At 42.0% G+C, this 144,179-nt stretch overlaps 2 protein-coding genes and 1 long non-coding RNA gene across 10 annotated transcripts; 2 read left to right on the forward strand and 1 right to left on the reverse strand.

Moving 5' to 3' along the window:
• Window positions 1–14,901: 14,901 nt before the first annotated feature.
• Window positions 14,902–46,121, forward strand: SERPINB6 (serpin family B member 6). 4 transcript variants are annotated; one of them, XM_043590944.1, is made up of 7 exons: window positions 14,902–15,042; window positions 33,308–33,482; window positions 36,571–36,717; window positions 40,048–40,165; window positions 41,196–41,338; window positions 45,239–45,394; window positions 45,578–46,121. In XM_043590944.1, exons 2-7 carry the CDS (start codon window positions 33,318–33,320, stop codon window positions 45,980–45,982), a joined length of 1,134 nt encoding a protein of 377 aa, XP_043446879.1. In that variant the 5' UTR covers window positions 14,902–15,042; window positions 33,308–33,317; the 3' UTR covers window positions 45,983–46,121. The 4 variants fall into 4 exon arrangements, with proteins under 4 accessions (XP_043446879.1, XP_043446882.1, XP_043446883.1 ...); XM_043590947.1 differs by lacking the exon at window positions 14,902–15,042 and adding an exon at window positions 15,189–15,365; XM_043590948.1 differs by lacking the exon at window positions 14,902–15,042 and adding an exon at window positions 15,204–15,516.
• A 2,374-nt stretch (window positions 46,122–48,495) lies between these two features.
• SERPINB9 (serpin family B member 9) lies at window positions 48,496–108,845 on the forward strand. 5 transcript variants are annotated; one of them, XM_043590949.1, is made up of 8 exons: window positions 96,297–96,521; window positions 96,692–96,693; window positions 99,189–99,366; window positions 101,811–101,948; window positions 102,294–102,411; window positions 103,936–104,078; window positions 106,235–106,390; window positions 107,721–108,845. In XM_043590949.1, the coding sequence occupies exons 3-8, from the start codon at window positions 99,199–99,201 to the stop codon at window positions 108,123–108,125; spliced, it is 1,128 nt and encodes a 375-aa protein (XP_043446884.1). In that variant the 5' UTR covers window positions 96,297–96,521; window positions 96,692–96,693; window positions 99,189–99,198; the 3' UTR covers window positions 108,126–108,845. The 5 variants fall into 5 exon arrangements, with proteins under 5 accessions (XP_043446886.1, XP_043446888.1, XP_043446887.1 ...); XM_043590951.1 differs by lacking the exons at window positions 96,297–96,521; window positions 96,692–96,693 and adding an exon at window positions 48,496–49,094; XM_043590953.1 differs by lacking the exons at window positions 96,297–96,521; window positions 96,692–96,693 and adding an exon at window positions 95,699–95,871.
• Window positions 108,502–111,339, reverse strand: LOC122489298. The gene is made up of 2 exons (XR_006298888.1): window positions 110,394–111,339; window positions 108,502–109,075 (listed from the first exon to the last, which is right to left on the reverse strand). It is a non-coding gene; the product is annotated as an uncharacterized LOC122489298 (long non-coding RNA).
• Between the last annotated feature and the right edge of the window lie 32,840 nt (window positions 111,340–144,179).

Raw genomic sequence — 144,179 nt, forward strand, 5'->3', positions numbered from 1 at the left:
TGGAACAGGAGCTAATACAAAGAATGATTGCAAAAGAAATTAATGTGTGTGTGTATGCATGTGTGTGTACGTGTATTTTTAATTCATGTCAGGATTTTAAAAGAGGTTTTAAGTAAGGAATTATTTGCTGATATTACATGTTTTCCCTAAGTGCAAATATAGCCCTTTTCACAGCCCTTAGGAACAGAAATATTCATGATCTGCTAACCTCATTTGTTCCTAGGGAAAAATAAAACAATTTCATGGTAGTGTCAGAAAGGGTCTCAGTTTCTGTTAGGGTTTTTTGGTTTTCTGGGGGGTTTTTTTGTTTTGTTTTGTTTTGTTTTTTGCATATTACCTTTTACTGATAGTATGGTTCTATTTTTGTAAAAATATTATATAAATGTAGATGTTTCCACGTATACATATTTTAATATACCTAAGGGTGTCTGTGGGAGAAAGGAGAGGAATATTTCATTTTTTACTTTCTATTTACCTGGATTGCTTGATTTTGTTATAGAGACATGTTGCTTTTGCAACTTTACAGAGGTAAAGTGTATGTAGAACAATCTGGGCTGAACTTGGAGTGGAAGGGGAGAGGCTAACATTTGCAGAATTAAAATAGGATGAAAACATTCTGTTGGGGGAGGGCAAACTGAGCTCATGCTGAGGCCTTCACATCCACATCCCTAAAAATAGAAAAAAAAATATTTCAAAAACGAATAAATCCTTAGTCCCACTGGAAAACAAGAGAACCCTTGGTGGATCAGAAAAAGCTCTTAAAAAAAAAAACAAAAGAAATCTGGGATTAGCAAAGGCCACTGATCAAAACATTCACAGGAGCATCTGGTTATAGAAGGTAGGAACAGCTCCAAGAAAGCCCCAGGCCTGCCCTGTACCCTAGGTGGGGACAGGGATACAGGTACAGTACCCTGGATCTCAGGTAACTCACTTCAGGTGACTGATTTAGGGACCCCAGCCAGAGAAATCAGGAAGATCAGCTCTTGAACAACAGTGCTGTTCGCCCACCCATGTGAATAGCAAAACTTTACAATTCTTATTTGGGCTACTTTGAGCATAGTACACTAAGGTAAGTGATCAGCAAGATTCATCTAGTATTTTAAGAATTTGCATAGGATAATGGAAACTCAACTTTTGCGTTGAAGTTAAATTATTTATACCTTGTTTTGTTTTGGAAAGTGCCATAAAAACAGTCTAAGGTATAGTTAAGATCTCAAATATCAGATGAGAAATTAGAGCGACAACATAAAGCTGGGCCTCAGGACTTCCATGAACAGACTGTACACTCAGTCCCAGTCGCCCTGAGACTTGGGAGAGGACCTGATGGTCTATGGGCTGTTAACTTAGAAAAGAAGTCAAACTAAAACAGAACAAGGTCTTTATTTAGGGTCTCAGAATTGCAGTTTGGGGAGAACCGATTCTGGAGTAATCAGAAAAGTGTCCTGCTCCTGTGGGAAAGCAAGGGGTTTTTATGAGAAAGAAAGAAGGGGTCATTTTATGATTTAGAGAAAAAGAAGACAAACCTCCCAATTCGGTGCTAATTTTGATTATTATCTAATCGATTATTTTATTGGTGCTATCAAAAGAACTATACCTGGTATGCGTTAGTTAACTTTTATGTCTTCATAAAGTTCATGTTAACAGTTTTATGGCCCGAATGCCAGTTATTCTGTTGGATTTTATGAGCAACTGCTTGTAAAACAATCACCGCTTCTGGTACAGTTCAAGAATTCATTAGTTAGAAAGGAAATAGAGCTTCAAAACGGAGTCGTTCCTGTCCAGGAACGAAATTTTATGCAATCACACAGGACGTGACCTTGGCAGAGGTCTGAAAGGCATCAAGGTCGACTCGCGAGTCCTCTGGCGTAATGTGTGGAAGTCTTCCCCTTAGGCTGGACGGCGGACACAGTCAATGCCAGCACCCCATGCCGCCCTTGGTCAGGGCAGGTGCCAGCTCAGCTCACTCTGAACGCCAGTCTCCTCCTCTTCTCCGGGTACTCCAGCTTCCCCGGCCTGACCACACTCCCCTCCCCCCTGGCCGAGGCACCTCTGGCGTGGTTGCAGCCGCGGAGAACTCGAGGAGAACTGGCTGCCTCTCCTGGAAATTACCTTCTAATAGAAACCAAGAACGAGCGAATACAACTAATTACAGACGGTGGCTAGTACCGTGTAGGAAATACACAGGGAGCTGTGGTAGAAACTAACAGGCCTCCTCAGGATGTATGACGTGTCACTTGACCCTCCTCTACTTGGCCTGGGCCCCAGGTGAGTCACCCCATGTGATCCTCCTTCCAGGCCCTGCTGCAGCGGCGCCCAAGTGCCTCCCCCTGGTCCCAGGTCCTCCCCTCCAACCCTTGGCCCTAGCCGGGTTCCGCCTGGGATCCCGCGGCCCCTCCAAGGCGCGGTGAGCGGGACCTCTGGGAGCTCGGCTTGCAACTGGGCGCAGGGCGGCGGAGACCCCGGGATGTGCTCTCCCGGGCGCGAACCCGGGAGGGCCGGCCGGAAGGGCTCGGCCGGGGCAGGGGGTGCCAGGGGCGTGGCGAGGAGGAAGGGGCGCGTCGGGAGTGGGGGGCAGGCAAGTGATCCCGGCGTCTCAGCCTCGCAGCCTCGCTCGCTCTGCTCTCGGGCGAGAGAGCCGGGGGGGTAGGAAGCGGGCCGGGGTCGCCAAGGGGGCTGGGCGGTTGCCTGACAGCTTTCGGAACTCCGTGCTCCGTTATCGCCCAGTCAGCTCAGCTCCCAGGCCGACTCGAGCCCTTCCCAGCCTGCCTCTCCTCTTTTTCCGGGAGCATCGTGATCTGCCCTCGATGACTCAACCCCGAGTTCCGCCCGCTAACTCACCCTTGTCGCCTTCTCGTTTACCCATAACCGAGGCGTCCCAACCCCCTCCCGCCTGGCCTTCCCTGCAGCCTTTCCTGCAGACGCTGCAGGTTCTGATCCCTCCAGCCAAGGCTGGGAAAGAACGGATGGGGCCCCTCCCAAGCCACCAAGTGTTACCAACCTACCCCCTCCTTTCAGCCCCCACATCCCCACAGGCTGAGCATTTCAGCATTTGACTCACCTTCTTCACGACCCATCCCTCTGGGATCACAAGTTCACACTTCTGCAGACTTTAGGGTCTGCATCAGACCCTATACTTATTCTGTTCTTTTTTTTTTTTTTTTTTTTTAATTTACATCCAAGTTAGTTAGCATATAGTGCAACAATGATTTCAGGGGTAGATTCCTTAATACCCCTTACCCATTTAGCCCATGCCCCCTCCCACAACCCCTCCAGTAACCGTCTGTTTGTTCTCCATATTTAGGAGTCTCTTATGTTCTGTCCCCCTCCCTGTTTTTATATTATTTTTGCTTCCCTTCCCTTGTGTTCATCTGTACACCTACTCAGTTCTAACGACGACACTGCCACTCAACCACAGACCGCTAGCCTCCTTTAAAACTCTCTCTTTTGTTTGTTGTTAGTAATTCTCTTTCCAGATTCATTTCATGCCTCTGGCTTCTCTTTGTCTTTTTTTGGCTCTTCTTTTCCTCTGTTCATCCTTATGTATTGGTATTCCTGAGGGTTGGATGCTGTCCCCGGCAAATCTCTCCAGCCCGTAACTTCACTGACATCCATTTGCTGATGACCCCTACATTGACCTCTGGCGCCTAGACCTCTCACCTGAGCCTTCCATGGAAACTCAACCTACCCTAACCAAAGCAAAATTCATTCCCTTCTCCAAAGTCATTTGCCTTCCTGTTTCCAAACTTCCAATCTTGTTCACTGATGTTGCCATTCACTAGCTCTTCCTAGTGTAATCTGAAAATTGGCGAAGATTCCTCCTTCATCCACTCATCCAACAATTTCCAGGTCCTGTCCTACCTTCTTCCTGAACAGCTTTTCTTTCTGTTAAAAAGAAAACCATAGGCCCAAAATGGTGTTACTTAGGCCAGGCCAGTTTACTGAAACACAGCTTAATACAGTTGCAGTTTCAAACTCCCCCAGAAATGTTGTCTTAACAGGTCAATCTGGAATTTTCTGATGGGTGTCAGTGAGTCTGTCACATGGCCCTCTCCATGACCCGCCCCTCCACTTCTGGGTAAATCTGATAAAACTCCCTGTGCTTCCCCCTAAGGGAGAGTGGCCTTGTCCAGATTGATCCCTTTCTTTTGCTTGTAATCTTCTGGCCCTACCCTCCTTGCCATAAAAACAACTCCTTTTTGAGAGTTTTCATTTTGTACAATTCCTCAGAGAGCCCCTCTGTTTGCTAGATGGGATGCTGCCTGATTCAGGAATCATTTAACACAGCCAATTAGATCTTCAGGTTTACTCACTTGAATTTTGTTTTTTAATACTTCCATCCCCTCTACCCCTCCTGCCACTGCCCTGATTGGGGTCTTTCATTTCAAGTATTGCAGCTCTGATACTTCTGTTTTTTCCCATCCCACTTGTCTGCATTCCTGCAGAGCAGTCTTCCCAGTACATTAACTGCTTATGTGACCCACAGTCCAGAATTCTTCAGAGAGTCTCTGCAGCCTATAAAATAGAATAAAAATTTACTGGTATGACATATAAAGCCCTTTATAGATGTCTAAACTGCCTCATATTTTATGATATTGCAATATTTGTTGTTTCCTCCAACAGGCATACTTTTGCAAAGTTCTCTGACTCCTGGTTTGGAATACTGTTCCTCTGATTAGCTCAGCATCATTCTTCAGATCTCTGCTCAAGTGTTATGGAGTGTGTGATGCCTTTCTTGATTTCCCCAGCCAGACTCCTTGTTGCTGCTTCTACTTTTTCTTACCCCTTATACTAAGGGCCATTAGAGCACATATCACTATTTCATTTGTTTGCATATCTGTATAAGGAAAAGCCACAGTTCAGTATTTCTCTTGAATAGAGAAAAACTCAGTCCTTTCCTTCTCCTGTGTTTCTCTCCCGCGTGTCTCCTTTACTTCTCATGCAAAACACTTTACTTCTGACCCTTCTTGTCACCAAATGTATGTGGGGGACTTCTCACATCAAGCAGGTCTTCGCAGCACCAGCTAAAGTCCTATAATTCCACTAAATTCTAGCACATTCTACCTACAGATCATGTCAGGTCCCACAGGTTATGGGCTCAGTCCCACAAGGCTGCTCCCCACCCACCTTCAACTTCAGATGCCAGTTGCAAGTAATAGGATTCCCAGGTTACCCACAATTTCTGTCCAATTTGGCTATTAATGGGAGATTCCTATGCCCCCCCACCCCGGTTTGATTAATTTGTTAGAGTGACTCACAGAACTCAAGGAAACACATTTATCAGTTTATTAAAATATAAATAAAGGATGTAGATGAATAGATACATAGGGCGAGGTCTGGGAGGGTCCTGAGTGCAGGAGCTTCTGTCCTTTGGAGTTGGAGGTTCACCACCCTCCCAGGGTGGATGTGTTCGCCAATGGAGTAGCTCCCCGAATCCCATCTTCCTGGGATTTTGTGGAGGCTTCATAATATAGGCATAATCAGTCATTAATTCTACTTTCAGCCTTCTTCCATCTCAAGAGAATGGGGGAGGGGAAGGGCTGAAAATTCCAAGTTTCTAATCACAGCTTGGTCTTTCCAATACCAGCTCTCATCCAGGAGCCATCCAGGACCCCACGGAGAAAAAAAGACACTATTATTAACCGAGGAAATACAAGGGTTTCGGAAGTCCTATGCCAGTAGCTCAAGTCAACGACCAAATATTACAACAAAGGAAGTTCCTAGTGTTCTTATCACTTAGGAAATTACAAAGGTTTCAGGAGCCTTGCGTCAGGAGCCGGGGCAGAGACCAATATATATTTTTTCTATTATCTCTTAATATCTATTTGGTATCTTGAGGTCAGGGACCTGTCTTCTATCATTATATTGCCAGGCCCTAGTGTAGCTCCTGGCCTGTAGTAGGTGCTCAATAAAAGTTCGTGGCGTGAATGAAATAATTGGTCATACCACCAGTTAGGAGGTCACGTACCATTTCATGAATGCCAGGAGTTCATGTAATAAAGTTATTAAGGCTGATGAACAAACATCAAGTTATCCAAGAATAACATTGCAAATGATCTGAAAGACTTTGCTCATCATATTGCTTAAATAACTCACAAGATAAGAACTCCCTGTCTTTGTGAGGATCTTATATTGTCTTTGGAATCCATGATGGCCTGGGGAAAAAGTGTATATGCTGCATAGTAGTGGCCAGGTGATAGAGCCCCGCCCTCAGCCCTTGCTGTTTTCGGGGCTTAATGAATAGTTCCCTCCCTCATGAGGGACTGAGGCTCTCTACCTTGAGGTGGATGGACACCCAGAAAGTAGTTGAACTGCTTGCCTTTGTTTAAAAAGAATGAAAATGTTCTCACCAGCTTTCACTAAGTAGGAGTATTGAAAACGCACGTCGTGTGTCCCTGTTTGCTTTCACTCTACGATACCCAAGCCTGCATTTTGAAATTAAACCTCATGCCCTTTGTGCAAAATCTGGTGCATCATCAAGGGTTTTGCACTCCTTGAGCACTAAGCTTGGCCAAGAAGGCACCCTTCTGGGTTTCCAAGGTCACCACTCAGTGTTGTGAGTCCTAGCTTCAGCCCCTTGCCTCCCTTAGCACCTTCTGAAAGACAGAATGGTAGGGTCTGGAGGGACTTTTTACATTTCAGCACAAGCCATGGACGGACTGAAATTAGCCTCCTGATGGTTGAGCCCTTCTCTCAACAGTGTTTGTTTGTTTGCTTGCTTTTTTAAGTTTTAGGAGTTTCATTACCACAGGGCCCTGGTCAGGACTGATCTGGTCAAGCACACTAAGTCTCTCTAACTTTGCATTTGGGGAAACAGTTTCCTTGGGCTTCTCATGTAAATTCATCCAGCTCGCTTCAGCAGTGCCCTGGACCTCAGGGTGACACGGCCCAGAGTTGGCGGCACCCTATCCCAGGAAGATGGGTTTCCATTCACGTTTCTTTTTATTTGCATTCTGAAATGGACCACCCACGTGATTCCAGATCAAATAAGACAAGCTTCTCTTGATGAGGGAAAAGAAAGAGAAAAAAAGCGAGAGAGGAACCTTTAGTGATTTAGCTATTTCTTAAAATCATATGATCATGAATATGAAAAAAATCTCCAGAGTAATAAGATTCTCTTAATTGAACTCAGATTTTAAATAAGAGAGCATGGTTTCAAAAGAAATAAGTGAATAAAAAAATGCATGAAGTAAAATAACAAACATAGATTCTGGAAAACACCTTCTGTGTTCACACAGAACCAGCTCTAAGCCTCTTCCTATGGACACCTGGCTTTCAGGTACTAGGTTAACCTGCTGGGCCAGAAAGTGCAAATTTCACCTGAGCCCCTGGATTACAGATGGCCTAAAATAACAAAGAATAACCATTAAGATAGACAGAAGCAGCATTGCTTTGCTTCACCATCATATTCTTGACAAAGATTAGATTTTCCTTTAAATCAGACAATTTCCTAGTATTTTCCTGGCTGCTTCTGACTGTGACTATGCAGAAAGCAAATGGCATGCTCAACTCTGTTCAGGCCTTAAAACACAGTCCTTCTAGCTGACCTCCAGTTCTACCTAGCCTTCTTATTCATCACAGTGAAGATTCTTCAAAGAGTTTCTTAGACACCTCCACATGTCTCTTTTCATCCTAAATCCCACTCACTTTGATGGTTGTCTTAACTGTCACCAAGGTAAGTGTTGACGTGGGAATGTCAAATGGACTCTCCCTGCTTTAACTCTCCACTTCCTCTAACTCGAGCTGCTCTCCATTGTCCAGCTTCTGCTCTTCTCCATCTGCTTTTGTGCTTTTTTCCCTAGCAACCTTTTAGAATGTTGGTTGCTATTGCCTGGGCTTCTGTCATCAGACGGATGCCTTCCTGATCAGGAAGCTCCACTGGGCTGAGTGCATCCCTCTTCTGGCTTCTAGCTCCTGTATCCCATAGCTTTGTCTTTTGTTTCTACTTGTGTCCTGGACATCTTCACCTAAATGTGTTACAAGCACTATAAAGTGATTTTGACTCAAACTAATTCTTTATTTGACCCCGAACCTATCCTCTTCTCATATTCTCTGAGTTAATTATATCATCTTGTGTCTAATTATTTGAGTTAGAATACTGAAACATTGCTGGAACTCCATTCTTTTCCTTGTCCCTTCCCCCTAAATCCACTTGCACATTAGATCCTATGGTTTCTGCTTCCTGATTAGCTCCCTGCTTCACTGTTGCCACTACTTAGGCTTAGGCCCAAATGGCCTAAAGCCAACTCCTAACTAACCAACCCCTGGGCACTTTCTTCTGCATCCAAACCATCCTAAAGGCTGATGCTAAAGTCAGAAAAAAAGGGAAGGAGGAAGGGAGGGAGGAAGAGAGAGGAAGGGAAAGTAGGGAAAGGAGCGAATGAATGAATCAGGTTAATCCTCTAGTTAAAATCTTACAATGCTTCCCCATTGCCTGACCAATAAATCCCAAACTCCTTAGATTGGCGTAAGAACTCTTTCCAGGCCAGCCCTAACTTGCCCATTTAACTCTACTTATTCTGTTAGAGAGACATCACATTCACATAACTTTTATTACATATATTACCATAATTGTTCTATTTTATTATTAGTTAATATCTTACTGTGCCTCATTTATAAATTATGCCTTATCATAGGCACGTATGTACAGCAAAAGACATAATATGCATAGGGTTTGGTACTAGACAGATTCAGGCATCCACTGGGGATCTTGGAACAGATCTCCCCACGATTGAATATTGCAAACACAATCTCTCTTTTGCATCCATCTGAACTGCTAAAAAAAAAAAAAAAAAGGGAAGGGCCATGTTTTATTCAGTTTTATTTTTCCATTTCTTTGAGACCTGATCCTGTCCACTGAAAGAAAACCAACCTCAAAGTAGGTTAGTGAATGCTTTATTCATTGTCTTCCTGAGGACTATAGTTTGGGAGGTGGTCTTTCTGATTGCTCTGAAGAGCTGCTCCAAAGCTTGTTACAAGAGGAAAGGGGGACCTGCTTTCAATCAGTACTCCAAATACTTGCACATTAGAAGGTATAATTTGCTATGGTTGTAAAAAGTAAGGTTTACTGATTTACATGTAGACCTGAGAAAGACCCTTAGGTCATCTAAATACATTATATTTCTGTTATATCTGATTTGACAGTGTTGCTTGCCTGCCTCTGCTTGACTGGTTTTCCAGTTCTTTCCAGTTGTGATTTCTCATTGAGGTCAGTTAGTGGAGGCTGTAACCTCCTGTGACCAGTTACCTATTGCAGTTTTAGTGCACAGTCCCACACTCAGTAGAATAAATGTTTAATAAAAGAAGTTTGGGGCTTTCCAGCTCTTCTATCTAGTGTGGCTCTGAGGGTGTGAATTTGCCGGGGAAGATTTACAAAACCCAAGGATCTGAATGTGAAAATGGTTTGTGGTTAAAAAAAAAAAGTCACCTTTCTCATTTTTTTTTTTAATTTTTTTTTCAACGTTTATTTATTTTTGGGACAGAGAGAGACAGAGCATGAATGGGGGAGGGGCAGAGAGAGAGGGAGACACAGAATTGGAAACAGGCTCCAGGCTCTGAGCCATCAGCCCAGAGCCCGACGCGGGGCTCGAACTCCCGGACCGCGAGATCGTGACCTGGCTGAAGTCGGACGCTTAACCGACTGCGCCACCCAGGCGCCCCATCATTTTTAAAAATGGTAAGATAAAAAGTGTAAAGTAGAGTAGGAGAGCCCTGCCAGGTTGCATCTCTCGGTGCCTTACCCTCATAAATGAGTTATTTTAATTGTGAGAGTAAAAGAGGAAAATCCATGCTGGATTTCCCCAAGAATTCCAGTAAGGGCAAAGAAAAGTCAGTGTTAGGTCTATATTGAATGACCATGGATTTACCTCGCATTTTAGGGAAGGAAAGCCAGTGTGATAAGGAATCTTCTCTAGCACGTGGTCCCTATGAGTCTGGAAGGAAATCTGGGGGTGATCACCCAGAAACATGTCCCAGTGTTGGTGCCCAAACCTCCACTAAGGTATTTGAAAAAAGAAGGCAGGTAGGTCCTTCCTTCCTCCCTCCCTCCCTTTCTTCTTCTTTTCTTTTTCTTTCTTTCTTTTTCTTTCTTTCTTTCTTTCTTTCTTTCTTTCTTTCTTTCTTTTTCTTTCTTTCTTTCTTTTTCTTTCTTTCTCTTTTCTTTTTCTTTCCTTCCTTCCTTCCTTTCCTTCCTCTTTCTTTCTTTCTCATTCCCTCCCTTCCTTCCTTCCTTCCTTCCTTCCTTCCTTCCTTCCTTCCTTCCTTCCTTCCTTCCCCTTTCTAAGACAGGTTCTTTGCCCCAGTCCCAGGTACCTGGAAAGCACTGGTAGGAGGCCCAGGTCTTTGCAGTGAGTGCAGGAACAGGGAGAATGGTGGGAGCACTGCTGGCCAGCCCTCACAAGCTGGATTGTGCAAGGTTCAGAGTCTTGGATACTCCCCAAACTTTCCTTAAAGAGAAAACCCAGAAAAGCCTTTCAGCTTTTTAGATATTGTGCCAGATTTTCTGGGGTAGAAAAAATCAAGACCTCAGTTTTCCAAATGGCTTCCTCCTGGGAGTGTCACCACCTCCCAGAGGGAGGGAGTATGCACCCTTTGTCCACCCACTACCTGCAGACTCATTGGATCTCTGCTTCTCACATTTTGCCCACTTTGAGCAGGGTCTTATCTTTTTTAAGTTTTTATTTTGATTCCAGTTAATTAACATACAGTGCTATATTAGTATCAGGTGTACAATATATTCAACAATTGTATACATCATTCAGTGCTCATCACAAGTGCACTCCTTAATTCCTATCACCTATTTCACCCATCCCCCAGCCAACCTCCTCCCCCCCCCCCCCCGTAACCATCAGACTGTTCCCTATAGTTAAGAGTCTGTTTCTTGGTTTGTCTCTTCTTTTTCCTTTGTTTTGTTTCTTAAATTCCACAAATGAGTGAAATCATATGGTATTTGTCTTTCTCTGACTTATTTTGCTTAGTATTATACTGTAGCTTCATCCATGTCATTGCAAATGGCAAGATTTCATTCTTTTTTATGGTCAAATAATATTCCACTGTATATATATACCACATCTTCTTCATCCATTCATCAATCAATGGACACTTGGGCTGCTTCCATGTCTTGGCTATTATAAATAATGCTGCTGTAAACATAGGGGTGCATATATCCCTTTGAATTAGTGTTTTTGTATTCTTTGGAAGAGTACCCAGCAGTGTAATTACCAGATCATAGGGTAGTTCTATTCCTAACTTTTTGAGGAACCTGCTCAAACATACTGTTTTCCAGAGTGGCTGCACCAGTTTTCATACCCACCAACAGTGTACGAGAGTTCCTTTTTCTCCACATCCTCGTCGACACCTGTTGTTTCTTGTGTTGTTGATTTTAGCCATTTTGACAGGTGTGAGGTTGTCTCATTGTAGTTTTGATTTCAGTGTCTTATTTTAAGTCTATTTATTTGGGGGGGGAGGGGCAGAAAGAGAGGGACAGAGAATCCCAAGCAGGCTTGCACTCTCGGGGCTCAATCTCATGTATCGTGAGATCATGACCTGAGCTGAAATCAAGAGTCAGATGTTTAACCGACAGAGCCACCCAGGCACTGGGTGTCTTACCTACCTGGTCTGTCTTTCAGAAGTGACTCACGAACCCAACCTGTTTGTCCAGTGAATCTCTGGGAGAGGTGGCTACAATTTCTTTGAAAGAACATTAGATATGAAGAACCATTAAGTACTGTAATATTGCTAACAGGATTGCCATGTCATTTGAATAACTTTTATGTTGTTCATAGGAAACATTGCAATGCTTACTATCTGTTAACGAAAACCAAATAGATGTTAGATAGTTGCCTGGGAACTTATTTTATGGCCTTTAATGGAAGGGCAGAGGTTCTAGTTCTGGGCTAGTCTCAGAATTTTGCATTGCAGATGTGTGGTAAATATCCCTTTAATTAAATTGAGTTTGCTAAGCAATTGACCTCATCCGGGATAGTTCCATCCATTAGGGTTCTTTTTTTTTTTTTTTTTTTTTTTTAATCACTTAAGTCTTCAGGTGTCTATTTAGACATTTGGCTCATTTAGTTAAATCAATGCGAATCCATCTCTACTGCTTAGATCAAGGTAGAAATGCTCTTCCAGTTTTATGGAAATTAGTTCCAGTTAGCCTACACAACATTGAGAATATACATAAAGAACAATAGAATTACATAACATAAATGTCACGGTGAAATGTTCCCAGTTAAAAGGGGAGCATCCTTTCTTCTCTTTTTGTGTTAGGGTTGAAACGTCAGCAGAATAGAATGAATTTATTCAGGGTGATGTTTTAGTCACTGTTCGGGTCACGGGTGAGTTACTGTGCTGTACGCTAATGTCAAAACCAACTTGTGTTCAATGAGGTGAATACAGGTTGCCGAATGCTTTTTGAATGGGTTTTTGTCAATTTATTATTTCCAACATTTAAAAGGGGAATTATTTTCAAAAAGAAAACACAACCAAACAATATTTACCTGTGACAGTCCCAGATTCCTAAGTAAAATGAGCTGTGTTAGTATCATAATCAAGATTCTTGGTCAATCTTTATTTCCAATTTACTGATTGTAAATTCAGACTGCTTTATAAACACTTAAAAGGTTCTGTTTACTTTTATTTTACCTGGAGTACCAAAGTCCCAGTCCCCATCCAGGGAAGTCCTGGGAGATGAAAGGCCATACTGTTGCTGAGAGTCAGAGCTATATGGTTTCAGGCAGGGTTAACAACAGAGAGCAATTAAACTGGGATTGGAATGAAAAAGACATTCTCTGGAGCCAGATCTATTTGTTGACATCATTGCTGTATCTGAACTGAGTTTTCTAAACATTAGACACCAATGAATCACTGAGTACTACTGAGCAACTAGCCTTTGGCAAATGGTCTGGGATATTCTTGCCTTCCGCTCTACTGCTCTCTCTTCCTCCAGCCATCAGCTGGGACTGAATTGAAACTATACAAATACTGGAAGAAAACATTGGTGAACTGTATAATCTGGAGAACGAGTTTCTAACTATGAGTCAAAAATCTAGATGCAATAAAGGAAAAATCATTAAATTTGACTACATTAAAAACAAAAAATATGCCAAAATCACCAAAGCAATGTCAGAAAACAGATGAGAAGCTGGGAGAAAATATTTGCAACTTATACTACAAAGGACTAATGCTACTATATAAAGAGCATGTAAGAACTAAGAAGAAAAAGACCAAACAATTTTAAAAAATGAACAAAAGTCATGAACGGTTCATGGCGGGGTGGGAGGGGGGGACAAAACAACAAAGAGGCAATGCTTTTAAACATATGAAAAGATGTTCAACCTCACTCATAATACAGGATATGGTAATTAAAACTATAGGAGATAAAACATCTCTCCCCTATCAGATTGGTAAAAATCCAAAGCTGTCCATGTATTACTGTTAGTAAGGCTGTGAAGAAGCACTCAGATATAGCTGGGGAGAGGACAAAATGATACAAGCCCTATAGAGAGAAATTTGACAATAGCTAACAAAAATATATGTGTATTTGTCCTTTGACCTAACAATCCCATTTCTAGGAATCTAGGAATCTGGATTGGTGGATATTTCTCCATCAATACAAAAGAGTATTTACACTAATATCTTGCTACTGAAAGCATGGTCTACGGAACAGCAGCCTCAGCTACCTGGGTGCTTGTTAGAAATGCTGAGTCTCAGGACCTACTGAATCAGAATCTGCATTTTAACAATACCCCAGATCATTTACATGTGCATTCAAGCTTGAGAAGCACTGCACTAGGTTATTCGTGGCATTATTTGTAATGACCCAAATGGAAACAACCCAAATGGCCACCAGTGACACACGAAATACGATCAGCCATGAAAAGGAATAAGGATGCTGTGTAGCAAATACAGAGATTTCCAAAATTTATTGTCAAGTGAAAAAAGCAAGTTGCAGAACTATCGACAGATAACAAATGGATAGGTAATAGAATGACACTCTTTTGATAAGCGTGCACACGCATACACACATACATGTTGGCAAAAAGGTCAGCTGGAAAGACAAGCCTGAAGCTAAACAAAACTGGGTTGATATCTCTGGGCATTACTTTATGTTTCACTACTCCAAAAATAAAATTTAAACCGTCACAACTGGGAGAGGGATGCTACAGGCATGCAGTGGGTAGAGGGGCCAGGGATGCTGTTAAACATTCTGTAGTGCCACAGCACAACAAAGAATTATCCAGCTCAGGTGTTAACAGTGTCCATGTTGAGAAACCCTGGCCTAGGGTAAGGATGGAGGAAACGCAAAAACAATTTGAGGTTTCCAAAATTAAACTCATTGTTAACACGTGGCTAGCGTTTTCCCCTTCTCCTCTCACCTTTCCGTTCTCCATGACTGCTCCAAGGTGGCAAACATGGACTTTGTACACATTTGTATAATTTGTTAGTACCCTGGAGTTTAATTCACATGGGCCAGAAGACTACTGCATTATGAACACACAAGATGATCGCGTAGGCTTTATTAAAAATTTCTGTCCCGCACTGTGCAACTTATGCCTACGTACCAAGAACTGGCACTTTTCTGGTCACTGACAACATTAATTCACGGTCTCTTTACCAAGTCACAGTAAAGCGCTGGTGTGTCCGCGTACTGTCGCTCTCTGACTGAAAACTCCAGAGGTTTTCGTTTGATTCACCTACCTGGTGGCCCAGTAGGCGAGGTCAACGCAACTAGACTAGAAAAGTACGCGCGGCCCATAGGCCGGCCCCAGGGTGGCGGTCAAAATGCAGTGGAGTACGTGGCGCACACCTGGTCACCTCTCTTCACCGCCCTCCTGCGAGCCCCAGGCTGCTGAAGGACAGCCGCCCCGGGATCTGGGGATGGGCGGTGCGCTGGCTCGCTTCCCCTGACTCCGCCCGCCCTCCGGCCCCGAAGGTATTTGAGGCCCGGAGGTTCTCCCTTCTCTCCAGACCGCCGCGCTAACCCTCCGAGGTACCGTGTGGTGTGGGACCTGCCCCGGCCCGCGGGGACCTGTCCTCCACTCCAAGGCCAGGAAAGCGCCGGAGGCAGGGTGGGGCCGCGAGGGGCGCGTGGAGGGGCTGAGCTTGGTAGCTCAGGGATCAGGGTTTGCGGGGGACGGGGGCGTGGCCATGCGGGGCCCGGGGGCACGTAGGGAGGGCGTGGCCTCGCGGGGGTCGGGGACGCGCGTGGGGAGGGCGTGGCCTCCCGGGGTCGGGGCGCGCGTGGGTAGGGGCGTGGTCACGCGGGGCCGTGACCCTCGAAATCTTGACGGGGAGGGGGTGGGGTATGAGCGTTTGGGCTCGGGTTCCCTTGAGAAGCCCAGTGGTCTGGCGGACAGTGACACCATCTGGTGAGTAGTGTCTGGCCGCCCAGACCCGGACGCGCAGCCCCGCGTCCGCAGTGGAGGCAGCGGGAGCCGGCATGGGGGCTGCGCTGAGCGTCCAGAGCTGCTGCGCGGGGCCCCGCAGCCACAGGTGACCCCGCGAGGCCTCCGGCCACAGGTGACCTCGCCTGTTCTGTCCGCGAGGCGCCGGTCGTTGGGAACCCAGGGTAGGGGGCTTGGAGGCCTGAGAGAAGGCCAGGGGTCGGTGCCAAAGGCGGCCGAATTTGGGCTCCCCAGCGCCTATTCACTGAAACTGCTCCTTGGTGATCTTCCTGCCCACCTGGTGTGGCCTGCTGGCCTGTGTGGTCAGGTGCTTCGCAAATTCCGCAGCACCTTCCAGGTTACTCAGGCCTGCGAAGATAATCGTGAGCATCATTCCAGATATTGTTACCTCTGTTTTTTGGTTTTTTTTATTAAACTTACTGCAGACAAAATATTACAAGATGTGGTGTCTTCAGGGCTAAGAGGACAAAGGGGAAAATTTTAATCATACTTAGGGTTTGTGTGCTAGATGAAATTGGCACATGAATTACTTTCTTCCCCCTCTTCCCCACATAAAGCTCAAGTTTAGAAAAGAGAAGTATGGAAAATTAATGTTCATATGCTGCCAGGAATACCTAGATGCCAGGGTGGAACTGGGTCAGTGTTGGTACTTTTGCTGCCTGGGCCTGTACAACTGTACCTGGGGACAGGAATATGACCCGAGGCTACCTGCTTCCTCCTGGGTGTGGTTTAGGACTGGTGTGGTGAGATAGGATGAAATGAGAAAAATAACCTTGGATTCAACATTGTATTGCTGCATTGTATTTCTGGGGCTAAGAAATGTGCACTCTGACATGAATGAAACTGTTATCAGTATTACAGGGTGTGTTCCAGTATTGCATGATTACTTTTGAGTGATTGTATCCTTCGGTTTATACCATCACAGAGAAAGGGTGCAATTTTAGTCATACTTGGCCACATAAACTAAATATTTAAAATTATACAAGGCCAATTCCAATTCAAGGCATTTTATTACATTTTAGCATCTTATAGTTAGCTCCACCTGTAAGAATAGAGTGAAATTAGAATGAATGGAGTCATCATTATTTTCTGTTCATACTAAGAGCACCCTCTATCACACCAAGTGTGTGTTGTAAGACCTGGGGAGGGGTGGGGGAGGAACCACACACCTTATGTTTCCAAGCTTGCTGACCTGAGATCAGGCCTAGACAGAAGAAAGGAAATAGTGTATAATCCTACCCATTTGTTGAATACCCACTGTGTGCCAGACATTACTTTATTTAATCCTCACAGTAAACCTGCAAATAGAAGGAATCATCCAGGGACACCTGGGTGGCTCAGGTGGTTAAGCTTCTGACTTTGGCTCAGGTCACCATCTCATGGTTGGTGAGTTTGAGCTCTGAATGGGAATCTGTGCTGACAGCTCAGAGCCTGGAGCCTGCTTCAGATTGTGTCTGTCTCTCTCTGCCCCGCCCCCCCCCCCCCCCCCCCGACTTGTGCTCTGTCTCTCTCAAAAATAAATAAACATGAAAAAAACCTAAAAAAATAGAAAGAACCATCCCCTGTTTACATACTAGAGAACTGTTGTTCAGAGAAGTAAATACACATATGCTTACACACAGTATACACACAAGTACACCAGAAAACAAAGGTAGGGATGAAGCGGAAGCCCACGTCTCCATTAAGCCAATCTTTAAATGGTTGGATTTTGTAGGAAATTAAGGCATCTTTAATCCAAGAAGCACAAATAGTGACACCTTAAAAAGTTAACAATCAGTTGAATCAAATCAATTGTGAACAATAATTGCTCAAAGATACTGATAGTGCTATGGGGAAAATAATAGTGCTAGGATAGATTTGATTTGTTAGTCTTGTTTTATACACACACTCATATGTGAAATAGAAAACCTTACTACCCAATTTTTATGTTTGTGATTAAGTATTGTTTTTATTTTTAAAAGGTACACTGTTATTAAAACCATAAATAACTTTGGAATATATAATGCATTTTGCACGTGTATGTGTGCATCTGTGTGTTGTGTATGAAGGACACTTTTGGCTGTCTTACTGAAACCAAAATAGTAGGGACTTGGAAAGCCAGTGATAGGTGTTGAGTTTCCAATGTGATCTGTGAGATATGCATCCTTATTACTGGCGTGTTCATTGAATGGATAAGAGAAATCTTGCACTTCCTTAAAAAAAAAAAAAAAGAAATCCCACACTATAAAAATCTCACTAGATTGTTTATAATTTTCTTTGATATTTGAAATATTGTAGTGAGTGGTAAACTATTTAAATTTGAGTTTATTTTTGTTTCTCTTCTAGAACTAAGATCACTTTGCTCTTTTATGATTATTAAGAATTTTTATGTTATTACAAAGTGATAATGAAAGTTGTTCTATGATTATGTACTAGTGGCCTATAATTAGTGGGCTATTTTCAAATTCACATTTTATGGGGCGCCTGGGTGGCTCAGTTGGTTAAGCGGCCGACTTCAGCTCAGGTCAGGTCATGATCTCGCGGTCCGTGATTTCGAGCCCCGCGTCGGGCTCTGTGCTGACAGCTCAGAGCCTGGAGCCTGTTTCAGATTCTGTGTCTCCCTCTCTCTGACCCTCCCTTGTTCATGCTCTGTCTCTCTCTGTCTCAAAAATAAATAAAACGTTAAAAAAAATTAAAAAAAAAAACCAAATTCACATTTTAGGACAAGATGGATTTTAATAAATAGCATTCAATGCTTGGGCATTTATTTCACCAGTAAAAGAGGAATTGGGTAATAGCCAAATAAATGGCTTTTAAACATTATTGTTTAACTCTGCTCACAAAAGTAGTTGGTAAATTTGTGATCATATGTGTTCAGTTCCTTTCTCTCATAAAACTCTACTAAAAATGACATCAAGGAGCCCTTGAAAGCATTAAAAACAAATGACAAAGAAAAGGAGAGGGGACAAACAGTGGCCAAGTGATGTCAGAATTTGGGAGGAAAGTGATGGAGGAGGAGTTCCATGACAGTGGTCAAGGTTGGAGGCTCCAGTACCTGCAAAGGCAGGAATGAAGTGCAGGGCTGCAAAATGGGGCCCTGTTAGAAAGCGTGTTGCCAGATCCATTAGACCCCATGGTATCCCTGCACCTGGCAACTAGGTAGCCACCTGCAAGAAGATCGGGTTTCAGCCATATGGGATCTGATGCTCAAACTCAGGGACCCCAAGCACTGGGTTGAATTGAGGAGATTACTGATCTGATAGAAATTCCCCAGCCCTACCCTGCTTGCTTCCAGAACACCACCAGCAGCTAGATCAGAAGGTTCCTCCCATTTGCTGTACAACAACAAAAAAATGCAGGGATCAGGTGATCACACTGCCTGAAAGCCTCCAGCTGACTTCCTCTCCATGTAAACAGAATTTGCAACATTGTTTGTGTTTTCCTCTTAAATGTGACTGCTCCCCAAAGATTGTCCCCCATTTGTGGGAAGCCTGTGTATGAAATAGACTTAGATAAAGCAAACACCAACCACAGTAACAGCAACAACAAAAGCCTCAGAGAGAGACTGTGAGTGTAGGGAGCAGAAGACAGCTCAATAAACTGTAATGTTGTTCTCCAAGGAATTGGAATGGAGGGCTGTAAAGAAGGAACAGCAGACAATAAGGAGAAATCCTTCGAAATCAAAAATATAATGGCTCAAGTTAGAAAAAAATCAGTAGAAAACTTGGAAGATAAAGTCATGGACATCCTTCTGGAAATGGAACAAAAATGGCACTGTGATGGAAAATGCAAGAGAAGAAGAGAAGAAAGAGCAGAGCTTTCCACCTCTGAAGCAAGCAGCCTTGCCCATCTCACAGCACCCTACAAATACTGTTTTCAGTGTGTGCCGTGATGAAGGCGCTTAGTATCTGGTAGATCAGTACACGAGTTCTAGTATCTGACTAATAGAGGATACAGAAAAAGAGAACAGAGTCAGTCTGAGGGAACTAACTCCTGACTTAATTTTTTTCCCAGAGAGGAAGGAAAATTTGAATTGCTAGATTGGAAGGGTCCCCCAAGTGCACAGCAAAATAAGTAAATGGGGCCCCTCTTAAGGACACACTGTGACATCTCAGAACATCAGGGATAAGGATAAGAATTTGTGAGCTTTTTAAGAATGAGGATGTGGGGAAGGGGGAATGGAACTGGGGTCAGAACGTCATCAGACTTCCCAACAGCAGAGCTGAAGGCTGGAAAGCAATAAAGCAATGTGTCAGAAATTTGGATGTAAAATAATGTGTAGTGCATTCCAGACCCTGAGAAACTGTCAGTCATATGGAATGGTAAAGACTTCTGGGCATGCAAGATCCCAAAATGTATGCATTCTGTTTTAGAAAACTATTGGACGATTTCCTTCATCAAAATGAGGTAAACAATGAAGCAGGAAGACATTGGGGTCTGACACAAAGGGTATTTTTAACAAAGAGATACCTCAGAGAAGATAGCAGTGTGGCAGGCTGAAGAGCAGTCCAAAATGTGGCTGATCAACACGTGTTGTTGTATCAACACGTAGGTATAGTGAAAGAGAAAAGTGATGCACTTGCAGCCCAGATGAACACCTCTAAGTGCAATTATGTTTTATTTTATTTTTAATTTTTTGTATTTAAAAAAATTTTTTTAATGTTTATTTATGTTTTGAGAGAGAGAGAGAGAGAGAGACAGAGTGTGAGCGGGGGAGGGGCAGAGAGCCAGAGGGAGACACAGAATCTGAAGCAGGCTCCAGGCTCTGAGCTGTCAGCACAGAACCTGATGCGGGGATCGAACCCACAAGCTGTGAGATCATGACCTGAGCCAAAGTCAGATGCTTAACTGACTGAGCCACCCAGGTGCCCCTAAGTGCAATTATGTTTTAGAAAAATTAGGTGTATAAAAACTTTATGTGGCAGTCTCATTTACAGCATAGCATCTTAAGGACTTGCAAGGAAACCTCTATCCAGCTTTGTCCACGGGTGTGGCCCAAACAATAACACCAAAACTCACACTCCTTGAAGATTCAGATTTCGTATTTACAATTCTCCATTAAAAGAAACCAGGAGAAGGGCTGATACCTCATGTCTTTGGACTGGAAATAAAATAGATAGGTAAGTAGATAGATAGATAGATAGATAGATAGATAGATAGATAAAGAACCAGGGTTGTTGCCCTAGAGCAGGGATGTTTGAGATCAACATGTCAAGATAAAATAATCAATTTCAAGAGACCCCCCCACTAGCACAGTTAATGACAGTTTGAGCACCAACAAGAAAACCAAGATCAGCTAATTTAAATGCATTGTCAAAATACCCGAGTCCATTAATAAGTTCAGATGAGGCAGACAAAATGAGTTTTAAAAAGGCACAGAAGAATTTGAATAATGTTTTTCAGGAAATGCTGTGTGATGATCCATATGTGATTGTTATGTAAAAAGTTCTGTTATTCCAGGTTCCTAGGCTAACAAGCACAGTAGTTCTACAACCATAAAGGCCTAAAAATTCAACTAAAGTACTTATAGACAGAGTCTACAATGCAGGTAGAGAAAAATGCATAGCACTTCATTTTAAAGAAAGACATTGGGTTACCAGGAACTGAAATTTGGTGTTTGGATGAGGCCTTGTAAAATCCCAGCAAAGGGAGAAGTGAAGCTCAAAACTCCCCCACTTACTGGAATGTGCTGGTTACTCACTAGAGTGAGTGCTGGGTTCCAAGGAGCAGCTGGGATGGCATGGTGACCAAGAATCAGGCTCTCTGTGTTTGTGTGTGTGGGGGGGAGATGGTCCCAAAGCATTAATATCACCTTAGGAAATATATAAGAAGATATAACAAAGTTAAAATATGTTAAACCCGTGGTGTTAATACTTGAGCACAGGGGTAGAAAATGAGTTTGTAACTAATGTTTTGTGTCTTAAAAAAATTTTTTTTTTGTTTATTTTTGAGAGAGAGACAGAGCATGAGCTGGGGAGGGGCAGAGAGCAGGGAGGCATAGAATCTGAAGCAGGCTCCAGGCTCTGAGCTGTTAGCACAGAGCCGGATGCCGGGCTCGAGATCACGAGCTGCGAGATCATGACCTGAGCGGAAGTCTGATGCTTAACCAACTGAGCCACCCAGGTGCCCATTTTGTGTATTTTTATTTTTATTTATTTTTTTAATTTTATTTTTTATTTTTTAAAATTTACATCCAAATTAGTTAGCATATGGTGCAATAATGATTTCAGGAGTAGATTCCTTAGTGCCCCTTACCCATTTAGCCCATCCCTCCTCCCACAACCCGTCCAGCAACCCTCAGTTTGTTCTCCATATTTATGAGTCTCTTCTGTTTTGTCCCCCTCCCTGTTTTTGTATTATTTTTGTTTCCCTTCCCTTATGTTCATCTGTTTTGTCTCTTAAAGTCCTCATATGAGTGAAGTAATATGATTTTTGTCTTTTCTCTGACTAATTTCACTTAGCATAATATCCTCCAGTTCCATCCCCGTAGTTGCAAATGGCAAGACTTCATTCTTTTTGATTGCCGAATAATACTCCATTGTATATATATACCACATCTTCTTTATCCATTCATCCATCGAGGGACATTTGGGCTCTTTCCATACTTTGGCTATTGTTTATAGTGCTGCTATAAACATGGGGGTGCACATGTCCCTTCGAAACAGCACACCTATATCCTGTGGATAAATGCCTAGTAGTGCAATTGCTGGGTGGTAGGGTAGTTCTGTTTTTAGTTTTTTGAGGAACCTCCATACTGTTTTCCAGAGTGACTGTACCAGCTTGCATTCCCATGTTTTGTATATTTTTAAACGTGTTTGAAAGTCTTAGGTTATCCTAGCTTATTGGATTTGTAAGTCTTGATTTATAAGGTTTATAGAAGTCTAAATGTTTACTAAGGTTTAAACATTTTTAAGTTTGCTTTAAATATTTATTTTTTTCATTTTTTTAATGTTTATTCCTGGGGCGCCTGGGTGGCGCAGTCGGTTAAGCGTCCCACTTCAGCCAGGTCACGATCTCGCGGTCCGGGAGTTCGAGCCCCGCGTCAGGCTCTGGGCTGATGGCTCAGAGCCTGGAGCCTGTTTCCGATTCTGTGTCTCCCTCTCTCTGCCCCTCCCCCGTTCATGCTCTGTCTCTCTCTGTCCCAAAAATAAATAAATGTTGAAAAAAAATAAAAAAAAAAAGAAGCTTTTAGTTTGATGTATTCTCACTTGTTTATTTTTGATTATGTTGCCTGTGTTTTAGGTGTTATATCCAAAAACTCATTACCAAGACTCATGTCAAGGAGCTTTGTTTCTATGTTTTATTCTATGAGTTTCATGGTTTTTGGTCCTACATTTAAGTTTTTTTATCCATTTTGCATTAATTTTTGTGAGTGGTATAAGATATGAGTCCAATTTCCTTTTTTTTTTTTTAAATATGTGAATATCCAATTATCCCAGCACTATTTATTGAAAAGACTGTCTTTCCTCCACTGAGTATTCTTGGCTCCCTTGTCAACTCTTAGGTGACTGTATATGCTTGGGTTTATTTCTGGGCTCTTGATTCTGTTCCATTGGTCTATTGCCAGTTTTTTTTGCCAGTACCATACTATTTTGCTGACTATAGCTTTATAGTATAGCTTGAAAGCAGGAAGTGTGATACCTCCTGCTTTGTTCTTCCTAAGGATCTCTTTGTCTATTCAGGATCTTCTGTGGTTCCATATAAATTTAGGAGTGTTTTTTATACCTCTATAAAAAATACTCTCAGGATCTTGATAGGGATTGCCTTGAATCTACAGATGGCATTTGGTAGCATTGACATTTTAACAATATTAATTCTTCCAATCCGTGAACATGGGATAGCTTTCCATTAATTTGTGTCTTTGTCAATTTTTTTCATCAACATCTTAATGATTTTCAGCCCAGATATCTTTCATCTCCTTAGTTAAATTTATTCCTAAGTATTTTATTACTTCTAATGCTATTATAAATGATACCTATTTGTTTTTTTCCAACAATTTTGTTGTTAGTGTATAGAAATGCTATTGATTTGTGCATGTTAATTTTGTGTTCTGCAACTTTATAGAATTCATTGATTAGATGTAACAGTTTTTGGTTGAGTCTATAACATTTTCTATATGTAGAATCATGCCTGCAAATAGAGACAGTTTTACTTTTTCCTTTTAAATTCTGATAACCTTTTATTTCTTTTTCTTGCCTGATTGCTCTAGTTAGGACTTCCAGTACTATACTAAATAGGAGTGGTGAGAGTGGGCAGCCTTGTCTTGTTACTGATTTTAGGGAAGAGCTTTCATCCTTCCACTGTTTAGTATGATGTTAGCTGTGGGCTTGTCATACATGACCTTTGTTATGTTGTGATATGTTACTTCTATGCCTAATTTGTTAAGAGCTTTTATCATAAAAGATGATCTTATGGTTCTTTTCTTTCATTCTGTCAATGTGTTGTATCACATTGATTGATTTGTGTATGTTTAACCATCCTTGCATCCCAGGGATAAACCCAAGGGATCATGGTGAATTATCATTTTATTTATTTATTTATTTATTTATTTATTTATTATTTTAAAAAAAATTATTTATTTTTAATTTACATCCAAGTTAGCATATAGTACAACAATGATTTCAGGAGTAGATTCCTTAATGCCCCTTACTCATTTAGCCCATTCCCCCATCACAACTCCTCCAGCAACCTTCTGTTCTCTGTATTTAAGAGTTTCTTGTGTTTTGTCCCCCTCCCTGTTTTTATATTATTTTTGCTTCCCTTTCCTTATGTTTATCTGTTTTGTATCTTAAATTTCTCATATGAGAGAAGTCATATGACATTTGTCTTTCTCTGACTAATTTCACTTAGCATAATACCCTCTATTTCCATTCACATAGTTGCAAATGGCAAGATTTAGTTCTTTTTGATTGCCAAGTAATTCTCCATTGTGTGTGTGTGTGTGTGTGTGTGTGTGTGTGTGTGTGTATTATATACATATATAATATATACACACTGCATCTTCTTTATCCATTCATCTGTCAATAGACATTTGGGCTCTTTCCTTACTTTGGCTATTGTCGATAGCACTGCTGTAAATATTGGAGTGCATGTGCCCCTTTGAAACAGCACACCTGTATCCCTTGGATAAATACCTAGTAATGAAATTTCTGGGTCGTAGGGTAGTTCTATTTTTTAATTTCTTGAGGAACCTCCATACTGTTTTCCAGAGTGGCTGCACCAGTTTGCATTCCCACCATCAATGCAAAAGAGATCCTCTTTCTCCGCATCCTTGCCAACACCTGTTGTTGCCTGAGTTGTTAATTTAGCCACTCTGACAGGTGTGAGGTGGTATGTCATTGTGGTTTTGATTTGTATTTCCCTGATGATGAGTGATGTTGAGCATTTTCTCATGTGTCGGTTGGCCATCTGGATGTCTTCTTTGGAGAAGTGTCTATTCATGTCTTTTGCCCATTTCTTCATTGGATTATTTGTTTTTTGGGTGTTGAGTTTGATAAGTTCTTTATAGATTTTGGATTCTAACCCTTTATCTGATATGTCATTTGCAGATATCTTCTTCCCTTCCATTGGTTGCTGTTTAGTTTTACTGATTGTTTCCTTCGCTGTTCAGAAGCTTTTTATCTTGATGAGGTCCCAATAGTTCATTTTTGTTTTTGTTTCCCTTGCCTCTGGATATGTTTTGAGTAAGAAGTTGCTGCGGCCGAGGTCAAAGAGATTTTTGCCTGCTTTCTCCTCTAGGATTTTGATGGCTTCCTGCCTTATATTTAGGTCTTTTATCCATTTTGAATTTATTTTTGTGTATGGTGTAAGAAAGTGGTCCAGGTTCATTTTTCTGCATGTCGCTGTCCAGTTTTCCCAGCACCATTTGCTGAAGAGACTGTCTTTATTCCATTGGATATTCTTCCCTGCTTTGTCAAAGATTAGTTGGCCATTCATTTGTGGGTCCGTTTCTGGGTTTTCTATTCTGTTTCATTGATCTGAGTGTCAGTTTTTGTGCCAGTGCCATACTGACTTGATGACTACAGTTTTGTAATATAGCTTGAAGTCTGGGATTTTGATGCGTTCAGGTTTGGTTTTCTTTTTCAAGATTGCTTTGGCTATTCTGGGTCCTTTCTGGTTCCATAAAAATTGTAGGATTGTTTGTTCTAGCTCTGTGAAGAATGCTGGTGTTATTTTGATAGGGATTGCTGAATGATCATTTTAATATGCTGCTGAAATCAGTTTGCTAGTATTTTATTAATTTTTGCCTCTACATTTGTCAAAGATGTTGGCCTATAGTTGTCTTCCCTAATAGTAGGGAAAGCCTTTTCTGGTTTTGGTATCAGGATAATGCTGGCCTTATTAAATGAATTTAGGAGTGTTCTCTTCTCTTTGAGTTTGAGAAGGATTGGTATTAATTCTTTAAATGTTTGGTAAAATTCACCAGTGAAGCCTTATGGTTCTGGCCTTTTCTTTGTTGAGAGATTTTTGATTACTAATTCAATCTCCTTTCTAGTAATTGGTCTATTCAGGTTTTTCTATTTCTTCCTGATTCAGGTTTTGTAAGTTTTATGTTTCTAAGAATTTTTCCATTTCTGCTAGGTTGTCCAGTTTATTGGTATATAGTTATTCCTAGTAACCTCTTATGATCCTTTGAATTTCCTTTTTAAATTAAAAAAAATTTTTTTTAAATTTATTTTTGAGAGAGAGAGAGATAGCATGAGCAGGGGAGGGACACAGAGAGAGGGAGGCACAGAATCCAAAGACAGGCTCTGAGCTTAGCTCAGAGCCTGACGCATTTAGCGTTTAGCCCTTTAGCATTTCTTGTAAGTCAGATCTGGTGGTAATGAAATGTCTCAGCTTTTATTTGTGTGAGAAAGTCTTTATAACTTCTTTGTTTCTGAAGGAGAGCTTCATTGGCCATAGAATTGTTGACAGGTTTTGTTTCTTTGTTTTTCAATACTTTAAATGTCATCCCATTTTCTCCTGGCCTGAAAAGTTTCTGTTGAGAAATCTGTTCATAGTCTTACAAGGGTTCCCTTAAGGATGTAACTTCTCTATTTTCTCTTGCTGCTCTTAAAAATTCTTTCTTTGTTGACTATTCAATTATGGTTGTTGGTGTAGCCCTTATTCAGGTTCAAGCTATTTGGGGTTCTTTGGGTCTCATGGATGTAGACATCCATTTCTCTCCCCAAGTTTGGGAAGTTTTCAGCCATTATTGCTTTAAATAAACTCCCTGTCGCTTTATTTCTCTTCTCCCTCTGGAATTCTCATAATGCAAATATTGTTTCTTTTTGTTGTGTCCTATAGTTCCTATGGACTTGCTTCACAGAAAATTTTTGTTTCTCCTAACTTTCAATGTCTAGTCCTCCAGATCACTGATTGTTTTGTCTGCATGAACAAGTCTACCCACTTACTTACTTACTTACTTATTTATTATTCGAGAGAGAGTGCACAAGTTTTGGGAGAGGGGCTGAGGGGGAGAGAGAGAGAATCTCAAGCAGGCTCCACACTCAGCATGGAGCCCAATGCAGGGCTCAGTCCCATGACCCCAGGATTGTGATCTGAGCTGAAATCCAAGAGTCAGACACTGACTGAGCCACCCAGGTGCCCCAGGTCAAGTCTACCTTTGAAACTCCTGAATTCTTCAGTTCAGTTGTTGTACTTTCAACTCTAGGATTTCAGTTTTCTGGGGTTTTATGGTGGTTGTTATTTCCTTTCAGACTTCTCATTTTGTTCATGCATTGTTTCCCTAATTTTGTTTAGTTGTGTGTCACCATTTTCTTTTTGTTCACTAAGCTTCCTTAAGAGGATTATTCTGATTTCTTTTTATGACAGTTTATAGATCTCCATTTATTTTAGGTCAGTTACTGGAGCTTTATTAGTTTCCTTTCATGGTCTCATATTTACCTGATTAATCATGATCTTGATTCCTTATGTTGGTATTTGTGCACTTGATGAATGGGGTTCCTCATCTAGACTTTATAGATTTGTTTTGGGAGAGACAGCTCTCCATCAGTAAGCCCAGCTGAGTTTCTGGCTACATCTGCTGCTAATGTTTTGGGGCATGTAGGGCTTATTATTATGGTCTCTTTTGGGGTGAGGCAACTGTTTGAGCTCTGAAGATGGAAATGGTGGGGTACCACTGGCTAAGAACAGTTGGATAGGACTACTGGCTTGGTTCCCTACCTAAGTGAGGCTATAGGATAGGCTCAGCAGTTGCTTGCATTTTCTGGTCTGGCTTTGTAGATGGTCAGGACTGGGTACTACATTCAGTAGTAGTTGGGGCTGTGAATTAATAACTTCCTGCCTTGGCAGGACAGCCAGCCAGAACCCAGGGACTATACAACTCATTGTTTGGGGGCTGAATCAGGCCAGAGCATGCACTGAGTTCCCTGCTCAGGGGAGGCCACTGGTTTCACTCTGCAGATGGTAGAAGGCACAGGCAGTGCTCTCTGTTCAAGTGCCTCTGTGTGTAGGGATGTTTTTCATGTGCTCTGGTTAGGTTCCCTGGTTGGACAGGCTGAAGGCTATATTCAACAAGTGGGGCTATGAATAAAAATCCCTGTTCCAAGGCAGTGGGAGAAGCAGGTCTAGAGTTAGTAAAACTCTTTGTTGTCTTTTTTTTTTTTTTTAAGAGATAGAAAAGGAACAAAGGAGAGAGGGAGAAGGAGGGAGAGAGGGAGAAGGAGAGAGAGAGAATCTTAAGCAGGCTCCACACCCAGTGTGGAGCCTGACACAAGGCAGGGCAGGATCTCATGACTCTGAGATCATGACCCGAGATGAAATCAGGAGTCAGACACTTAATCAGCTGAGCCACCCAGGGGCCCAAAACTCTTTGTTGTCTTAACTCAAGCTGATCCACACCCTAATTTCCCTGCTAAACAGGGCCACTGGCTTTACTCTGTAGATTCTCAGCTCTATCTGCCCTTCTCTTGGCTCAGCACCCCTGGGCTACACAGCTCCCAGGAGTTGTCTCCAGCCCTTTTATTCAGGTGGGGCCAGAAGATACTCTCCACAGGCAGGTGGGGCTGTGATTCAGCTACCTTGCCTGGGTGGGAGAGGGAAGGCTGCTCCAAGTTACCTTCAGTTTCCCAAACAGGCTGTCTGGTTGGGAGAGTCCTGGAGTTACCCTCAATCCTCTGTGAATTAATCCTACTGCCTCCGTACCTGGTACTGGCTTTGCTCTGGGGGCAGTCAGCTCTGCCTGCCCACTTCTCAGCTTGAGCACCACTGGGCAGCACAGCTTCCAGGAGTTGTCACCAGGCCTTCTGGTCAGATGGGGCTGGAACGCACTCTCAGCAGCTGCGAGTGGGGCTATGACTCAGCATCTTGCCCAGGCATGGGCAGACTGGGCTCTAGGGCTGGCAGAACTCCTCATTTGATGATCTGAATCAGGCAGATCTCCACTCTGGTGTGTTCCCTGGTCAGAGTGCATCCCTGACTTAGTTCTACAGATGAGCAAAGCCTCCGGGTGGGATTACTATGTGGACACTGCAGGCATGAACTTGGTCTGCCAAGATCCATGTGCTGATTGTCGCAAGCCCCTCCCCTCTTCTCCATCATGGATTCCCAGTGGTTGAGCCATGCAGATTCCATTGCAGTCTCTGTAGAGTGAGAGACGCTGAGGCGACCTCTCCATGTGCTGCCGCCCTGTCCTTTATTTTTATTTTTTTAATTGCAAATTATGCTCTGGAAATATTGGCATAGCAATTTATAGGATCATTTACACAGTATAGGAAGGAATACCTATCTTAGTCATTGTTGGAAATTAATGGTTTTTTAACTTTCAAAAATTGTGTTTTAAAAAGGTATCTTGAATTTGCTCTCCACCTCTCCTTTTTTTTTTTTTTTTTGGAAGTGTATATGCCTTAGTGATTGAACTCCAGTGCCATGCAGACCTGGTTTCTAGCCTTCACTCTACCATTTGTATAGCCTTGTGATAAAAGAGCAATGGCTCCATTTCTTTGCTTATCAAATGCTGATATTCTCAACCAGCTTTACAAGGTTATAAGAGTCATTTAGGAAAAGTACTAATATAGGTCCCAGTGTGTAGTATATAGTCAAAAATGGGTATTTATTTTTTCTGAAGTTAAAACTTTTTAATGTAATCACTAGTTATTGTTCCTGTTTGAGGCACAAGGGAACTGTTTCTAACATTTTATCATCGATGATGGCTGATACTCCTTGTCACATTAAGGAAGTATAGGAAGTACCATTTTCTTTTTGTTTTAAGGACATTTATTATGAGTGGGCAATTCAGTTATTTCATGATTAACTTATTTTCTGCTATAAGATTATCCTGCATATCTGGAATAAGCCTATAACCATCATTGATTTCATGTTTCTTTCTTATTTAACAGTTTTCATAGGACGTGGATATAACTTTTTAAAATGTTTTATTTATTTTTGAGAGAGAGAGAGCACAAGCGAGCATGAGCAGGGGAAGGGCAGAGAGAGAGGGAGACACAGAATCTGAAGCAGGCTCCAGGCTCCGAGCTGTCAGCACAGAGCCCGATGTGGGGCTTGAACCCACGAATGGTGAGATCATGACCTGAGCTGAAGTCTGCCGCAACCAACTGAGCCACCCAGGCACCCTGAGTGTGAACATAATTTCACTTTTAACAGCTATCCGTCGTTGTCAGCTGAGAAATGGAATGCTGTTAGGCTTCACCTTGGGCTTTGAAGAGTAAACTCCTCTCTGGTTCTTCTTTCTGCATTCATGTTAACAATAGACATCGAAGACGGCAGGGTACACAGATTACCTGGCCTCCTCTTCCTCATGCAGGGAGCAGGAACCGAGTAACACATTCAGAGTCCCAGAGCCGGAACTGAAAAAAAAACCTCATCTCCCTCCTGACTTGTGCCTTTTCCTCTGAATGTCCTGGCTTGGTTTTTCCAGGGTCAGTGTTTAAAGCCAGAAGACTGAAGCTGCTTTATGTTGAGGAACTACTGCTCTTTGAGCTTTCTCAATTCGCTGAGGGGCTGGGTAGCCAGCATCAGTGGGGGCTGAGCCATCTTGGGGGCCAAGCCAGAGGTGTCCCTGTCCCCAGCTAAGAGGAAGATTTGTGTGGTGGGGGACCCACAGACACCTGCCTGAGTCTTGACATTGGATTGTGTCAGGAATGCTTGGGACTGTGCCTCTTGCCCTGTGGTACGTCCTCGTACCTAATTCTTCATTCTTAAACCTGTTTTCACAGTTGTTTCTCTTAAAATTGAGAAGCAGGCAGCACTTGCTGATGTAAAATCCAAGTAAACAATATAATTTTTGCATCAGTTCCATCGAATAGCTACTTTTGTTTCTATTGATGTTCCCAAGGGTCTGCAAAATCTTGAAGTTATTTCTGTATCAACAAAGAATCCATTATTTCAGAAGAATTTTAATAAGGTGTATGTTCTATGTACTTCTCTTAGAAATTAGTAATTTCAGGGGCGCCTGGGTGGCGCAGTCGGTTAAGCCTCCGACTTCAGCCAGGTCACGATCTCGCGGTCCGGGAGTTCGAGCCCCGCGTCAGGCTCTGGGCTGATGGCTCAGAGCCTGGAGCCTGTTTCCGATTCTGTGTCTCCCTCTCTCTCTGCCCTTCCCCCATTCATGCTCTGTCTCTCTCTGTTCCAAAAATAAATAAACGTTGAAAAAAAAAAAGAAATTAGTAATTTCAGATATGTATGGAAAGTCTGAGCAAACCAGGAGTGCTCAGCACCCCAGCTATTCTCTATAGTGAATAAATAGAGTTTGCAAACAAAATGTTTAAAACAAGGATAGTAAATAAAATTTATCAGGTATGTAAGTTGCAATATTAGTTTCCTGTGGCTCTTGTAGCAGATTCCCTCAAGCTCAGCGCATTTGTTCTCTCATGCTTCCGGAGGCCTCAAGGCTGACAGGCTTCACTGAACAACACCGGGGTTTTGACAGGGTTGTGTTCTCCCCAGAGGCTGTAGCGGGGAGTCTGTCACCACCCCTTTTCCAGCTTCTAGAGATGCAGTTTTTGCATTCCTTGTTTGTCCCCACTTCCTCCAGTTTTCAAGCCAGCATGGTAGCATTTTGCTTCAGTCCCCACATTGCTTTCTTCATTGCTCAAATTCCTCTCTGCCTGCCTCTCATAAGGATACGTGTGATTACATTTAGGGACCAGTTGAATAATTCACGATGATCTCCCCACGTCAAGATCTTTCATTTAGGGGTGCCTGGGTGGCTCAGTCAGTTAAGTGTCAGGCTCTTGATTTTGGCTCAGGTCATGTTCTCATGGTTCCTGAGACTGAGCCCTGCATCAGGCTCTGTGCTGACAATGAGGAGCCTGCTTGGGATTCTCTCTCTCCCTCTCTCTCTCTGTCTGCCCCTCCTGTCTGCTGCTTGTTCTTTGTCTCTCTCTCTCTCTCTCAAAATAAACATGAAAAAAAAAAATCCTTTCTATAATCACATCTACAGAGTCTCTTTTGCTGTGTAAGGGAACCTTCTCATGTTCCAAGGGTTAGTATGGGCATATCTTTGCTGCTCATATGCAGCCAACCACTGTAGTCATAATCATAAAGCCATCCTCGGGGAAGAATGGTTAACTCCTCATTCTCTTCACGGGGTCTTTCTGTTAGATACCTCTTTCCCTTTCCCTTCTACACCATGAAGATGTCCCCTCTTGCCTCTCCCTTTCCTTGTTCTGTAGATTCCCCCCCATAGCTCAAATGAGTCATTTCCTCAATCTGGGGAAACGTAGTTTGTAAACTTCTGTAAGTGATATCAGAGCAGGCAGGTGCTGCTTTCCCTAGAATCTGCTCCCCACCAGCCTGTTCTGCTGCGTCTACAGCTAACTGACTGCTCGGACCCCTTGCTGCCTCTTGCCTTCTCTCCTGACCCCTCTGTGCTGTACTTCAGGCTCTTCCTGAAGTGGGGATATCTAGAGGAGCAGTGGAAAGACAGTTTGCTGGCCCTGAGTTCAGCCTTAGCTATTCAGTTCCTTAGCCTGGAAACATCACTTCACTTCTGTGAACTTCAGATCCCCCATGGCAAAGGGGGAGTCAATAATAGGTCTTTCTAAAGACCTACTGTGCTTTAACCTGCTTGAAGACTCTCACATCCACCCTATCCCTGACTGCCCAGAACCATTCCTCCTCTGGACCCTGCCTAGGCCACCAGGGATGTGGCCACATGCCCTACATGCCCAATATGTGCTGTCTGACCCCTGACCTCTGAAGCCTGTAACCAGAGGCGGCCATGGGCAGGCACCTGCTATCCAGTGCCCTTGTCCAGAACAAAGGGCAAGAAGGCCTGGGCCTGTGGCAGTAACAGATCTGGGGAACGTGGCCCTGGGTTTGGGCTTTGACACAAGCACAGGTTTCATAGAAGGAGAATTGAAGGTCAAAAGTCCTTGTTTTTAAGGCATTTGTATGACTTCGTATGTGGTTTGATTTATCTCTTATCTTCAGGCCACAGGCTACCCTAAAATTGGGTTCCTCTTTCCCACATGATAAAAGCATTCAACCATATTTTTTTGTGTGTGTAACCTTGTGGTTGGATTTATCATTTGAATGGTTTTTAAATTATAAAACAACATATATAAGCCCCACATCATGCCAAACAATACAGAAATAGAAGCAAAAGCCAATTAAGTCCTTTCTTGGTCCCACCCCCAGGAAGTAACTCAGATAAGCTGTCAAGTGTGCAACCTTCCACGCTTTCTCTGTGCTCACAGATAAGTGCACATAGCAGTCCCCTGCTCCCCCCCCCCCCAAAAAAACAGGATTGTATTATTAATATCATTGTTTGTTTGGTTTTTTTTTTCATGTAATATTAGAAACATGCAAAATAATTTTGAGGGCCCCCAAAAGAAATAGAGTTTTGTGTAGGTACCCATTTGCCCACTGAACCAAAACGGTAACTATTAATAACAGAGTGAAATACAGTCAGCATGTAAGCCTGTACTTATGTGATACTGATTTTAAATCTGTTGTTTCAGGCTCACCATCATGGATACTCTTTCAGAAGCAAACGGCACCTTTGCCTTAAGTCTGCTGAAAAAGCTGGGTGAAGACAACTCGAAAAATGTGTTTTTCTCACCCATGAGCATCTCTTCTGCCCTGTCCATGGTCTTCATGGGCGCCAAGGGAAACACTGCAGCCCAGATGGCCCAGGTATGTACCTGAAGCTACTTCTGGGCAACTGTAAATGCCATTAATTTGTCAGTTGGGCTGGTCCTCCACTTTCACATCCAGGATTTGCTCTTGACAGATCCCTCTGCTGGTGTTGCAGGATGGGGACAGAGAGTTAGCCCTGCGCAAGTGGGCACCCCGGAATGGGCGTCTCAGATCTGTTGGGGAGGAAGTGGTGTGCTCCATTTAGAAGAATGAGTGATCTCACTACCCCTGATGATAGTTTATACATGAGTTTGAGTTTTTGAGTAGGGGTAAAGTCACAAGGTTCAAGTTGAGTTCTGTGATATATTTTGGATATTGTCACTTGCTTTTCAATTATGAGAAATTAAAAAAAAAATTTTTAATGTTTATTTATTTTTGAGAGAGAGAGAGAGAGAGAGAGAGAGAGACAAAGTGTGAGTGGGGGAGGGGCAGAGAGAGAGGGAGACACAGAATCCAAAGCAGGCTCCAGGCTCTGAGCTTCCAGCACAGAGCCTGATGCAGGACTAGAACCTACAAACTGTGAGATCATGACCTGAGCTGAAGTCAGACACTTAACCAACTAAGCCACCCAGGCACCCCAATTATTAGAAATTTTTGTTTTAATTTTCTCATTTAAGTGTAAAACCTTCTTAGAGTGGCACTTGTCAGCCAAAAATGTTTTCAGTAGTATTTCAGTTGTTTCTTATTGAGTAACAGCACCGTAAAACTTAGTGGCTTAAGATGATAATTACTGTTATAGGATTCTGAATGTGTTGGGTGATGCCTCCGCTCCACTCGGTCCCAGCTGGGTCACTGGTGTGGGGTCTTGGGCCTCTTCCATGTGGCTTCCTCCATGTGCTGTCTCCTCCCTTCGGCTTCTACGTGGTGTCTCCTTGACAGGGTAGCCTGGGCATCCTTACAGGACAGTACCCAGCTTCCAAGAGGAACAGCTTAAATGTACAAATGCTTATCAAGCCTCTGGTACGTCATGTTTGCTAACATGCTGTTGGCTGACACCAGTCAGGTGGCCAAGTCCAAAGTCAGCCAAAGAGGGGCTGTATAACGATGTGAATACTGAAGGCATTAACTCATTGGGTTACTGATGACTGCCGTGGTCTGCCCTTTGGCCCCTAGTGATTCCCAGTCCTCCACAGGTAAGGTACACTTACCCCCTTCCCAAGACCCCAGAGGGTCCAGTCTTGGGCTTGAAGTCCAGGAGGAGCAGGGCTATGAGGTTGTTTAGTATGGTTCCTGGGTGCAGAGTTTTGTGACATTCTCTTCAAAAATGGCGGGGGGATGTCTGAGTCTGCTAGTGGTGCTATAACAAGGTACCACAGATCGAGGGGCCTAAAGAACAGAAGTGTATTTCCTCGCCGTTTGGAGCCTGGAAGTGTGAGATCGAGATGTCGGCAGAGTTTTTCATCTAAACAGTTGTGGGGTTTCCATGTGTCAATTTATAATTGACATAGTGATATAAATGATAATATGCACAAACCTGTTTGAGGCAGGACTCTGTGTTGGCCTGGGATGAGAGTACTGGCTGAAATGTCCTTAAGATGCTCAGAAGCCCCTTTGTCTAGCTGAGTGGGTCTGTGAGGCACTTAGTCTGCCTTCATCTTTCTCAGGTTTTAATAAAGTAGAACTTGATCCTGCCTTGAAGCCCATACCTTGGACTTGATCTTTGTTCTGAGGCCATTTCTCACATTTAGAATCATTTGCCAGCTGGAGAGGCTGGGAATAAGAAACCTTTTAATTTTCTACCCACCAAGTCTTAGGTTGGAAAAATTTCCTTTAAATTCTGCTTGAAAATGAAATAATTCCTAGGGGAGCCTAGGTGGCTCAGTTGGTTAAGCCTCTGACTTCAGCTCAGGTCATGATCTTGCATTTTGGGAGTTTGAGCCCCGTGTCGGGCTCTGTGCTAACAGGTCAGAGCCTGGAGTCTGCTTCGGATTCTGTGTCTCCTTTTCTCTCTGCCCCTCCCCTGCACACTCTCTGTCTCTCTCTCCCTCTCAAAAATAAAATAAACATTAAAAAAATAAAAAAAAAAAGAAAATGAAACAATTCCTTCTTTACCTCTTCTTTCCCTTCCTGTACTCTATCCTAGGCAGCTACAAGCCCCCTTCCTTCTGGACATCTACTTAGCCAGATACCTGGTTTGTTGGGGAAATGCCCAACCTTCCTTGCCACTGCAGGTTACAGTCTCTTCTGCTGGGACATGCCAGGAGCCCCTTTTCTCCAGCCACTGCTAGTGATTTCTTCAGTGGCTTTCTAGCCTCTGCTTACCATCTCCTCACTCTCCTTCCTCCTGGCCTTTGCCAGCTGCCTGGGCCCAAAGCTGCTGCCATGTTTTGGATGTTGTCAGGGCAGAAGTCCATGTCTGGATTGCTGCATGAACTTCTATGGCTACAAAACAAATTGTCCCAGACTTAGTGGTTGGAAATAGCAAAGGCTGATTATTTCTCAGATTCTGTGGTCTGACCCACATGGTGTCAGCTGGGATCACGCATGATCTAGGAAGGCCTCTATCATGTGTCTGGGGCCTCCATTCTCCTATAGGTAGTTCCCCCATGTGGTGTCAGCTCTCCAGGACTTTCCATGTGGCCTCTAGCGGGATACCCCGGGCTTCCTCACATCATGGTGGCTGGGGTATGAGAGATTAAATATGGAGCTGCCAGACCTTGTAAGGCCCCGGCCTGGAATAGTGTCCCTTCTGCATTCTGGTGGCCAGACCCCATCACAGCACCAGCCAGACCCAAGGATGGATGGGAGAGGCCAGACCTTTCAGTATGAGGAGTGGCCTGTGTTTGCAGAGATGGGAGGCCTGTTGGCAGCCTTATTTGCAGCCCTATAGAGCACATAGAACACGGTGTGTGAAGGGGCACTGCCACTCATGCCAGTGCGGCCAGTGCCCTGACTCCTTGCAGAAAGTTCTGGAGGATGGCAAACTGGGTGGCTTTCGGGCTGCTTTTTGTCTTCAACTGGATGCATCTTCTTTTAAGCTCTAGTTAGGATCTGTACAGTTCTTAGGCAGAGTTTGGTGTTGTATCCATTTCCTGCAGTCAAGGCACACTTAAGTTAGGTATTTGTATTCTGTTTTTCATTTCAGACACTTTCTTTAAGTAAGAGCAGCGGAGGAGGTGATGTCCACCAGGGGTTCCAGTCGCTTCTTACTGAAATCAACAGGACTGATGCACGGTACTTGCTTAGAACTGCCAACAGGCTCTTTGGAGAGAAGTCTTATGATTTCCTCTCAGTAAGTCATACTTGCTGTTTTTGACTAAGAAAGTAAAGATACCGGGGTAGTGGGGAGGAGGGGTCACGCAGTATAGCAGAAAGCCTGTGGGTTATGAATTCATACAGGTGCACATGAACTCAGGTCTCCACTTACTAACTTCATGCATTCCCTTGAACCCTGTTCAGTTTTAATCTTCTGTAAAATGAGCCTTATAACAAATAATGTCCAGATTTTTGTGAGGCTTCGATGAGACAATTACAAAAGAACTAACATGGAACAAACACAATTCAAAGTGAATTGGCTGAAACAAAGAAGTGATCAAAATGAGTATTTCTAATCATTGTTTTCTACATATCAATAATTTTTTATGCATTATGATACTTGTTCAACTTTTTACACATGTAAATATTTCTATTGTTTTTTCCAGTGCAGAATTTTTGTAAAGTTACTTGTCTAATTATACTGGTTCTGTTTATTTATAGTGTTTTAATGCTTTTTATCATTTTTCAAAAACTACTCAAGTAATATGTGAGTATGTGAGTATATGTTTGTGCATGATGACTATATTCTTGTTACATAAAAATGCAAATAAAGCACTCAAAGCAAGAGTCCTCACACCCACTTCCACACCTCATCATTCCCCTCCCCGGTGTAAGCTTTCATAGATCTGATGTGTATCCCCCGTACATATACAAATCTGTTGTGTGGGTTTTTTCTCTACGTCATGTCATTATACCAAAGTATTATTTTGTACTTGTTTCTTTTCACCCAACACTGTGTCTTAAATTCTTTGCATATATGAGGATCTACCTCACTCTGTTTAACTGTTATCTGCTATTCTTAAGTATGGATGTACTGAAACATACTTAATACGCCATTCCCCCACTGATGGGCATTCAGACAGTGAATGTTAGTGTACGTGACTCCTGTGCCCTATGTACGTGTGTTACTCTAAGATGGATTTGTAGCAGGGAGGAAGGGAGTGAAGCTTTGAAGCCATAGCAAATATGAAATTGTCCAGAGTACTGTAGCCATTTACATTCTCTCTAGGGGTACCAGCGGAGTGCTCATTTCAACTCTTCATCATCAACACTGCATGTTGTTAACCTCTTAAATTTTTATTATTAAGAGATTGATCATCTTTCCTTATGTTTATTGGAAATTTGTATCTTTTCTGAGAATTTTCTTTACATACTTTTTATTGGGCTGTCTTTTTCTTACTGATTTATTCTTTTTCTGTGTTTGGGATATCAATCTTATTCTATTACATGATTTTTTTTCAGTTTTTAAACTTGCTTCAGACTCACTGTTTTAAAATATTTGGAGTAAAGTAAATGTAGTCAAGCACGAGGTCAAATAATGCTAAGATTTGTTCACTATGGTGTGAATTTTTTTACAGCCTGATTTACTTATTTTTATCAGTGTTAGCTACTTCCTAGGCTGTTGCCTCATCTTTTTATAAGCCTTTGGTATAAAGAAGAAACAAAACTTCCAATAAACACAAAGAATTGGCTGATTTTCTTTAATTTACTTTCTTTTCTGATGGATATTTTTAAGAAATCATTGATGTTTCAAATCTTATTTTGATATTGAAATATAAGATAGAGGGTTTAGGAGTGTTCCTCAATAATTTCTTATCAACTTAGTGTTCCAAGAATCCAATACCAATCACAACTAATAATTAGATATTCCCTCAGTTTGACTAGTCATTGCTTATAAAATAGTAATTTAAATAGCAAACAATTATTTTCAAGTGTGTTTAAAAGTTATAGAAATTGAAACAAACATATGAACACAGGGGAAAGGAAGGAAAAATAAGATACAAACATAGAGGGAGACAAACCATAACAGACTCTTAAATACAGAGAACAAACTGAGGGTTGCTGGAGGGGTGTGGGAGGGCGATGGGCTAAATGGGTGATGGGCATTAAGGAGAGCACTTGTTGGGAGGGACACTGGATGTTATATATAAGTGATGAATCTCTCAATTCTATTCCTGAAATCATGATTACGCCATATGTTAACTAACTTGGATTTAAATAAATAAAAAGTTGTAGAAATCACCCAAGGATCAATACACGAGTGCCCAGTTTGCCTCCAGACTATTTTCTTAGATTGAGAGACTGAAAACATTTTCAAAGGCATTGAGCAACAGCAGAGCAGCAAAGTGAGGGGAGAACAAAGTATCTGAGGACTAAGTAAAACGATATACCTAGATCACCTAGTGCAGTGTCTGCGACATGCTGAGATTTCGTAAAACAGCATTGATGATAAGATTTCATCTGGTCCTCGGATGGATGCCGAATCCTCATTTACAGGGAAAGGCAAGGAAGCTTAGAGAAACAAAGTGACTTTTTAAAGGCCACGCAGCTAATAAGTTGCAGGACTTGTGTTTGTAGCTACATTACTGTGCCACGTGACCTCTCTGACACTATATCAAAGGAGCAATGTGAAATCCTGTAATAGAAAAACAGTCCTGAAAAGGGAAAGTAAATATTTAGCTGTAAACTGGTCAAAAGAAGGATTGGGAAACCATTCCATAGCATGCTTTCCACACATTAGTTACTTCACTCCATTTACTCTCTATCAGATTTTCTGCTTTTATATGGCATAAAGTATGTGTTCACTAATGTCATCATCATTTAATAGACTTTGTTAACATGATACAGTTTATACTTTTTTTTGAGAGCTGCTCATTCTCTAAAACTGAGCCATACAAAATGGTAGCCACTAGACACATGTAGCTATTTAAATTTCAGTGTAAATAATTAAAATTACAGTTCAGTATTCAGTTCCTCAGTGGCACTGCCAATATTCCAAGCATTCAGTAGCAGCACGTGGCACTGTTTTGGGCAGTGCAGATTTGGAACATTGCCATCATCACAGAACGTTGTAGTGGGAGGGGTGGTGTAGAATCATACACTTTCCACCATTGTATGGAACAGCAGGCCCTTGTTTCCAGTCCATCGTTCTGAAATGCACAGGCAGCTGTGGCTCTTGCTGTGGGCAGGACTCACAGAGCAAACGCAGTGGCTTGTCAGGAACGACACTCTGTAGTAGCTGCGTCTCCGTGTCTTTGTACTTACCTCACTGATGTGCAGTTAATCCCTCAAAGAATCTGGTAGTTATTGATATTTGATGTTCAGACAACTGTTTTACTTGGTTTAGAAGCTAAGTTTAAACATAGCTGAAAAACGAGAAGGATTTTCAGTTAATTCCTCGTATTTATTTGTACGTTACGTATGTAAATCAAAATTACCTACATTCTGATTTGGTGCAGTGAAGAAGTAAGCTGTAAGTGTTGATTATTTCTGCAGCCATGTGATGATGTTGCTCTGTTTCTCCTAGTCTTTCAAAGACTCCTGCCGTAAATTCTACCAGGCAGAGATGGAAGAGCTCGACTTTATCAACGCTACAGAAGAGTCCAGGGAACACATCAACACCTGGGTAGCCGAAAAGACGGAAGGTGAAAATACACCGTTGCTCTATCTTAATAGTAGCTTAGTTGGTCTCACTGTCCTCTTTCACAAGACCATCAAAATGTAAAGAGGAATGATGCTTTTCTCTAAATAGCTATAAATTTTTAAAATCTGCTTCTGAAATACTGTCAGTGTATGCTTATTTTCTCTAGCTCTTCCCTGTTTTTGTCAATGTGTTTGTGATGTCTCTCAGTACTCGGTACAGCTGTTCCAGAATGATCCACTTTGTTGCCATTGTTGTTGTTAATGTTAATGTACAGTAAAGAAAAAGCCAGATACAGGTCTCATCCTGTATAGTTACCGTGCGTTATTGCAGGATCCTTGGTTAGGCCCTTATTCACCTGCAGCTCTTAAACTCTTCTGTGCACTCCTAGCCTCTCACCTTTCTGACTGTCCATTAAATCTCTTTCTTCAAGGGACCAAGCATTCCCTTCTGTCCAACTTGTGAATTCAGCCTGCACATACTTCTTTGTTCATCTTATGTTTTCTTCAAGGCATGGTATTTTTCTTACCAGGGCTTTTTAACTTTTTGTTGCTACTGTTGTTATAAGGACCAGAATCCCCTTATGTGGTTATATTTGGGGGACTGTGAACTCCTTTATCTGTGTACCTCACAAGGGGATTGCCCAATCTAAATATTATCCCTGATGAATGCATCAGGAAACTCTTTTTTTTTTAAATTTAAATTCGAGTTAGTTAACATACAGCATAATATTAGTTTCAGGTGTACAGTATACTGATTCGACACTTCTGTGCATTCCTCAGTGCTCATCGAGATAAGTGTTCTTTTAATCCCCTTTACCTGTTTTCAACTTGTCCCCTGCCCACATCCCACTGGTAACCATCAGTTTGTTCTCTATAGTTAAGAGTATGTTGTTTTGGTTTGTCTCTCCCTCTCTTTTTTCCCCTTTGTTCCTTTCTTTTGTTTCTTGGATTCCACATATCAGTGAGATCACATGGTATTTGTCTTTCTCTGACCATCGGGAAATTCATTGATTCTTTAATTCTTCTTTTCAGGTAAAATTACACAGTTGTTATCTCCAGGTTCAGTTGACCCAGTGACGAACCTGATTCTCGTGAATGCCATCTATTTCAAAGGAAACTGGGATAGTCAGTTTAACAAAAGCCAGACCACAGAAAGACCGTTTAAAGTCAGCAAGGTAAATATTTCACATTAACAAAGGAGATTCTTGGAAACAGTCCCTGTGTTCACCCTGGTTTTTAAAACATTCAAGAAAGCTCATCTCAAGTAGCTTGTGGCCTGTATGGCCTTCAGCAGTCCAGCATAAGAGCTCCCCATCACGCCTTCCCTTTCTCCTTTGCTGTGTCATCAAAAGTAGCTCTGAACTCAGAGGCTTCCGGTCTGGCTCCCCATGTCACCTGCCATACTGTTGCCAGGTGTTCTGTTTACAGTCACAAATCTGATGTCAGTTGTCAGTCTTAAGGTCTTTTTGGCTTTCTAGAACTTTTGAGATAAAGTTTGGACCAAAATATGGTATATAAGGTTCTTTGCAGACCTGGATCCTACCCATTTATCTCCATTTCTCTGTCTTCATTGCCATGAGTACCTATATATTCCTTCCTTTCCAGGAGCATCTGGAAACCTTCCCTAACAGTCCTCCTTCCCCGTGGGGATTTCTGTCCCACTCCTCTCAGTGGCCACAGTGCCCCCTGTGGGTCCTCAGGGTAGCACTGCAGAGGTTGGATACCCAGCACCACCTGAGGAGGGCAGATAGATGGCTGTCTCACAAGTGCCGGGCATGTGGTTGGTACTCAATAAATACTGAACAGATGTCCCATCTGCAGTCTTGTTTGGATGATAAGGATAACAAACACTAATTTTTGTTTAAAAACAAGCAAACAAAAGGACATGTATATAGGATAGACATCATGTTGAGCTATCCCCACATTTGAAGAGGTTATTTGTGGTGGCCTTATATCTTTTCTGTCACCGAATCTAGTATATTCTTTCTTTTTAAATTATCTTTAACTGTAGAGATTTTTGCACATACACCTTAAGTAGACAGAATAGATCAATTACAGCCTGTTCTGGATCACTGACCATGAGTTAGATCTTCTAAGCAGACATGAGCCTGAACTTTCAGTTTCTCAAGAAATGTATTTTCCTTTGAGCTTTATTCTTTAAAGAAAAAAACTTTTTTTTTACATTTATTTTTGAGAGACAAAGAGCACAATCAGGGGAGGGGCAGAGAGAGAAGGAAACACAGAATCCGAAGCAGGCTCCAAGCTCTGAGCGAGCTCTTAGCACAGAGCCTGATTTGGGGCTTGAACCCATGAACCATGAGATCATGACCTGAGCCAAAGTTGGATGCTCAACCGACTGAGCCATGCAGGTGCTCCTATTCTTTTTTTTTTTTTTTTTAATTTTTTAATGTTTATTTTTGAAGGAGGGAGGCAGAATACGAGTGGGGGAGGGACAGAGAGAGAAGGAGACACAGAATCCCAAGCAGGCTCCAGGTTCCAGGCACCAAGCTGTCAGCACAGAGCCCGACACAGGGCTCGAACCCATGAGCTGTGACATCAGGATCTGAGCTGAAGTCAGATGCTTAACTGACTGAGTCACCCAGCTGCCCCCCTTTGAGCTTTATTCTGAAATGAGTTGCCCTGTTTTCACCTGGGGAAATTATTTCTTTCCTTGAAATTAATCTTTAATAAGATGTATATTAGGACTTGATTCATGGAAAGTTCATGTCCCCTAGCAGAGACCTGCAGGTGGGCAGGGAGTAGGGCTGCCGGGGTACCGGGGTGGCAGGCGCTCCCAGGGAACCAACTGTCTCTCTTCCTGCTCTGCTATGCTTAGCACGTGGCCCTTTTTCAGGGTCACCGTCATGGTATCTGTCATCCAGGCAGGAGGAAGGGAAAGGACAAAAGGCAGAGCAAAGCCTCCTTCAGGGTTCTGACATTCAGAAAGTGAATCCTGTCTTCTGTATCTCATGGGCCAGAGTTAGGTCTTCTGTCAGGTGTGGCTTCTGCCATAGCTGGGGGGAGGTGAAGACTTCTGTCTTGCTTCCTCATCTCCCCAGTGGAGAAAGACAGAAGGAGGGTAGTAGGTGTTGAGTGCACAGGCCTTTGGGGGGTGGAGGTCGTTGTGCCTGAAAGTGAACAGATTTTAGTTCATCTGGATTTTTAAAATGCCTTTATTTCTAAATAAGATTAAATTTATATACACAGTTGTGTATTTAATGAATCATTCCCTTTCTGAGATTGGATCCTTTTATATTCTAAGACTAGGGGCTTTGAGCCCTGGATGGGTAGAAGGAGAAATTGCCTCAGGCAAGGCTTGGCAAACCGCATGCACCCTGAGGTCAAAGCCAGCCCACCACTTTTTTTTTTTTTTAATAAAGTTTTAATGGAACACAGGCACATCTATTTGTTTAGGTATTTCATGCTACAACTGTAGAGTTGAGCAGTTGGGACAGAAACTGTATGGTCCATAAAGCTGAAAATATTTACTACCTGGCCTGTTATAGAACAAGAGTGCTGATAACTGGCCGAGGACTGAATGAGGAACGAGGAACGAGGGGGCAGGTGTGGCTGAGGCCAGTTCAGGCGAGCCTTTGAGAGGCACCAATGGAAGGCGGTAACAGAAGTTTCTTCCATCTAATACAGAATAATGTGCTGCCCCAGAGAACTGGGGACTGCAGCTTGGGGCCAGACAGATTCACAGCAGCTGTAGGTCTTACACTGCACATGAATCAGGAGCGGAGGAGGGCTGTTGGCTGAGATGTGGTTGCTGTCCTTGGGTCTTTCTTACTGCCTGGCTGGGGATGCACTGGTGGCAAATGCATTTTTCTCCTAGTAAGATGTGTTCGTTTTGCCTGGTCCTTTCAGTTTTCCTGTCCTTTAGTTGTTTATCCATTTATTCAGCAGATGTTGGTTTGAGACCAGGCTTTGTGCAAGGTACTATCACAGTGTGTACAAAACCAGCGACTCATCCCTCCCACGAAGATTAGGTCTTTCTGGGGGTGAGACAGCGTAAATAAGAAAAGAAGAGTGTATGAGATAGTGGTAGTGATCCAGAGACAGACACAGAGGAGGGACACAGGTTGTGGATGGGGGTACAGTTTCAGGTGGGCTCTCCAGGTTTTGGGGTCGAACTTGTTGGGATTAACCATGGAACCATCAAGGGGCAAAGGGAGATGGGAGCACAGGGCATGCGGGACAAGCTCTTGTCAGAATTACAGGTCTTTTTAAGGACTTGAGCTTTTTTACTCCCTGGGAGTAGAGGGGGAGCTGCAGAAAGGTGTGATCTCATTTATGTTAATATTTTAAAAGCAGAGCCAATGTGATTTGCTAATGAGTCCATTGTGTGGTGAAAGACAGGAGTCAGGGGTACTCCTTAGTTTTTGACAATGGGATAAGTGGCATTGCCATCACTTGAGATGAAGAAAATTGTAGGTATAGCAGACCTGGAAGGGAATATGAAGAGCCCAGTGTGACATATGACATTGGAGGTTTCTTTAATGTACAAATGCAGGTCCCAAGTAAGCAGTAAGATGTTTGGGAGTGTAATATATGTGGAGTACATGGGAGAAGTCCCAGCTAGAAATCTAAGTTGGGGGATTCTGTTTAAAGTCACAGGATTGGGGCGCCTGGGTGGCTCAGTCGGTTAAGCGGCCGAATTCGGCTCAGGTCACGATCTCACGGTCCGTGAGTTCGAGCCCCGCGTCGGGCTCTGGGCTGATGGCTCAGAGCCTGGAGCCTGCTTCCGATTCTGTGTCTCCCTCTCTCTCTGCCCCTCCCCCATTCATGCTCTGTCTCTCTCTGTCTCAAAAATAAATAAAAAACGTTAAAAAAAATTATAAAGTCACAGGATTGAGGTCACCAGGAGACAAGCAGTGTAAGGACTGAGCCCTGAGTACCCCAGGGTTTGGAGGCTGAGGCAATGAAGATGGGCTGGCAAAAGAGGGGGCTGAGGTGGTATTCTGGAAACCAAGGAAGTAAGTGTTTGTAGAACCCAGGCTGGCCAGTTCTGTCGATTTGTCCAATGTGTCCACTGGGTCTTATTTCAACCTAACATTTATCTGTTTCCATTTTAGAATGAGGAGAAACCTGTGCAAATGATGTTTAAAAAATCCACCTTTAAAATAACCTATATTGGAGAAATATTCACCCAAATTCTGGTGCTTCCCTATGTGGGTAAAGAGCTGAATATGATCATCATGCTTCCAGATGAAAACATCGATTTGAAAACGGTAACAAATGCTGAGCAATAATCACGCTATGATCGCAAGAGGATCGTGTGAACAGTTTCTAAAGCTATTGTCACTTCCTGTTACTGTTGTCTCGCCCCGCAAAGCCCAGAGCATTCACATCCCAGAAGATAGCTCTGTTGGGCAGCACGGGTCTGGATCTAAAAATCTTCTACTCTCTTCTAGGTGGAGAAAGAAATCACTTATGAGAAATTCACAGAATGGACGAGGCCAGACATGCTGGATGAAGAAGAGGTGGAAGTGTTCCTCCCTAGATTCAAACTGGAGGAGAATTACAACATGGAGAACGTCCTTTGCACGCTGGGCATGACCGATGCCTTCGATCAGGCCAAGGCAGACTTTTCTGGAATGTCGTCCAGGAAAGACCTGTATCTGTCCAGGGTGGTGCACAAGTCCTTTGTGGAGGTCAACGAGGAAGGCACGGAGGCCGCGGCCGCCACTGCGGCCATCATGATGTTGCGATGTGCAAGAATCATGCCCAGGTTCTGTGCCGACCACCCCTTCCTTTTCTTCATCCAGCACAGCAAAACCAACAGTATCCTGTTCTGTGGCCGATTCTCCTCCCCATAAGGAGATGGTTGGCACTGTTCGTGGTCCTTCTCCTCTCTCCTGCTGACCCACTTTTCCTCTGACACTTTACAATGTGCCTATAATGCAAAGTGACCTTTGGTGACAATCCAAAAATAAAAGGCCCCGTTTTGAAATCCCATGTTCTGGACTCGTGTATGTTCATGTGTTCACATGTCTGATGTTCTCTAGGATCCAAAACTGCCATTCAGGAAGGTCTGTGCTCATGTCGGCCAGGCCAGCACTAGCTGCTTAGCAAATCCCCCTGCTCTGAGAGGTCCCATCCATGCTCGTAGCCGCGAGGCCCTCAGGTCTTCACTTGGGCAGAGTGTGGCTCTTTTCCAGGCACAAGAGGGTACCTAGTGCCTCTCTCTTCTGTATTCGGTGGCACTGTTAGTGACACACCCTGTGAGGAGCTGCAGGCCTTGGAAACCCCCTGTGGTGAGCTCTATCCCAAAACTTGTTGCAAGCAAGTGTCCCAGAAGTCTGCAGAGAAGCAGGGAGAGCAGTTAACTTAGGAGAGAAAGCAGTCCCATTGGCCACCTGTGTTTCTGCTTTTTTTCTGTGATTGTAGCTTGCAATCCTAGAGATCTGTGGTCACACACCTGTTCAGATGGCCAACAGCCAGTTTCCCTGAACTTTTTTTTTTTAATTTTTAAATTGTTTTTATTATTTATTTTGAGGGAGAGTTACAGAGTGTGAGAGGGGGAGGGGTAGTGAGAGAAGGAGATGCAGAATCCAAAGCAGGCTCCAGGTTCCCAGCCCTCAGCACAGAGCCCAATGCGGGGCTGGAACCCATGAACCATGAGATCATGACCTGAGCCGAAGTCAGACACTCAACCATGTGAGCCACCCAGGCACCTCTCCCTGAACATTTTAAATTGCCACCAGGGGCCGGAGATGATTAGGCAGGTTCTGTTCACAGTGGTGCAGTCTAAGTCCACATCCTGAGTTGTAAATACCAGACAATTTTGTTTTACTGCAAGTATTAGAGACAAGGTGGCTAAGGTTTCTGTGGCCACTTGTGTTCCTTGCTAGAAACATGATCACCGTGCTCAGTGACACTGGAACCTATCGACAGGTGAGGTTCAGGTTCAAGTGGGAGGGCTGTGCTGTGTTTTGGAGACACCCTCCAGGACCTATCCTGATGCAATCAGAACTTCACTGATGCGATTCGTATTTCCCTTCTGTTGCTGGTCCGCTTTCTCCATTGTACCCAAGCCAACAGCTTAGCTGTGGGGAGAGGCTGGTGATAAGGGAAACAAAGGCAAGAGAAATGTAGCTTAAAATTAAATCTCCTTGCAGCTTGCAGCCGGCTGGTAAACACCTGAAACATACAGAGTGTGACCTTCCTAAAGAAATTCATGCTGCCTTAGTGCCTTAATGTTTATGTTTTATTAAAGTGAAAAGCAACCTTATCTTAGCAGCTAGCCCCTCAAGGTCCTAAAAGCCTTGCTTCAAAATTCCTTAAAAACTTATCTCTATCCCCTCCCCCTACAAACTTAGAAGTATATAATCAATCACTCCTCACAATCCCAGGGCAGCTCTTTCTGCCCACTGGTCCTCCCTATATGCTATAATAAAAATCACCTTTTTGCACCAAAAACGTCTCAAGAATTTTTAACCATTTGCTCACAAACCACGCTTCATAATTTCATCAGCTGGGTCTGAACGAAACAATGTTATGAGTGGTTTGAGAAGACAAAAGAGGGGCTATGTGGGGTTGCTGGTTGGGTCACTGTCATACCCCTATCCCCACCCCCCCACCTGCCGTGCCCCAGCACTGTGTGTGTTTGCTGCTCTCTGGAGAACTGTCAGGCTGTGTCAGTAGTAAGTTACAAACGTGAACATTGGCCGTCAGACCACTAGACCTATAGACCTATAATACAGTAAGACCTTAACCATGTGAAAAGTCACAACACACACAGAATAAACAACATGCATGCTGCTCTAAGAGCTCCCACAGAATTGTCTCTAAAACTGTAGCTATCAAATTGCCTTTGAATGGTCACTCAATATCTAATTTTAGTAAGAGGCACAGTCACCTGAATAATGTTTCCACATCTTTTATGAAACTGCACCAGAAGACATTTCCATTATGTTCTGCAGTATCCTGTAAGGATCTACAACATAAAATCCTCCCAGAATTTAATTCTAGGAAGAAGTTGGTCCCACCCATTCACAAAGGTTTACCAAGCACCTGATTTGCATTAGGTGTTTTACATAGATTATTTTATTTGATCCTCAGCAATGAATAAACCCAGGAGGAATCTGAGGCCCAGCAAGTTAAGTAACGTGAACAATTTCTTGCAACCAGCAAAGGGACAGAACTCCAAACTTCTCCTTCTGGTGGGCTGAGTGGAGACCGAAGCTCCCGCCAGGACAATCAGCAAAGCTGCGCCAGAGAGACGGAAATGTTCCAGCCTCCAACGGGAAGTCTCGCCTCTTGGCTTCTGTTTTACCATCTGGAAAAGCGGGGCTGGGACAATTCTAGCCCCGAAAACACATGAAACTGGATCCTGAACAAGGGCCCTGAGTGTGAAACTAGAGCCGGGCTCCAGGCAACCCGCTAGGGCCCACACCCCTCCAGGACGGCTGGAGGGAAGGTGCTGCGAGGCCCCGCCTCCTTCGATTCAGCCTCAGTTCTCAGAGGAGGGGCCTCAGGGCCGTGGCCTCACTGAGCTTGTAAGCGTCGGAAGCTTGGAGGCCCTGCGCACCGGGTAGTGGCGGCCAGCGGCCCCCTCTGCGCGTTGACCGCAGGGAGGCCGCGGCCGGGCCGCACAGCCTGGGTGGAAATGGATGGACTGCGGATCTCGCGCACCAGCTGATCCTGATCGAACATGCCCGCTGGTGGGCAGCACGGAGCCGGGCGTTCCTGGCAGGTGGAGGCAGGGACCAGGGCACGGGGGATGAAGAATCCCAGGAGGGGCGGCCATTGGAGCAGGGATTGGGTGCACCTAGGAATGTCTCCCGAGTCGTGGGGTCGCGCGCTGCTGAGCTCCCTTCCATGCTGGGATTTCACTGCCGTTTCTTAAGATCTGTTCCATAGTGGGCATGACCCAGAATCTGGCTGTTAGGATCATCTTGAGCAGATCCAAAATCCCGTTGGCTTCAGGTGAGTAGAACTGCAAGAAATTTACACGCTAACATGTTTAAAATAGGTTCCAGGATTGTAGATCTATATCTATATCTATATCATCTCTATCTATCTATCATCTATCTATAGATATAGATATACATCCAAAAAATAATAAGCAAAATATGTGTTTATATACATATATATGTATATATATACATATATATTTAAATTTTTTCTACAACGAATGTGTGTTCTTACATAATCAGGAAAAATTATTTAAAAACTGTGTACAGGAAAGAAATGCTTTGTTACATTTAAATATTGTGGAATTGAGTTTGTAGGGTGTGCGGGGTCTGTTCTTTCCTTTTAAAAAGAATATAGTCACCATGCTGTGCATTCTATGCCCAAGATTTATTTCATATACCTGGAAGTTTATGCCTGGAAGTCTGACCATCTTTACCCATTTCACTCACCTTTGCCCCAGCCCTCACCTCTGGCAACCACCAATCTGTTCTCTGTGTCTATGAATTTGGGGGTTTTACCCCTTGTTTTAGATTCTCTATGTAAGTGAGATCATATAGTATTTGTCTTTCTCTTATTTCATTAGCATAATGCCCTAAAGGTCCATCCATGTTGTCACAAATGGCAGGATTTCCTTCTTTTTTTATGGCTGAATAATATTCATGTGTGTGTGTGTGTGTGTGTGTGTGTGTGTGTGTGTGTGTGTGTTTACCACATTTTCTTTATCCATTTATCCATCATTGGGCACTTAGGTTGTTTCCATGTCTTGGCTATTTTATATAATGCCACAGTGGACATGGGGGGTGCAGATATCTCTTTGAGATAGTGATTCATTTCCTTTGGGTATGTATCCAGAAGTGTAATTGCTGAAGCATATGGTTTCACCAATTTACAATTCCACTAACAGTGCAGAGGGGTTCCCTTTTCTGTACATACTTGCCAACACTTGGGATTTCTCATCTTTTTGATATAATCTTTCTAATAGTTATGAGTTGATTATCTCATGTGGTTCTGATTTGCATTTCCCTGATGATGAGTGATGCTGAGCATCTTTTCAGTTGTCTGTTGGCCATCTGGATGTCTTCTTTGGCAAAATGTCTATTCAGTTACTCTCCCCAGTTTTGAATTGGGTTGTTTGTTTTGCTGTTGAGATATATATACCTATATCTATCTACCTATCTACCTATCTATCTATCTATCTATATAAAACATATCTATATGTAGATAGAGGTAGATAGATATATAGATATGAGTTATTCTTAGATGTATGATTTGCAAATATTTTCTCCCATTTTATAGGTTACCTTGTCGTACCTTTTCATACCATTCCATAGGAGACCATTTTTGGTGATGGTTTCCTTTACCATCATGGTATGGAAACTTTTTAGTTTGAAGTAGTACCACTTGTTTCTGCTTTTGTTGTCTTTGCTTTTGATGTCATATACAAAAAAACCATTGCCAAGACCAATGTCAAGGAGCTCACCCCCCCCCCCCCCATGTTTTCGTTTAGGAGTTTTATGGTTTCAGATCTTACGTTTAAATCTTTAACTTATTTTGAGTTAATTTTTGTGTATAGTGTAAGATAGCGGTCCAGAATCATTCATTGCATGTGGCTGTATTTTCCCAACACTATTGAAGAGACTGTTCTTTCCCTGTTGTGTAGTCTGGGATTCTTTGTTGTGAATTAATTGACCATACATATGTGGGTTTGTTTCTGTTAATATCCATGTTAATCTTCTGTTAATCTGTCTTTAATCTGTGTCTGGTTTTGTTTTCAGACCCAATACCATACAGTTTGATTACTATAGCTTTGTAATATAGTTTGAAATTAGGAAGTGTGATGCCTCCAGCTCCGTTCTTTCTCAAAATAGCTTCGACTCTTTGGGGTCTTCTGTGGTTCCACACACATCATAGGATTGTTTGTTCTATTTCTCCAAAACATTTCCCCAGGATTTTGATAGGGGTTACATTGAATCTGTATATTGCTTTGAGTAGCATGGCTATTTTAACAGTATTAATTCTTCCAATCCATGAGCACAGAATGTCATTTTATTTATGTGTCTTCAATTTATTTCATCAATGGCTTATAGATTTAAGTGTACAGGTCTTTCACCTCCTTGGCTAAATTTATACCTAAGTATTTTATTCTTTTTGGTGCAATTGTAATAGGATTGTTTTCTTAATTTCTCTTTCTGATCATTTGTTATTAGTGTATAGAAACAGAACTGATTTTTGTATATTGATTTTACATCCTGCAACTTTGCTGAATCTGTTTGCCATTTGTAACAGTTCTTTTTGTGTGTGTGTGTAGAATCCTCAGGGTTATATATGTATGTGTGTGTGTATGTGTATATATATATATATATGTATATATATATATATATATATATATGATATCATATCATCTGTAAATAGAGACAATTTTACCTGCCTAGTTGCTTTGGCTGGAACTTCCAGTACTATGTTGAATACAAGTGCTGACAGTTGACATCTGATGTTAGAGAAAAATCTTTCCGTTTGTCACCAATGAGTATGATTTTAGCTGTGGGCTTGTCATATATGGCCTTTATTATGTTGAGATGTGTTCCCATCACACCTGCTTTGTTGAGGAACACTTGTCATGAATGGATTTTGAATTTTGTCAAATGCTTTTTCTGCATCTATTGGGTTGAGTATATGATTTTTATCCTTCGTTTTGTTAATGTGATGTATCACATTGATTGATTTCTGGATGTTGCATTCCTGGAATAAACCCCGCATGATTGTGGTGTATGATCCTTTTAATGTACTGTTGAATTCATTCTGCTAATATTTTGTTGGGGATGTTCTTTCCTTTGAAGTCGTCATAAATACCTGCAAGGATGTTCTCTCACATTTCTCCTATCTTATTCTCTTTCCTCCTCAAGTTCTTATATCAGTTCATTCTTTCAAACTACTCAGTGTTAAAGTATCAGTGCAGGCACAGTTGTGGTTGGAATAGTCCTGTCTGAATTTGGCCAGTTGGCCTACAGTGGCCATGCAGATGGGGCCAGAGCCAGGAGAGATGCCTGCCCTTGGATGCATTTCAGTATCTTTATTTCAATAAAATACTTCGACTTCATATTAATCTTTCTGAAGCTTTCATACATGGTCTGAGGAAAGGAGAATGGAATCATCAGTTAAGGCCCAACTATTTTGTGAATGTACTGAGGCCATGTTTTTATTCACTCCCTTGCTGCGACAGTTTGGATCTTGGTAGACAGGGCAAGCCTTGCAGTTAGATGGAACCTGAGAAACTATATGTAGCAATCAAGACACAAATCAGTCTTAGCCAAAATATGCTGAGAATGAAACAAAACAAAATAGAACAAAATGAAAAAATGACTCATTGCACATGGCTAGCACAGCCTTGATAATATAAGGATAGTATGGAAAAGTTGAATTTATCCCAGGAATCCAGTCAATGCAACATGATAAAATTAACATCATCTGTGTCTCATTCTTAGAACAAAGGAGAAAAATTTTAATAGCAGATGCAGAAATAGCTATCTAACCTTACAGGAGAAGACAGTGGAAGACAGTGGCTAATTGATACAATAATAGACCCGTTTATTGATAGTTGTTTTTTGATAAGCTAGAGCAAATGCAGAGCCCTTTACATACACCAACTTAATTTCCATTGCTCTCTTTTGAGATAAATGCCACTTATATATTGCTGTTATTATTTTAATATGTAGATAAAACTTTAGATAAGTTTTCTTCTCAAGGTTAGAAAAGTGTTCCAAATCTCATTAAAAACCCTTTCTTTTTACAGTCATTTAGATACTTTCTTAGAATGCCAAGGGCAATTATATTACAGTTTTCTTGAAATTCACAGGCATACATGTAACTCTCCTAAAAAGTAGTGGGCTGCAAAGGGAAATGAATGCTGAAAGTAGGTGTCAGAACTTCTCTGTGAGCTTGTAGCTAACTTAAAAATATTCTTTTTTAGAAGTAACATTTCCTTTTCCTCCCCTATTCTTTTTTTTTAAATTTTTTTTTCAACATTTTTTATTTATTTTTGGGACAGAGAGAGACAGAGCATGAACGGGGGAGGGGCAGAGAGAGAGGGAGACACAGAATCGGAAACAGGCTCCAGGCTCTGAGCCATCAGCCCAGAGCCTGACGCGGAGCTCGAACTCACGGACAGCGAGATCGTGACCTGGCTGATGTCAGACGCTTAACCGACTGCGCCACCCAGGCGCCCCATCCTCCCCTATTCTTAGAAGAAATAGATCAACACACAGCTGAAATCAAATTAGAGAACCATTCACATATTTTTCTGAAAACCTAGAATTATTCTTTTAGTATCTAAAGCCTATGTAACATATATACACATCTGTATAACGTGAAATATCAAAGTGTGAAATCATGGGCGCCTGGGTGGCTTAGTCAGTTGAGCATGCGACTCTTGGTTTCTGCTCAGGTCATGATCTTAGGGTTCATGAGTTCAAGTCCCACATCGGATGAGCCCCACTTCTCTCTCTCTCTCTCTCTCTCTCTCCCCCTCCACCCCCTCTTGCCTCTTGCTCACTTGTGCATCTCTCCCTCTCTCTAAAAAAAAAAAAAAAAAAGAATGAATGAATGAAAGAAGGAAAGAAAGGAAAGAATCAGGCTCTGTGCTGACAGACAGATTTTGTGTCTCCCTCTCTCTCTGCTTTGGATTCGTGTGCCCCTCTCTCTCTGCCCTCCCCTGGTCATGTTCTGTTTCTCTCTCTCTCTCTGTCAAAAATAAAACAAACATTAAAAAATAGAAATATATTTTTTTCAAAAGATTATAAATTAAGTAGCATAAATTAAAAAACATAAAGCAAAATTTTAAAAATATACTGATTATCTAAATGTTTAAAAAATAGAGTATTCTTGCTACCTATATTTTGCTTCTTAGTCGAATCTGCTGAAATGTCACTGGTATATTTCTCAAACATTTATTTTTCAATATGATCTTATTAGAAATTTTTGACAATTTTTCATCCATTGTATTATTAGCAAATTTGAAATTACTGTCATCGTCAATCGACTCTGGTCTGTTGACGGCCTCTTGGCTTCATAGGCACGTGGCCTTTACAGCCACTCTGAGCCCTTGTCAGAAGGGCCACACTTGGTTTAATGCTTTCTTACTATCATCTTGAATCTCCAAGTTTTGATCAGAGCGTCCTTCATTTTCATTTTGCACTGGATCCTGCAAATTATGTAACCAGAACTGCTGTAGATTACAGCATTTTTTTTTTTAACTGAGAAAACACTCTTTTTTCAGGTGCTGAGGGACCTAGGTAAGTTTAGAGCAAATTGTGAAAAATAAGGATCTTCGCAGTTCTATTTTTTTCATATTAAAATTGATAAAGCAAATTTTAAACCTTTAATAAGTTTGTGGGCCCTGCTCCTGGGCTCCCAGGGAAGCTCTACTTGAACTTTTACCAAGGTCAGAATGACTTCACCAAACCAGAACATGAGCTCTCTTTCTGCCCCAGCACACATTGTACATCTGCTTCCTTAGCAAATAACCTAGAAGAAACATTTCAAACTAAAGGTAAGAGCAAAAGTCTCCCTAAATTCCCATCTATACCTGGAAGCCTGAACCTTGCACATGCTAAAAGCATAAGAGAAAGTTTGTTATTTTCTGTAACGTCTTCTGTTATGATGATTTGTAACTCTTGATCCAACAAAAAACATACATAACTCTGTATTGCACATGGCCTCCCTGCAGCACTCTCTTCGTGAAGATCGAGTATCCCCAATAGTCGTCCTCCCTTGAGCTGAAATAAAGCTCTCATCCTTTTCTTTTTTTAGAAATTCTAAAAGATTTGTTCATTTTGCATTGACAAAATGTGTAAATGTGTAAATATTTCAGTGGGAATATTTCCATATGTATGGTCGTTTTGCCTGCACACAACATGTATTTCTTTTCCGAATATTTTTATAGGACAAAACTTATCAAATGATTTGTCTATATAATTCTTTTCAAGTTTTTAACAAATTTATATGCTACAAACTTTTGGACCCAGTTTCATTGGATTCTTATATAGAGTATACATTTATCCAATTAAAAATAGAAACTCTATCTAAAGATTCTTCCCTCCCCCCCCTGCAGCCAGGATATTCCAAAATTCAGTTATAGACTTTCAGAATTCAGTCCTGTATACAGTTGAGCTCAGGTTATTTTGTCACTTTCTGCATGTTCTTGTAGGTACAACTTTGAATTTTGTGTTTGACGATTTCCAAATCATCAAAATTTTATTTTAAAGACTCCACTCTGAATACTTTGATTAAACATTTCTAATTGATTTTGAACAAAATGCACGTGACCTTTAGGAGACTCACTTCAAAGGTTAATATCATCATGGGACATTTAGGCTAATTTAAGACGATTCTTCCATAAAACACATGTAACTATATTCCATCTGCTGATAGACGCCAAAGAGGAAAAGCATGTACTAGATGCCAAAGAGGAAAAGCATGTACTTCCACGTTGACGTTGACGTGTGTATTGTCTTCATCAGCAGCTTCATCACAAATAGTTTGTGGTTGTGATGATATAAAAAATATTTTTAAGTTTGCACAACTACATACTATGTTTCTTGGAAGAATATTGCAACTTGTTATCGCAGTCTGATCGGTGTGTATATTATAACCAGCTCCAAGTCATTTCTTCTCCACAGGTTTTTAATTTAGTAAGAATATTGTTTTTGCACAGGGTATGTTCCATCAAAATTTGATTCATATTGCCATTACAAAAATCTTCACTGATACACATTTTAACTAAGTTAATAACAGCATTTATTCACAGAGTATTACATATTTCACCTCTGGGAGACACAACTCCCAAAAGCTTAACTTTGATTCTATCGATGAATGAAATGAAAAACTTAAACTGCTTTTTAATTTGAAGCCTTGATGAAACTGGCTTTCAAAATATGTAATTTGTCTTCTGGTACTGGAGCTAACACTTTCACATATTGGTTTACCTTTTGAAAATGGCAGAAACTAATTTAGAATAATAGTCATTTGATCAAATGAAAAGTCTGCTTAACAAAGTCACATGTACAATCACCCCCCCCCCCCAGAGCTCCACTTATTAGATTGTCATCTGTGGGTAGAATTTTCTTAAATTAACTACTGCCTTTTGAAGGAAATGCTGGTATTTTCTTTGAGTGAGAGAGAGAGAGAGTGCACGCGCAAGACAGAACATGCGCACAGGTGGGGGAGGGGGAGAGAGAAAGGAACAGAGAATCCCGAGCAGGCGTGTGGAGCCTGATGTGGGGCTTCAACTTATGAACTGTAAGATGATGACCTGAGCTAAAACCAAGAGTTGGATGCTTAACCAGCTGAGCCACCCAGCGCTGGTATTTTCTTTTGGATAGTATCTTGGTCTTCACATGGTTGGAGATCTCGCTGTGCTGCCCACTATGGTGGGTGGTAAACACCAATCTGTGCACATTACACACTCTGTTTCTTGAGATAAGAAAACACAGTACTTAATTTTTGAGCCCACCACTTGCTGAAATGATTTATTGCAAAATAAAGAAGTATGGGGTGCCTGGGTGGCTCAGTCGGTTAAGTGTCCGACTTCGTTTCAGGTGTGATCTCACCATTTATGGGTTCGAGCCCTGTGTTGGGCTCTGTGCTGACATCTTAGCGCCTGGAGCCGATTTCAGATTCTGTGCCTCCCTCTCTCTCTGCCCCTCCCCCACTTGCACTCTGTGTCACTCTCTCTCAAAAATAAATAAATATTTTAAAAAATTAAAAAAAAAAGAAGTACAACCACACAAAAAATGTCTGTAGGTTTTCACTCAATAATGAATGATAAAGTCACTGTTGCCAGAGAGCTTAGACTTTTTTTTCTATAATCTCTATAACCAGATTTTGTATAATACATCATAACTGGATTGGTCAGCCTCTATTTCCCTGTACATATTTTACATATGTCTACACTATAATTTTCCATGTTTCCAACTGACTTGCCATATGGTGGCCTCTCATATGCCTTGTATGAACCATGGCACAACCAAGTGGCAGATGAGGAAAGAAGTACCAAATACTTCTCCCACCGACGCTGGAGACCAGAAGGACTTACCTGTACCTAGCTGCTATGACCAAGCATACCACCTTGCCAACAGATATGCTGTGGTTTTATCAGTACGGTAGTTCCTTATATAGGCATACCTCGGAGATCTTGAGGTTTGGGTTCCAGACCACCACACTAAAGCAAATATTGCAATAAAGCAAGTCAAATGAATTTTTAATTTCCCAGTGCATATAAAAGATATGTTTATACTATAGTCTATTAAGTGTGTAGTAATAGCATTATATCTAAAAAACGTACATAATTTAAAAATACTTTGTTGCTAAAAATGCTAACCATCATCTGAGCTTTTAGTGAGTAATCTTTTTTTTTAATTTTTTAAGTTTATTTATTTATGAGAGATAGAGACAACATGAGTGGGGGAGGGGCAGAGAGAGAGGGAGACAACCCGAAAGAGGCTCCAGGCTCTGAGCCGTCAACACAGAGCCAGATGCGGGGCTTGAACTCAGAAACCATGAGATCATGACCCGAGCCAAAATCGGATGCTTAACTGACTGAGCCACCGAGGTGCCCCTAGTGAGTAATCTTTTTGCTGATGGAGGGTCTCGCCTCCTTGTTCATGACAGTTGATGGATCAGGGTGGTGGTTGCTGAAGGTTGGGGTGCTGTGGCTATAACTTAACAATGAAGTTTGCTGCATTGATTGACTCTTCTTGTCCTGAGCAATTTCTTTGTAGCATACAATGCTCTTTGATAGCATTTTACTCATAGAAGAACTTTCAGAATTGGAGACCATCTTCTCAAATTCTGCCGCTGCTTTATCACCTAAGTTATGTAATATTCTAAATCTTGTGCTGTCACGTCAACAATCTTCACAGCATCATCACCAGGAGAAGCTTCCATCTCAGGAAACTACTTTCTTTGCTTCTCTGTAAGAAGCAGCTTCTCATCCGTTCAAGTTTGATCATGAGATGGCAGCAGTTCAGTCACATCCTCAGGCTCCACTTCTAGTTCTCTCGCAGTTTCTGCCCCCCTGCAGTTACGTCCTCCACTGAAGTCCTGAACCCCTCAAAGTCATCCATGAGGGTGGGAATCAACTTCTTCCAAACTCCTGCTCATGTTGATATTTTGACCTTTTCCCATAAATCGGGAATGTTTTGAATGCCGTTTGGTGAATCCATTCCAGAAGTTTTTCAGTTGACTTTGCCCAGATCCATCAGAGCAGTCATGCTCTATGGCACCTCTAGCCTTACAAAATGTGTTTCTTAGATAATAAGACTTGAAAGTTGAAATGACACCTTGATCCATAGGCTTCAGAATAGACGTTGTATTAGCCAGTGTGAAAACAATATTCATCTTGTACATTTCTGTTGGAGCTCTTGGTTGACCAGGTGCATTGTCAACGAGCAGGAATATTTTGAATCCTTTCTTTTGAGCAGTGGGTCTCAACAGTGGCCTTTAAATATTCAGTAAACCACATTATCAACAGATATGCTGTCATCCAGGCTTTGTTGTTCTAGAGCACAGGCAGAGTAGACTTAACATAATTTTTAAGGGCCCTAGGATTTCTGGATGGCAAATGAATATTGGCTTCAACTTCAAGTCACAAACTGCAAAGCCCGTAACAAGAATGTTAGCTGACCTTTGAAGCTTTGAGAGCTGGCATTAACTTTTCTTCTCTAGCTATGCAAGTTTTAGATGGCATCTTCTTCCAACAGAAGTCTGTTTTGTTTACATTGAAAATACGTTGTGCAGCTGCCTTCCTTAATGACCTTAGCTAGATCTTCTGGATAGTTTGCAGCACTTGCTGCTTTGCCTTGCACTTTGATGTTATGGAGATGGCTTCTTGCCGAAAACCTCATGAACCAGCCCCTTCTAGCTTCAGACTTTTCTTCTGCAGCTTCCTCACCTCTCTCAACCTTCATAGAACTGAAGAGAGTCAGGGCCTTGCTCTGGATTAGGCTTTGGCTTTAGGGAAGGTTGTGGATGGTTTCATCTTCTATCCAGACCACTGAAACTTTCCCCATATCAGCAGTAGGGGAGTTTCACTTTTTTTATCATTCATGTGCTCCCTGCTTTGGCACTTTTAATTTCCTTCAAGAGTTTTCCCTTTGTGTGTACAGCTTGGCTGTTTGCCACAAGAGGCCTGTCGTGGTTTTTGACATGCTTTGCTCATTCTTGTAATCATTTCTAGATTTGATTTAAAGTCAGACATGTGTAACTCTTCCTTTCCGTTGAACAGTGATTAATTTCAATATTTTCAATATTGTTGTGTCTCAAGGAGTAGGAAGTCCCGAGAAGGGAGAGACATGGAGGAATGGCCAGTCAGTGAAGCAGAGCACAACAATATTTATCAGTTAAGCTCTCCATCTTATATGGGCATGGCTGGTGGCATCCCCAAGAATTACAATATAACATCAAAGATCATTGGTCCTAGGGGCGCCTGTGTGGCTCAGTCGGTTAAGTGTCCAACTTTGGCTCAGGTCATGATCTCACAGTTCAGGAGTTTGAGTCCCATGTCGGGCTCTGTGCTGACAGCTTGGAGCCTGGAGCCTGCTTTGGATTCTGTGTCTCCCTTTCTCTCTGCCCCTCCCCCGCTCACACTCTGTCTCTCTCCCTCTCAAAACTAAATAAACATCAAAAAAAGTTTTAAAAAAAGATCACTGGGCATAGGTCATCATTACCAATGTAATGACAAAGTTTGAAATATTGCAAGGGTTACCAAAATGTGAGACACAGACACGAAGTAAGCAAATTCTGTTGGAAAAATGGTATCAATAGACTTGCTTGATGCAGGGTTGCCACAGGCCTTCAATCTGTTTAAAACAAAAACAGTATCTGCAAAGCTCAATAAAGCACAGTGTGATAAAATGAAGCACAGTAAAATGAGGTCTGCCTGAATGATGTGCTTGAGAAAAGGGAGGGCCTGGAAAGGGTCAAGAAAAAAGAAATTCACTAGTTGCCTTTTAGATTTAACCTCAGGTTGGGGCGCCTGGGTGGCGCAGTCGGTTAAGCATCCGACTTCAGCCAGGTCACGATCTCGCGGTCCGTGGGTTCGAGCCCCGCATCAGGCTCCGGGCTGATGGCTCGGAGCCTGGAGCCTGTTTCCGATTCTGTGTCTCCCTCTCTCTCTGCCCCTCCCCCGTTCATGCTCTGTCTCTCTCTGTCCCAAAAATAAATAAAAACGTTGGAAAAAAAAATTTTAGATTTAACCTCAGGTTATAGTGAGTAGTGCGAACTCTATGAATTGCTGCGTCAGTTACCAATTTACTGTCTCTCTGCTCTATCTCCACTGTTCACTGAATCAGTATTACTTCACCAGCAGGTACAATGTTGGATTCGTCAGTAGGGAGCGCTGGAGAGACAGTTTGAGGAGACAGCAGTGGAAAGGCCCTGATTTCCCTCCCAGATGCTGGTCCTCCTATGGTTATTCAGTGCAGGGGCCAGCAACCCAAAGTGACCGTTTCTACCTGCATTCCCATGCTTTCCCTGTGCAGTGGCCTTTCTGCAGTCACAAAGCCCACAACCCCATTCTGCAGTCACTAAACCTGCAACCCAGGCAACTGTATCCTGTCCTGGCATTTTGCTTCTACAGACCAGCTTCTCCCACCAGCAACAGCCAACAGTGTCTCTGGGCCAGCTCTGACCCATGCCCTCTGGCCGGTGGCTGGCTTTGTGTTCCTGTGGCAGTCACCCCCTCTTCAAAGAGCTCTGGACCTCAGTAGGTTTCTCCCAGGTCGTTGGTCCTTTCGTTGTGTTCCATTGTCCACTCTTCTCAGCCCCGAGGTAGCAGCTGGCCCTTTGCACTGCCTGCTTCTGCTCTCCTGGATCCCATTTCACTCCTTTGCTTAATGAGCAATTCTGTATACTGATTCCCCTGTTCAAATAATGGAGGTAGCTATGTCTCCTAAGTGGGCCTTGACTGATATTGCACATGAGCGTCACACACTGTCAGCCAAGACCATGGCAGAATCTTTACGTACTAAACAAAGGTCTACCAAGCCTCTCCTGGTTTAGTTTAATGTAACTATTAGCAGAAATCCATTAAAAATGAAAAAGCTAGGACAGATGCTGAACAGATGGTCTGAAGTCAGGACAATAGGTATTAATGGGACTGTCCCAGGCAAACCAAGGTGTATGAATTATACTATACCACATTCCTAGAGGATATGAGGGTTATGTTTCTATTTAACTTACTACCTGCAGTGCTAGTCAAAGCCCCCCCAGAAAGGAATGAACATATTTAGGAGACAAACAGACTGCTCTAATTATTTGTCACACAACTCCTTATCATTTAATAAAGTCGACCTTTTTTTTTTTTCCAGACAAAATGAGCTCAGGATCTTTCTAACAATGGTAGTAGTAGGTCTCTTGGTAATGACAGTACTCAAAATTTGGTTTGATTCATCCTTATGCAATCAAGACTAACTGCTTGGTACACAGGAGTCATTCTGAGTCTTTAACTTTGTGTGTGTGTGTGTGCGTGTGTGTGTGTGTGTGTGTGTGCGTGCGTGCACGTGTGTGCATATCATCTCCTGGGCCCTCAATTCCACTTTTACTGTGTGCATCATTGCTGTGCTAGAGCATATCCTGTGGGAGCTTTCTGCAAAATTGTCTCATGGGAGGTATGTTTTTGGAGACCTCTTTGTATAATTGTTTTTTTTTTTTTTTTTTTTTGAAGGAGAGAGAGACAGATCATGAGCGGGGGAGGAGCAGAGAGAGAGGGAGACACAGAATTTGAAGCAGAGACCTCTTTGTATAAAAAGGTCTTGATTTTACCATTATTTTGGCTACTATTTTGAATGGGAATATAATTTTGGTTTGGAAACTTTTTTTCCTCAAATTCTTAAAGATGTTGCGCTCTAGAATTCTCTCTTCTAATGTTGCTGTTAAGAAGTCTAAAGACATTCTGATATTCGGTCCTGTGCACCTGTGTATGGGAGTTTGTTTTCCTCTTGAGATGTACAATCTTTGCTTTATCTGTTGTTCTATATTCTTATGATGATGTGTAGGGATGAATGTGTGCAAGGGGACTTGGTAAACCCTTTAAGTCTAGAAGGCAGGTCCTTAATTTCTGGGAAAACATTTTAAAAAATGTTCTCACATTTTTAACACTTTCTTCTTCTCTGGCTTCACTTTCTGGATAATACAGTCGACCTTTGAACAACATGGGTTTGAACAGCATGGGTCCATTTATATGCAGATCTTTTTCAGTAACTGCTGTACAGAACTATAAATATACTTTCCTTATGATTTTCTTCATACCATTTTCTTTTCTCTAGCTTAGTTTACTGTAAGAATACGGTATATAATACAAAATAACATACACAATTTGTGTTAATTGACTATTTATGTCATCAATAAGTCTTCTAGTCAACGTAGGCTATTAGTAGTTAAGTTTTGGGGGAGTCAAAAGTTATACACAGATTTTTGGCTGTGTGGTTGGGGGGGTGCCCCTAATCCCGTGCTGTTCAGAGCTTGACTGGACTTCCAAATAACACCTTAAAATTAAGGGAGGGAATTACAGTGCCCTAACCAGGCACTACTGGCAGTTAGCAGTTGCTATTATGTCACAAACGCTTGTTTCTTTCACAAGTTGATTGAAATACAAAACCTGGCAAACTAATTAATGTGATGCTTTTGAAATTGAGGTACCGGGTTGTTTCTGCACATTCCTAGGTCCATATGTATCCACAACATTTCTTTCTAATAGCATGCTTTCATTTTGGTAGTCCTCTAAACATTTGAATATGAGCATGCTTTCGATTATCTGCATGATCATTTGAGAGTGGAGTATTCTGGATTTAGGATCATGCTGATACGAAGCAGTACAAGTCGCATTGTGGCAAGGTAGTGAAATAGGACAGAAATAGATCTTACATAGTGATTCATGAACTCTGTGGACTGGCCAAATAGCCAGTTTTAGGTCAGTTTGAATGGAGAGCAGTGGTGGGGACACTGGGGAGAAGAGACTTCGGCAAGTCAAACCCATGCATTGGTGTAGATGGGTACACTGAACTCAACAGAAAGGGCAAAACACAGTATCGTTTTCAAGTTGAAATGGAAGTTTTGTTCCAGCAAAGCAGTGTCACAGGTAATGAGAAGATGACTGCATAGAACCCTTCAGTCTGTTCTCAGGAAGTGAAAACTCCGTGCCCTAAGCGTTCACACAACCACACCCTAATCCTTAGTGACACTCGTTCACCATAATTAAACTCCTCCTCCCTCACTGATGGGTGGGGCACTCTTTTTTGTTATTATTTTAGAGAGAGCCTGAGAGCAAGCTGAGGAGAGGGGCAGTGGAGAGAGAGAGAATCTCAAGCAGGCTCCACACTCAGCATGGAGCATGATCCTGTGATGCTGGGATGGTGACCTGAGCTGAATCAAGAGATGGACACTCAACTGACTGAGCCACCCAGGCACCCCGGCACTCTTTAATATTGTCTTGTGACAATATTGTTACTATAGGGTATGGCAGAAAGAGCTTGCTAAGGAAAAGAGGCCTATGGACCACAGCCTTATTTCTTGCATGAACTGTCTGTGGGACCCACAGTGAGCCACACAAATGACATCTCTTTCCCTCTCCTCCACTGGAAAACATGAGGAGTAGAGTCAGCAGTCTATGTGCTTTCTAGCTCTGACAGTTCATGATGCTATCTCTGTTCTTCTGGGATGAATTAACAGAGGCAAATGCATTGTTTTCACTCCACATCTCGAAACCATGAAAACCTGTTGGGAATGTTGCCGGGAGAGTGGGAGGGGAGTCAGGGGAAGTGCAGGTGGTTGTTGCTGAAGTCTATGGCTGATCACTGAATGTGGACATTCCAACTCCCAGTAAAGGCTAAGAAGGCCTCCTCACAATTAGTTCCCAGCAAACTTTTCAATGTGAAATATTACCACATCTAACGATACGGACTACAGGATCTCAACCTGTAGGAACTCTGGCTGTGCCTGGACTCCCCAGCCCTCCCAGACAAGCAGAAGTCTGAGATGGAGGGCCTAGAGTTCAGCCAGAAAGTGAGCTTGGGATATATCTTTCCTGGGGTCTCCAAAGTTCTGAGCCAAGGCAATCAGAAAAACCACATCAAGGAGTTGGGGCTTGGGAACCACACATAATACAAGTGTTAGTTGAAGAGGTGTGAAAAATGAGGTATGGGTTAAGAAGGGCAGAATGTGAAACTGAGAATAGTGTCTCTGAATCATGACTGGAAACTTCCCATCAGGCACCTTTGGCCACACTGATGGGGAAGGCCTCTGTATCCCCTGCCTCAACCCCGTGACACACTTCCTCATCTCTCACCTTCACTGTGCTTGCCTAACATCATGCCTCACTGCTCGTGGTGGTGGCCTCCCACAATATACTCTTCATAATGCAGCCAGAGGAATTATTCTAAAGTGTAGCCAGAAATGGCTACATGTCTCCCCACTTAAGATCCTTTGGTGATTCCCCATAACCCACAAGACAAAGAGGAAAGTCAGTGTGATGATTAAGTTTATGTGTCACCTATGGGTGTGCCATAGTACCGAAATATTTGGTCAATACCAGTCTGAGTATTGCTGTGAAGGTATTTTTAAATATGAAATTAACATTTAAATCAGCAGACTTTGAGTAAGGTAGATTACTCACAGTAATATGGGTGGGCCTTATCCAGTCAGTTTCCCTTGAGAGAAAATGACTGAGGTTACCTGAGGAAGAGGGAATTCTGCCTTCCAACTTGAGCTGCAGCATCAACTCTTCCCTGCCCTAGAGATTTTGGAACTGCCAGCCTCCATAATTGCATGGGGGAAAGATCGAGAGAACTCTCCCTCAATGGTCCATGGTCCTCAACCTTTGCCCCACTCTAGAATCCATCCCACTGCCTGGATTTCCACTCAAGTGATCCTCCCTTAATTGATTTGGGGTTCAGAATGGCCATAGGAGTTTTTTGAAATAGGAGAGGCAAATGCTACTTGGAGGTATCTGGGAAAGCTTCCTGGAGGAGGCACTGTTTGAACTGAATTGTGACAGAGCAACTAGGGTGCCAGGCACCCTGTGTGTACATGTAGAGGAATATGCATGTAGGATATGGAGGCATGACAAAAAGTTTACCACAGCTGGAAAGGAAAGAAGACAGAGTCAAGATCTTAAGAGACTTATGCTCTTTGATTGACAATTTGGACTTGATCTTTGAGATAAGAGGGTTTTATGAAGGATGATCAGATTTGGAATGATTATTTGGGATCCAGTGTGGAGAGCAGGTTGGCATGGATCAGGTGAAGGAGAGAAAGGAGGAGAGCCTCATCCAAGCAGTGGAGGTGACAAGGAGAGGGTGGATGGGAGGGATGCTAGGATGATAGAAGTGACAGGGCCTTTGATCATTTAGCTGTGGGGTGAGGCAGAGGGCTCCCTCCAGGTTTCTGAGAGATGTCTAGTAGTACAGAGACTGGAAAAGCCTGCATACAGCTCAAGATATAGGCTAGAGATTTGGACATAATCAGTAAGAGTCAAAACTTGAACCTGTACATATAACTGAAGTCATCCAAGAAGAGCATATTACAGAATGAAAGGAAGAGAGCTTAGAATGGAATAATGGAACATTTCAGGTTGAAGTAAAGGAATCTGGAGAGAAAGGAAAGGGACTAGGAGAGTCCTCTGGAGATCCCAGCAAGGCAGCAACAGCAAAAGAGCAGAACATTGCCAACATAAAATGAAATAAGAGCCAGGGTATGGTTTTTTTTTTGTTTTTGTTTTTTTTTTTTTGGTTGTGACAATTAGAAGGTCATTGGTGACCTATGGGGGCAGTTTTGGGGAATTTTGGGGTTAAAGTCAAACTTCAGTGGGTGAGGAATAAATCAGAAGATCAGAAAAAGGCAACAGTTAATGTAAACTTTAAAAAATTTTTATTTATTTATTATTGTTTAAAAACATAATTTATTGTTAGGTTAGCTAACATACGGTGTATACAGTGTGCTCTTGGTTTTGGGGGTAGATTCCCATGATTCATCACTTACATACAACACCCAGTGCTCATGCAACAGGTGCCCATCACCTTTTTTCCCCTCTCCCACCCTCTGCATCAACCCTCAGTTTGTTCTCGTTATTTAAGAGTCGATTACGGTTTACCTCCCTCTCTGTTTGAAACTATTTTTCCCCCTCCCTTTCCCTATGGTCTTCTGTTAAGTTTCTCAAGTTCCACATATGAGTGAAAACATATAATATGTTTTCTTTCTCTGACTGACTTGTTTCACTTAGCATAATACCCTCCAGTTCCATCCACTTGTTGCAAATGGCAGGATTTCATTCTTTCTCATTGACAAATAGTATTGCATTGTATATATTAACCACATCTTCTTTATCCATTTATCAGTTGATGGACATTTGGGCTCTTTATATAATTTGGCTATTGTTGAAAGTGCTGCTGTAAACATTGGGGTACATGTGTCTTTATGAATCAGCACTCCTGTATCCTTTGGGTAAATTTCTAGTAGTGCTATTGCTGGGTCATTTTTTGAGGAACCTCCAGCTAATCTTTGACAAAGCAGGAAAGAGTATTCAATGGAAAAAAGACAATCTCTTTAGCAAATGGTGCTGGGAGAACTGGACAGCAGCATGCAGAAGAATGAAACTGGACCACTTTCTTAAACCATACACAAAAAATAACTCAAAATGGATGAAAGACCTAATGTGAGACAGGAAACCATCAAAACCCTAGAGAAGAAAACAGGCAACAACCTCTTTGACCTCAGCCACAGCAATTTCTTCCTTGACACGCCTCCGAAGGCAAGGGAAATAAAAGCAAAAATGAACTATTGGGACCTCATCAAAATAAAAAGCTTCTGCACTGCAAAGGAAACAATCAACAAAACTAAGAACTTGCGGAATGGGAGAAGCTATTTGCAAATGACATCAGATAAATGTTAGTATCCAAAATCTATAAAGATCTTACCAAACTCTACACCTGAAAAACAAATAATCCAGTGAAGAAATGGGCAGAAGACATGAATAGATACTTTTCCAAAGAAGACATCCAGACGGCCAAAGACACATGAAAAGATGCTCAACATCACTCATCATCAGGGAAATACAAATTAAAACCACATTGAGATACCACCTCACACCGGTCAGAATGGGTAAGATGAACAACTCAGGAAACAACAGATGTTGGTGAGGATGTGGGGAAATGGGGACCTTCTTGCACTGTTGGTGGGAATGCAAACTGGTACAGCTGCAATGTATACTTTTTAAAGAAACTTAACTGTCAGTGGAAGAATGAGAAATAGAATGGTAGCTACAGGCATGAGAAATAAGAGAAGTGTGGTTAATTGGTTTTTAACATAGGAGGGACTGGGCATATTTATGAGATGTGAATAACATGACTCCAAAGGACTACAAGAGATTAAAGATAGAGGAGAGAAGGCAATTAATGGAACCATGACCTGGGGAACGAGGAGGGAGTCTGCTTTCCTTGAAACAGAAGGGGTAGAGACATGGTAGGTCAGATAAGGAGAGTTGGCCACTCCTCCAAGAGCTGGAATAAAGAGGCACCTGTCACCAGGACAGGTGCTGGGACCTCATTCAGTCAGAAGCCCCTGGCTAAAACCCTCCCCCGGAGTGCCAGGTGAGCAGGGGGAGAGGTGGGGGAGGGAGAACCCACACAGGCAACCCGAGGAAGAGATAGGAGGGTGACAACAGGACATAGGGAAAGAGGAGAGTGGGACAGGTACGGAGGCCAGGGCTCCTCATGCATGCCCACTGTGTTGTGGGGTGTGCTGGGGGGTCATCACGCACGCCCTGCTGCCTTGTGGGGATGGGGGCATCACGTGGGGCCCCCAAGGCCAGGCGCTAGAGTTGCAGTTTCTTAGCCTTGGAACAGAAGTCCTGTGGGCCGGTGGTTCAGAAGTGGGAGCAGGGGTGTCTTTGCTCAGACTCGTGGGTGGTGGGGGGCCAGTGGTGACATTGCTTTGGATTTGGTGGCCTGGAGTTGCCATGGCCTCCCTGGGGTCAGTCCCTGCCACCCATCTGCCTGGTCCCTCTGCTAGTGACTTACTGGCAACCTCATGTTCTGCTTTTTCTCTGATTAAACAGAAGTAAACAATTTGAGCTTATCGCCTTCATCCACCACTTCCCCTCAACTTGGAAAAAATGCTTCTTCACTTGGCTGCCCTTTGTGGTGCCTCGCAGGAGCTCCCTTAACCCACTTCCTCACCCCAGATACTCCTCGGCCCCCACCGCTGGTCCCACCCACTCCAGAAACACCTGCCCCCCAGCCACCTCCCCTGCCTCATGCCCTCCCTGCCTCCTCATACAAACCTCCCAGATCAACCATTTCCCACAGAGGCGTCACAGGTACCTCCTCTTCCTTCTTCTTAGTACCTTCAAATATTGGAAAGTACCCAGAACTAGTTGAATTTCTTTCCTTGTGTCTTCACTATACATTCTTAGTAATTTCATCCATTCGCATGGAACTGCCTGGAATAGGGATGCTTATGGCTCCTTATGTCTCACTCTAGAATTAACTGCTAATTCTGAGGCTCCTGCCTGTTTTCACGACATCCTTGGTGTCCTTGGTGACACATTCATTTGGGAGGTCCCACTAACCTCAGAAGGAACATATCGTCTTCCCTGTTCTGAGGCGGCTTCCTTGTGAAACTGGCCCTGTGGCTCTTGGCTGACCCTAAGTATAAATTTAGCTACAAACTAGAATAGTCCTTGACTTCTCCTCCTCCTCCCTAAGCCTATGTGGCCAGTCACCTGGCCTGGCACTTTTCTCTCCTACTTCTCCACCAAAATTCTTTCCTCTGCATTCCAGCCGTTGCTAGTCTGTTGTAGTGGCCTACCCACAGGCTCCCCAGGGGCTTTCACCAGTGGATGATGGGCCACATTATTTTGCTAAAATTCCAAACTACTCCTGTCCAACATTTGTTTAAAACTATGCATGACTTTCTAAACCATAGATCAAGTTTAGACTCCACAACCTGCTACGAGGGGCCTCCCCCTGGGTCTCCAACCACATCTCTGACAGGGCACCCTGCAGACCCACTCACGTAGGCCCTGCGTGGACTTGGTCTTCCCGCTGTTGTTACAGAGCTCATGGCTAACTGGCCAGCAGTGCATTCATGTATCTCCTCTCCCCTGGGGCCCGAAATCCAGGTGAGGACTTCGAGCACCTAGTTTGCATTTTTCATCCCCCAAAACATGTAAGGAAAGGTCTGCATATTTGCACTTTGAATAAACTCACTTACGACAGTTTGTAGAGAAGCGGGGAATTCACAGGCATACAAGGGTCTCAGGAAGCTCCTACATACTGGAGAGAAGAAGCCTTCCTTTTGAGATGTGGCATTCTTTCTGTGAGACCTGAGGACAGTAATTTCATTGTCACAGGTCTTATTTGTTCATCTGTAAAAGGAAAACTAGTTTGATGCTAATTCATTTTAATGGCTGGAAGTCAAACCTTTCCACAGTTCAGTATTTATGACACTGTAGCACTGTGGCCCTGGCATTCATAGGTATTATTTGTGTTAGTCATATTGAAATGAATTCCTATTTAGACTTTTTGGGGGAGGTCCACATTGTTTGAAGTTCCAGCCCTCTCAAAAACTTTACTGTGAGAGTGGACTGGACCACCAAGAAGAAGTGGGAGAAGGAGTTATTCTGTTACCTCCCTCCCACCCTACTGACACTGGTGTGAGCTGAGACACACCCCAGAGGCACACTGTGTGTGAATGTGTGTGCATGCCTGTGTATCATGGCTATGGAATAGATAATGATGGGAGATATCATGCCACTGACCAGCGCCTGGATGCTGAAAAGGATTGGAAATGAGGAATGGAGATGAAAGAAGAGAAAAGACAGGAGAAACTAGAAGTAGGCAAAAACAAGGCATTAAAAGTAGTTAACATCTAAAAGTGAGGTTGATGGGATATTTGAGTTCATTTTCACCAATTCGGACAGGACAGTGAAACACACACACAGACACACGCTCACCAGCCTAGGTTTATGCCTGCCTCATCTAGATAGCAAAACTCTCAAGCTCAAATAAGGTCAAATTCAAATTTTATTTGTGTCTCTGCTCTTTGCTTCACCTAGTTCTCTCCTTCTTTGGTCCTCTCTAGTTGGTGGACCCCAGTGCTTTGAAGTTTGAATAGCTCTTTCTGGCTCTCAGCTCTTTCTTTATTTCCTGAAATGTCTTTAGGTGTGAGGTGAGGTCGTGTGGGCTGGAAGAGGCCTGGAAGAGGCTGGCCTCTGCTCCGCCGAGGGCTTGCCCATGGCCAACACACCAGCCTTCTAGAAACTACAGCCTTCAAGTATAATCAGTGCAGCTGAAGGATCCCGAAGGGCTTTGTGATTTGAGGACAGTTGAGGAACTTTAACATTTAACATGATCTATGTCACTATTATGCTTTCTTGGTTGACATTTTCACACATCCTTTGAGACTTAAAACAACTTATGTTGGTTTTGGCTGTTGTTTATTTAGAGAATGGCCTTTGCACATTTTTTTTTTTAATGTTAGACACTCCCTCTTAAACTATTTTTGGAGGAAGCTTACCACAAAACATCCAACTGTAGAGATGCTCATATTGAAACAGAGTTCCCTTAGTCTCATCCACCCAGCTCTGCTTTCCTCCCACTGTGCCCTAATAAACTCAAAGGACTGTTCTTAAGGCTTAATGGAGCACAGTTTCAAAACTGCATCACTTTGTAGCCCCCCCTGGGAAACAGGAAGATGAAAGATCAGATGATGACCCATCTGTGAAAATGAGTCTGTAACAGTATGGTGGTTCCCCAAAAATTAATCATAGAGGTACCATATGATCCAGCAATTTCACTTCTGGGTATTTACCCAGGAGAATTAATAGCAGGAAGCAGATATTTATATATCATTGTTCATAGCAGCACTATTCATAATAGCCAAAAGGTGGACACAACCCAAGTGTTCATAGATGGTTGAATGGATAAACCAAAGGTGCTGTATACATACAAGGGGATATTATTCAGTCTCTAAAAAAGAAGGAAATTCTGGCACATGCTGAAATATGGATGAACCTTGAGGACATTATGCTCAGTGAAATAAGCCAGTCACAAAAGGACAAATATATGATTCTCCTTTTGTGAGTTATCTAGAATAGTCAAATTCAGAGACAGAAAGTAGAATGGTGGCTGTCAGGGGCAAGGGTGGGAATGGGGAGTTAATGGGTTTTCAGTTTCAGTTTTGCAAAATGAAAAGAGCTCTATGGACGGATGGTAGCACAACAGTGTGAATGTACTTAATGTGACAGTGCCTTAAACTGAGCATTTAAAAATGGTTACGGCAGTAAGTTTTGTTATGTGTATTTTACCATAATTAAAAAAGAATTAAAAACCTCAAATCTGTGCATGATGAACCTTATATCTGGATAGAGTTTTCAGTAACCTTGTTTTGCTTAGTTTTGAATTTCTTAAACTAGGCACTATCTTTCATATATGTATGTTTATTTTTGAGCGACAGAGAGAAAGAGAGAGAGAGGGTGTGCATGAGAAGAGGAGGGACACAGAGAGAGCAAGACACAGAATCTAAAGCAGGCTCCGGGCTCTGAACTGTCAGCACAGAACCTGATGCGGGGCTTGAACCCACGAACAGTGAGATCATGACCTGAGCTGAAGTTGGATGCTTAACCGACGGAGCCACCCAGGCGCCCCTGGACACTATCTTTCTTATGTGGCTTTAAAATTTTTTGAGCTAAGAACCAACAGTCCTAATATTTATATGGAACCAAAAAAGACCCCAAGTAGCCAAAGAAATGTTGAAAAAGAAAACCAAAGCTGGAGGCATCAGAATTCCAGACTTTAAGCTGTATTACAAGGCTGTAATCATCAAGACCATATGGTATTGGCACAAAAACAGACACATAAATCAATGGAATAAAATAGAGAACCCAGAAATGGACCCACAAATATATGGCCAACTAATCTTTGACAAAGCAGGAAAGAGTATTCAGTGGAAAAAAGTCTCTTTGGCAAATGGTGCTGGGAGAACTGGACAGCGACATGCAGAAGAATGAAACTGGGCTATTTTCTTACACCATACACAAAAATAAATTTAAAACATAAAGACCTAAATTTGAGGCAGGAAACCATCAAAATCCTACAGGAGAAAATAGGCAGCAACCTCTTTGACCTCAGCCACAGCAGCTTCTAATTGGCATATCTCCAGAAGCAAGGGAAATAAAAGCAAAAATGAACTATTGGGACCTCATCAAGATAAAAAAGCTTCTGTACAGTAAAGGAAACAATCAACAAAACTAAAAGGCAACCAACAGAATGGGAGAAGGTATTTGCAAATGACATATCAGATAAAGGCTTAAGATCCAAAATCTATAAAGAACTTACCAAACTCATATTCAAAAAACAAATACTCCAGTGAGAAATGGGCAGAAAACCTAAATAGACACTTTTCCAAAGAAGACATCCAGATGGCTAACAGACATGAAAAGATGCTCAACATCACTCATCCCCAGGGAAATACAAATCAAAACCATAATGAGATACCACCTCACACCTGTCAAATGGCTAAAATTAACAACAGATGTTGGTGAGGATGTGGAGAAAGGAGAACCCTCTTGCACTGTTGGTGGGAATTCAAACTGGTACAGCCACTCTGGAAAACAGTGTGGAGGTTTCTCAAAAAATTAAAAATAGAACTACCCTATGACCCAGCAATAGCACTAGTAGGAATTTATCCAAAGGATACAGGAGTTCTGTTTCAAAGGGGGCAGATGCACCCTGTTGTTAACAGCAGTGGTATCAACAATAGCCAAGTATGGGAAGAGCCCAAATTTCCATTGACTGATGAATGGATAAAGAAGTTGTGGTATTTATATACCTTGGCAATGAAAAAGAATGAAATCTTGCCATTTGCAACAATGTGGATGGAAATAGAGGGTATTATGCTAAGCAAAATAAGTCAGAGAAAGACAGATATGATTTCACTCATATGTGGAATTTGAGAAACACAACAGATGAACATAGGGGAAGGGAAGGAAAAATAAGATAAAAACAGAGAAGGAGGCAAACCATAAGAGACTCTTAAATACAGAGAACAAACTGAGGGTTGCTGGAGGGGTGGTGGAGGGGGAAGGGGTAATAAATGGGTGATGGGCATTGAGGAGGGTACTTTTTGGGATGAGCACTGGGTGATATACAGTATGTTAACTAACTTGAATTAAAAAAAAAACATAATAAAATTCCAACTCTGCCTTCAAAATGAAATAAAATGAAATAAAATGAAACAAAGCTTTTCAGGTAAAAATATACATGCCTGTAAAAAACAAATAAAATAATAGAGAAAAGCAGATTGCAGAGCTGTGGTACTGTAGATGATTTGTCCCTTTATTCCCCAAAATGTTTTCAATTATAATGGCAAAGCAACTCAGGGAGGCATGGATGAACTTCAATATTATATTGAATAGTAGTCCAGTCAAAAATCAATACTTCTTGTTAAATAAGGTTTGTTGAGACCTTATAATAATTTGCTAAACTTCTTTTAACGAATAGTAAACTGTAATAACTTTTTTTAAAGTTTATTTATTTTGAAAGGGAGAAAGAGAGAATGGGGGAGGGGCAGAGAGAGAGAGAGAGAGAGAGAGAGAGAGAGAGAAAGAGAGGCAGAGCATCTTAAGTGGGCTCTGTGCTGACAGCAGAGATCCCAGTGGGGGACTCACTCATGAACTGTGAGATCATGACCTGAACTGAAGTTGGACACTTTTAACCGACTGAGCCACCCAGGCCCTTCTCTTGGAGGGCATCTTTTAATACTTTCCATGTGCATGATGGATGAATCCTGCTACTCCTTCTGTGGGAGTGTGTGTCATACAGATGCCATGAGACGTAGCAGCTGGGCCCACATGAACGTCTCAGTAACAAAAGCAGACAAAAGCATCGGTATGTTAGAGCAAAATTGCATCTTTGATAAGTAAAATAAAACTATAATTCTTTCACAAAAAGGCAAAGGATTTCAATTTTATTTTAAACTTTTGTGAAAAACCTATTTAAAATTGGAGAATGCAGTTATCTAAATGAACTCGTAAGTGGGTATTGTTAGTATGTGGTTATGTGTAGTGGAAGAATGCCACACAAAGTTGAACTTCCATCTTCTGGAGTTATTTAGAAGGGATATAGAATCTGCTCCAAAGAGGGTTATGTGTGACCTTCTGTACAAATGAGGTAATGGGTCATGCTTTAGGGGAAAGTTCTTAGCCTCTTTGTGTTTTAGGTTTCTTTGATGATCTCATGAATGTGTCCCAGAGCATTTCCATTTGCATAACCCTTTACACATAATATCAGGAGTATTTGAACACCACCCCTGCAGCGCAACTGTGGAGCCCGGTTGTAGTTTCCCTGAGGTTCTGTTCTCCAGTTTACTGAAGGACGGAGGCTTTAGGTTGGGAGTAGGAGACATGGGAAAAACCTATGTTCTCATTCTGACTTGACATTTAAATTCCAATCTGGTCTGTAAAATTTGTAGTGAAACATTTTCATTTTTATTTCTACTTTTTCTCTTATTCCCTGAGGCCATGTTAGATTCAATCCCAAAAGACTTTTTTTCTTTTTTTTCTGCGTCCTGTTATCATGCCTTTTGGATATGAATAATTCCGCTCCACTGGTTTTCAGTGGGAGGAAACTGTGTCCCCTTGGGAGATATGTGGCAATACCTGGAGACACTTTGGATTGTCATAATTGAGAAAGTGCTACTGGCATCTAGTGGGTAGAGGTCATGGATATTGCTGCACATCCTAAAACACACAGAGAGCCCCCACAATGAAGGACCAATCATATGACCCCAAATGTCAGTAATGCTGTAGTTGAGAAAGCCTGTGCTAGACAATTAAATTCCTTTTCAAAAAGGAACCCACTTGATCTTTGGTACAGAGATTTGTTTGGAGGTCACTCTTTGGGGAATTAGAATGCAGTGTTCAAAGCAGTTGGTGGTGTTTTCTGTTAACAGACACTTTTGTTTAAACAAAGATGGACATATTCACCAAGGTTTCCACTCACTTCTCAATGAAGCTAATGAACATGGCACACAGCGTTTTCTCAGAACTACCGACAGCCTTTGGAGAAAAAGTGTGTAAAGGAAAATAACAGAGAAACTACAGAAGAGCAGAGAATGATGAACAGATATTCCTTGACTTGCAGTGGAGTTATGTCCCAATAAACCCATCATAAAGTGAAAATATCCCAAATTGAAAGTGCATTTAATATACCTAACCTACCAAGTGTTATATCTTAGTCTAGCCTACCTTAAAGGTGCTCCAAATACGCTGTGCTTAGTCCACAATTGTGCAAATCATCTAACACAAAGCCTATTTTAGTGTTAATGATCTCATGAAATTTATTAAATACTGTACTAGAAGTGAAAACCAGAATGGTTGTGTGGGCACAGAGTGGTTGTAAGCATACTGGTTGTTGACCCTGGTGACCGTGTGGCTGCCTGGGAGCTGTGGCTGCTGCCCAGTGTCATGAGAGAGGATAGTCCCGCATATTGCTAGCCTGGAAGGAGTTCAAAATTCCCAATATGGTTTCTACTGAATGCGTGTCACTTCTGCGCCAACGTAAAATAAAATCATAAGCCAACACGTCGTGAGTTGGGGGCTGTCTGTATAACTCCACTGCCTTAAAATTGTGCTTAGAAATACAGTTTTATAATTTTGAATTTTAATACTATTTCTGAATTATGTCTTTCTTTTTTATTGTTTTCTGACACATCTCTCTCTGGTGTCGCTCTCAGTATGTCCATCCTCCTGCACCCATACCTGCTTCTCCCCCTTGCCTCCCGATCCCCCACCCTGCTGTAGAAGTCAGAAGCTCAGCCATCCGGAGTCCTCCCTGGTCTTAACCTCTGGTGGGTGAACTGGTTCCCCTGCAAGATCTCTTTAATTTGCCCCCTCTCCTGAGTCACACTGCTGCTGCCTGAGTTCAGAGTCTCACTGTATCTTCTACACTATTATTTTAATTGCTCCTTGACTGGTCCTCCAAGCACAGCCTGGTCCTTTCCTCTGTCTCACAAATCTGCACTACTGGCAAAAATAGTCTTTCTAAATAAAAATCTTATTGTGAAACTGAGACCTTTGAATCGGGCTGGCTTCTATAAAATTTCTTAGTCCATAAAAACCCTTCTTTAATGCAGTAAGTGAAGCAAAAAAAAAACAAAAATAAAACTACCATATAATATACAGGGTGATGTGATTATGAGATTAATGAATTGATGGAATGATCCTGGCCACCTGACTGGTTGGCAGTACCCAGAGTTGTTCTGTAAGTCACAAATACATCCTTGCCCTGGTGGTGCCATGCCATGGAGGTTGCCTGCTCTGGGCTTAAGTCTCCTTGGCGATAATCCTGTGTCCTTTGGCTGGCTGGGTCTTCCAGGATTAGCTGTGGTGATTCCAGGAAATGTCTGGTTAATGTTCATTTTTGAACATCAGCCTGATCTTTCAATATTGGAGAATATTAGGGGCACAGGGAATTACCTGCCACTTTTCATGGTTGCTTGGCTTCTCTTTCACCGTACTTCCTCTTTCTTCTATAAAAGCTGAAATATTTGAAAACACGTGATGAGCAGGAAGATGGGAGCCAATTGCCAAGCTCTTTATATCTGAAAACAAATAATTATGGGGAGTTCTCTGTAGATTTTATAGGTCTTTCCTCATTTGGCCTCAGAATTAATTTTCAATTATCATTCCCTGTGATTGCATTCTCCCTAACCCCTACCCTGAAAACACACACACACACACACACACACACACACACACACACATCCAGACCTATTCCAGTCCATTCCCAGAAGACCTTTCTTACTCTCTGTTCTCTTAAGTTACCATGACGATCCATATTTAAAATGCTTTTTCCCTTTTTGTCCAGTTGGAGACCTATATTTTTAAATGATCACACCCCACTATGAAGCCTTTGAGTCATTCCACAAATATATTTCAGACACTGTGGTGGTTGATGCTGTTGACAGAAAATGAGTGTAGGAAAGTGAGGCCATCATAAGGCCTACAGTCTGGTGTGGGGGACAGAAGTTAATGGGGTCCGTATGGAGTATAAGTGTGGGACAGGGAAATTCTTGGCATTGGGGGATCATAGCTGCCACCATCCATTTTCTCATAACACCCTGAACGTACCTCTCTGTACTTTCGGCCTCTGTCACCAGGCTCTGAGTCACCTCAAGTCAGATACTGTGTCTTGAACTTGATGCCAAGCACCTAGCACAGTGACAGACAGATAGTAGATGGTTATACTTTTTTGTTAATTGAGTTAATGAATCTTGAAATGCAGCATAACCTATGCAAGTATTTATGGTAGAAACATGGTAAGAGGGGAAAAAAGTGTTTTCAAAGTTGTGGAAACTTTTACAGAATAGAGCCCCACTCAGTATTTGTGCTCTTTGTAAGGAATCCTCTCAGAGCTCCCTGAGGCAGATCTAGAGAGGCTGTCCTGTGCTAAGGATACAGAAGAGTCACAGAAAAGACAAGTAGCTAGGTCACACAGTGATGGTGTGAGATGCTAGCTTGGGGGGTCTCTGAGTCAGGAAGGAAAGAGGGACTATGCCTGGCTGGGGCATAGTATTTTCGGGTTTAGCCCTGTGACTCGGTTATCAGAGGGCTGTTTATGTGTGCTTGCTGGATCCCCAGGCCAGCAACACAATTCTGTTATTTGTCTTGGGTCTGTAAGGTCATGAAATAGTGATTTTCAAAAAATAGTTAAACCTCCTCCCTTCTGGACAGCTCTGGGAAATCCCTGAAAAGTGCTTCCTTTTTGGGACCCTGTTTATCTTTTATCTGGGAGGACTCTTAAAGGTCAACCAGATATGGAAATATTTTTCAGATACTGCAACTTTCTTAAAGTAATAAGATGGGAAAGATTTTGATGGACAAAAATAATTAACTTATTTCAAAACATCTCAATTCTTAATCTTTTGCTGAATGGATTTCATGTCCCCTGTGTATCTTTTACTGGGGGGAAGAGAGAAAAAAACCCTAAAATCATTTTCATATTCAGAGTTCTGTTTTTTCATCCTTAGTCAAATCCATCTTCTGTCCTTGGCAGTGTGGTTTGGATTGGAGGTAAGTTTCCTCTCAGCCCTGGAGCACGGAGACAGACAGCATGTGTGTATCATGCTATCATGCTCTACATTTACTCACTTTCTTGCAATGTAGGTGACAATGATGCCTATTTGCCTTTTTTTCTCCACCTATATATGTACCATCTTTATTTAATTCAGTATGGATAAATGATTGGTACTTTCTAATTTTTATCAGTGTGTGAATCCCTGTGATGGATATCTTTATTTTTATTTTATTTTGTGTATTTATTTATTTATTTATAAATTTACATCCAAGTTGTTAGCATATAGTGCAATAATGATTTCAAGAGTAGATTCCAGTAGTTCATTCCCTATGTATAACACCCAGTGCTCAACCCAACAAGTGGCTTCCTTAATGCCCCTTACCCATTTAGTGCATACCCCACCCACAATTCCTCCAGCATCCCTCAGTTTGTTCTTTGTATTTAAGAATCTCTTATGTTTTGTCCCCCTCCTTGTTTTTATATTACTTTTGCTTCTCTGCCCTTAAGTTCATCTGTTTTGTATCTTAAATATGAGTGAAGTCATATGATATTTGTCTTTCTCTAACTAATTTCGCTTACCATAATACCCTCTAGTTCCATCCACATAGTTGCAAGTGGCAAGATTTCATTCTTTTTGATTGCCGAGTAATACTCCATTGTGTGTGTGTGTGCGTGTGTGTGTGTGTGTGTGTGTATACATACATATCTCATATATATCTCATATATACGTACATACATATCTTATATCTTCTTTATCCATTCATCTGTCAATGGACATTTGGGCTCTTTCCTTACTTTGGCCATTGTCTATAGTAGTGCTATAAACATTGGGGTGCATGTGCCCCTTTGAAACAGCATACCTATATCCCTTGGATAAATACCTAGTAGTGCAATTGCTGGGTCATAGGGTAGTTCTATTTTTAATTTTTTGAGGAACCTTCGCACTGTTTTCCAGAGTGGCTCCACTAGTTTGCATTTCCACCAGCAGTGCAAGAGATCCTCTTTCTCTGCATCCTCATCAACATCTGTTGTTGCTTGAGTTGTTAATTTTAGCCATTCTGATCAGTGTGAAGTGGTATCTCATTGTGGTTTTGATTTGTATTTCCCTTATGATGAGTCATGTTGAGCATTTTTCATGTGTCTGTTAGTCATCTGGATGTCTTTTTTTTTAATGCTTATTTATTTTTGAGAGAGAGAGAGATGGATAGAGCACGAGCAGGGGAGGGGCAGAGAGATAGGGAGACACAGAATCTGAAGCAACCTCCAGGCTCTGAACTGTCAGCACAGAACCTGATGTGGGGCTCGAACCCACAAGCAGTGAGATCATGATCTGAGCCAAAGTCAGACGCTTAACCAACTGAGCCACTCAGGTGTCCCACCTGTATGTCTTCTTTGGAAAAGTGTCTATTCCTGTCTTTTGCCCATTTCTTCACTGCATTATTTGTTTTTTGGGTGTTGAGTTTGATAAGTGCTTTATAGATTTTGGATACTAACCCTTTATCTGATATGTCATTTGCAAATATCTTCTCCCTTTCCATTGGTTGCCTTTTAGTTTTGCTGATTGTTTCCTTTGCTGTGCAGAAGGTTTTTATTTTGATGAGGTCCCAATAGTTAATTTTTGCTTTTGTTTCCCTTGCCTCTAGAGATGTTTTGATTAAGAAGTTGCTGTGGTCCAGGTCAAAGAGGTTTTTGCCTGCTTTCTCCTCAAGGATTTTGATGGCTTCCTGTCTTATGTTTAGGTCTTTCATCCATTTTGCATTTATTTTTGTGTATAGTGTAAGAAGTGGTACAGTTTCATTTTTCTGTATGTTGCTGTCCAGTTTTTTCACCACCATTTGCTGAAGAGACTGTCTTTATTCCATTGGATATTCTTTCCTGCTTTGTCAAACATTAGTTGACCATACATTTGTGGTCCATTTCTGGGTTCTCTATTCTGTTCCATTGATCTGAGGGTCTATTTTTGTGCCAGTACCAGACTGTCTTGATGATTACAGTTTTGTAATACATCTTGAAGTCTGGCATTGTGATGCCTCCAGCTTTGGTTTTCTTTTTCAGGATTGCTTTGGCTATTCGGGGTCTTTTCTGGTTCCATACAAATTTTAGGATTATTTGTTCTAGCTCTGTGAAAAATGCTGGTGTTATTTTGATAGGGATTGCATTGAATATGTAGATTGCTTTGGGTAGTATTGACATTTTAACAATGTTTGTCCTTTCAATCCATGAGCATGGAATATTGTTCAATTTTTTGTGTCTTCTTCAATTTCTTTCATAAGCTTTCTATAGTTTTCAGTGTATAGAGTTTTCACGTCTTTGGTTAGGTTTATTCCTAGATATTTTATGGTTTTTGGTGCAATTGTAAATGGGATCAATTCCTTTATTTCTCTTTCTGTTGCTTTATTATTGGTGTATAGAAATGAAAATGATTTCTGTGGGTTGATTTTATACCCTGTGACTTTGCTGAATTCATTGATCAGTTTTATCAGTTTTTTGGTGGAATCATTTGGGTTTTCTGTAGAGTATCATGTCATCTGTGTAGAGTGAAAGTTTGACTTCCTCCTTGCTAATTTAGATGCCTTTTATTATTTGTGTTGCCTGATTGCTGAGGCTAGGGCTTCCAATACTATGTTGAATAACAGTTGCAAGAGTGGACATCCTTGTTGTGTTCCTGACCATAGGGGGAAAGCTCTGGTTTTCCCCATTGAGGATGATAATAGCAGTGGGTCTTTCATATATGGCTTTTATGATCTTGAGTTATGATCCTTTTATCCCTACTTTTTTGAGGGTTTTTATCAAGAAAGGATGCTATATTTTGTCAAATGCTTTCTCTACATCTGTTGAGAGGATCATGTGGTTGTTGTCCTTTCTTTTATTGGTGTGATTTATACCAATGATTGTGGATATTGAACCAGCTCTGCATCCCAGGTATAAATCCCACTTGGTCATGGTGAATAATTGTTTTAATGTACTGTTGGAACTGGTTGGCTAGTATCTTGTTGAGGATTTTTGCATCCATGTTCATCAGGGAAATTGGTCTGTAGTTATCCTTTTTAGTGGGGTCTTTGGTTTTTGGAATCAAGGCAATGCTGACTTCATAGAATGAGTTTGGAAGTTTTCCTTCCATTTCTGTTTTTTGGAACAGCTTCAAAAGAATAGGTATTAACTCTCCTTTAAATGTTAGGTAGAATTCCCCTGGAAAGCCATCTGGCCCTGGGCTCTTGTTTTATTGGGAGATTTTTGATTACTAATTCTATTTACTTACTGGTTATGAGTCTGTTCAAATTTTCTATTTCTTCTTGTTTTAGTTTTGGTAGTTTATATGTTTCTAGGAATTTGTCCATTTCTTCCAGATTGCCCAATTTATTGGTGTATAATTGCTCATAATATTCTCTTATTGTTGTTTGTATTTCTGCAGTGTTAGTTGTGATCACTTCTATTTCAGTCTTGATTTTATTTATTTGGGTCCTTTCCTTTTTCTTTTTGATCAGACTGGCTAGGAGTTTTTCATTTTTGTTAATTCTTTCCAAGAACCAGCTCCTGGTTTCATTGATCTGTCATACTGTTGTTTGGTTTCTATAGTAATTAATTCTGCTCTAGTCATTATTATTTCCTGTCTTCTGCTGTTTTGGGGTTTTATTTACTGTTCTTTTTCCAGTTCTTTAAGGTGTAAAGTTAGGTTGTGTATCTGAGATCTTTCTTCCTTCTTTAGGAAGGCCTGGATTGCTACAGACTTTCCTCTTATGACCACCTCTGCTGGGTCTCCGAGATTTTGGACTGTGGTATTATCATTTTCATTGGCTTCCATGTACTTTTTAATTTCCTCTCTAACTTTCTGGTTAGCTCATTCATTCTTTAGTAGGATGTTCTTTGGTCTCCAAGTATTTGTTGTCTTTCCAAATTTTTTCTTGTGGTTCATTTTGAGTTTCATAGCGTTGTGATCTGAAAATATGTATGGCATGATCTCCATCTTGTGTACTTGTTGAGGGCTAATTTGTGTCCCATTATGTGATCTCTTCTGGAGAATGTTCCATGTGCAGTGGAGAAGAATGTGTATTCTGCTGCTTTAGGATGAAATGTTCTGAATATATCTGTTAAGTCAATCTGGTCCAGTGTGTCATTCAAAGCCATTGTTTCCTTGCTGATTTTCTTTTTAGATGATCTGTCCATCGTTGTAAGTGGGGTGTTGAAGTCCCCTACTATTATCGTATTGTTATCAATGAGTTTCTGTATGTTTGTGATTGATTTATACATTTGGGTGCCTCCATCTTTGGAGCATAAATGTTTGCAATTGTTATATCTTCTTGGTGGATAGACCCCTTAATTATGATATAATGCCCTTTTCTTCATCTCTTGGTACAGTCTTTATTTTAAAATCTAGATTGTCTGATATAAGTATGGCTACTCAGGCTTTCTTTTGGTGACCATTAGCATGATAGATGGTTCTCCATCCACTTACTTTCAATCTGAAGGTGTCTTTTGGTCTAAAATGTGTCTCTTGTAAACAGCATATAGGTGGATCTTGATTTCTTTTCCATTTTTTGACTGGAACATTGAGTCCATTGACGTTTAGAGTGAATACTGAAAGATATGAATTTATTGCCATTATGTTGCTTGTAGAGTTGGAGCTTCTGGTGGTGTTCTCTGGTCCTTTCTAATCTTTGTTGCTTTTGGTATGTATGTATGTATGTATGTATGTATTTATATTTTCATCTTTTCTCCCCTCAGAGAGTGGCCCTTAAAATTTCTTACAGGGCTGGTTTAGTGGTCACAAACTCCTTTAATTTTTGTTTGTCTGGGAAACTTTTTATCTCTCCTTCTATTTTGAATGACAGTCTTGCTGGATAAAGAATTCTTGGCTGCATGTTTTTCCAATTCAGCACATTAAATATGCCTTGCCACTCCTTTCTGGCCTGCCAAGTTTCTGTGGATAGATCTGCTATGAACCTGATCTGTCTTCTCTTATAGGTTAAGGACTTTTTTTTCCCTTGATGGTTTCATAATTCTTTCCTTGTCTAAGTATTTTGTGAATTTGACTATGATATGCCTTGTTGATAGTCAATTTTTGTTGAATCTAATGGTAGTTCTCTGTGTTTCATGGATTTTGATGTCTGTGTCTTTCCCCAGGCTAGGAAAGTTTTCCATTGTGATTTGCTCACATAAACCTTCTACCCCTTTTCCTCTGTCTTCATCGTCTGGGACTCCTTTGATTTGGATGTTATTCCTTTTTAATGCGTCAGAACTCATTGTAGTTCTCTAATTCTGATATTGTGCTCATTTGCCTTAGTTTCCCTCTTTGTCTCTGCTTCATTATTCTCCATAAGTTTGTCCTCTATATCGCTGATTCGCTGCTCTGCTTCATCCATCCTTGATGCCATGGCATCAATTTGAGATTACATCTCAGTTATAGCATTTTTAATTTTGTCCTCACTAGATTTTACTTTTCTTATCTCTGCAGAGGGGAATTCTATGCTTTTTTCAACCCCAGCTTAGTATTATTATTATTATTGTGATTCTAAATTCTGGTTCAGACATATTGCTTGTATCTGTGTTAAGTCACTGGCTGTCATTTCTTCCTGTTCTTTCTTTTGAGGTGAATTCCTTTGTTTTGTCATTTTCAAGGAAGAAAAAGAATTAATGAAATAAAAAATAAATGAAAATAAATAAATAAAATTTAAAAATTAACAACAACACAAAAAAATCAAATAAAGGATGCTAGATCTTAGGTGTGTTTTGGTCTGGTTGTTGAAAAAAGAAAGCTTGATAGAATAGAGAAAAAAGGGGAAAAAAAGGGAAAAAAAGAAAAGGAAAACGTTTGAAAATTAAAAAAAATGAATACAGTAAAATAGAACAAAATGAAATGAAAGTAAAATAGAATTTTAAAAAAAATTCCAAAAACGTAAAAAAATATATTAGGAAAAAAATTTAAAATCTTTTTTATAAAAACGGAAAATAAAAACATTTTTTTCTCTTTCTGTATTCAAGAATAAGAAAAAAAAAGAAAAAAATTGAATAGATGGACCAGTGAACAGAATGAAATATGATTGAAATTACATCCAGTTTCCCCTAGAAGTCAAACTATGATGCACTTTATAGTCCGTAAACTAGACAGGCGGAGAGACTTGTGGTGTTCCTCTAGAGCATGGTTCGTGCTCCATTCTCCACGAGATGGTGCTGCTTAGTTTACTGGAGTGGAATGTGTGGCGTGTGTAGGCGTGTATGCACATGCGTGGGAGGGGTGAAAATGGCGTTACCCAGCTAGACAGTCTCTAGTATCAGAACTCTGTGCTCCCCCCACAGGTAATCAACCACCCCTTTTTGTTTCTGCTTCTGTCCATTACCAGACCATTAGCCTGTCAGGTGGCACTTCCCTCCTATTATCTCAGATGGAGCTGTGTTTCTAAACCCTTCACTTCTGAGGACCCTGTTGCTTTGACTTGCTCTGATCCTTTGGGGGAGGGTCTTGCTGATCAATGGCTGGGTACCAGCCAGTCCCCAGAAATGTTTGCACAACCGTGCTGCTGCACATGCCCAGAGACTGTGGCCAGGTGCCATCTAGCCCCAGAAAAAGTTCACGGGATCATGTAGGAGCAGCATTGCAAAGATTATGGTAAATCACAACACATATCTGGTGCCCAGCTTCACCCTTAATGGCCTTCTTCCAACACCCGCAAACGTGGCTGTTCTCTGGGGTTTGCTGGGACCTTTTCCTGTGGGGAGGCCGCACAGCCTCTACCAAATGCCCTCTCAGCAGAGGAACCGCCTCTCCCCGTGTGGCCTGAGGCCCCCTTAGACTTGGCTGTCTGCTCCTGGGGATTCACCCTTCCCACCAGAGCCCCTCCAGGTATCTGCAGAGTTTCAGATTCTGCGCTCTGCTGTTTATAGAGACTTAATGGAATTTAAACCCTCTCCTTTCTCCTTTCTCCCTTCTCCCTTTCTTATTAAGTCTCTTATGGCTGTTTCCACTCTTTATCTTTCTCTCCAGCTGCTTTCTGCGGGGGGGGGGGGGGGGGACGGGGAGTGCTTTTTCTGTACTCTCCACCTGTCTTCATCCTCTCACTGCAAGCAACTACCCTCACAGCTTCTCTCTGTCCCAGTTCTCCTCTCTGCACCCTATACCTGCTGAGTTCTGTGGTTCCAGTTGTGCAGATTGTTGTGTTAATCCTCAGATCAGTTTTTTAGGTGTGCAAGATGGTTTGGTGTTGATCTAGCTGCATTTCAAGGATGAGAGAGGCAAAAAAAACTTCCATGCTGCTCCGCCATCTTGGCCCTGAGTCCCAGTGATGCATATTTGTTGTCTTAAGATTGAGGACTCTACAATTCTGAGCTCAGGAAAAAAGTGTTACCGTTTTTAAGACTGTTAAGGATAACATTAAACCCTTTCCTACACTCCCTTTTGAATGTGATGATGGATGGGATCAATAGCTTGGATTTGGCCTCCATCAACTTAATATACATATTACTCAAATATATAAAAGTATAAAATATATTTGAAGACATTTTTAAGCTTTATAGTTATATAGTTATATTTATATGATATAACTTCAGGATGGAAGGATAACTCCCTTTGGCCAACAATACCTTTTCTCACCAGAACCTTTTCCCCAAAGGCTGGAATATTAGTTGATGATCCTCTTAACTTGGAGAAATACTTTTTTTTAAGTTTATTTTATTTGTTTTGAGAGAGAGCAAGTGAGTTCATGAGCAGGAAAGGGACAGAGAGACAGGGAGAGAGAGAATCCCAAGCAAGCTCCATGCACTGTCAGCACGGAACCCCATGGGGGGGCTGGATTTCAAGAGTCATGAGATCATGACCTGAGCTGAAATCAAAGGTCCCATGCTTAACCAACTGAGCCCTTGGAGAAAAAAAATGTTAAGTTTATTTATGCACCTTGACAGAGAGAGAGAGAGAGAGAGAGAGAGAGAGAGAGAGAATCTCAAGCAGATGCATTGTCAGCAAGGAACATGATACAGGCCTCGAACTCACGAGCCATGAGATCATGACCTGAGCTGAAGCTGGACGCTTATACAACTGAGCCAGCCAGGTACCCTGAGAAATACTTTTAAATTGGAAGATCCATGGGGGTATTTCTTTATGCAGGTTCTCAAAAGAGAAAAAAACACAATTCCTTCCAAAACTAATATAGAAAGTTTATGTCTCTCTATATTTGCCACTCTATTCTCTCTATTTGATCTGTGGGAACAATAGCACTTTGTACTCAACACTAAGATGTACTGATGAATATTTTACATTTATCAGCATAAAAACACAGAGGTAAAAACTCTCTTATCTATCCCTGAGGGGTTCTTCCAGTTAGATGTGTTATTTTGGGGGTAAACTATGCTCATTTTTCAGTAATCTAATTTTGATTTCCTGCTTTTGTTAGGAAAAAGAAACAGTATATATGATATTTAAGCCAGATAAATTAAAAACAGGGTATATAGGGGCTTCTGGGTGACTCAGTTGGTTAAGCATCCAACTTTAGCTCAGGTCATGATCTCACAATTTGTGGGTTTGAGCCCTGTGTTGGGCTCTGTTTTGACAGCTCAGAGGCTGGAGTCTGCTTAAGATTCTGTGTCTTCCTGTCTCTCTTCCCCTCCCCTGCTTGCACTTCGTCTCCCTCCCCTGCCTCTCAGAAATCAACATTAAAAAAAAAAACTTTAAAACAGGGTTTATAGACAGATCCAAACACCAGACCTGGGGCTTCCCTATGCATAGGAAGACACAATATCATTCTGCCTCCTGACGGCAATACCCATCTGGCCATGGTAAGCCCTAAGCAGTGAGTCTGAGTGTCTGTGGATTCCAGCCTGAGCTCGTTTCTCTAATTCCATCCACAAGCCAGCATTCGGGGACTTTCCAACTTTGGGTTATTACAAATAGTGCTCGATGAATACCACTGCATGTCTTTTTGTGAACATGTATATGCGTTTCTACTGGGTATTGAATTGCTGGTAAGGACATGTTTTGATGAAGCTAAGAAGAGAGTGTGCCAAAAATATAAGGACATTATTCTTTATTCTGAAGAGAGGGGCTTGTTGAAGACTCAGTAATCATTGAACAAGAGTATTAGAAAAGAGGGTAGGGATTGATCTAGGCAGTGTTTCTCAAATACTAATGTATCTAAAAATTGTTATAGGTTGAGTTGTGTTCTCCGAAGTTCATATGTTGAAGTCCTTACCCTCCTGTACTCAGAATGTGACTGTTATTTGGAGATGGGGTCTTTAAAGAAGTGGTTAAGTGAAAAGGAGGTCTTTAGGGTGGGCCTTAACCCCACACGGTTGATGTCCTTATAAGAAGAGGAGATTTGGACATAACACAGAGGAAGAACCATGTGAAGACCCAGAGAGAAGATGGCCATCTACAGGCCAAGGAGAGAGGCCTCAGAAGAAACCAACTTTGTTGACACCTTGATCTTAGATTTCTAACCTCCAGAATTGCAAGAAAATACAATTTCTGTTGTTCAAGCCACTCAATCTGTGCTACCTTGTTATGGCTATCCTCGCAATCTTGTTTAAATGCAGACTCTGTTCAGTAGGTGTGGGTGTGGACTCAAGGTTTTTATTTCTAACAAGATTGCACATAATACAGATGCTGCTGGCCCATGGACCACACTGTGGTAGCAAGGATCTAAACCACAAGTGAGGAACTTCTCTTAGGAGGAGAGACCTTTCTCTCTAACAGGAAAGGAAGAGAGTTCAGGACGGAAAAATAAACTTGTATGTGGGAGGTAGAGGATCAGTGGCAAACTGGCTCAGCGGATCCAAAAAGGATGTGTATGTGTTGGGGTGGGGGAGGGAGAGGCCCTGAATAATGATGTTTGCTGGTTCCTGTGGTATAAATGCTTTCTCCGTGGCTGACTTTAACTACCAAGATTTTAACAACTGGCTTGCAAAGTTCCTGGAAGTTTGACAATGGCCTCTTGCCACAGGTAGGGCCAGCTCCAGCTCATGGCTGTCCTGGATGCTGCGAGGGGCCTGCCTGATTTCCCTGCCTTCTCTCATGGGACCAGAATGTGCTTCTCTTGTGGGGACACAGGTGAGATCTGTCATGGCTACTTGAAGAAAATTAGAGACTGGAACTAGAGCTGATGTCCCATGAGTTGTCATTGAAGAGGAGCGCTCACTGGAGCTCTGGGTAAGGGGAGGAGCAGATACAAGTCGAAGCCCCTGTATCTCCTTTCCTCCTTCCCTGTGGACACTCAGAATGAGTGACAGCTCCTAGGGGCCAGGCTGACTCCAGGGCAGGCAGCTAGCTTGCAAGTGAGGGCAAATGGGAGAGGCCGGAAGTTATGCTTCTGTAATTCCCATTTCCGCTCTCAGCTCTCAGGAAGAGCCCACCCTTCCTGCACAGATAATCTTTGATTTTCTCCTCTTCCATAGTTAGAGAGAGCTGAGCTACGATCTTTGTCTCTCCTTTGTCAGACTGCCCTCTGATTCACAGTAATGTGAGTAAATGTAACAATTGATTATAAGAATTTTGAAATTAGGTATTTCAGATTAAATATTTTAAATGAGTTTAGGGAAAAACAGTTCTTTTTGAAAAACTCTGCTGGCCTTAGTTGTTTTGTAGCTGTTTTACTCTTGTGTCCCTAGGACAGGGAAAACATGAGAATTTGGGAAGAGTTTTGGTGTGTTTATAAGAAGAAAAAATCTGTGCATTGTCTTGGACCAGAACTTCCCACGTAGTTGCACTGGGGGTGTGGGTGCTGGGAGACAGGTGGGGGATAATACATGTGTGCGTGGGCACATTATGTTGTCTGGATTCTAGGATTTAACTCTGTTTTTCCAGGTGGAAAAAACACTAACATCTGAGAAGTTCAGATACTGGACAAATCCAAAAAAGCTGGCTAAAGAAAGTTCAATTTCTCCTCCACAGATTAAAGCTGGAGGAGACTTACAGCTTGGAGTCTTTTTTTTGAAGTTTAGGACTGGTGTGTTTAAGGAAGCCAAGGCCAACTTTCCTGGAATGCTAATAAGAAGTGTGTGTCCAAGATCATGCACAGAAACCTTGCAAGGGGACTAGTGAAGAAGGCACAGAGGCAGTGTCTGTGCTCAGGACTGCCTGGGCCACAGAACAGAACCCAGACTTCATGGACGGTCCTTTTCTTCTCTTCCTCCGGCACCACAAAACTGGTAGCATTTTGTTCTGTAGTGGGTTCTCTTCTCCATAAAAAGGCACAGTTGCTGGCCATGTCCTCCCTTCCCCTTCTGCCTACCTTGCCTTGATTTAAATCTTGAGTGACCAAATCAGTGTAGCAATTTGCATGGCAAAATAAAATGTGTGCACTTGGGTGGTTTGTGAATGTTTGTTGGGAGCATTCCACAGCTGCTTGAATAACTGAGGCTTTGGATGTGTGATGTTTGGGGCTGATGCTTGTTTTGCAATATTTGAGGTGTCCTTGAGTGGTTCTGCCCTCCCTCTATAATCTGGGATGGCTCCCCTCTCAGACTGTGCTTACTATTTGTGGGTGTTTTTGGAGCATCTCAGGAATCCATGGACCAGTCCTCTGCTCTTCTGTCCTGGGATCACATCAGAGCTCTGCTGCTCACTCCTGCGAACCTCCTCAGGAAATGCCAGTGCCCAGGCCCTGTGGCTCACAAAGCCAGAGATCTTGACATGTTAACCCTGCAGCCACCCAGGGTCTGTCTCTTCAACAATTGAGGCAGTATCCCTCAGTGTCTTCTTCAGTGCCACACACAGCCCTGCATGTTCCATATCTCAGAGAGTCCCTTGTAGAAATAACTCAGGTACACGTCCAGGCCTTAGCAATGAGCTTTGGGACTGGGCTACGAGGTGGTACTCTGAAGCAGAAGGCTGCAGCCCTCTCCATCTCTGTCCCTGGAAGCACACACCAAACTCTGCCTAGTTCTCCTGAAGCCCCCAAGGAAACCCTCACATACTCACCAGCTCCTGGGAACAATGGTCCGTGTTTATCACACATGCTCTGATGTGGCTCAGGCATATCTCTTGCTAAAGAAAAGATCTCCCTGGGGCACCTGGGTGGCGCAGTCGGTTAAACGTCCGACTTCAGCCAGGTCACGATCTCGCGGTCCGGGAGTTCGAGCCCTGCGTCAGGCTCTGGGCTGATGGCTCAGAGCCTGGAGCCTGTTTCCGATTCTGTGTCTCCCTCTCTCTCTGCCCCTCCCCCGTTCATGCTCTGTCTCTCTCTGTCCCAAAAATAAATAAAAACGTTGAAAAAAAAATTTAAAAAAAAAAGAAAAGATCTCCCTACGTTAATGTATATTTTGATTACAAAAGAATATGTGTCGTGGCAGAAATTTGGACTATAGAAAATATGAATAAAATTTAAGTTGTCCACAGATCTGTGGCCAAGCACTGAAGAAGTTCTCAGACAGACGTGAGTGGACATGCAGGGCTGACTCTGGGAGACAGCAGCAGCCACAGCAGCCTGCACACAGCCTTTATTTCCTATCTCATTAGATAGAAGTATCAAAGAAGATCACAGCATGGAAAGAGGGCACAGAGGATCTTTAGACATTAACCAGACATGCACCTGGTGGCTACGTGAAGGCAGGCAGGGAGCACATCTAGTTTCAAGGAGTGTCAGGGAGTTATAGCAGGTTTTGTATCTTAACTGTCCCCTGGGGGATCATGAGGCTCTGTATCTCATAATGCTATTGCCTTCAACAGCCTTTAGACCAGAACCTTGCTGACAGTTCAGCTATCCCCATTCACCCTCCAGGACATATAATACATTCTCTAGAAATAACTCCACACAAATCCACACCCAGCAATAACTACTGTTGATGGTGAGATGTGTATATTTTTATATATCCCCTTCCTTGGGGAAGGTCATTGAAAAGGCATGACTGCCAGTTGACCTGTGAGCTGGACCCAGGCCCTCAGAGGCTCCACACACTCTCTCCCCTGTCCTGGGTATGTGGGTTTCACTTAACCTTTCCCACTTGCAGAGACTGCTCCAAGGACACGGTTTTGAGACTGATGTGGCATGGAAAATACCTGCATGGTGTATGTGACTGAACTCAGTTAAGGTCTCTTTAGAAACTTTTTAAGATTTGGTGGGTGGGTGCTGGGATCCATTCATCTTGCTGCCACCCAATACAAGCCAAGCTTAATAAAACTGCCACCTGTCTACCAACCTGGAGTGGCCTGCCTCTTTCTTCAGTCTCTCCCTGCCCTCCGAGCATGGAGCTGGTTTCATATTCTTCCAAGGAAGTTCCTAGGAGGGTTTCCAACCAACAATATGTATGGAAATAAAAACTTATAAACACAAGTTAAACTTTCACACAAGTTAATCATAGACTTCTATAGCACCTACTTACTATGAACCTTAATTGACTTGTATGATTTTCCATATTTCTTGTGATCTATTTACTTGTAGACAATTTGGGTAATTTAAATTATTTATATTACATGCTGCACTGTTATATTATGTACTGTACTATTGCTCATTCCTTAATGTTTTAAAGGAAGCCTTCCTAAACATAATACTGTTGAGATAAAAGTTGGGCATATTTTAAGGCTTCTTCTAAATTGGTCTCCAAAAAATAACTGATTTACACTCCCACCTACACCATCACTGACTGCTGCCTGGCTTATTTTTTAAGACTTGGATTGAATCATGGTTGCTCCTGCTTCTACTTTGGATTCACGGCTCATTGGTCTGTTACCTGAGCCATTTACATTACAGCTCTTATTAAAATCTACCAAGCTAGACTATGTTCCTGGTTAGACCACATCCATTTCAGGGACCGTGCTTTCTAAACTGGATTTGGGGAAAAAATTAATCCACAGGACTGGAAAACAGGCATCTACAAATTTTAATTTTTTTTGTCCTCTAAAAAATTACTTTAAAATTTTATTAAGGTATAATGAATATAATGGACTTCACATAGTTGACATGTACAATTGGATAAGTTGTGATATTGTAGGCACTGGTCAAACCATCACCATGATCAAGATAATTAGCATATCCATCACACCCTAAAGGCTCTTCTTATACCTTTCAGTCCTTCTCTCCCATCCCTCCTTGCCCCATCTTACCCACATACCCTCAGTCTCAGGCACCCACTACTCTGCTTTCTGCCACTATAGGTTAATTTGCATTTTATAGAGCATTATGTAAATGGAATCATACAGCATGTACTTTCTGGGTATGGCTCCTTTCACTCAGTACAATTATTTTGAGATTCATCCATACAGTGTGCATCAATAGTTCATTTTTTAATTACTAAGTTATATCCCATTGTATGGATACATTACAGTTTGCTTCCATTCATCTGCTGCTGGATATTTGGGTTGTTGCAAAGATTTTAACTATTACAAATAAAATTGCAATGATCGTTCATTTGCAAAGTCTTTGTATGAACGTATGTGTTCATTTCCCTGTGTGAATACATAGTGTGAATAGCTGAGTCATATGGCAGGTTTAAATTTTTAAGAAAATGCAAAATTGTTTTCCAAGATAGTTGTATCCAGTAGATCAAATGAGAGTTCCAGATGCTCTGTATCCTCACCCACACTTGGTATGATCAGTGTTGGTAATTTTAACCATTCTAATTGGTGTATAATGTTATCTCATTGAGGTTTTAGTTTGCATTCTCTAATTCTCTAATGTTCAGAATTTTTTCATGTGTCTATTTGCAATCCATATATGTTCTCTGGTGAGATACCTTTTTAAATCTCTCACCCATATTTTATTATTTTGTTGGGGAGAGGTTTGTTTATTGAATTTTGAGCATTATTACAAATACCAAGTTCTCTATCAGACACACGACTTGCAAATACTTTCACAAATCTTGTGACTTGAGTTTTCATTTTAATAACAGCATCTTTCAAAGAGGAGTTCTTAAGTTTAACGAAGTCCAATTTATTAAACTTTTTTGTTTATGTATTGTGCTTTATCTAAGAACTCTTTGCCTAAGTCAGAGTCAGAGAGAATGTCTCTTAAGTTTATACTATAACATTTTATGTTTTGGCCTATGATCCATTTTGAGCTCATTTTGCATATGTTGAAAAGAGCATTCTTCCTCCACTGAACTGCATTTGCACCTTTTTCAAAAATCAACTGATCATATATACATGGCTCTATTTCTGGACTATATTTGATTTTGTTGATCTAATGTGTATCTTGGTGCCAATACCACAATACTTGATTATTGTAGCTTAATAGTAAGTTTTGAGGTAATGTAAGTCCTCCAATTTTATTCTTTTTAAAACATTTTTTAATGTTTATTTATTTTTGAGAGAGAGAGAGAGAGAGCGCGCGTGTGTGCATGAGCAGGGGAGGGGCAGAGAGAGAGGGAGACAGAGGATCCCAAGTGGGCTCTGTGCTGACACCAGAGAGCCCAATATGGGTCTTGAACTCAGAAACCGTGAGATCATGACCTGACCTGAGCCGAAGTCAGTTGCTTAACAGACTGAGCCACCCAGGCACCCCTCCAATTTTATTCCCATTTTTCAAAATTGTTTTGGCTATGTTGGGTACTTTGCTTTTTCCTATAAATTTGAGAATTAGATTCTGCTGACCTTTGGGCTGTTGTTTTCATATGTGTTATGAACCCCACAATACATTGTTATTATTTTAAAGACACTTAAAATACTATTTAGGGGAGCCTGGGTGGCTCAGTCAGTTAAGTGTCTGACTTCGGCTCATGTCATGATCTCACGGTTCATGGGTTTGAGCCCCACGTCGGGCTGTGTGCTGACAGCTCGGAGCCTGGAGCCTGCTTCTGATTCTGTGTCTCCCTCTCTCTCTGCCCCTCCCCTGCTCATGCTCTGTCTCTCTCTGTCTCTCAAAAAATAAATAAATGTAAAAAAAAATAGTATTTAAAATATTATCTTTTAAAGACATTTAAGAAATAAGAAAGATAGCCTTATGTATTTATCTGATACTTATTAACAGTGCTCTTCTTCCTTTGGGTACATCCTTGTTCCTTTATTATTTTTATTCTGCCTGCCTGAAGGAATTACTTTCACACATCTTGACATGCAAGGTTGGCTGGTGGTGAAAACTTTCAGGTTTCGTATGTGTGAAAAAGTCTTTATGTCACCTTCATTTTCAAAAGGTATTTTTGAAACATACAGAGTTTTAGATTGATGGTTTCTCTTTTTTCTCCCAGTATTTTAAAAATGTTTCTGCACTGTATTCTTGCTTGCATTTTTTCCCCAAGAAAACTCGGATATCATTTTCATCTCTGTTTTTCTGTATCTTTTTTCTTGGATCGCTTTTAAGATTTTCTTTTTGTCTTTTAAGCAGTTTGATCATGCAGTATGATGATGAAGTGAATAAAAACCTACAGTGTTAAAACTCAACAATAAAAAGACAAATAATCTAATTTGAAAATGAGCAAAGATTTGAATGGATTTTTCCCTGAAGGAGATTTACAAAGAGCCAGTAACCACATGGGGAGGTAAAAGATGCTCAACATCATTAGTCATCAAGGAAATACAACTCTAAAACATCATGCAATGCCATTTTCACACCCTCTAAAGTTTAAAAAAAAAAAAAGAGACCATAGATTTCGAGAAACTGAAACCCATGTACACAGATGGTAATAAAATTTTGTAGCTGCTTTGAAAAATAGTTTGGCAGTTTTTCATAAAGTTAAATACAGAGTTACTATATGACCTAACAATTCCACTCCAGGTATAGACCCAACAGAAATGAAAACATACATCTAAACAAAATATTATATGTGAGTGTTCATAGTAGCATTATTCATAACAAACAAAAGAGAGAAAAAACCCAAATGTCTACCAATTGATGAATGAATAAATAAAATGGACACACAAACACACACACACACAATATTATGTCATCAGTCATTAAAAGAAATGAAATATAGATCACTGTTACCTTGAACCAGCAAAGATCAACCTGAGAACACTGTGCTAAGTGAAAGAAGGCAGTCACAAAAGACTATATTATATATGATTCTATCTATAATATCCCACAATAGACAAATCTAGGCAAAATGGATTAGTGGTTGCCAGGGGCTGTGGGAAGAGGGAATGGAGAAAATCATGAATGGGCATGGTGTTTCTTTTTGAGGTGATACAATGTTCTGGAGTTAGATAGTGGTTATAGTTGTACAACTTTGTGAACAGACTAAGAACCACTGAATTGTATGCTTTTAAAGAGTGAATATTATGGTCTGTTAACAGGTCTCAATAATGCTGTTAGTTTTTGAAAAGGGAGGCACCCAGGGTGTGAAATTTAAGGAGGCACTCACTGTCAGGGTCACATTAAGCACAGGGGTTAACCCCTAAGAGTGTGTGCCTCTTTACATTTAGTTACCTGGCTTGCCTCTCTCCCTAATTCAGACCCTCAGGAGAATGCACTAATTCAGGTTTGAATTTGAAATAGGAAGAGAAATCTGCTTCAGAAAGTCATTTAATCTGTTCTCTTCCGCTGGACATCATCACATCGACAAGAAAGGCTTCTAGTTGCTGGGGTCCCTGGTCACTGGCCACGAGGGACGGGAAGAGTGTGGGTATCTGATGACCTTTCGAACAACCGAATCAACCATCTGCAAGCTCGCCCTGCGTCAGCACCCCCATGTGCTGAGGCAGTCCGGCTCAGTCTGTCTGTTCCCATCACTTTGGAGATAAATGGTAGCGATTGCATACACAGCAGCACCAGAGCCCAAACACCAGCAGGGGAAAAGGGCTCAGGTCCTAGAAGGTAGGCCGCCTGGCTTCTGTGTCTGGGTTCAGAACAGCTAATTAGTGTGGGATCTTGAGCAGATACTTTATTCTAGCTGACTCTTTCATCTGTGTAGGATGAGCGGTGTGGAATAAGACCCACAGGCCTGTCCCTCCACCTTTGCTTCTGGAAGTAGACAAGCCCAGGCTAAGTTCTGTCGCCTCTCGCTCGCGTCCCCGGCGTGTTCTCCACTTGTGAGCCAGCGCGGCGGTACCAGCCTGACTCACCAATCCGTTTGAAAGTGCTTTTCCTTTCACAATCGGTTTGGGAGGCAGTCAGCCCTTCCAGTGACCCCCGCAGGGCCTCACACGCGAGACCGGGCCGCGGAGGGTGGGGGTGGGGGTGGGGGTGGGGGTGGGGGTGGGGGCGGGGGCGGGGGCGGGGGGCGGCCGCAAAGCCGGCCTGGGACCAGACCCTGGCCGCGCCCAGCCGGCGGTTACAAGGGGGCGCAGCTCACGCACCGCCCCCAGTGGAGGGCAGGAAGCGTGAAGCGTGGAGGTCGCCGGGGCGAGCATAAAATTTTGCGGCCGCTCCCTCCCGACGCGAGCTGGACCCGGGGAGCGGCTCTTCCCGGAGAGGTCGGCATAGGCCCGGACGACAGCCACGGGAGGAGCGCCGCGGTGCCGAAGGTGGCAAGTGGGGGCGCCCCGGGGCAGGGCGGGGACGGCGGAGGACGTGAGCCCCCAGCGCTAGCGCTCAGACACTGGACGCGAGGGCCATCTCTGTAGAAGCGAACCGGATCAGGTGGTGCCTCGCCCTGTTCACAGAAACAGAGCCTCTTTGGATCGCAGCCGCACAGTGGTGCAGCTGCGGCCGGTCCCAGAGCCCAGGCCACCTGATTCCCTCCTCCACTGTCTCGTCTCTGCGCTTCCCAGGTCTCTTCCTCTCCAGCCGCCTCCCTCCACCCCCCCACCCCGCCGCCCTACTTCTTCACCCCATCTCTCTCCTAGGGATCCGCGTACTGACCTCTCCCTACCTCTCCTCTTTCCTGCTGAAATCACCATTCTGCAGCTGTAAATCCGAGCACTACTTACCCATCCTAATTCTTCCAGTCATTCCACACAAACTTCTGGAGCCCTTCCTTTTCCCTGAGCGCTCTTCCAGGCCCGCAGGACCCGCGGTGCCTGCCACACCGCCCCTGCCGCGGGAGCTTGCAGCCTAGTGGGACCACAAGCAATGAGAGACGGAATTGCAGAGAAGAGTGAGCCAGCCGCCAGGGTGGGTGGAGCTCGTGAAGGGAAACCTTCTGAGACCGGGGTGTTTGGGTGGAGAGGGAAGCTGAGTGCCATTAGCCAGTGCAGGGGTCGGGGTGGTGGATAAACGGTGTTTTCCTTGGCCCAGGGGTGCCTTGGAGGGAGTGAAAGGCGGTCAGGATGGCTAGAGGCTGATGCTGGAGCAAGGCGAGGGGGTCAGGTGGAGGATAAGCCCTTTAAATGAAGTGAGCTTTGAGCTTATCCTAAGGGCCAGGGGAATTTTTTTTTTAAGTTTATTTCTTTATTTTGAGAGAGAGAAAGAGCGAGCAGGGGAGGAAGGCATATAGAGAGACAGAGAATCCCAAGCAGGCTCCTGCTGTCAGCGCAGAGCTGGAGTGGGGCTGGATCTCACCGTGAGATCATGACCTGAGCTGAAGCCAATCCACTGAGCCACCCAGGCACCCTGAGCCATGGGAAATTTAAGAGGAGGGCTGTCCAAATGGAGTGAACTGGGTGAGGGGGGGGGGTGTCGTTCTGTTCCGAGGAGGCAGCAGGGAGAGGGAGCAGGTGGTCTAGACTAGGTGCAGGCTCACAAGTATACGGGTTCCAGAGCCATTTGGGCAGCAGAAGGCAGGACTTGGTGATGGGTGTGAGGGGATGAGGAGCCGCAGGAAGGAGTCAGGGGGATGGCAGTTGGGTGAGTGAGGGTCTTATTTCCACCCTTACCTAATTGCCTGGTGGGCTGGGGGATGGTGGTGGCCATGTGTTCAGGTTCAGCTGTGTGGTCAGCAAACCTGCCCACTAACATTTACACTTCTGACCTCCGTGGCTTCATAGATCCTGGCCTCCCTGTTCTTGGTAGTTTTGCTCTTTCTTGTACCCTTCTCCGTTCCTCCTCGCCTCTCTATTCTGGTGTTCCGCAGGAGCTGGTCTTCGTCCTCTGGTGCACAGTCTCCATTAGTGGCTTTTGCTCTATCGAGTAAAACTCCCAAATCTTGGGAGTAAAACTCTCAAATCTTGCTAAGTTAGCAAACTATTATAAAACAAAACAAAAGCAAAGTTTTCTCAGCCTCTTTTCCAGTGTTTGAAGGTCACGTGATGTCTAGAGGCTAGGGATCATTGGGCACTCTGAGTTGGGTTATGGGCTATCGGGAGTTAATTGGCCATCTAGGGGGTAGGGCTGCTCAGCTGGAGAGCACACTGGCTCTCCCTAGCTGGTTGATGACCAGTCACTGTAGATGAAAGGTCCTTGCCTCACAGTCAATTTAAACCCACCTGCAGCCTGTCTGTCATCTCTTACCAGAATCTCAAACATTTCTCAAGTATCAGCTGACAGATAGGGAGACTGTGACCTTTTGCATAGCTGAAACTCTCAAAAGTGCTTTTCATAAATGTATGAAAGAAGAAACAGTATTGGGGCACCTGGGTGACTCAGTCATGTGAGCCTCCAGCTTTGGCTCAGGTCATGATCTCAGGGTTTTTAAGTTCAAGCCCCTGCATCCAGCTGGTTGCTGACAGCACACGGAGCCTGCTTCAGATCCTCTGTCTTTGTCTCTCTCTGCCCCTCCCCTGCTCATGCACTCTCTCTCTCTCAAAAATGAATAAACATTAAAAAAAAAAAAACAAGCAGAAGAAGGAGAAACAGTATTATGGAGACCAGGCTAGAGAACAGGCTAGAGAAACTAGAATTTTTTTCAGTGGGAGTTTCCCCCTCCTCCCCCTCCCCTGCTTCCCTGACACCATCCTCCTTCTCCCTGATGTCCTTCTCGTCAGGTGGGAAGAGCTGGTCCTTATGGGAAAGGATTGGACTTCACTGCTCCTGGGAGACTGAGTGCTGTGTGTTTGTGCCAGTGAATTAGTGCTGTTAATTCCTGAGGCTCTCAAGCTGGTTTGATCTCTACCAGTACCATACTTCTCTATTTACCTTAAAATGGGGACTCGCTTTTCAGATGGGGAGCAACAAGAAATCGGTTTTCCTCTAACTTAAAATGTTTATGAGCTTTATTATTTTAAAACAAGTACAATTCCAAGATTGCCAGATATTTGATCAATAGCCTTCAGAGGTGTATTAAGGCAGCCTTTCTCTTTATTCTCTGGTTCCAGAACCTGTATCATGGATGCCCTTTCTGAAGCAAATGGCACCTTTGCCTTTCACCTTTTAAAGATGCTGTGTCAGGACAGCCCTTCACGCAACGTGTTTTATTCTCCTGTGAGCATCTCTTCTGCCCTGGCCATGGTCTTCCTGGGGGCAAAAGGAAACACTGCTGCCCAGATGGCCCAGGTAAACCTACCTGTCACTCAGGAGAAGGGACTGCCCTTTCAGTTGTTATGTTCCATCACCCAGCTTCATACCTCATACTCCAGAATTGCCACGAAGCAGGATGGGGAGGGGTCCTCGTGCATACACACGTACATGCTTATATCAGGCAGGTGGGGCTGCCTGGGGAACAAGACGCAAAGGGCAGGGCTGGGAGTCTCTTTTGCTGAGACTTTTTTTGGGAAAAGTCCTCTAATAATTTGGTTAAGACTATCAAAATCTTGTCCTAGCATCTTATCTTTGTTTAGAAAATGATACTGAAATTATTTGAAATCTAAGCAGTTAAGATCTCTCATTTTTTTTTCAACGTTTTTTTTATTTATTTTTGGGGCAGAGAGAGACAGAGCATGAACGGGGGAGGGGCAGAGAGAGAGGGAGACACAGAATCAGAAACAGGCTCCAGGCTCCGAGCCATCAGCCCAGAGCCTGACGCGGGGCTCGAACTCACGGACCACGAGATCGTGACCTGGCTGAAGTCGGACGCTTAACCGACTGCGCCACCCAGGCGCCCCAAAGATCTCTCATTTTTGAAGTAAAGACTTCATAACTGTAATTATTCTTTGGTAACAAAGGGTAGGTTAATATCTCTTTCAAGTCATTAATACACCAACATGCCTTCCTGGTAAGGGGATGGACAAAAATAGGCAAATGTGGATGAAAAGGCATGTCTTTATTACATATACAGACTGTGTGTGGACTAGTTTAACAAACATTCAGCAAACATCTGAAAATGATTAAGAATCAATCCCTGTCCTGAAGGGGTTTTATAGAGCAGGCAGAGGACATGTGCCTAAGATAAAACCTACAAGCTTATCTCATGCTCCCTGCGCACACCTTCACTACAGGAGGGTTGGTGTGGCTCTTTGTTTCAATACCACTTTCTTTTCTCTTGACAACCCTTTCTGGGGTAATTGCTTATCTGAATCATTTTTCAGCTTGTGACCTGAGAAGTGAAGGTTAATGTGTAGAGAGGGGCTTCTTTGGGCTTACCGAACTTTTCTGTGTTTTAAGCTAGCTGATGAATCCTTCTGGGAGGTTTTTTTTGTTTTTTTTTTTTTTTGTTCTTTTGGTTTTTTTTTGAGAGCCTCAAGATTGTTCAGTTACATTGTATTCAGAGACATCAAAAGTTCCTTATCCTTCTGTGCTCAACTAGACAGTAATGGCACTCAATATGCTGAATATGCATTGCTACTTATAGCATTAAGGGAAGTTCTTTTAAAGAACTAGTGTTTGGATTCTGTATAAACTGACAAAGATTGCCTTGCCCACTGATTGTATTTATGCCCATTTCTTCTTGAACTTCTCATGCTTTTAACTGTGTTGTTGTTTTTTTTTAATCTTAGAAGCAAATTTTCCTCTATTGGGCATATTTCATACTTATGTTTTTCTTGGGATGCAAGATTTTATAATAGCCCCTTTTCTGAATCCTTCTTCTCCTTGTCATTCTTCCTATTACTTATTTTTTTAATGTTTTTATTTATTTTTGAGACAGAGAGAGAGCATGAGCAGGGGAAGGGCAGAGAGAGAGAGAGAGAGGGAGGCACAGAATCCAAAGCAGGCTCCAGGCTCTGAGCTGTCAGCACAGAGCCCGACGCAGGGCTTGAACTCACGGACTGTGAGATCATGACCTGAGCTGAAGTTGGATGCTTAACTGGCTGAGCCATCCAGGTGCCCCCCTATTACTTATTTTTAAACAAGACAGATCTATTTAGGCAGAAAAGCCAACTCTTACTCCTCTGTTTTCTGTCCTCTCTCTCTCTCTCTCTCTTTTTCTCTCTGTATCTTCTCCCCACCTCCACATAGTATTGCTCTAGTATGTATTAAATCTGCAATTTAATTTTTTTTTTAACGTTTATTTATTTTTGGGACAGAGAGAGACAGAGCATGAACGGGGGAGGGGCAGAGAGAGAGGGAGGCAGAATTGGAAACAGGCTCCAGGCTCTGAGCCATCAGCCCAGAGCCTGACGCGGGGCTCGAACTCACGGACCGCGAGATCGTGACCTGGCTGAAGTCGGACGCCTAACCGCCTGCGCCACCCAGGCGCCCCTAAATCTGCAATTTAAATGAAAACAGTGTTCTTTTAAAGGAAAATTTTGTAGAGTATTTGAGAAAGAATTTTCTCTATAAAACTCTATAAAGAGTTTTTGAGATCAAAGAACAATCTTGATTTTTGTTTTAAAGTTTATTTATTTTGAGAGAGAGAGAAAGTGTGAGTTGGGGAGAGCAGAGGGAGAGGAGAAAAGAGAGAGAGAATCCCAAGAAAGCTCCATGCTGTGAGTGTAGCACCCAATGTGGGGCTTGAACTCATGAACCGTGGGGTCATGACCTGAACCGAAGTCAGACATTTAACCGACTGAGCCACCCAGGCACCCCATTTTGATAATTTTTTAAATTATTTTTCTCAACAGGTGCTTTCTTTAAACACAGAGAAAGATATTCATCAGAGTTTCCAGTTACTTCTTACTGAAGTGAACAAACCTGGCACCCAGTACTTGCTCAGAACAGCCAACAGGCTCTTTGGAGAAAAGACGTGTGAATTCCTCTCAGTGAGTTGAGTCAGCAGAACAATAAAAGTTGTATTTAAAATATAGAGTCTGAAAGAAAGATCCTGGAGAACCAAAATTAATGGTGGACACTTTTAAAACTCATAATTCTACGACTGTGCCTTGAATTATTTAAAATTTGACTACTTGTAAAATTCATTTTTCCATTTCTGGTTGGTTATGGCTTAGGACTTATTTATAAACTCTGATAGTTTAGTACCTATTAGGCTAAGATATCACTTTTAAGAGATGTATACTTATTTTAATAAAAAGTATATAATATTCAAATTTTTGGAAACTAAACTTTATTTAGGAATATAGCCACATTGAACACTTTTCTCTCCAAAGACCTTTAAGGAATCCTGTCTTCAGTTCTACCATGCTGAACTCGAGCAGCTTTCCTTTGCCAAAGCTGCAGAGCAGTCCAGGAAACACATCAACACTTGGGTCTCAAAAAAGACTGAAGGTCAGAATTACATGTTACTGTTTTGGTTTTTTTTTGCCTTCTCCCCCTTCTCCGTTTCCTGCTCCCTCCACCTTCCCCTACTTCCCCTCCTTTTCCTCCCTTTCCTCTTCCTCCCCTTGCTTTTCCTGCTGTTCTGATTTTACTAGTGTTTCGGATGGTCAGAGTCATGCTGACAGGCTGGGCCTCATGGCATATTTGGACCTTAATGGACTCACAGTGGTTCTGACCAGAAGCTCAGGTTTTCAACAACGGAGACTTAATTTTTTCTATTCTCCGGGAACCAGAATGACTGATACAAATGTCAAAAGAAATTCATAGACCATATTTCCAGTTTAGTAACTTACACTGAAGTGTACTTTCATGTGGCCTGTGATGTTCACATGTTGGGTGGGTTCATCACCTTCATAGGAAGGAGACTACTGGTCAGATCTCCCCTGAGTCATACACTTGGGCTTCCTCTTTCTAAATTCTATGTGGACCTACCACCAGCTTTATCCTACACATTAAGCTTACTTATTCTGCTTCTTTCATGTTTTCCACTTCCACTCCCTTAATTAGATTTGGTAAGCTTAGATTTGATAGGTCAACTGCAGACTGTCTCTCATGGCTGATCAATCCTGCAGACCGAAATCATCCTTTGTTTGGCATTGAGCCTTATTCTTTTGTTTTATGGAGTGCCACGTTCTGATCTTGGCCGCCATGATCAATGATGTATGATGTTTGAACCATTCAGGACCCTCTGTACCATTTCTACTTAGTACCACTAGGAGCAGTCCTATTTCTGTCAATAAATCAGACAATCGAGAACAGACATTGTCTTTCTTTAAAGAGTTAGCAGTTATTGCCACCATTTCTTGGAATATTTGCCACTTATGCTATCTGGAGGCAGCAAATTAACAGGGATGCTCTTAGTTCATCAGAAAGGCAGTTTGATATCCAGGGGAAGAAGGGAGTATCTTTCACTTGCCCACCTTACCTTTTCCAGGAATGTCTGCTGTTTTGTTTAGAGGATCAAAATAGTAAAATCTCTTCTAGTTGCTTCCAGGAGCTCCTCAGTGCACCCAGACTGCCCATTATCAGCTCTTTTCCCATTGAGCCGTTCATTCTGGCTGCCTCTGACATGTGGATGTAGTTGTGGAATGTTAGCACTGGTTACAACTTTGCTGCACTAAACCAAACAATCCCATTTCACCTCTTGAGATAACCCAGGTCCCTCCAGACCAGCCCTCCAGACCTGCTTGCCTCGTTGTCTGACCGCGTGTAGTGTTTTTCTTTGAGTGATTTAGAAATCATTTGCCGTCTTCAACTTTCTGGAAAGGCCTTAGTGACCTGACCATGAACACCACTTGTATGTATTGTGTTTGATTTCTGTACATAACAATCCAAACTGAGCAAATTTGAAAAATGAAAAGAATGTTTGGTTCTTGACTAGTAACCAAGGATCTGCCAATAAACCTTATCATGATTTATTCATCCCATGTTCTATAAAAATCACCTGAATGTGTTCTCTACCTTTCCTGGAAGGTAAAATTCAAGACCTGTTGCCAGATAGCTCGATTGATGCACAGACCAGGCTGGTTCTTGTCAATGCCATCTACTTCAAAGGAAGGTGGAATGAACAGTTCAACAAAATGTACACAAGTGAAATGCCTTTTAAAATAAACCAGGTGAGAGAAGCTTTCAGAAATCCTGCTAGTGTTTCAAGAAGAAATTGAATGGAAAAAACTAAGTTTGTAAAAGCATAAATGATTGGTTAAAAATAATTTTGAAGGGCACCTAGGTGGCTAAGTCGGTTAAGCATCTGACTCCAGCTCAGGTCATGATCTCACGATTCATGGTTTCAAGCCTTGCGATAGGCTCTGGGCTGATAGTTCAGCGCCTGGAGCCTGCTTCAGATTCTGTGCCTCCCTCTCTCTCTTCCCCTCCTCCACTCTGCTCTGTTTCTCTTTCTCTCAAAAAAAGAACAAACATAAATTAAAAAAATTTGAAACAACATATTTATAAATGGAATTTTAAACTCAGTAGAAAAGAACAGAGGAATAAAAATTATTTGCTGTCTATAATTTTTTTGCATTTTATTACTGCTCCTTCTGCCTCTGATAATCTCTCCTATCTTCATTGCTGCCACCTAGTTCTGGAAACTCTCATAGAAGACTTTCTTCTATTCCCAAGTTGCTAAACAGAAAGCAAAAAACAAGTGTTAAGGAAAGAAAGTGTGATATGTGTGTGTGTTGGGGGAGTGGGTAGAGGGAGTGAATATATATATATATTTTTTTTTTTTAAAGAGAGAAAGTGCTTAATGATTTATTTATTTATTTTTTCAATATATGAAATTTATTGTCAAATTGGTTTCCATACAACACCCAGTGCTCATCCCAAAAGGTGCCCTCCTCAATACCCATCACCCACCCTCCCCTCCCTCCCACCCCCCATCAACCCTGGGAGTGAATATTTCTTTAATCAGATATTTAAAAATTAAAATGAGTATTGACTTGAATTAATATTAATCATTATTAATTTAGTATTTATAAGTTTCTAATATTAAAACTGACAAAAATCTTAGTCTTGATATTGAGGTGTAACTTCAGCCAGGTATTAAAATAGCTTGCCAAATCCCCAGCAAACCACCCACCCCCCCGCAAAAATACCATTTTAATGTAATCTGGAAACACACTGTATAGGTGTTTTGGGGGGCTTAAGGTGTACTTTACATAATCAGCCCTTGAGGTACAAAGGTGGGAGGGGCAGAACTTTTCTAGCATTGATTTTAGAAACTTTTCTAATTTGTATAATAGCTGATCTGTATCAATTTGAAAAATAAGTATAAAAAAAAGAAAAATAAGTATAATACTCTAACTTCTGCATGCATATACCTCTTCTGTATTTTATTTGAGAGAGAGAGTGGGGGAGGGGCAGAGGGCGAGAGAAAACCTTAAGCAGTTCCATCCACGCTCAGTGCCAAGCCTGACGTGGGGCTCGATCCTGTGACCATGAGATCCTGACCTGAGCCAAAATCAAGAACCCGACACTTAACTGACTGAGCCACCTAGGTGCCCCACCGCTTCTACATTTTTAAAAAGTTATTTCCTTGGATTAGAGTATCAGAATCAGAACAACTGGATTTAAATACATGAAGAGATATTAGTTCTTTCTACTTGCGGGCAAGATTGCTTTCTGAGAGGGTGTGTCCATACACTACCTGTCACATTCCTGTGAAACTCTTAAATTTCTTCCCACCTTATCACAAAACCTTTCTCTAGTTAAAATGAAATAATTTTCTATTTAATTTTATGTATCATTTCCTTAGATATATTTTATTTTTGTATACATATATTTTTAAAGTTTATTTATTTTGAGAGAGAGAGAGTGCACACAGTGCGAGCAGGGTTGGGGCAGAAAAAGAGGGAGAGAGAGAATCCCAAGTAGGCTCCATACTGTCAGTGCAGAGCCAGGCACAGGTCTTGAATTCACAAACCGTGAGATCATGACCTGAGCTGAAATCAAGAGTCGGACGCTTAACTGACTGAGCCACCCAGACACCCCTCCTTAGATATAGTTTAAATGAGGACAATCTGATTTCCTGCTCCGGAAAATGCAGAATATCACATTTATTTTGCTGAGTAGAACATCTTTCTTAGGATACCTGTTTACAAGAGATGCCTTGTAATGGTGACAGGAAAGAGTCAGAATTAGCATATGAATATTGTTCCCATCACGGGTGCTGAAAACACTCCTGGAGTCAACTCTACCTCTTTTGGAAACTTTTATCACCTCTTTCAATAATCTGTTTTTAATTCCATGCTCCTCTGTTTATTCCCATCAGAAGGAGCAGAGGCCAGTGCAGATGATGTTTCAGGAAGCTACATTTAAGCTTGCCTATATTGAAGAGGTGCAGGCCCAGGTCCTGGAAGTGCCCTATGTGGGTGAGGAGCTGAGCATGCTCATTCTGCTCCCGGATGACAACGTGGATCTAAGTTCGGTGAGATGAATCCAGTGACAACCTTCACATCCTTCCTGATAGGATAGAACTCAAGCACCATTTCCAACATTTGTGTTACCTTTTAAGTTGATGATATGGGCAACCAGGCAGCAGAGCACAGTATTCAGGTACTCGGGCTTTGGAACCAAACTGTTATTCAGGACCTACTTCTCCCGTTATTACCTATGTGACCTTGCCAAATTACTCTGTTTTCTAAGATGGGGATGGTGATAATATCTCCTGATAGAGTTAGTATTAGGATAAAATGGGCATAGTTCAGGGAACAAGCTTAGCACATTGTCTGGTGCATCATCAGCCCTGAATAAATGTGATTCATTATTATTATCATAGTCATTGTTGTTAGCATTATATTTTAAATACTAAGAACCTGAAACTCAGGAGGGCAGAGCCAGAAACAGCTGGAAATGCCACTCCCCACTCACTCTGCTTCCTTTCAGCATGGATCCCTACCTACTATGAGAGTCAGTCACAGCCCAGGAGCTCCTAGGGACAGGCACTAAGTGGCACATGGTGCTCCCATGACCTAAGGGGCCTGTGTGAGCAGAGCTGCAGCCATTGGCTGTGTCTCTGTCCATCCCCGCCCCCCCGCCACCGTGTCTCTTCTTCAGAATGTGTGCAGGATTGCAGGATTGCGCCTCCGGCAAATTGTTCTTCTGGGTGGACTCCACCAGGAGCTTTTTCCCATTTTTCTTTTTTTTTTAAGGTGTTTTTTTTTTTAATTTTGTTTATTTTGAGAAAGAGTGAGTGTGTGCATGTGCACACGAGCTGGGAAGGGGCAGACAGAGGGAGAGAGAGAGAATCCCAAGCAGGCTCCATTCTGTCAGCACATGGAGCCCAAGGCAGGGCTCAATCTCACAAACCATGAGATCTTGACCTGAGCTGAAACCAAGAGTTGGATGCTTAACCGACTGAGCCATCCAGGGGCCCCTCCCAATCATTTTTCTTACCAGCAATGCCTCATCTTCAAAAATAAGCACAGTTTATAAAAAAATAAAAAAGAAAATCACAGTCAGCTGGGCATTGATGATTGTCAGGATAAAAGATGTCTCCTAGACGTTGTTGGGCAACAAGAGGAACAGCCACTGTCTTTGTGCCTCTGGGCTGTTTGAAGTCTTCCCTGCTTGGCAAGGAAGCCACCCATGTATTTAATAGCACAAGTATGAGATCTCACAGATTTCCTGGCAGATAACGGTGCCTGCTGGTCTTGCGTGACAATCAATACCCATCTATGCGAGGAGGAAGAGTATGTGGGTGTGTATGTAAATATGTACTAAAGTATGAATTTCAAAATCGAATTCTGGTCTTTCAGGTGGAAAAACATCTCACTTATGAGAAATTTAGAGCCTGGACCAAGCCAGACTGTATGAAGAGTACCGAAGTGGAAGTTTTCCTTCCGAGATTTAAACTGGAAGAGGATTATGACATGGAATCTGTGCTTCAGCGTTTGGGAATGGTTGATGCCTTCCAGGGGGACAAGGCTGACTTTTCAGCAATGTCAGCTGAGAGAGATCTGTGTCTGTCCAAGTTTGTGCACAAGAGTGTCGTGGAGGTGAATGAGGAAGGCACAGAGGCCGCGGCTGCCTCAGCCGTAGTGGTCGTGGAGTGTTGCATGGTATCTGGACCAAGGTTCTGTGCTGACCATCCCTTCCTTTTCTTCATTAGGCACAATGCAGCCAACAGCATTCTGTTCTGCGGCAGGTTTTCTGCTCCCTAAGGGTGAGCGTTTCCTGTGTCCTCCTGTCTTACACCACAGCCCTGTGAACATGGGTCTTTAAAGCCAAGTGCCTAGGTGATGAGGGCAGATTCCTCATCCATCTGAATCTCATGCTTGTCCACACTCAGCTCTCTCCATACTGACCACTCATTTGCCCTACTTAGTCGAGATCATGGGACAATAGAACTTAATGATTCCCTGTTGTATTTAAAATGTAGTCCAAATCCCATAGGATGGCATACAAAATTTTCCTAGATGGCTCCAGACTTCTTCCCCACTCATTCCACATGTAACTCATTTTAGTTACACCATGTTCTGCCTTGTACCTCAAAACTTGTTGCATACTTGTCTTAGCCTATTTCAGTAGTAGTACATGCTTCTAGCTAAGACAACTGTTTTATAGTTTTCCTGGTACATGTGCTTCTTAGAGTTTCTTTAATGCACATTTTTATTTTATCTTTGACATTCATGCATCACCAAGTATGTGGAAAACAGGGCATCAGGCATTGGAGACAAAGGGGCAGAGTCATGGTCTTTTGACATCTGGTCTTTAATACTCATGCTGGAATGATGTAGCTTTTATGACAGCCAGATTGGACTAGGTAACATCCTTAAATGTATCATGTGACCCCCTTGTAGGGATCAGACATTCTTCCTGTTAATTATATTTCTCCACCTCCAACTCTAACAGTAAAAATTTCATTCAACTCTTAAAGCTCATTTCCAATGTCATCTCCAAGAAATTTTTCCTTTTCTGCATTAGCAGAGGTGCGTCTCCGAACTCTCAATTGCACACAGAGGAAGGGCATTGCTCTTATGGAAGTTGTTTGATGTATTAGTCATCTCTGTTCTCCAGCTAGGTCTTAAACTCCTCCGGGGTTGGGAATGTATTTTACATGTGTGTGTGCCACATACAATGCAGTTAGAAGTAATTTGATCACACATGAACTCTGTAATTTTTAAAAAAGTGATTAGATGTCAGTGATATTATTTTGTTTTTTTTACTAAAGTTTATTTTGAGAGAGAGAGAGAGAGAGAGAGAGAGTGGGGAAGGGGCAGAGAGAGAGGGAGAGAGTGAGAATCTCAAGCAGGCTCCGCACTGTCAGAACATAGCCTGATGTGGGGCTTGAACTCACAAATCATTGAGATCATGACCTGAGCTAAAATCAAGAGTTGGTTGCTTAACCTACTGAGCCACCCAGGTGCCCCATTATTGTTTTTTTTTCAAAGAAATTTTTTTATTAAAGTGAAATTCACATATCATAAAATTAACCATTTTAAAGTGAACAATGCAGTGCAACATGTGCAATCATCACTTTTATCTAGTTCCAAAAAATTGTCATCGCCCTAAAGGAAAACCTTGTGCCCACTCAGCAGTTCCTCCCCATTCTCTTCTCCCTAGAGTTCAGAGACGGTCACTTAAGATTTCAAGGACCCTTATCAGCCTCACTGGCCAGGGCACTGTGATGAGCTGTGATGAATTATAAGAGGAGGTACAGGCAAGCTGCAGAAAGGGGGAAATTTCTTTCATGTGGAATGTGTGACTGATGTCTCTCCCCCAGGGAAATCACCCAGATCTCTAGACCTCTCCCAGAAAAGAGGGATTAGCGAGAAGCTTTTAAAAGGGTATTTGGGAGAAAATTTTCCTAAGACAGCTGTGGTAGTGCTAGTACCCACTCCCCCAACCCCTGTGCAGGGGGGAAGCAGGGGGAGACAGAGTCTGTTAAGTGAGCTTGGCTCATACAGAGACATCAAGAGAGCAAGACACAGAGAGGGACAGAGATGGACAGAGATAGATATAGAAACTCTGTAAGTGAGCTGACTCGTGTCCCCTGGATATACCAGGCATTTGGATACTGCTCAGGAGAAATGTCCAGGAAATGCAAATATTGATCCCAACAAACCAAAATGGGCCAAACTAGAGTTTCCTGGCCACTCTGGGCTCAGCTTCTGGCCTGTAAAAAGAACAGTTTGTGACCTGAGGGTGCAGAAGGTTCACAGAGCTGGGCCACTTAACAGTGAAGGGCAAAAGCACTTGGAAATATTGCCAAGCTTCTAAAAGGGAGTGCTGACTGCTGGGACCAACAGCCTTTCTTCTTTGTTATCGGGGGTTTGGACTGCTTCTCTGACTTCCCAGGACCTAAGGTTGTTTGCACAATGTAGACAGGACAAGGTGAAGTTTCCAGTCCCAGACCCATGATGTTAACCCTGAAAGCTGACTCCTAATACTTCCCTCCCCACTCTCTGCTGTGGGAGCTGGGTACTCACCTTCCAGGGTTGTTAAATAAGTAAGTTCAGTTGGACAAGACTTCCAGCTCCAACATTCCACAAGCCTATATTTCTGGATCTCTTTTTGACAACCAGGCAAAGATGGCATCAGCACAGCCTAAGCCACCTACTCCAAAGAAAGGCAGGCTCCATTGAAAAACTGAGGTAGAGAAAAGAAGATCTAGTAATCCCTTCCTCGTTTTGGGGAAGGGGGAAATAGCATCTGTTAAATCCTATGTGCCAGAGACTGCGAGGCACTGCACGATACATTATTTTACTTGATCCTCCTATTAACCTGGGAAGATTGATAAGGAAACTGAGGTTCAGAGAAGTTAGGCAACTCGTTCAAATTCATTCAGCTAGTAGGAGACTGGCAGAGGAAATGAAGCCAGAGCTTTCAGACCCCAAAGCCAGAGGCCAGAGGGGGAGAGCCTCTGTGAAACACACGCCCTCTACTCCAAGATGCACAGGCTCACTGCTCACCCCGCCTTGCCCAGACGCCATCCCAGCAGCTTAGCTGTTCCACAGTGGAAACGTTATGCTGCCAGTGTTTTGTCCCTGTTTTCTTTGAACGTCAAAGGAGTCTCTATTGCCGGAAGTTTCAAGTGAGGCGGGCTGGAGGGCGAGAGTAGCTGGGATCCCAAACCAGATCTCTCCAAGGAAGGATGGCTCATTGGTGCCCCAGGCCCCGTGCCACCATTCTGGGAGCCCCTGGATGGATAGCATGAAGCGGTATACGGTCTAGCAAAATCCCTGGAGTGAGGCCAAGTTAGCAAAATCCCTGGAGTGAGGCCAAGTTGGTCCGGACCTCGGGTGCTGTGATGGGGGAGAGGGGACAACAGCTTTGTGACGTGGACGAGCATTCTGGGGTGTCCAGCGCGACCCCGCCCCCAGCTCCTAGCCCCCACCCGCCGAGTCGGGGCAGTCTCTGTCTCGGCCCCGCCCTCGCCCCCCCCCTCAACGTACCGGCAGCCCCCCCCCCCCCCCCCCCCCGCCGCCCTTGGGACTGGACTGAAGAGGAGGGGAAGGAGCTGCTGGAAGCTTTAGGAGAAAGGCAAAGTTGGGCGTCTGATTTCGCTTTTCAGCCGCCAGCTGGCTCCTGTCTCCCTGAGAACCTGGGGCCCGAGGGGAGTCATTTTGGCTTTGGGAAGGGACAAAGAAGGAACACCAGAATCTAAGCATCTGGTGTGTGCTTGGATAGAAAACAGCGGGCTGCGTTGTTTAGTAACTGCAGGTGCACTAGCAGGGACAAGCCCTCACTGTCCACTTTCTTGAGAAGGCCAGGGCTCTTGATTCCTATTCAGGGAGAACTTCAGAGTAGAAGTTGGGAGGGTCAGCAGGGCAGGCTCTGAGAGCCAGGACGTTATGTCCTTATATGAGCACTGATTTTAGATAGTGAGGAATTAGTCACTGATTTGGGGAGAGAAGCCTGATGAGACTATTTAACAAATATGCACCAGTGTGGTCTCATTGGTTGTGTTTGGCCAGCATTTATTTGGACTGGCCACTGCCCAGAATACTCTCACCACTGCCTGGCACCTGCCGTCTGTAAGGTCAGCTCTATGACCCCCTCCCCCCACTTCTTAGGAAGCACCCTCTCCTTGGTCAGTGGGGCTTCCCAGAGGTAAGCTGAAGATGGCAACCCAGTCCAGATTTGGGTTCCAAGGAGAGAGCTCTGTGCTCCTCTCAATCCAGAGCCTGAGGAAGCAGAGCTCACAGGCAGGCATTCAAGTCCATCCTGGTTCTCTTGGCAAGGTCTGGGAGGGACTCAAGTCCTGCAGGGACAAGAATTGGGACAGGGTTCTGGACTTACCCAGGGCAAGGAGAGGAGGGGCCTTGGCATAGCAGGAGGACCCAGTGGGGTCCACAAGAAGACCCTGGTCTAGGAGTGCTCTGGGTGGGGGCCGAACATAAATCTGCCCCCGAGTAGCCTGAAATTCCAAACTCAAGATCCTCTGAGACTGTTTTGATCAGTCTTACATAGTAGCAGAGCCCAACGGCAGCATAGTGGTTAGGTGCCTGAGTTTTGTATCCATCTTTTAAAGAAACTATGGGAAGAAAACCCCTCACACCATGTGTTTTTTTCCTTCCCTGAATGTCTCCTCTGCTTTGGCCATGATCTTCCTGGGGGCAAAAGGAAATACCACTGCCCAAATTGCAGACGGAGGAGGAATTGTGTGTTGTCATTAGAATCATTTACCAAAAGTGTCTGGGTTTCCTCCGTTCTAGCACATGGCAGGATTGTTTTCTTCTGGCTACCTTGTGGGGCCAAATGGCCAGTTCTTGCCTCTGGGTTATGTGTAGAAGGGACACACACAGGAATATTAACCAACAGTTTGAGGTCCTCTAGAATATATATAGTTAATGTTATCTAGGCCTGGATATTTTCCTTTTTTTCAGAGTACTCCTTTGTAGTGTTTGACTTTTTATCATAAATGTAGTTTTAACAATAAACATAATTAAATCAGTAAAAAGATAATAATGATGTGCACATTGAAGTTTGTACATAAAATTAGTTCTCCTTGGCTTCCTGGATAAGGAGTGAGGATGGATGGGACAGGTTAAAGACAGGTCTACTATTAAAACAAACAAAAAAACAAACAAAAAACCCACAAAAAACAAAAAACAAAACACAAAAACATCCCATGCCTAGCTTCCGCTGGGAATTTTCATTTAATTCTTTTAGGTTGGTACCTCATGGTATTTAAAAAAACCTCTATGTACTACCAGGGTTGAAACACATAGATCTAGTCCAGTGGTTCCCTGGAGTGTGGTCTCTGTATAAGCAACATCGCAATCACCTGGGAATTTGTTAGAAATGCAAATTCTTATGCATCCCCACCCCAGACCTCATCAATTCTGAGGATAAGACCCTCCAGGTGGTTCTGATGCATACTAAAGTTGGAGAATCATTGATCTAGCCCAACTCCTCATGCCACAGGTATGGATGAACTTGAAGCTCAGAGGTTAATAGGCAAGTTGACGTCACTTCTGGTTCTAAGGCAAGATGGAGTAACAAGTATTGGATCTGCCCCTCCTACTGTAGTTAACCATAAAACTGGACAATATATATGAACTAGCTGCTTTCAGGTATTGGGTAGATGGTACAAGGCTGTGATCTTTGAAAGAAGGGCAACATTTAATATGAGATCTATATTCTGCCTGAGTGCACTTTCCAAACTGTAGCACAGGAAGAGGAGCCCAAACTCCTTTGGGCGGGACAAAGATCAGAGTCCATGGTTGCTGGTGCAAGTTGCATTTGCAGAACATGGTGCCACGGAAGGGGAAGAAACACAAAGTCTCTCCTAAAGCATACACAGGAGTTTCCTTGAGTCTATGAATACTAAGCTGCAAGCACAAGATTCTGTGAGATTTGGCAGAGCCAGACTGGGTTATGAGGGATGAACCAAGATTCCAGATTGCATGGTGCTGCAATGCAATCAGATTGCATTGTTAGATTTCTGACCTTACAGAGTTAAGAACCCCCTGCGAAACAACTTGGGTATCTAGTTCAGAGTCCAGGAAGCCCAGGCCTTAGTACTGTGGCTAACGTAGCCCAAGAACAAGGGTTAATGTAGACCCTTCCTTAGAAACCTAACCTCTGCAACATCAAGCTGAGCCACCAAATAAGAACAAAACTCAATTGGGGTGTCTGGTGGCTCAGTCGGTAAAGCGTTTGACTTTGGCTCAGGTTATGATTTCGTGGTTTGTGAGTTCAAGCCCCATGCTGGGCTCTGTGCTAACAGCTCAGAGCCTGGAGCCTGCTTTGGATTCTGTGTCTCCCTCTCTCTCTGCTCCTCCTCCACTCACTCTCTGTCTCAAAAATAAACATTAAAAAAATTTTTTTAAATATTAAAAAAATGAAAAAGAACAAAACTCAACTGTATTTGAAAGAAGGCAACGTAATAAAAAATGTCTAGAATGAGTAAAAAATTACTAATTATATGAAAGTGTAAGTAAATATGACTTATAACCACGAGGGGGGAGGGAAGCAGTCAACAGAACAGACACGAAAATGATACAAATGTTGAAATTAACAGTCAAAGAGTATAACTGTTATAAATATGTTAAAAAATTTGAGGAATACATGGCATAATGAATGAACAGATGTGAAAACCCAATAGAGAAACAGAAACTAAATACACACACACACACACACAAAGAACATTTTAGAATTGAAAAACCTGAAATAAAAAACTTGGTAGATGGTCTTAACAGTGGATTAGACATTTCCACAAAAAATATCAATGAATACATTACGACTTTTACCCCTACTTCAGTATGCATTTATTTTTTAAAAAGATATTCTCCTACATAATTATAATACCACATTCACACTTAACCAAATGAACAGTTATTTCCTCACATCCAATCCCTATTCAACTTTCTCTATGGTCTTGAAAATATCTTTTATAGCTCTTTTCTTCTCATGAGAATTTATTATTCCAGAAGACTTATAAAAACAAGCTTTATGGCAATAGTCATCAGAAAATAATTTATCTTTTAGTTATCTCTGCATTTCCCATTTAATGAGCAGCAGTGTGTCTCATAGCTCAGTAATGTGCTCGTGGCAGCCAAAATATCTGAGGTATTTGAGGCAGCTTCCTTTGATTCAGCTCAGTTTAAGGAAAATAAGAATGTTGTTGACTTTGGCCCAGAAGATGAGGATACAAAAAAACAAAACAAAACAAAACAAGACAAAAAACATAACAACAACAACCCAAACTTCACCTTGGCTGTGGTATTTGACTGACATTACAAGTGGAAAGTCCTCCATTTGTCAGCTCAAGCCTGCCTTCCAGCAGGCAGCTCTGAGAAGCTCCATTACTCTTAGCATCCTGTGGTGGGGGTTCTGAATAATTCATGATAGCCACTCTTTCGGTTTCATAGAGGAAAACTTTAATCATAAGGGAAAAGGAAATAAGGAATCAAACAACTAGAGTAAACATAAAGAGGGAAAGAAGTGTAGAGAATAAAGAAGGCTTAATTTATCAAATCGGGTACTCACAACATCCAACCTTCTGGCTGAGGAAGCCCCACAGTGAACAGTCCTGACTGAGGGTCCTGGACAGAGTGTCCTCCCCTCAGGTGAGACTTCCAACTAACTATTCCGCTCCCTCACATCAATGGAGATCAAAACGCTGTGAATCATTGCTCATTGTTGCGTGCTCAGTGTTGCCCGAGCACCAGTTCTTGGGAGAAAGAGATGGTTTAAAAATTAAATGCAACTTAGGTTGTGGCAGAGCAAGGACAACTCATTTTCTGAGACATTAGGCTCCTCTCCTGGGGGAGGAGAGGGCCTCGTTTGTCTGCAAAACTCCAGAGCAAGCCATCCACATTGAATGTGCCAGCCGTGCCCTCCCCAGACCTGGGAACCCTGTGGCCCTGGCCCTCTGGCTGAGACCTGAGGCATTGCTGAAATGTGTGAGGGACTGTAAGAAACATGAAGACAGTTCAGACATGGTCCTGTTCTGCAAGGAGTTAACCATGGATGAAAGAAAAACAAGTTTATGTTTAATACAAGGGAGAATGTGATAATGGAATATGTGCATGGAATAATTTTACAATTTAGAAAACACTTTTAATCCATTTGGGTGTTTGGTTTTTATAACAGCTCTAGGCTGCAGGCAAAGCCAGAACTATTATCTTCATTTTACAAATGAGGAACTTAGGACAAAAAGGTTTAGAAATTTGTCTAAGATGGCATAGACAGTGAGTGGTAGCACTGGGAGTAAAATGTAGGTGTGGGGCACCTGGGTGGCTCAGTGTTAAGCTCCCGACTCTTGATTTCAGCTCAGGTCGTGATCCCAGGGTCATGGGATTGAGTCCCATGTCGGGCTCCACTTGCGGTGTAGAGCCTGCTTGGGATTCTCTCTCTCTCTCTCTCTCTCTCTCTATCTCCCCCCACCCCCCCTACTGCATGGTCTCTTTCTCAAAATAAATAAATAAACATTTAAAAATAAATAAATAAAATGTAGGTGTAATCAAAGAGACAAACAAGAGAGGAGGATGGACCTTGTTAAAAAGAAAACCACAAGCCCCAAATGGCATTACTCAGGCTGAGTCCCCAAACTGGGGCTTAATCATATATTTTTCAATGTTTATTTTTGAGAGAGACAGAGAGAGCATGAGTGGGGGACGGACAGAGAGAGGGGGGAACAGAGGATCTAAGGTGGGCTCTGTGCTGATGGTAATGAGCCCAATGTGGGGCTTGAACTCACAAAACCATGAGATCATCACATGAGCTGAAGTCAGGTGCTTAACTGAGCCACCAAGGTGTCCCAATACCTGACTTAACTGCAGTTTCATTTCTCCCCAGAAATACTGTCTTAACTGGCCAGTCAGAAAATTTTCCATCACAGGGGCCTTCTCCATCCCCAAAGGAAGATGAGGTCATATGCATAAGACTCCTTAGTTTTCCTTTAAGGAAAAGGGCCCTTGCCCAGAACAATCTTTACCTTTGGCCAGCAACTTTCTTGCCCCACCCTCTTTCTTGAAAAACCTTCCATTTTGTAGAACCTTCCATTTTGTAGGAAGGTAGAAGGAGGGAAGGCAGGTAAAATTCTTAAGGCCTGTTCTCTATCCTGGCCTTTTTGACTATAAACAGCTGAGCCCCACTAAGGTGAAGTTTTCCTGTCCGTTTCCCCCCTCCACAGTAGGAATTTCCCCTCCTACTTCAGGAATTTAATTCCAGACTATTTTCAGGTCACCCCTCATGCAGATAAGAAACTAGTTGATAGCCACTTGTTTTGATTTGCTGTTCCAAGTCTCAACTCCCCTTTTCTCAGGAAGGCGCACCCTGGCTGGACTGGGACCCCACCGTGTGTTCCCATAACCCCTGGCCCTCCTCCTCAATTCTCAAATGGCTCTGTTCTACCCACAGTTTTAAATTCCCACCCACTTGCTCTGTGAGGGTTCAGAGACCATCTTATCCAACACCAAAGTGGAGCTTAACACAAAAGGTTTTTATCAATACTTAGTGAATTAACACTTCCCCTCTTACCTAAAATGATGCCTAGGCACTTACAGTTTCCATTTTCTATATTTATGTAAGGAAAGGTGCTTTCCTATCCATGAGCACCTGGGCCACAAAATTTCCTGCCACTAAATGTGGTGGAAGGGACAGCCCTTAGTGAGTGGGGCATGGGGAGCGTGGTTTGAGTGGCCCCACAGCCACATCAGGCACTTTGACTTGTCCCCCATCCAGCCTTGCCCTTCACAGAGGACCCAGGTGAGAACAGTTAGAAGCAAAGACACAAAGTGCGGTCAGCTTGCCCACCCATCTATGTGTTAAATAACATTTTTTAGGAAAAGCAAGAAAGGTGTGCTTTAGCTGATACTGCTGAGGCCACATCTTGGGAACTCTTTTATTAATCTTTTTTTTTTATTGTGGTAAAACACACCCAACGTAAAATTTACCATCTCAACCATTTTAAGTGTACAGTTCAGGGTCAAATATATCCATGCTGTTGTGCATCCATCATCACCGTCCACACACAGAACTTTATCATCTTCCCCAACTGAAGCTCTGCCCCCATTAATCACAGTCCCCCCCCCCCCACTCCCCCAGGCCCAGCACCCACCCTTCCACTTTGATGACTCTGGGGACTTCATGTAAGTGGGATCATACAGTATTTTTCCTTTTGTGACTCTGTTCACTTAGCACAATGTCCTCAGGGTTTATCCACATTGTAGTCTGTGTCAGAACTTCCTTCCTGGTTAAGGCTCTATAATATTCTATGGTATAAACACACACCACATTTTGTCCAGTCATCCTCTGAAGGACACGTGGGTTGCTTCCAGTCTTTGGCTGTTGTGAATAATACTGCTGTGAACGCGGGTGTGCAAGTATCTCTTCAAGTCTCTGCTTTCAATTCTTTGGGTGTATACGTGGAAGTGGAATCTCTGGGTCATGCGGTAATTCTATATTTAATTTTTTGAGGAACCTCCGTATTCTTTCCCACAGTGGCTGCACCAGTTTACGTTCCCACCCATAGAGCACAGGATTCCAGTTTCTCCACATCCTCACTCAGGAACCCTGTTTGAAAAAAAGGTATTTGGGCTTCTCCTTTGCTCAGTTTTCCAGGGATCAGGGATCATTCCAGGCTGGTTCAGGCTGTCTGTTAGCAGACCCACTCTCCACACCATCTCCCATTCTCTGCTTCCACCAAGGCGGTTCCTCTCTGCTCCCTCTCCAAACTTACCCCAGAGCCTTTACCTCCTGTGCCCTGGCCAAAACATCGAGACAGCACAACCAGTGCCCTTTTCAATGACATCCTGGGACCTGCTGTCTGCCCCTGGCCTGTCTTCCTCTGGCCCCAGTGTCTGTCAGAGTTCCTTGAGGTATCTCTGTACCCCAAGGGGATTTCTTGTCACAGACTGTTCAAGAACACAACAGCTGGCCTCCTTATGAAGACTCTTCAGGTAAGTCAAGTGAAAATAAGGCTTCTTACCCCTACCTTCCATGGAAGTGCCTTATGGGTTTAACTCATAAAAGCTAGTTGTTCTTTTTCTGAAAATCTAATAGTACATAGTTAACTCCCTCCTTGTGTACATTATTTGACTATTTTATCATAGCACAAACTTCCTGGATCAAGTTTCATTTTCATTTGAATGAAAGAAAATATACTAAGAACAAAACATCCTAGCACTTCAAAATTACTCAAATGTCAGATGCAAAACTGCATAAAGGTCCAAAGGAATATATGCACCCTTATGTTTATTGTAGCATTATTTACAATAGTCTGACTATGGAAGCAACCCGTGTCCATCCATAGATGAATAGACAAAAAAGATGCAGTATGTAAGCATATACAATGATGCATTACTCATCCATAAAAACAATGAAATCTTTTGAAGCTACAGAATATAATGCTGAGTGAAATAAACCAGAGAAACACTGATACCATATGATTTTATTCACATATGGAATTTAGGAAATAAAACGAATGAACAAAGGGGGAAAAAAGACAAACCAAAAAACAGACTCTTTTTAAAAAAATTTTTTAATGTTTATTTATTTTTGAGAGAAAGGGAGACAGCAAGCAGGGGAAGGGCAGAAAGAGAGGGAGACACAGAATTTGAAGCAGGCTACAGGCTCTGAGCTGTTAGCACAGAGCCCAACGTGGGGCTCAAACTCATGAACTGCTAGATCATGACCTGAGCTGAAGTTGGATGCTTAACCCACTGAGCCACCCAGGTGCCCCAAAAAAACAGACTAAAAAAAATTTTTTTTTGAGAGAGAGAGTGTGAGTGGGGCAGAGAGGGAGACACAGAATCCAAAGCAGGGTCCAGGCTCTGAGCTGTCAGCACAGAGCCTGACATGCGGCTCAAACTCATGAACCACAAGATCATGACCTGAGCCGAAGTCAGATGCTTAACCGACTGAGCCGCCCAGATACCCCATCAGACTCTTAACTCTAGAGAACAGATGGTTACCAGAGGGGAAGGGTGGGAGGATGGGTAAAATAGGTGAAGAGGATTAAGAGTACACTTATCATGATGAACCCTGAGTAATACATGGAATTGTTGAATCACTATGTTGTACACCTGAAACTACTATAACACTGTATGTTAACTACCCTGGAATTAAAAAAAAAAACACAAAACAACCAAAAAACCAAAAAACTCCAGACATGCACAAAGATGTAGGCTAAACTCTTTGCAATGGGATGAGAAATTCTTGACTGTCAGTTCTACAGCAATTCATGAATAGATTCAGAGTAGCCAATAAAATATAAAAATGCAAGCAAGTACAAGCAAAATACAGTAATTTGAAATCAACTTGACCATCATCTTAAACCAGCTGTCGGGGATGGGAAATTCAAATATTCTTGAATTTTAACTCCATTTTGACCTGTCGCTTATAAGTAAACACCTCCCTACAGGGCCCAGGTGATGGGTGGGAGCTAACATCAGGGTACTTGGGGACCTGGTTCAGTTTCCAGGCCTTGGGATGCCAGGAGCAGAGCCTGGGATGGGGGGCCACTTACCTCAAAGCCGAACTGTTAAAATTATTTTCTAATGTCATTATATGTAGAGTCACAGAGATACACTGAAAAGATAGATGGAGAATACTTTAATCATAAAATTTAAGCTCATGTCCCATAAAATAAACCATATAACTATGTTTTTTTAAATGTTTTTGTTTATTTTTGAGACAGAGACAGAGCATGAGCGGGGGCAAGGGGCAGAGAGAGAGAGGGAGACACAGAATCCAAAGCAGGCTCCAGGCTTTGAGCTGACAGCACAGAGCCTGATGTGGGGCTCGAAATCACAGACTGTGAGATCATAACCTGAGCGGAAGTTGGACGCTTAACTGACTGAGCCAGGTGCTCCATAAAAATGTTTTATAAATCCTATAATTAACTTGGGGATAGCACAACAATTTTACATTGCATTTTTAAAAGCATCCATTTGTTAAATATAAAATTTAAAAATATACCATAATGCTTGGTATTTCTTAATTAAAAAATTCTTTTTATTAAACCAGGAGACTCAAAAAGTGATATTGGCCTGGGCATTGTCTAAACCTCTATGAGGCCTTACCTCATGGACAGAAGAATATATGATGCCATGGTCCTGAGTAATTACACGGGACGGGGGTGGGTGGCAGTGCAAACCTACCAAATGGACCCTTGGGCTGTCTCCTCTTATTTTCCAGGTGGAAAATGAGCTTACACATGAAAAGCTCAGCAAGTGGACAAAGTCAAGAGCAATGGACAACAAAGAAAACTGTGGTATAGGATTTGTTCTTGGCGGTTAGGGAATTAATGCTTTTGACAATAGCATGCCTGACTTTTCTGGCATGTTGTCCAAGACAGAACAGTCTGGGTCCAAGTCTGTGCACAGGTCTTTTGTGGAAGTCAATCAGGAAGGCACAGAAGTGGCTTATGTGGTCAAGGTGGCAAAATGCACAAACCCCAAAGTCTGAATACAGATCACCTGTTCCTTTTTCTCTGTCTAGCATCACAGAACAAAGAGGATTCTCTTCTGTGGAAGTTTCTCCTCTCCATAAGCCAAGTCCCTCTGGCTGCTGTTCTGTTATCCTTTTCTTTCCCTTTACAATATACCTGTGTTGACCTCAGCCCCACAGGAGGGAGAACACCTTAATAAAGAAGCTTATTTGAAATTCTGAGCTCACAGTTGGTTAAGGTTAAGTGTCTGACTTCAGCTCAGGTCATGATCTCACAATTCATGGGTTCAATTCCTGCATCAGGCTCTGTGCTGACAGCTCAGAGCCTGGAGGCTGCTTCGGATTCTGTGTCTCCCTCTCTCTCTCTCCCCTCCCCAGATCATGCTTTGTCTCTCTCTTTCTCTCAAAACAAATAAACATTAAAAAAACTGAAATTCTGAGCTCAGAACTTAACGATATGTGCACTTACACTTTATGCTGTGATTTTCAACAACTTTAGGATGTTCTGAGGGTACACTGGAAATTAGAGCATTATTAGAGCAGAATGTTAATTTGGGTTCAGAAAGAAAATGCCTATTCTCAGGTTGGAGGAGCAAATGGCTATTCACAGTTTTCTCTACAAAGGGTAGATCTCCAATGCCTAACTGTTGGCATTCAAACTTGACTCTTCCAAGGCCTTCCAAAGCTTCAAACTACCTACTGTTTCACCTCAGTAGTGACACTTTATGTCCTCTGCTTTCAGGATAAAGATCACAGATAAAGATACCTCTGTTGTTTGACCTCCCCCACACCTCCCTGTTTTGTTTTTTTTTTTAATTTTTTTTTCAACGTTTTTTATTTATTTTTGGGACAGAGAGAGACAGAGCATGAACAGGGGAGGGGCAGAGAGAGAGGGAGACACAGAATCGGAAACAGGCTCCAGGCTCCGAGCCATCAGCCCAGAGCCTGACGCGGGGCTCGAACTCACGGACCGCGAGATCGTGACCTGGCTGAAGTCGGACGCTTAACCGACTGCGCCACCCAGACGCCCCAACACACCTCCCTGTTTTTTAAGTGGGGCTTGAACTCACAACACTGAGATTAAGACCTGAGCTGAGATCAAGAGTTGGACACTTAACTGACTGAGCCACCCAGGTGTCCCTGTTGTTTGACCCTTTTAAACAGCTTGAAAATGCACTTGAAACATCTCTCCTTCTGATATATGGAAAGATAAAAGGGCTGATCTACTTGTTTTTGAGAAGGTTCTTACCTAAGGGAACTGTAAAACCTAACAGAACTTCCTGACCCATTGGTTCACTTGGCTGGACTCTGATTCTTCTCTCAGGAGTAATTATAATTTGTCCCGTGGTTACGTCCTTATTTACCAGCCTGGCCTGCAATGTGGTCATACTGCGGTAAATTCTCAAGAGGGAAGCCACTGGCCAAGATTTCTGTTTGGCATTGGTTATCTGTTCTGGTTCTCTGTAAGGCACAGGATCTTCAAACACAGTTTTACACAGAATAAGAAACAACAGAATTTTAGACTGTTTGCACATCTACATAAGCACAATAGACTGTAAGTTATAAGAAGAAACTACAAAAGGTGATTTTACCCATGAAGGGAAGAAGTTTGATTTCTGTAGTGTAAGTTCTGTAGTGTAAGTTCAGATTGATCCTTATAACTGAACAGGAAATTGTGTGAATTTTTTGGAAATGTCAAAAAATTTGAACATTGACATCCACACAAACTTTCCAGTTTCAACATTAGCTGTATATATTCTCACTGCCGAGGTTACTAAGCAGCCTCAGATATTAGGTAGATTGAAGATAAAGAAATGAAACTATGGGAAAACCAAGGGGGTTTCACTTGAGGAATTGTGCCTAGACATTTCTTGCCTGGTTTCAGTATCAAGGAATCTGAGGGACTCTCTGCATGCTTCTCTCGATTAAAAGTAATATTACTAATAAACAATTAAGTACATAGATGGTGGATGGTGGGAACAGGTTTCTCATTGTTGGAGTGGGAGAGATACAGTGGAGAAACCTGATAAACACTACCTTGGTCAGGTGACCAGGGTCAACATCAACAGGGATAAGTCATGTTGATGACATGTGTCCTTGATATGATTTGATAAGAATAGCACTTTACATATTTACTTCTGTGATCTTCCTCCCCAAAGCCCATAACTCCTATCTAACCATATGAAGAATGTCAGACAGATCCCAATTGAGGAGGCATTCTACAAAATACCTGATCAGCACTCTTCCAAACTGGTAAGATCATCAAAACAAAGAAAGTCTGCAAATCTGTCAAAGCCAAGATGAGCCTGAGGACTAAATGTGAGGACTAAATATAATGTTGTGTCCTGTCTGGGATCCTGGAATAGGAAAAGAGAATTAGGTAAAAACTAAGAAAATATGAATCAATTATTGACTTTAATGATGAATTAGTATTGATTCATTAGTTGTGAGAAATGTACCACATTAATGTAAGATGTGAATAAGAGAAACTGTACTATCTTTACAACTTTTCAGATCTTTACAATGCTACAGAAATCAAACTGCTCCCTTCCCTGGGTAAAATCACCTCTGTAGTTTCTTTCTATAGTAGTTTTTGTAAATCTAAAACTATTCTAAAAAAAAGTTTTGTTTTGTTTTTTTAAAAGAGAGACTTAGGAGACATGTCAACTAAAAATAGTGATAGTAGTCCTAGCTAGTGTAATAAGGCAAGAAAAAATAAAAGGCATATATATTAGAAGTGAAAAATAGAACTGTTTTTTTCACAGATGATATGATTGTCTGTGTAATAACTATAAAGGAATCTAAGAAAGAAAGCCCTCCCTGAACTAATAAATGAATTCAGTCACTTTGAAGTCAGTTATAATCACTCCAAAGAAAATTAAATAGTTAGGTTGAAGTGTAGTAACACATGTGTAAGATTTGTATGTTGAAAATTACAAAATGCTGATGAAAGAAATCAAAAGTCTAAATAAATAGATAGACATACCATGTTCATTAATTGGAAGACTCAACTTAGTAAAGAGTCAATTCTCCTCTATGATCTATAGGTTTTGGAGACTTCCTATTAGAATCCCAGCAAGGTTTTTTGTAGACATAAAAAGCTTATTTTAAAATTTGTATGGAAAGGCAAAGGACATGGAATAGCTAAAACAGCTTTTTAAAAAGAAGATTAACATGGGAGGAATTATTTTACCCAGTGTTAAGGCTTATTATCTAGCTACAGTAATCAAGATAGTGTGGTATCAGTGGAGGGTTAAATACATGAATCAATGGCACAGAATAAAGAACCCAGAAGTAGATGCATGCAAATGCACTCAGCTGGTTTCTGACAAATGTGCAAAAGCAATTTAATGGAGGAAGGATAACTTTTTTGATAAATGATGCTGGAACGCTGGGCATCCATAGGCAAAAAATAAAAATAAAAAGGAACTTAGACTTAACTCTCACATCTAATACAAAAATAAACTCAAAATGGATTATAGACTTACATGTAAAATGTAAAACTATAAAACTTTTAGAAAAAAGAGGAAAAATCTCCAAGACCTAGGGTTAGATGAAGAGTTCTTAGACTTGACACTAAAAGCATAATCCATAAAAGGAAAAATTGATAAATTGGACCTCACCAAAGTTAAAATTTTCTTCTCTGCCAAAGACTGTGAAGAGAATGAAAAGACAAGCTACAAACTGGGAGAAAATATTTGCAAACTATATGTCTGACAAATGACTTGTATTTAGAATGTATAAAGAGTCTCAAAATTTCACAACAAGACAAAAAAATCCAACTAGAAAATGGACAAAAGTCGGGGCGCCTGGGTGGCTTGGTCGGTTAAGCATCCAACTACAGCTCAGGTCATGATCTCATGGTTCATGAGTTTGACCTGGTGTCAGGCTCTGTGCTGACAGCTCAGAGCCTGGAGCCTGCTTCAGATTCTGTGTCTCCCTCTCTCTCTGCCCCTTTCCTACTGGCACTCTCTCTCTCAAAAATAAATAAATATTAAAAAAATTTTTTTAAATAAGAAAATGGGCAAAAGTCATGATCAGCATTAGAATAGAGAGGATTTACAGATGGCAGATAAACACATGAAAAGATGTTTAGTATCATTAGCCATTAGGGAAATGCAAACTAAAACCACAATGTGATATCACTCCACACCTATCAGAATGACTAAAATAACAAATAGTTGTAACACCAAATGCTGGCAAGGATTTGGAGAAACTGGATCACTGAGACATCATTGCTGGTAGGGATGCAAACTTCAAAAATTAAACCCATACTTAGTATATGACCCAACAACTGTAGCTTGGACATTTATTCCAAAGAAAAGAAAACTTTTGTTTGTAAATAAACCTGAACACAACTGTTTATAGTGACTGTATTCTAATTGCCCCAAACTAGAAATCACCTAAAATCTCAATAGATGAATTGTTTAAAAAGCCATATACCCTGGAACACTTCTTAGCAATAAAAAGGAATGAATTATTGATACAGGCAACAACTTGGATGGATCTCAAGAAAAGTATGCTGAGTGAAAAAAAAAAGCCAATCTCTAAGTGTTATATACTGTTTAATTCTATTTATATAATTTCCTTGAAATTATGAAATTATAGATACGGAGAATATATTGGTGGTTGCCAAGGGTTGGGAGAAGGGGACAGGGTGTTCTGGGTAGCTATAAAAGGACAGCAAGAGAGAGCTTTGTGGTAAAGGAATTGTTGACACAATTCCTTTATGTATGTATGGTAATTAAATAAATAAAATTGCACAAAACCATACATTATTGAGGAAATATAATTAAAAACAAAATCTCCTGCCAATCTAGAAAACATCGTTACAAAGGTAGATGAGAAAGAAAACAATTTATTACTGAACCAGAATGTGATATGCATCCCAGGTAATCCACTAAAAGACTGCAAAGATAGAAAGATAGCTTAGCCTTTTATATGTAAAAGTCATAACCTGGCAGGTACAATCCATTACACACAGGTTCTTGGATAAACAATAACTCAGTAGTCCTCAAATAAAAAGACCTAAAAGTACCATTTATTACACATAGTTCATTCTAAATTCACCTGGTAGGTGGGGTGGACATCTGTAATGGCTAAAAGGGAAAAAGAACTAGAGGTAGGTTTGCAACGTGGAAGGAGATGCCCACTGAAGGTAGGCTGCTGCTCTCCCATAGGAACTAGAAGACAGAAATGCTGTCTTCTTTGATGATTGCATTTCAAAGATATGGTTCCTAAGTCCTTGAGAGAAAGTCCTGGGTTATAGAGCTGGTGAGAAATTCATTCAGATTTTAAATAGGTTTACAAATGTCTCAAAGGAATAGTGAAAGAATGTATAACGACAATTTTTCTAAAAAAGTGCTCTGAAAGAGAAGGGGGTGAGGGAAGAGTCTCTTTTCTTTTTTGTATCATGCAAAATTAATCCTTTGATTTTATTTGTATCTACCCTCACAACAATAATAACAACAAATGCATAGGCACGTGCATGAGCACATGTGTATAAAATGTGTGAAATATGAATAAATCCTGAGGATTGTACCAATGTCAATTTCCTGGCTTTGCTATTGTACTCAGTTATGCAAGATGGTACCACAGTACCAGGAAGAAGACTGGTGAAGGGTGTACAGGATATTTCTGTACATTTTTTATAACTTCCTATAAATCTGTAATCATTTCAAATGAAAGGCTTTTCAAAAACATGGTATGAAACTGGTGCTGGGGAAACTGATGGCTACATGCAAAAGAATGAAATTGAACCACTGGATTATACCATACACAAAGATAAGTTCAAAATGGATTAAGGACCTAAATGTGAGACCTGACACTATAAAAATCCAATAAGAGAGCACAGGCACTAATTCCTCTGACACTGGACACAGCAACTTCTATCTAGATATGTCTCTTGAGGCAAGGGAAACAAAAGCAAAAATAAACTATTGGGATGTCATCAAAATAAAAGGCTTTTGCACAATGAAAGAAACAAAAAAACTAAAAGACAACTTGGGGCACCTGAGTGGCTCAGTAGATTAATGTTAGTATTAACAGTAGTATTAATGTTGTTAAAAGGTATGTATTACCCAAAGCAATCTACAGATTCAATGCAGTCCCCATCAAAATTCCAATGGTATTTTTTACAAAAATAGAATAAACAATCCAAAAATTTTTATGGAATCACAAAAGATCTTGAATAGCCGAAGCAATCTTGAGAAACAACAAAGCTGGAGGCATCACACTTCTTGATTCCAAACTCTATTACAAAGCCATAACAGTCAAGGACTGGCACAAAAATAGACATATAGATCAATGAAACAGAATAGAGAACCCAGAAGTAAACCCACACATATATGCTCAGTTAATTTATGACCAAGTAGCCAAGGATATACAATAGGGAAAGGACAGTCTGCAGTAAATAGTACTATGAAAACTGGACAGCCATATGCAAAAGAATGAAAGTGAACAACTATCTTATACCATACATAAAAGTTAACTCAAAGTAGGTTAAAGACTTGAATGGGAGACCCCAAACCATGAAACTCCTAGAAGAAAACAGGTGATAAATTCCTTGACATTGGTCATAGCAATGATTTTTTGGATTCAACACCAAAAGCAAAGGTAACAAAAGCAAAAATAGGTCTACATCAAATTGAAAACCTTCTGCACAGCAGAGGAAATCATCAACAAAATTTTAAAAAATTACTTACCGAATGGGAGAAGACATTTTCAAATATGTCTGATAAGGGGTTAATATCCAAAATGTATAAAGAACTCAAATGGCTCTATAAAAAACAATCTAGTTTAAAATGGGCAGAGGATTTGAATAGACATTTCTCCAAAGAAGACATACAGATGGACAGACAACAGGTACATGAAACTCAACATCACTCATCATCAGGGGTATGCAAATCCAAACCATGAGATATCACCTCACACCTGTTAGAATGAAAAGACATGAAATAACAGGTGTTGGCAAGGATGTCGAGAAAAGGGAATCCTGTGCACTGTTGGTGGGAATGTAAATTGAATAACCATGGTGGTTCCTCCAAAAATTAAAAATAGCATACAATCCAGTAATTCCACTTCTGGGTATTTATGTGAAGAAAATGAACATACCACCTTGAAAAGATACACGTGCCCCCATGTTCACTGCAGCATTATTTACAATAGCCAATATGTGGAAGCAGCCTGAGTGTCCATCAATGGGTGCACTGGTAAAGAAATGTGGTGTATATATATGATGAATTATTATTCAACCACAAAAAGAATGAAATCTTGCTATTTGGAATAACATGGATGGACCTAGAAGGCACTCTATGTTAAGTGAAGTAAGTCAGAGAAAGACAAATACCGCATCTCACTTATATGTGAAGTCTAAAAACAACAACAACAACACAAAAAATACACGAACAAACAAAAAACAAGCAAACAAAAAACAACCAGGAAAACCCCAAGTCATAGATACAGAGAACAGACTGGTGATTGCCAGAGGCAGGGGTGAAGGTATATGGGTATAAATAGTGAAGGAAGTCAAAAGGTACAAACTTCCAGTCATAAAATAAATAAGCCATGGGATGTAACATACAACATTGTGACTATAGTTAATAATACTGTATTGTATTTTTGAAAGTTGCTAAGAGAGCAGGTCTTAAAAGTTCTCATCATGGGCGCCTGGCTGGCTCAGTCAGTGCAGCATGTGATTCTTGGATCTCAGGGTTGTGGGTTTGAGCCCCATGTTGGGTGTAGAGATTGCTTAAAAATAAAATCTTAAGAAAAATCATCACACAAAAAGCTTTAGTAACTGTACAAATATTGAATCACGATGTTGCACACTTGGAAATAATATGATATTATATGTCAATTATACCAGAAAGAAAGAAAGAGAGAAAGAGAGAAAGGGAGGAAGGAAGGAAGGAAGGAAGGAAGGAAGGAAGAAGGAGGGGGAGAGAGAGGGAAGGAAGGAAGGGAAGAAACAGAAAGAAAGAGAGAGAGAAAGAAAGAGAGGAAGGAAGGAGGAAAGAAATGAGGCTTGTTGCTAGTCAGCAGCTAAATGGAGGGAGATATCCATGTGCCTTGTTAAGAAGTTTCCGTCTTGGGGCGCCTGGGTGGCGCAGTCGGTTAAGCGTCCGACTTCAGCCAGGTCACGATCTCGCGGTCTGCGAGTTCGAGCCCCGCATCGGGCTCTGGGCTGATGGCTCAGAGCCTGGAGCCTGTTTCCGATTCTGTGTCTCCCTCTCTCTCTGCCCTTCCCCCGTTCATGCTCTGTCTCTCTCTGTCCCAAAAATAAATAAACGTTGAAAAAAAAATTAAAAAAAAAAAAAGAAGTTTCTGTCTTATTGTAAGAGAGACACTAAAGTGTTGTTAAGTGTGTGTGTGTGTGTGGGGGGGGAGAATCAAATAGAAAAAATATTGTTTTACAGAGTATCTTTGAAATATTTTGATCAGATATTAAAAAATGTCAAAATTGACATCCAGGAGAATAAGTTGGATATGGCTTTATTTCAGGAGTGAGAAAATGGCTTGAGATAGAGAAATGGTCACCAGAATCATGAAAAAAGGATGGATTGGAGAGTTTTTATGAAGAAAAAATCAATATGACACAATAACGTATGAAATGTTTTGAATAAGGGCAATGCAGTAATTAAGTCTTTGACAAATATTCCAAGGTTACTGACATCTGCAGAGATAGAAAACTCGTGAATTTTGTACATGATTTGTCTACATATATGCGGTGCCCTAAAATAAAAAAAAAAAATGTCAGGAGTGTAGATGTAGATTTTTTAGAGCACAGCAATGGATCACCTAGGGAGGATATATAAAATGAGAAGATACAAATCTAGGACAGAACCAGGAAGGACAACATGTAAATATATTAACTATTGAAGACCTCTGATATCATTGGTTTAAACTACCCTACATTTAATCCATCTCAACACAAAACTACCACAGATATGATGAAATCTATCACCAGTAATTGATACATACACAAGATAAAAGAAAGTATTATGTCAACAAAGAGTTCCCCGAATTAAATGTGAAATGTAGATTTCAAGCCAAAATCAATAAAATCAATGCCATTCTAAGATATATTACAATTAATATTCATGTATCTGTGCTCATGATATCTACTCACTTAACATAATGTCATTCACACACATCTTTAGGGAAGATTACTCTTATGTTAAATGTGGTATGCTGCAATTTGTTTTGTTCTGTATAAATAAAATGTTTAGAAATAAACTATGAGGTTATATATTTTAAATACTTACTTTTTGCACCTTAATAATAATATGTACAAACAAAAAGCTATGCCAAGCCCACTGAAATATGCTCAGATGCTATAGGACATATAGCAATTCCACCATAATTAACCCAAACCTCTGTGTTAAAGTGTATGTGACCAGGGCACTCGGTTGGCTTAATTTGTTAAGTGTCTGACTTGATCACAGGGTCATGAGCTTAAGCCCCATGTTGGGCTCCAAAAAAAAAAAAAAAAAAAAAAAAAGTGAATGTGACAGCACAAAAGCCTCAGGACAGAACTTCTGCCTGATCTGTGGGAGACAAAAGGGATAGTTTTATTCTGGAAAATGTGCTTATGCTCCAATATGTACAAGTTGATAGGTAATTCTAAATTCTTTGTAACCTGACTTCATTTGTAAAATAATTTCAAAGTCAATAGCATCACACATGCAGAGAACATTATCACAAACATATTTTTTAGGTGAATTACAGTCTTATTAATCTTTTGTTTGTAACTTATTTGAGGATATTTTACATCCATATATTTTCTTGTGGTTATCACTTACTTTGTATCCTTGGACTTTTTATTGAAATATAAATTACATGCAGAAAATAATACAATTCATAGAGTCCAATGAATTTTCACTCATTAAACTAACTCATATAAAAAATACTCAGACCAAGTAATAGGACATTAACTATACACACCAGAGAACTTCCCTTCCAATCATTGTTACTCTTCCCTCCAGGGTTATGCTGATTTTGAACATTGTTAGTTAGCTTAGCCTGTTTTTCAACTTTATTTAAATGTAATCCTACTGTTTTCACAAATTTGTGTGTGGCTTTTCCCCTAAATATGTTAGGCAAGAAATTCCTCTATAATTTTTAGTTCAGTTATAGTTTATTCTCATTGCAACATATAATGCCATTGTATGTCTATACCACATGGATTTGTCCATTCTACTGTTGATAGATATTTACATCATTTCCATTGGGGTCCATTATGAAACAGTGATGTTACAAGCATTCATTTAGTGAAGGTATGACAGGCTTTTTATTGGAGACAACACCCTTAAACATCCTATAATTACAAGGAATTTACAGTATCCCCTTTGTGGCACACAAGGATTTTTCTTACATTATCTTCAGGTAGATTAAGAACTTGAGAATCAAGAATAGTGACCAACGCAACAGGACACAGGGAAAGTACAGCAAGAAAGGAATAGGGTCATTACATATTTAAAAAAAAAAAAACCAAGGATTACACATGTTAAGGATTCTTGGTACTTTGAGAAGACATAGAGGGATTGAAAATGGCAAGTGATACTTCAGCTGATGGGGGGGACAGAAGTCTAAGATGGTCCCCAACATTTCCAGACCCGATGAAATCCCTCCCCTTGAATGATGGTGGGACCAGCAACCATGAGGGCTGGGACACCCATGATTATGCTATTTTAAATGGCAAAGGAAAAGGGATATTTGAGACACATTAGTAAGAGCCCTAATAACTTTATGTTGAATTAGTCCAGCTGGAAGAGTCTTTTCAACAGAACTAATCAAATCAGCTCAGCCCTGGAAAACAGTGTCTAGGAGTCAGAGAGACACTTCTGCTCTTGGGAATTAAAACAAACAACCCCCACTCGCACAAAAGATCAGTAGCAGCAGAGGTTTAAGAGAAAATGCAAGAGGGGGTCAGGGGAACAGGGAGGGGCTGTAGCAGAAGGTGGGGGAGGGGAGAGGATGGGACTGAGGGAGAGAGTTAAGAAAGTGGGAAAGGAGCTACAGGAAGGGGGGTAGGGCTGTACCCCTTACTTTTATTTTTCATTTTCTTTAAGTTTATTTTTATTTATTTTTGAGGGAGAGAGAGGGAGGGGTAAGGAGAGAGGAAAAGAGAGAGGACGGGAGAAAATATCCCACGAGGCTCCATGTTGTCAGTGCTGACAGCACAGAGCCTAACGCAGGGCTGGATCTCAGGAACCATGAGATCATGACCTGAACTAAATCAAGAGTGAGTCGGAAGCTTAACTGACTGAGCCACGAGCCACCCAGGTGCCCCTACCCCTGACTTTTAAACCCCACCTTAGCCACACCCACAGAAGTGTTTTGGGTTTTTTTTCCCTCCCCCACCTGGTCAGGAGCCAGCCTCTTACCTCCTCTTCTCTCTTCTGTATTCTCCAGCTGCCCTTCCAGCTCTGAATTCCCTGCTGCTCTGACGGCAAGACAATTCAGCCCTTCTCACATATGACGTCCACACAAGGCATGCTCACCTCAACAGCAACAAAATCCTTTCCTGATAGGATCTGCCTCTTCTGAAAGCACCCCTCTGTGTTTCTTGACATTGCCCTTTGGGGATTTCACCCACTCCCACCTCCCATCCCAAGCAACTCAACGAGGTGTCTTACCTACCTCCCAGGTTATTTAACTGTCAATGACGCAGAGTGCACTCTCAGCTAAGGTAGGTTCCTGGGAATGGTGTCGTCAAGGAGGTTTTGCTTGGAGATTAAACATACCAGCTTCATTACAAAGGATGGGCACCAGATTGTGTGAGAACAATCTCTTCCGTGATGGCAGAGCTGTGAAACTATGACCTACTGCAGAGAAAGCTTGTATGTGATGTTATTATGCTTTGTTGTTAACCAACAGGGCAACTTTGGGCAAGAGTCTCTGAGCTTCTGTGTGTACCAGGTGTCTCAAAATGAGCTGAACTGCATGCTGGGTATGGACATCTGTAATTCTACCATGGATCTGCAAGTCTATACTTTCCTGGGTTCTCAGCCCCTTCCCCAACAGATCCAGTCTGACCCAGAAGGTCAATGCCTGTAAGAGCTGAGTTTTCTGTGGGTTTAGGCGTGATACAACAAAACATATTTGGCCTATGTCCTGCTCCTGGCAAAGAGCTTCAAAAACCTGTGGATTTCCTGAGTGTTAAGGAATGTCTTTGGTGATTCATAGTGTCTTTCAAACTTGCTTGAAGTTATGAAGCACTTCACTAATGAAGTGACTCATAATGGGCCTTTAGGGAGGGGAGAAGGACTAGAGATTGAGTTCAACCATGTGACCAATGATTTAGTCAGTCATACCTTGATAAAAACCCTAAACAATGAAATTTGGAGAGTCTGGTGAACACACTGAGGTTCTGGGAGGGTAGTGTGCCCAGAGAGGGCATGGAAACTCCATGCTTCACCACCACCCCCAGACCCCATCATACTGCTCTTCCATTTAGCTGGTCCTGGGTTGTAATAGTAAGCTAAGTGCTTTCCTGGATTCTGTGAGTCGTTTTAGCCCATGATTGAACCTGAAGACATGGCTGTGGGAACTCCTGAATATATAGATGGTTGGTCAGAAATATAGGTGGCCACTTGGAACTTGTGACTGGTGGGGGCAGTCTTGTGGGACTGAGGCATCTGCACTAAGTCCAGGTAGTTAGTGTCAGAAGGGGCTGAGTGGCAGGACACCAGCTGGTGTTGCAGAATTGCTGCATTGGAAAGTAAAGCTGGCGGAAGCTCCCTCTGTGTAGATGACTGTGGGGTGCAAACATCTTTAAAATGTCATCTTTCTGAGCCATGGTTGGCAATATGGAACTATGCTAAGAAGAGAGTGCTGAGGAAAATGAAAGAAGTTACATACTTTGTGCTACTTTTCCTGTGAAGGGAATGTCAGAAGAGGTGGGGGAAGGGTGCCAAGGGTGTCACCTGTCGGGAGCTCTGGTGTTGAGCTCAGGGGGAAGCCACCCCTCCAAGGCAGCTCTTACACAGCACCCCATGCGGTCACGACTGGGCCCCTGTCTGCTCTGAGAAGCAGACGCTTCCATCTCTACTTTGCTCCTTACCTCTACTTCTGTCAGAACCCAGAGTGGTGAGTAGTCCGTGGGTTCTTGACAAAAAATGCAGCCCGAATTGCTGATTTCTCAGACACTTAGACTCAGAACAAAAATCAGAACTCTGATGTTAACTCACCAAACTCTGTTCAAAGTAGAAATTTCCTCTTCACTATCCCTGAGTAGATGACCACATTGGCTGCAGTGACAAAATGTGCATCACTTTTCCATGAGGGCTTTACATTTGTGGAGGAGAAAGTCCCTGATGTTGCACTGACAGTTACTTTTCTGTAACACCCAATCCACTAGTTTCCAGAGCTGAGAACGAGCCTATCTTCCCTGAGATCGTGCTTGCTGGAACAGCACTCACACTGTGGAAGGCTGGCTGGGTGTCCCCATCCCCACACTCCCACCTGGCAGAGCTGGAGTGAGCACTTCCAGTCTTCCTCACCCAGGATCCCAGAGGCTCATTGGTCTGACTGGTGAATGTCTGTCATTAATTGTACTAATGTCATTATGGGTGAAATTAGAGGTTGTGGTTCCTGGGACAGGCTCTCATCTGTGTTAAGCTTCCTGTCACCATACCCTAAACACACCTGCGCAGCCTTAGATGTCCTAACTTAAAAAAAATTTTTTTTAAGCTTATTTATTTTGAGAGAGAGAGAGAGAGAGAGAAAGAGCGAGCAGGGTAGAGGCAGAGAGAGAGGGAGAGATAGAGAATTCCAAGCAGGCTCCACACCAGCAGCACCTAGCCCTACGTGGGGCTCAAACTCACGAACCATGAGACCATGACCTGAGCCAAGAGTCAGACGTCTAACCAACTGAGCCACCCAGGTTCCCCCTTAGATGTCCTAATTCTTAACTGTAATATCCAGTTATTGTGTGCATACAGGTGGCCCTGCTGTGGCCACCTTCTGTGCCTTATCTGAATCTATTCTAACATTTAGAGACATTTCAATAAATCCACGCAAAAACCCTAGGAGGTTGCAATTATGATTCTTCTTTTACAGATAATGTAGCTGGGGCCCCTGAAGGTATGAGATGTTTGCCTCAAGGACTCAGCCAGGAAGAGGCAGCACTGGTCCTCTTACCACCAGGCTTCTTTCAAAGATGTCATATTGAACTGCCTATATTACCCTCTAGTTTCCTTCTTGCCCATTTTCTCTTTGAATTGAACAAATCCAATTCCTTCCAAAATTCTTTTTTTTGTCTTTTTTTTTAAATTTTATTTTTTAATTTACATCCAAATTAGTTAGCATTTAGTGCAACAATGATTTCAGGAGTAGATTCCTTAATGCCCCTTACCCATTTAGCCCATCCCCCCTCCCACAACCCCTCCAGTAACCCTCTGTTTGTTCTCCATATTTAAGAGTCTCTTACGTTTTGTCCCCCTCCCTGTTTTTATATTATTTTTGTTTCCCTTCCCTTATGTTCATCTGTTCTGTATCTTAAAGTCCTCATATGAGTAAAGTCATATGATATTTGTCTTTCTCTGACTAATTTTGCTTAGCATAATATCCTCTAGTTCCATCCACGTAGTTGCAAATGGCAAGATTTCATTCTTTTTGATTGCCAAGTAATACTCCATTGTATATATATCCCACCTCTTCTTTATCCATTCATCCATTGATGGACATTTGGGTTCTTTCCATACTTTGGCTATTGTTGATAGTGTTGCTATAAACATTGGAGTGCATGTGCCCCTTCGAAACAGCACACCTGTATCCCTTGGATAAATACCTAGTAGTGCAATTGCTGGGTCGTAGGGTAGTTCTATTTTTAATTTTTTGAGGAACCTCCATACTGTTTTCCAGAGTGGCTGCACCAGTTTGCATTGCCACCATCAATGCAAAAGAGATCTTCTTTCTCCACATCATTGCCAACATCTGTTGTTGCCTGAGTTGTTAATTTTAGCCATTCTGACAGGTGTGAGGTGGTATCTCATGTGGTTTTGATTTGTATTTTCCTGATGATGAGTGATGTTGAGCACGTTTTCATGTGTCAGTTGGCCATCTGGATGTCTTCTTTGGAGAAGTGTCTATTCATGTCTTTTGCCCATTTCTTCACTGGATTATTGTTTTTTGGGTGTTGAGTTTGATAAGTTCTTTATAGATTTTGGATACTAACCCTTTATCTGATATGTCGTTTACAAATATCTTCTCCCATTCTGTCAGTTGCCTTTTAGTTTTGCTGATTGTTTCTTTCTCTGTGCAGGAACTTTTTATTTTGATGAGGTCCCAATAGTTCATTTTTGTTTTTGTTTCCCTTGCCATCAGAGATGTATTGAGTAAGAAGTTGCTGCGGCCAAGATCAAAGAGGTTTTTGCCTGCTTTCTCCTTGAGGATTTTGAGGGCTTCCTGTCTTACATTTAGGTCTTTCATCCATTTTGAGTTTATTTTTGTGTATGGTGTAAGAAAATGGTCCATGTTCATTCTTCTGCATGTCACTGTCCAGTTTTCCCAGCACCACTTGCTGAAAAGACTATCTTTATTCCATTGGATATTCTTTCCTGCTTTGTCAAAGATTAGTTGGCCATACGTTTGTGGGTCCATTTCTGGGTTCTCTATTCTGTTCCATTGATCTGTGTGTCTGTTCTTGTGCCACAATTCCTTCCAAAATTCTTAGCGGAGTGTTACCCTCATCTTCCTCTGGATATCTGTGGCATGCACATCTAAAGCCATTCTCTAAATAGATCAGGTCAGAGCATGGGACAGTGGGACTCTCTGTCACTGAATGAGGACTATGCGTCTACTGGGACCTTCACTGCCGAACACTGAGTTTGCAGTCAGTTACAATTTCAGATTTTTTTTTTTTCATGTGAACTGCTACTACAACAGGCCTCCTATCTCTGGTATTTGTGAAAAATTGATTTCTTAAAATCTAAATGTAAAACATCTATATTTTCTTTGTTATACTTTTTCATATTGGTTTGGGATGACATTTCAGTCATGGGAGTTCCTTTGAATAAACATTAGATTTGTGCTTTTTGTCAATGTATTCTTTGGCTCCTTTATGACTACTGAAGTTGTTTATGAGGGAGTAAGACAGGACCATACCAAAGGCAGAGCCCTGCAGCACACCTCCAGAGACCTCAGTCCTCAAGTGAGCCAGCTTTTAGGTCATTTCCATAAACATCTAACACTCCTTTGCTGTACATGACAATCACAGGCTTTGGTAAATGCCTCTTTCTCAGTACTAAGTTCCCAGGGCCAATTTCTTTACACCATCTTCTGCCATGTATATCGTTTCCTCTCTGTGCTCCAGTTGATTGTCCTGGGACTTATACCCCTCTTGTTTGGGCTCCATTTCCATTTAAATTAGAGTTAGCCTAACTTTTGCTTTGAAAAGGCTTTTTTCCACTCACCTTTCATCAAGAAACTTTACTGAATATCATGTCATCTGTCCACACAGCTTGATTTATTCTGGACTATAAACTTCAGTCATCTATCCAGGCTTTTTTCTACCATATTCGTTAAACATCTACTATATGTTTTGTGTTTTTCTGTATACTGGGGATAGGGCAGTGAAAAACAGGGTCAAAGCCCTGTTTCCACGTGACAATTTGTGAAAAAGACACAATGCATTCATAAACATGATGACTTGTGATGGCAACAGGGGCTGGAAAGCAAACAGAAAGTAACTTGGAACAAGGGCAGAGGCCTAGGGGCCAGGTTAGGTCCCAGCAAAGAGGTGGCACTGAGCAAAGACCAGACTTACAAGAAGTCAGCCATTCCAGGAAGAGGTAGTAGCAGCAACAAAGATCTGGAAGAAAGTGGGACATCTTTCAATATCTTTGAGATATTGAAAACAGATCCAGGAAATGGGGGGGGGGTGGTGAGGTCAAAAAAACACTGATTGACAGGTATATTTGTTTTTCAAAATTAATTAATTAATTAATTAATTAATTTAGAGAGAGCAGGCGCAAGCAGGGGGAAGGGCAGAGGGACAGAGAGATGATCTTTTTAAAAAAAAATTTTTTTTGGGGGGGGCACCTGGGTGGCTGAGTTGGTTAAGTGTCCAACTTTTGCTCAGGTCATGATCTCATGGTTTGAGAGTTCGAGCCCCATGTTGGGCTCTGTGCTGATGGTTTGGAGACTGGAGCCTGCTTCAGATTCTGAGTCTCCCTCTCTCTCTGTTCCTTCCCCGCTTGCACTCTGTCTGTCTCTCAAAAATAAAGATAAAAAAAATTAAAAAAAAAAATAAAAATTTTTTTGAACATTTATTCATACCTTTGAGAGACAGAACATTAGTGGGGGAAAGGCAGAGAGAAAGGGAGACAGAGAATCCAAAGCAGGCTCTAGGCTCTGAGCTGTCAGCACAGAGCCTGGCACAGTGCTCGAAACCCATGAACTGAGAGATTATGACCTGAGTCGAAGTTGGGCGCTTAACCGACTGAGCCACCCAGCCACCCCAGAGAAAGAGAATCTTAAGCAGGCTCCACACTCAGTGCAGAGCTTGACACAGGGGTTGATCCCAGGACCCCAGGATCATGACCTGAGCAGAAATCAAGAATTGGATGTTCAACCAACTAAGCCACCCAGGCGCCCTGACAGGTATACTTCTAAGAGAAAATTAATTTTATGAATATTTCTGCTATCCTGGTAAGGGGAACTGAACTTACATGAGGAAGAAGAACTACTGGAGTGTTCCTGGCATTAAACATCTTAGCAGATGACTGGTTTTTTAAATAATGATGACATTTGGCCCTCTAGTGGATAAAGTTATGTTACACAGCTGACATTTTAACACTAGGTTTGTGCCATTATTTGTCAGAAAATAAAAGGACTAGAAGAAATTTTCATAGGTTATTTTATCTGTGTCTCTAATCTCAATCGTTAAGCTGCCCAAGAGATGAAAATGTAGCTAATGCAGAATTTCTCAGGAGCATCTAGACACCTGCAGCCACAGCCCAGGGGCCAAAATTATTCATTGTCATGAAATTGCTGTGTCTCACCTAAAGCTGTCACACCATTTATAGGAAAACATTATTTGCAGAGTGCTTTGAGTCATTTTGCTTGTTTTAACAAGTTAAAAATAAGTTATTGAAATAAGTTTAATAATTCCTTAGGTAGATAGTAATTGTCACATTTCTCTTTTAAAATAAATACAGCTCTTGGTATGCAAAAATTAACTTTTTAAGTTTAAAATGTTTCCATGCTCATGGAATACTGTAAATTTTGTTGATGTCTTTAAAGGTTGATTATCTAAAACAAAATATCCAGAGAGCACAATAACATGGAAATAATTTACTTGTAAGAACCACATTTAACATATTCACAAAACACTGTTGTGAGACTTATAACTCCATCAAGCTTCATGTTGATTAAAAGTATAACAGTTTGCTTTAATTACAGTTTCTTTTTATTTTTTGTAATGTTTATTTTTGAGAGACAGAGAGAGCACACACTTGGGGAAGGGGCAAAGGGAGAAGACAGAGAGAGAGAGAGAGAGAGAGAGAGAGAGAGAGAGAGAACCCCAAGCAGGCTCCTCACTGTGAGATCATGACCTGAGTGGAAATCAAGAGTCGGATGCTTAACCAACTGAGTCACCCAGTCACCCCACAGTTTTTTAAATTGAATAGCCAAACAAGCTAATTCAAAATTAGCTTTTTGAAAAGAGGGAGGGGGGAAAATCAAGATTTTTGTGGGAGTGCTGGATGATCAATGATCAGCTTGTTTGAAGGTCAAGTGTAAGAGTAACTCCCTTCTACTTTCAGGATGTGGGGCAGGAGGAATAATTCAAGTGCAGGTGAAGGGTCATGAGGAAAACCCCATGGAGGACTGATGCTCCTTACTGTTGTAGGTCAAGCTGGGGCAGGAAGACTCAGGGGGAAGTAATGCTGGCAGCACCCAAGATGAGAGGCATGAAGACGTCTTCTTGTTAGGAAGAGCCCCCTTTCGCCCACCAGCATTGAGACCTCAGATTGGGAGAAAGAAGCGTGCACACAGCATTGGAGAGATCTGTGTGAACACTTGGGGAAGCTCTCCTTTCAAACCCAAACCGAGGAAGGAGTCCCTTGCATTCTACATGGAGAGGGCACTTGTAGTCTGATGGACTTTGATTGACTTTCAATGACAGTGTCCTTCTTATAATGCCTTCTATCAGTCCATCTTGTTTTGAGCATCTGATTTTCACTTTTTTCAGTTCCTTTTCTAGGAAGTCTACTTTGCTTTGGAGCATAGATTTGGGAGCACTGAGCTTTTCATACAGTGACTTGGCATTTCAGATGACTTTACTCAAGTCTGGTGGTCTTTAAAGGTGAGTCTTCACACTCTTTCATAAGAATGCCAAATTTGTGGATTCGTTTATACTTATTCCAATGAATGCAGCACGTGTTTCCCCTCTCAAGCCCGGCTTTTATATGACTGGAAACTTCTGCACAAAATGAAAAAGACTGTAAAAATTTCAGCTACTACTGCATGGTACTACCAACTTGGGCAGACAGCTCAGAGCACAGGGACTGGCCTCGTCTTCAGGCAACCCCACCACAGCCTGGCAAAGCCCCTACAGGACTAGCCTCAATGTCTCCTCCAGCCCGCTGGGGACTGACTCCTTACAGTCGTTGCTGGGGCTGTGTCTATCAGAGAGTGCTCCAGCACGGGACCACTTGTCACATAGCACAAGGGACAAATCTCATGGGAGAAGAGTTGGCATGAAAACTAGCTCACCTGCCCCTGTCCCTGCCCAGGACTCCTTTATCTTTTGCTCATACGTTCTACTCCTTTCTCAATATAACTCTGTAATTATAAATACAGCGACTTGTCAGGCATTTGGAGGTACACTAGTCTGTTAGATCACTTGACATTATTTTGTCTATAGTAAAATATAATGCACAGATCATAAGGATAATTGAAAAGTTAATTATAAGGCATGTACCCAAGTAACCCAGGTCAAAAAATCAAATACTCTTCCCTCCAAGTGGCCCTTCCAGATAACAGCCCCCACTTCCCCTAATAGGTAACAACTCTTCTGACTTTTGAAATCATTTTCCTTGCTTTTCTCTAAAGCAGTACAATTTGCTTTAAGCTTGATTTTGAGATTTATATAAGTGAAATAATGTTGAAATGTAATCTTTTGAAACATTTTTTAATGTTTATATATTTTTAAGGCAGAGAGAGAGACAGAGCTCAAGCAGGGAAGAGGCAGAGAGAGAGAGGGAGACACAGAATCTGAAGCAGGCTCCAGGCTCTGAGCTGTCAGCACAGAGCCCAATGTAGGGCTCGAACTCACAAACTGTGAGATCATGACCTGAGCTGAAGTTGGACGCTTAACCAACTGAGCCACCCAGACACCCCTTTGCTTGATTTTTTGATGGTGCTTTAAGTGGTATTTTTCTTTTAGTTTCATTTCCTGTCTGTTGCTAGTCAATAGAAATACTGATATTTTAGTCATTGTCTTGCTAAATATGCTTGGTAAATCTAAGTATAGAGCTGAATAAAATGATTAGTGCACTTATCAGAATGGCCATATATAAAACACTGCCCCTAAAGGATTTAGGATATCTTTTCTTATAATCCACAGGAATATTTACAAAAATTGGCCATATCCTGGACTATGAAGCAAGTCTCAAAACACTTCTGAAGATTAAAATAATACAGGGATCATGTTCTCTAATCACACTACAATTAACCTAGGAGTCAATAACATAGACAATTAGTTCTCAAACATCTACTGGTGCTGCTTTGAGATTTTCTCATGGGTTTTATGAACGTGGCTGTGGATCTTTGAAAAATTTATATTGCATCTCGTTTATTGTGCACCTTGAACCAGTGGTTGATGTGTTCCCACATGACAGCATAGACGGGAAGGGCTTTTTACCTGGATTTGGAGAGTTGTGTGGTTGCTGGACGTGGGAGAACAGGAAGGGCATGCGGCTTACAGCTCATCCCTTGGGCACAAGCCACTGATCACAGTTAGGGGGTGGACACGCTGGATGACATGCCAGCCAGCTTCAAGCTGATTGATCCTGTGGTAGGGGAGAAAGGGGAGACAGGAAATAAGATAATCACTAACATCCAACATTTTTCATTGCTACTTTTTAATAATTTTTATTCAAGTATAACATACATGCAGAAAAGCACAAAAATTATGTGTACAACTCAATGTATTATCACAAAATGAATACATCTGTGTAACCACTACCCATGTCAAGAAATGACACATTATCAGCACCCCAGAACCCTCCCCACCTTGTGCTGCTCCCACTCACCACCCTTATGTTAAACATGAAACTGGGATTTGTTTTTGTCAGTTATGGTAAGACCACTGGTATGGAAATGATAATCATGAAGGAAATTTATACTCACAGATTCCTAGAAATAAAAGGCAAACCAGGCTACACCACGCCAGACCATGTAGGACCTGGGCCAGGAGGCAGAAGGCGAGAGGGCAGAGCACGGCCCAGAGCCTTTATTGGGGTTCTCACGGGAAGGAATGGGCAAGGCAAGGTAGGTACTCTAAGTAAACTTAAGGATTGGGTAATTTAAATCATTTTGCTGGGCTCTGGGCTATTTAGGTGGTTTCTAGCTATCTGGTACCTGGCCCTGCAGTGATTTAGGGTAGGGGGAGCCCTGGCTTGGGGTGTGGGAGTTTGATAAAAAAGATAGATGAGAGTATGGTCACCCAACTGGTTGGTTTGTATGCCAAAGTTTCACTCTCAGGGTAATCATTCACAATCTCTAGAAATTAGCTAGCCTTGCTGGGGGCAGTCTTTCCAGGATCAGGGCCTCAAATGCCAGAGCACCAAGAATACAGAAAATAAGAAAAATATAGTCAATATAATACTCCTTCCTCCCCAGAGAGAGCATCTTTCCTGACTTCAAACACCATGAGTTCGTTCTGCCTGTTTTTGAATTTTTCATAACTGGAACCATATAGCTTATACTCCTTTGTTCAACAGTGTATGGGGGAGATTCAGTCATGTTGTTGTGTATTGCTATAGTGTATTCATTTCCACATGTAGTGTATACATGTAGTGTATTATTCTGTCGTGTTAATTCATCTAGTTTTCTGGGGCACCTGGGTGGCTCAGTTGGTTGCAAGTCAACTTTGGCTCAGGTCATGATCTCAAGGGTTCATGAGTTTGAGTCCCGCATCGAGCCCCACATCAGGCTCTGTGCTGACAAGCAGAGCTTGCTTGGGATTCTCTCTTTCTCTCTCTCTTTCTCTCTCTCTCTCTCTCTCTGCCCCTTCCCCACTCGTGCTTTCTCTCAAAAAGAAATAAATAACTTAAAAAAATTACCTCCTCTTCTGTTGACGGGCATTTAGGTGGTTTCCAGTTTGGGTCTAACATAAATAATGTTGCTATAAACATTCTTGTACATATTTCCGGGTGCACGTGCTCACAGCACATTTTCACTGGGTATTCCTGGGGGTGAAATTGCTGGATCATAGTTAGGGTAAACATGTTTGAGGTTTAGTAGAAATGGCAAATATTGTCCAAACTGGCTATACCATCAGAGTGTATGAGAGTATCTCTGCATGAACTTTGGTAGTGGCCATACAGTTTAAAGCCACAGGTAGAACACTCCAGTGTTATTCAACAGAATACTTACTTTGTCTTGACCTTAGATAGTAAATGTATTGATTTAGGAATGGTTTCCTTTTATATTTGACCCAGATTACTAACTCCAGGTAAGTACAAATGCAAAATACCAGGAGAAAAAAAAATTCAGAACACTTTTTTTTGTTTGTTTATGTGTCTCTGATTGTCATTTAACACATTTTCAGTGAAGTTTTGCACTCTTGACTATCTCACATTGACCTCTGAGCAGAAGCTAATAAGTGGTTCTTTAAATCTGTATGAAATGATGGACAG

Source organism: Prionailurus bengalensis, chromosome B2 (assembly GCF_016509475.1).
Source record: "Prionailurus bengalensis isolate Pbe53 chromosome B2, Fcat_Pben_1.1_paternal_pri, whole genome shotgun sequence".
Taxonomy (NCBI): Eukaryota; Metazoa; Chordata; class Mammalia; order Carnivora; family Felidae; genus Prionailurus; species Prionailurus bengalensis.

Bases quoted from the DNA above. Each gene is read 5' to 3' on its own strand.
- SERPINB6 (XM_043590944.1), top strand. From the start codon at position 33,318: ATGGATACTCTTTCAGAAGCAAACGGCACCTTTGCCTTAAGTCTGCTG. The intron at 40,166-41,195 runs GTGAAAATACAC...TCTTCTTTTCAG, and splicing joins GGTAGCCGAAAAGACGGAAG to GTAAAATTACACAGTTGTTA. The intron at 41,339-45,238 runs GTAAATATTTCA...TTTCCATTTTAG, and splicing joins GACCGTTTAAAGTCAGCAAG to AATGAGGAGAAACCTGTGCA.
- SERPINB9 (XM_043590951.1), top strand. From the start codon at position 99,199: ATGGATGCCCTTTCTGAAGCAAATGGCACCTTTGCCTTTCACCTTTTA. The intron at 102,412-103,935 runs GTCAGAATTACA...CTTTCCTGGAAG, and splicing joins GGTCTCAAAAAAGACTGAAG to GTAAAATTCAAGACCTGTTG. The intron at 104,079-106,234 runs GTGAGAGAAGCT...TATTCCCATCAG, and splicing joins TGCCTTTTAAAATAAACCAG to AAGGAGCAGAGGCCAGTGCA.